The sequence below is a fragment of the Microcaecilia unicolor genome, chromosome 5 (assembly GCF_901765095.1).
Source record: "Microcaecilia unicolor chromosome 5, aMicUni1.1, whole genome shotgun sequence".
Lineage (NCBI taxonomy): Eukaryota > Metazoa > Chordata > Amphibia > Gymnophiona > Siphonopidae > Microcaecilia > Microcaecilia unicolor.
This window is the reverse complement of record NC_044035.1, coordinates 347125841-347247736: the sequence shown is the minus strand read 5'-3', so window position 1 is coordinate 347247736 and position 121896 is coordinate 347125841. Positions and strand designations below refer to the sequence as shown.

Below are 121896 nucleotides of genomic sequence, written 5' to 3'. Positions count from 1 at the left end.
GCCCCATGTCTTGCCCCATCCTTGACCATCTTTAAATCTAGATTGAAAGCCCACCTCTTCAACATTGCTTTTGACTTGTAACCACTTGTACCTCTCGCTTCTACCTACCCTCCTCTCCTCTTTCCTCTACACATTAATTGATGTGCTTACTTTATTATTTTTGTCTATTAGATTGTAAGCTCTTTGAGCAGGGACTGTCTTTCTTCTATGTTTGTGCAGCGCTGCGTACGCTTTGTAGCGCTATAGAAATGCTAAATAGTAGTAGTAGTAGTGAATCCCTGACATCATAAGGTAAAGTTTAAGCTCCTGAAGCAGCCTATATTGGGTGAAACACAGCCGTGTCGGGCATTAAATTAATCCACCAATAATAAAGATTTTATCTACCTTTGATCGTGTCTGCCTTCACAGTTTCCTTCCTGTGGGACTTAGCAGACCACTTGCCTACCTGTTTCTTGAGGACTTTTTAGGGAATAACTTATTTTTATAGCTAGAGGCAGATCAGACACTGGTTAATTTTACTCATGCTTCCTCGGCATAGTTGCATATCCCCACCCCCAACGTCTTCTTTTATGCATAATCTTTTAACACCCTTTTCTTTTATGGTGTGTTATTGCTGAAACATCCAAGACAAAAATTGGTCCGCATTCCCCTCCGGTCCAAAGGTTTTTGCCTCACAAGAAGTTCTGAAAGAATGATTTGATGTGTATCTTGGATGCATTCTGATTCCAAAGTCCAGATTCCAAAAGAGACGCCCGCAGCTCACCCCCCCCCCCCCCCCCAAAATGCACAGAAATATCAGTGGTTATCACTAATCCAAAACCGTGTTAACCTTAGAGGATTTGGGATTCTAGGTAGTATTTCTAGTATCTCGTCCCAAAGGCAGGCTACGAATAGCTTAGTTCTAAGCGACAGCAGAGGGAATTGGTGTGTAAACAGCACCTTTCCAGTAGAACTCCTAAGTACTGTTGGTAAGAGGTAAAGCAGGAAGCAGTGACTGAAAAGGAAGTTGTTATTCCGGAACGGATTTGCTTTGTGGTGTCATCCCACGCACGGAGAAGGGTTGTAACACACTGCTTTGCTGTTGCTGTTGGGCTCTTATTTCTCTTTGGGGGCCTTTTCTCTATAAAATCTCCTGCTTGGGAATAATAGAGTGAGGTAATAGTTGAACAGAGGGGCCCAATGCTGTGGAGGAGTTCAGTTTGTAATCTTCACTTCCTGTGCTGGTCGGAGGAGAAGGAAGAGACGTTTCCGGAGAGGCTGAAAGACACAAGGTATCACAGTTATTTCAACACAGCATCAGATTTATTTTTTTTATTTTTTTGTTACATTTGTACCCCGCGCTTTCCCACTCATGGCAGGCTCAATGCGGCTTACATGGGGCAATGGAGGGTTAAGTGACTTGCCCAGAGTCACAAGGAGCTGCCTGTGCCTGAAGTGGGAATTGAACTCAGTTCCTCAGGACCAAAGTCCACCACCCTAACCCTAACCACTAGGCCACTCCTCCACTGTTGCTACTATTTGAGATTCTACATGGAATGTTGCTATTCCACTAGCAACATTCCATGTAGAAGTCGGCCCTTGCAGATCACCAATGTGGCCGCGCAGGCTTCTGCTTCTGTGAGTCTGATGTCCTGCACATACGTGCAGGACGGAGGTCAGACTCACAGAAACAGAAGCCTGCGCAGCCTTCTACATGGAATGTTGCTAGTGGAATAGCAACATTCCATGTAGAATCTCCAATAGTAGCAACATTCCATGTAGAATCTCCAATAGTATCTATTTTATTTTTGTTACATTTGTACCCTGCGCTTTCCCACTCATGGCAGGCTCAATGCGGCTTACATGGGGCAATGGAGGGTTAAGTGACTTGCCCAGAGTCACAAGGAGCTGCCTGTGCCTGAAGTGGGAATTGAACTCAGTTCCTCAGGACCAAAGTCCACCATCCTAACCACTAGGCCACTCCTCCACTCCAATCCCAATGCAACATCTTTTTTTTTCACTTCTTTTTGGACTCTGGCAGGCGTGTATCAGGAAATATTTGGGTTTTGACAAGTGGCATCAAACATATAAATGGCAAGCGACCGACTCACCTGCAAATGCGCAGTAGACACTTCCCTCTCTGTCCCGCCCTCGCGTCAAGATGTGATGACGTCAGAGGGCGGAACAGAGAGGGAAACGGAGTCGGTCGGACGCTGCTGCCGGAGCCTGCAAACAAAGATCGCGTGCACCAACCTCCACCCTCCCCCCCCCCAATACCCGCCGCCGCCGCTCCCGCCCCCCTCCATATCGGGCCCCCTGCACTGACCTGACAGCGCCTCTCACCTCCGTGTGGAAGCGCTGCAGGCAGCAGCAGAGCAATCTGCTGCTGCCTGCAGCGCTTTCACACAGAGGTTAGAGGTGCTGTCAGGTCAGTGCAGGGGGCCCGGCACGGAGGGGGGAGGGAGCGGCGGCAAGGAGGTTGCTGGAAATCTCGCCCGTTTTAACGGGCTTAACGGCTAGTCTAGCATAAAAGGTAATTAACAATGGGATTTGAAAAGTAAAAATTGGAGTAACGAGGGGGAGATGCTCCCATGAATGCTCCATTAATATTTGGCTATTCCCCCAAATAGGCTCCAGGAGCCATCAGACCTGAGTATGTTCATAGTTGCTCGACCCTGATTAGTGGACGCAAGGCGCTGCTGCGCTTCCACAGCTACTGTTAGTTTATTTAATTATTTCCATCTTTCGAGATAACACCCTTCTAGGTAAATCCAAATCAAAGTGGTTCAACATAAAAAAAAAATAATCAAATTAACAAAACAGTATAAAATATATACATAAAACAAGAAACACTGGACACATTTAGGACTACGTTTCAGTAAATGGCACTGAAATTTGAGCACCTCAAAAATGCGCACTGAGCGCTATTCTATAAATGGCGCATAAAATAGCACATAGTGCTAAGATCTGCACTTGAATTTTAGGTGTGAGGATTTACACCAACTGAACCCTGGTGTAAATTAGGCAGGGATTCCCCTGAATTCTATAATAGTGTGGGCATCTTTAGTGAACACCCCTGATCCACCCATGCTCCTCCCATGGCCACGCCCCCTTTTCAATTGCACCCTAAAGGATTTGCGCACACATCTTTATTTACACTTATAAATAATTCAGCAGAAAAAGGTCACTGGTTATGAGGTTTCCAAAGAAAACTCCATACACAAAGGGGATTTGACAAGAAAAATGAGTAAAAATGGTATTCCTCACGTATGTTTCATTAACGGAGTGCCATTCATTGAGGTAGGATGGCAGCAGAATGGTATCCGGTGTTATAACTGTTATTGCAATGTATTTAACGGTGATAAGATTGTCCAACTTGGCAGCAATTAGCAGGAGGAGGAGTAGCCTAGTGGTTAGTGCAGCAGACTTTGATCCTGGGGAACTGAGTTCAATTCGCACTGCAGCTCCTTGTGACTCTGGGCAAGTCACTTAACCCTCCATTGCCCCTGGTACAAAATAAGTACCTGAATATATGTAAACCGCTTTGAATGTAGTTGCAAAAACCTCAGAAAGGCAGTATATCAAGTGCCATTAACAAGATTCTATTCACAATCTCAAAGAGTAGCAACATTCCATGTAGAACCCCAAAGAATAGCAAGATTCCGGAATCCCAAGGAGTGGAAAAGTAGCCTAGTGGTTGCTACTATTTGAGATTCTACATGGAATGTTGCTAGTGGAGGAGTAGCCTAGTGGTTAGTGCAGCAGACTTTGATCCTGGGGAACTGAGTTCAATTCGCACTGCATCTCCTTGTGACTCTGGGCAAGTCACTTAACCCTCCATTGCCCCTGGTACAAAATAAGTACCTGAATATATGTAAACCGCTTTGAATGTAGTTGCAAAAACCACAGAAAGACGGTGTATCAAGTCAGGGCCACTGAGAGGGAGGGGCGGGGACTGCCTGGCGCCATGGTGTCTCGCCCTCTCCTGCTCCCAGGCCGCCAGCTCCGCAGTCCCCAGTCTCCACCTACCTTCCCTCAGCTCCCTTCTGTCTGCCATCCGACCACCTTCATTATAAAAAAAAAAAAAATCTCGAAATTGGCAGGACAGTGCCTTCTGGATATCAGGGTGTCTGTGTTTTTCCACATATTCCTGGGTCTTGTGCATGTTGAGTTGCACGTCAGTTCATAGACATAAGGTCCACACAAGCAGCTTGCATGCACTGGCAGTTTTATAAGGTTCGGCTCTGATAACGTGCTCATATTTATAGACTTACAGCACCACTGTGCAACAATGAGCAGTTACACATGAAAGCACTAGCCGCTATTCTATGAAATGTGCACGTCACACGCAGCAGCAGGGGGGGGGGGGGTATTATATGATAGAACTGATTGAACTATCACCAAGAAATGCAAGCCCAGAATCCAGAAGATACTTACTATTCCACCTACCCAACTATAGAAACTTGACCTACAAATCCATCTACACAGCTGGATTCAGCTATCTGGGATCCAAATGGTGGAACTCAATTCCAAAATGAGTGTCTTCCTGAACAAGGTCTTTATTAACAGTAGCAGAATTGAGTGAGGTAATAGTTGGACAGAATTCTGCTACTGTTAATAAAGACCTTGTTCAGGAAGACACTCATTGTGAGAGGACCTTTTTTTGGATCCACTGTGTGTTTTGCCTTTCGTTGGTTTTCCTGTGGAGAGCTTACCTTCTGTGGGTGTTTGCTTCGTTGGACTCAATTCCAAAAGCCATAAGAAGCATCAACATCTACCTTCAATTCAGAAAAGACTTAAAAAACCTATCTCTTAAAAAAAACAAAAAAACCCTATGACTGACCAAACCGGACACAAAAACTCCGTACTGATTGTAACTGAAAATTGTAATGGCATAACAAGAAGTCCATAGACCATTATTAAAATGGACTTGGGGAAAATCCACTGCTTATTTCTAGGATAGAACTCGCTATACCTGTTTGCTTCAATCAATTTGTCACTAATGAACATTAATGCATTACCCCCTTATCTCTCACGCCTGAAATGAACTGTTTATCTAACTTACTTTATAATTTATTTCAACATTTATGAACTTTAAATGTAATACTACTTTGTATTTCTCTTTCTGGAAATGGCGTTCACCATTACGGCATAATGTAAGCCACATTGAGCCTGCAAAAAGGTGGGAAAATGTGGGATACAAATGCAACAAATAAATAAATAAGCAGCATAAAATATAAGATACTGTTTTGGGATCTTGCCAGGTATTTGTGACCTGGATTGACCACTGTTGGAAACAGGATGCTGGGCTTGATGGACCTTCGGTCTGTCCCAGTGTGGCAACACTTATGTACCTGGTATTCTGAATGGAATCTTGCTACTCTTTGGGGTTCTATATGGAATGTTGCTACACTTTGAAATTCTGTATGGAATCTTGTTATTCGTTACAATTCTAGAATCTTGCTGCTCTTTGGGGTTCTACATGGGATGTTGCTACTATTTGGGTTTCTGCCAGGTACTTGTGACCTGGATTGGCCACTGTTGGAAACAGGATGCTGGGCTTGATGGACCTTCGGTCTGTCCCAGTGTGGCAATACTTATGTACTTATGTAATGTAACTTTATCAACTGTTTAACTGTAAACCACATTGAACCGAAATATGATTGTGGATAAATGTTGGAAATAAGAATGCATAAATAAATATGGGTGGAGCATGGACGCTTCTTGAGTGTTTTCTCTAGTGACGTGTGCAACGTATATTATAAGTTGTGCTCGTGGCATGGCGCACTCAGACGAGCCTTTGAATTGACATAAATGGCCGCGCCTATATTTTGGTACAAATGCCGCCTGACGCCTGCAGTCTATAATAGCTAAGCCAGGCCTAAAGGATTGGCATCAAGCTTTTTTTTTGGCATCTAATTTATGGCATCAGTTTATACAATTGCCGCCATACCTTTTTCCCGTCCCTAATAGAAATCGGTATTTTACATAGCGTCCACACTCCTTCCCTACTGTGCCACCCAATAACTCAAGCATGCAGATGAACACCTACAGACTGGGACCATGTGGATCACTGAATTGACGCTGCTCTGAAGCGTTACGTGTCCTGCCAGAGGTGGAAGGCTTAGGCTGGACGCTCCACTGTGGGCATAATGGGGTACATCCATCGTAGTTCCTGTGCAGAAGAAAGAAAAAACAGGTTCTAATTCACACTGACTGCATCATCCTTACTAATATTTGTCTACCAGAAACCTATAATCTTTACTTGTAAGATGGCTCCTTAAGGAACGAGGTAGAGCTTTTGGTCCAGTCCTTGAAGGGTTAATACCTCTCCCAATGCATGTGGGCCTAAAAGGGGATGTGGCCATGGGTGGGGCATGGGCAGGTCAGGGCGTTCCTGGCAGGGCCAGCCCAAGGCAAGATGCTGCCTGAGGTGGAGCTAGGATGCTGCCCCCCCCCCACCCTTCCTACCTGCCGCCGGCACCCAGTATCTCCTTTTCACGGTGTTAACCTGGCAGCGGCAGCCACCTCTTCCCTTTACTGCGGCTGCCTGAGCCTCTGACAAAACAGGAAGTTACATCAGAGAGACAGCAGCACTAAAGGGAAGAGGCGGGTGCCAGTGGCAGGGCAGCATTTGGGAATCGCTGCTGCTGCCGGGTAATGCTGGGGAGGTGCAACTCCTAAAGGCATCTCCCCAGCCTCAGGTGGCCTAACGGTCAGGCTGCCCCTGGTTCCTGGAATTTGAACACAGTATTACCAGGGACGTAGCCAGACTTTGGCGGGAGGGGGGTCCAGAACCCGAGGTGAGGGGGCACATTTTAGCCCCCACAGCGCCGCTGACCTCCCGACCACCACCGCCACCACCAACTTTGACCACCCCCCTGCTGATGACCCTCTCTACCCCCCCCCCCCCCCCGTCGCCTACCTTTGCTGGCGGGGGACCCCAACCCCCGCCAGCCAAGGTCCTCTTCTTCCGGCGCAAGGCAGGACGTGCAGGACGTCAGACTTACAGAAACAGAACGAAGCCTTGCGCCGGAAGAAGAGGGCCTCGGCTGGCGGGGGTTGGGGTTCCCCAACAGCAAAGGTAGGCGACGACGGCGGGGGAGGGTTGGAGGCGGGAGGGGGGTCCAGGGCCAAATCTACAGGGGCCCAGGTCCCCGTGGCCCCACATAGCTACGCCACTGAGTGTTACAGAATTAGGAAGACCTGTGCCTAATGTTGGTGCAAGGATTTACACCAGGTTTTAGTTGGTGTAAATCCTCACACCCAAAACTGGGTGCAAATCCCAGTGCCAAATGCTATTCTTTAAACGGCGTCCAATTTGGTGTGCCGTGTATAGAACAGTGCTTAGCGCTCATTTTTTTTGGCGCCATATACAGAATTTAGTCCTAAGCATCAAGCGAAGTGAACAAGTTTATAGGATGAGGGGGCTGGTGGCTGAATATAAGGTCCATCGCAGCAATGACTGGACCACACATATTGGTGGGGATATAAAATAAGGGAAAAATCCCAAGTGAGTTGTGAAGGAGAATTATAGTATGGAGTCAAAGAAATAAAAACAACATTACAGTTCTACAGCACACCGCCAGGAAACCAGGCAGCCCAAATTGATCCCAGCAGGCAGTGTTTGATGGTGAGTGTGTTCATTGTGCTTGAACTGTCAATGTCCATCAGACACACTCGATAGTAATACAGTGATGAAAGCTTATTCTTTTAAAGGCATCCAGCTGCTAAGTTACTCTGCATTGTGCCTGGAAATCTATAGCATCTGTGTCAAGGCAGGCAGAATTCCTGGTCACTCAGTGTCTATGTGCATTATTTTAATAACTCTGTCAATGTGTCAGAGGACCTCAAGACCAGAAAAATCTTGAGCTTGATATTCAAAGGATTTATATTCCTGTCTTTGGAGTCCTATTACTAAGCAGTGGTAAGTGCTAGAGCGTGCAAATTCATTTCAACAGAGAAAAAACACACTGTCTCGTTGTCTCATCCCAACACAGCAGGACAACAACCCCACAGTTATCAACACCCCAGATTACACCCTCCCTATCTCAGACAGCCTGAAAATCCTCACAGTTACAATGGACCGCAACTTAACACTAGAGAGCCAAGTGGCATCCACAACAAAGAAAATGTTCCACTCAATGTGGAAACTCAAACGCTTGAAACAATTCTTCCCGAGGGAAACATTTTGCAACCTGATACAATCAATGGTACTAAACCACGTAGACTACTGCAATGGAATTTATGCGGGATGCAAAGAACAAATTATAAAGAAACTTCAGACCACTCAGAACACAGCAGCCAGGCTTATCTTCGGAAAAACCCGATTTGATAGCGCAAAACCCCTCCGCGAAACCCTACACTGGCTCCCAATCAAAGAACGCATTGCTTTTAAAATCTGCACTCTGGTTCACAAAATTATCCACAGTGAAGCCCCGGGATACATGACAGACTTGATCGACCTACCAACTAGAAACACATCCGAATCAACACGAACGTACCTAAACCTGCACTACCCAAGCTGCAAAGGACTCAGATACAAATCAACTTACGCATCCAGTTTTTCCTACATAAGCACACAATTGTGGAACGCATTACCAAAAGCCTTGAAAAGTACATACGACCACCTGCACTTCCGTAGAACACTAAAAACTTATCTGTTTAAAAAGGCATACCCTACCCATCCAACATAAATGCCTGATCTCTGCAACACAACAAAACTAAAATACGGAATGGACATAACATAATTCTTCTGTTTTTTTTTTTGTTACATTTGTACCCCGCGCTCTCCCACTCATGGCAGGCTCAATGCGGCTTACGTGGGGCAATGGAGGGTTAAGCGACTTGCCCAGAGTCACAAGGAGCTGCCTGTGCCTGAAGTGGGAATCAAACTCAGTTCCTCAGGACCAAAGTCCACCACCCTAACCACTAGGCCACTCCTCCCTATGTGGCTGTACCACATGAACTTTATCTTATCTCAACATCATTCTGTATTTGTTTACGCCGGAGTCTGTAACGCCTCTCCGGTACTATGTAAGCCACATTGAGCCTGCAAATAGGTGGGAAAATGTGGGATACAAATGTAACAAATAAATAATCTAGTCCTGTAATTAAGGGGCCCTTATACTATCCCGTGGTAAAAGGGGGCCCTGCGGTGTCCTCGGCGCGTGGATTTGCTGCTCGCCGAGGCCCCTTTTACCACAGAGAGCTTTTTGTGGAAAAAAAGGGAATGGCTGTGCTGTAAGTACATACTTGCTGCACGGCCATTTCCTTGGGGTTCCCGCGCTAACCCGGCAGTAACTGGGCAGCGCGCAGTTTTCCTGGCAGAAAAAAAAGAAAATTTCTGGCACACCAGAAATGGCACACAGTGAGGACGACACTGCTGCTGGATCCCGCTAGGTCAATGGGTGGTTTTAAGGGCTCAGGCCGGTTTTACACGCGTGCTGGTTTCAGTTTTACCGCATGGCCTTTTCCCGCCCCATTTTTAAAAAAGCCCTTTTTTCCAGATGCGGCCCCCCCCCCCTCCGTCCACCACCGGGCCAGGCCCCCCTGAATTAAAATCATAGCGCCTCACCTCGACCTCGCTCCGTGTGAAAGAAGCGCAGCATCGGCAGTCTGCAGATCGCCTCCCTGAGGGAGGGAAGACCTGAAGGGAGGCGATCTGCAGACTGCCGCGCTTCTTTCACACGGAGCGAGGTCGAGGTGAGGTGCTATGATTTTAATTCAGGGGGGCCCGGCCCGGTGGTGGACGGAGGGGGGCGGGTGGAGGGGACTGCGGCGCTGGGCCCCCCTTGGAGGCCCGGGGAATTTTGTCCCACCTGCCCCCCTCCTCTCGGTGGCCCTGATCGTGGCCCCTAATTCTTTGGAAGAGATTCAGCATAGAGGCGATCGGGGTTACTCCTACCTCCCAGTAGCATTTCCTGCAGCAGGCTGTCGATCCGAGCCACCCCGAAGAGCTTAACAAACTGTATCTGCTCAATCATCTGCCAGGTGATGCTCTGCAGGGGTGGCAGCAAGAGAAGAATGTCACTGAAGCGTCCCCGCGAGTCGTACTGCCGGTCATTGATGTAATCCTCCAGGTTCACCTGCACCTGAAACCGCATGCTCTTCACCTTGCTGGGGTCACTCACTCCCTTACAGTCTGTCAGAGTTAGAAAGAGCCAACAACAGATTTTAGGAGTCTTTATATATATATATATATATATATCAAACATATAAACGGCGAGTGACCGTACTCACTCGCAAATGCGCAGTAGAGACTTCCCTGTCTGTCCCGCCCCCGCATCAATACGTGATGACGGGGGGGGGAGGGACAGAGAGGGAAACTGCGTGAAGGGGAGGGAACCGCCAAGGTCGCCACCGTTACCCCCCCCCCCCCGAGGTCGCCGCCACTGGTACCCCCCCCTCCCGGAGTCACCGCTGCCGCCACCCCTCCACCCGGCCGTCTCTTCGCTATTCAACTTACGTCTCCGCAGCAGGCAGGTCAGCTGAGCTGCCGTTGGCCTTCCTTCCCTGCCTGTGTCCCGCCCTCGCTGACGTTACGTCACACGAGGGCGGGACACAGGCGGAGAAGGAAGGCCGACGGGAGCTCAGCTGATCTCTGCCTGCTGCGGAGATGTAAGTTGAATAGCGAAGAGGTGGGCCGGGTGGAGGGGCGGCGGGGGCGGCGAACTCGGGGGGAGGGGGGCGGCGACCCACCAGCCCGTTTTAACAGGCTCAACGGCTAGTATATATATATATATATATATATAAAATGATGTTGAAATTCAATTAAAAAGCGTAAAATTATACTGTTTTGTCACCCTCTGATCACCAACCCATCTCTCCCTGTTTCTCTTCCTCCCCCTCCCCTCCCCTACCTTTCCCCATGAGACTGTCATTTGAATGTTTTTATGTTTCGCAGATATATTCTGATATTACGTCATCATTTGTTCACTTCTGAAGAAGGTGTTGCCTTTGAAAGCTAATCAAAAAATGTATTGTTAGTCCAATAAAAAAGGTATCATCTAATTTTCTTCTTATTTCTATTTATTACCTAACTTGAATGTAGAAATCTTCTTTCCAAAGGTGAATTTCAGAGGCCCAGTTGTCACAAAGGGGGTTAAATCTCTAAAGTGGGAGTTAATATTTATGCACTGACCATATGTGTAAATTGCCAAAAAATTTGCCTAAGTGCTATTTTATAAATATAGCCGTGTCTTACATAGGGGCCCTTTTGCTAAGGCGCAGTTTGCGAAATGCAGGCCTACTGCGCAGTAAAAGGGCACTACCATGGGACGCACTGAAGCGTCCCGCGGTAGTTTGACCATCAGCGCACACTATTCCTGCAGTAAAAAATACTTTTTACTTTTTGCCACAAAAGGCGTGTCTGGGGCAGTGGCTTAGCTACGGGGGGCCCTGGACCCCCCTGCCGACGACCCGCTAGACCCCCCCCCTCCCGCCGCCAACTCGCCTACCTTTGCTGGCAGGGGACCCCAACCCCCCGCCAGCCGAGGTCCTCCTCGCAAAAGGCTTCCTAGTCCTTCCGTTTCTGATGTCCTGCACAACGTCAGACTCACAGAACGAAGCCTTGCAGAAACAGAAGGAATAGGAAGCCTTTTGCGAGGAGGACCTCGGCTGGCGGGGGGTTGGGGTCCCCCGCCAGCAAAGGTAGGCGGGTTGGTGGCGGGTCGAGCAGGTCGGGGGGATCGACAATGGCTGGCGGGCGGGCAGGCAGGCAGTGTCGGTGGCAATGGGGGGCAGTGGCACCGAGGGGGGGGGCTAAAATGTGCCCCCTCACCTCGGGTTCTGGACCCCCTCCTGCCAGTCTGGCTACGCCCCTGGTCTGGGGGTGGACAGTAGGCGTGCCTGCGCTAATCAAGTAGCGCGGGAGCTCTTACTGCCTCCTAATTAGGTAGCGGTAAGAGCTCCTGGCAGTAATGGGGAAATTAGCATGTGGCCATTACAAAAAAAAACCCCAAACATGGCCATTTTACAGAAGTAGTGCATGCAAATTTATCTCATTCATATTTATTGTGGATATACTGAAAACCGGATTGGTTAGTTGTGTCCTGAGGACTGGGTTGAGGACCACTGCTCTATAGTCTTGGTCTTTTCTTCCCATCTTCGAGGGCCACCAATGGGTCAGCTTTTCAGGATATCCCTAATGAACATGTATGAGAGAGATATGCATACAATGAAGACGCATTGAAGGGCCATTGAGGAATAAGATTGTAGATCAAGGCTCTGCAGTCACCATTCAATTGGGCCTCTTACCTGCAGAGGTATGATTGAGAATTTTTTTCTCCTTAAATGTTTAAGCCTTGACCACGCTTGCCCCAGTGCCAGTTCCATCTTAACTTGTCTTCAAACAGTAGACCCAACAATATTAAGATGCTTGGGGGAGGGAGGGATGAAGCCCTGGGGTTCCATACAGATGGGGAGGGGGGCCTGACCAAAGCTTACATCTGACTCATTAGGCTGTCACCTCTCTGCCATGGTTTCTACAAGGCAGACACTTACCAGGATCAAAGAACACTATAGCCTTCAGGCAGGCATATTCGTTATCGTCAATCTGAATTTCTCGCAAGGGCTTTACCAGCTCATCAAGGATTCTGGTGGCTACACGAGCAATTTCCAGCTCTGGGCAGTGCATGTGGATGATAAAGTCATTCCCTGCAGGTGCAGAAAGGCATTGGCATCATCTGTTTGTACAATTTGAATTCAGATAAAAATAGACAACTGGAAGAAGTCGAAAGCAAAGGGACACGCGATTTAATTCCTGTCTAAATATTGTGAGATCAATTGAAACCTTTTTAAGACTATTTTCCCTACCTGTTTCCTCATGTCTGGGAGATAAATACAGAGCTATAGATGGATGATGGGTGAATCCCATAGGTGTCAAATAGTAACCAGGTCTGACAGCATGTTGGCATATTATACAGTGATAACTGCTTTGCTTTAAATCCGTCTTCATTTTAAAGTATGATGTTGTATCATAGAAGAGCATTATTAAGGAGGTCAGGATGTACACAGGGCAAACATTTTGGGGTAAGTTTTGTTTCCTGAATTTTAGACTTTTTTTCTATTCTTTTCACACATCCATTTAAATAAAAATTTAGCACACAAATTACCATACTGGGTCAGACCAAAGGTTCATCTAGCCCAGTATCCTGCTTCTGACAATGACCAATCCAGGACACAAATACCTGGCAGAATCCCATAAAGTATATAAATTCCAGACCTATTTTAATCATGGTTTATAGACTTTTCTTCCAGGAGGACAAAGACTAGGGGACACTCAAGGAAGTTACATGGAAATACTTTTTAAAACAAATAGGAGGAAATATTTTTTCACTCGACAAATAGTTAAGCTCTGGAACTCTTTGCAGGAGGGTGTAATAACAGCAATTAGCATATCTGAGTTTTAAAAAAAAGGTTTGGACAAGTTCCTGGAGGAAACATCCATAGTCTGCTATTGAGACAGACATGGGGAAGCCGCTGCTTGAAATGGTGCTACTATTTGGGTTTCTAACAACAGTAAGAGGGGAGAAGTAAAAAAAAACAAGTGATAGTTCAAAATCAACTAACTTTACTAATACAACTTATAAAAGGACACAAAAAAGCTAGGAGGCATCAGATAATCATGTAAGTTAGCTTACACTAGCTTTTTGGTCGTCCCCGTGACGGAAAGCAGTTGAGGACGCCCAAAATCGGCTTTCGATTATGCCGATTTGGGCGACCCTGAGAGAAGGACGCCCATTTCCTGATTTGTGTCAAAAGATGGGTGCCCTTCTCTTTCGAAAATGCCCCTGATAGTAACCTATGGAACTCTGTAAGTCTAAGTGCTTTGAAAATGAGCCCCATAATCAACTTAAAATTCATGGGTTCATTTGTGATAAATTGATTTAGCTTGCATTAAATTTTGTAAGATGCACTGATGAATAGAATTCACACTACTGAATACACATCCCTAATGCACTGCTTTGACAGTTACAGTCCATGGGTACATTGATAAACAAAGCATAGAAAGTTTTCTACCACAGTTTGAATTGTTCTTAACATAGTAACATAGTAAATGACGGCAGAAAAAGACCTGCATGGTCCATCCAGTCTGCCCAACAAGATAAACTCATATGTGCTACTTTTTGTGTATACCTTACCTTGATTTGTACCTGTCCTTTTCAGGGCACAGACCGTGTAAGTCTGCCCAGCACTATCCCCGCCTCCCGCCACCGGCTCTGCCACCCAATCTCGGCTAAGCTCCTTAGGATCCATTCCTTCTGAACAGGATTCCTTTATGTTTATCCCACGCGTGTTTGAATTCTGTTACCGTTTTCATTTCCACCACCTCCCGCGGGAGGGCATTCCAAGCATCCACTACTCTCTCCGTGAAAAAATACTTCCTGACATTTTTCTTGAGTCTGCCCCCCTTCAATCTCATTTCATGTCCTCTCGTTCTACTGCCTTCGCACCTCACTGGCTCATATAGACAGTGCTTCTTTTTCTAGCGAAAAAGGTGCCAATACTCAAGTGCCAGGCCACCCTTCACGGATGGGGTGATCACTGAGGGACCCACCCCATAATAGCCAGGCCCCCTGCAACCAGTCATAGAATCTATGACAAGGCAGAGTTGGTATGTAGAGCCTGAGCTCTTTCATTAAAACTCAGGGATGTTGGGTCAATTTTAGAAGACAATGGAAAAGGTGCCGGTACTCAGTACCCCCAAGTACCCCCTGAAAAAAAGCCCTGCATATACAGCTTCTTTTACAAAGTTGCACTAGCGATTTCTGAATAGCAAATGAGAGGAATTGAATGGACTTCCTCTCATTTGCCGCACCGAGAATCGGTAGCACGTCTTTGAAAAAAGAGGCCCATAAACAGGGAAATATGTTCTAGGCTCCTGACCCTGTGCTCTACTGCAATACTAGAAAACAGAGGCTCATGTCTCCTTTTACCTAATAAGAGGAAATCCTTATAGGGAATTGACCGTTTGGCGACTCCCAGGAGCAGATGCTCCCCAGCGTGGGCTCTCAGTAACGCCACCTGTGAATCACATGCAAGAAACAGCATTTACTGTCAAGGTCACCCAGGGCCTGAGGCAAAGCTCCTTTATCCCATGGGCAAAAGGGCAGTTGCCAGGTCCCACAATACAAAAACAAACACCTTTATGCTTTGACATTAATATCAATCGAAAGTGACATTTTGAAAATGGTCAACTTCACCAATATCATGGAGCAAAAAATATTAAGTGAATATTAATTTCAATATTTTTAGATCATTGAATGTGCATAAGAGACGGCGATTGAGGCTAAGCATTGTGAGATTTTATTTTATTTTGCATTTTTTTAGGTGGTTGTATGACTACTTTTAGGGGTTCACTTTGCTTTTTACCCCTATTAGGTAGGTGATATTTAGTATGTACGGTCATTCAGTTATTTTAGTGTTGTATATCTCCACCTATCTGTCTTATGCAGTTCTGTTGATATATATTTTGTGTTGATATTATTTTTGTTGATATTTTATTTATTTATTTGTTGCATTTGTATCCCACATTTCCCCACCTATTTGCAGACTCAATGTGGCTTACAGTACTTCATGAATAGTGAGAATACATGAGAAAGTATACCTTTAGTAATAGCATAGAATTTTTGGTAACATGATAATGATCTTATGTCTTGTATGAAAATTATTATTTTATTGCATGCATATTTAATCTGAATGTTTTTAACTGATTGATTTGATATTACATTTTATTGTATTATGTTTTTAGAATTGATCTGTTTTTATCTTATATGATTTGATTGTGGTTTTAGATATGTTTTATTATAAAATATACAATGTGATGTTTATGTTTTATTCATTATGTATTTTTATTTTGTAGTTTTTTTGTACCCCTGACGCAGTTTGAGGGCGAAACGTGGCCACGTCGGGTAACTTGTAATAAACCACTTCTTCTGTTACCCTCCTGTTCCATTTTTTTGTCTTTTTTGATCTGCTTTTTTTCTTTTGGTTTGCTATTTCTGTGGCAGATCTTTGCCTTTTTTTGTTTCTGTCAGTATAATGGTAAATACCAAACCATTAAAAAATATTTTTCCTTTTTTAATTTCCTTATTTTTAAAAATCACCAATAATTTTATTTTATGAAGTTATATGGTATTTTCTTAATGGTTACCCTACAAGCTAAGGGGTCCGTTTAGTAAGGTGTGCCGAAAAGTGGCCTGCACTTGTGTAAACGCGTGTATTGGATGCGTTCAGGTCCATTTTTTCAGCGTGTCTGCAGAAAAGGCCTTTTTTTTGGCCGAAAATGGATATGCGGCAAAATAAAAATTGCCATTTGTCCATTTTGGGCCTGAGACCTTACCGCCACCCACTGACTTAGCGGTAAGGTCTCACGCATTAACCAGGCGGTAATCGTCAGCATGCGTACCATGCCGATTACCGCCCGGTTATCGACGCTCACCGGAAACTTTTCCTGCGCACGTAGCGGATGCACGTAAAAAAATGAAATTACCACCCAGGCCATGCAGTAGTTCAAATCTGGCATGCGTAGGACACGTGTATGCACCTATGAGGCTTAATAAAAGGGCCCCTAAGCATTTTAACAGCACAATTGGTTCATGTTACGAACATCAGTCTCACCTGATCATCCAGTGGCAGCTCACAGAATTCAGGGATGTACTTGGCCCACTCAACCAGGATCAAGAGCTGCTGTTTCATGGACTCACACACATCATTAATGGTTGCTACTTTTTTCATGGCAATCTCTACGCCATGGGCTGGACTTGGAGCGGAATACTACATGAAAAGACACAACATTGAGGAAAAGTAAACCCACACTGTGATTGCTGGTGAGCCTAACTTGCTCGCCTATCGTTCCTTCCTCTTACTCCACCCTCCAAATGAACCCCACCAACAAGGATCTTCTGGGCTTATGCTGGGTCTGTCCCTAACCTGAGCAAAAGTATTCTTCAATCCACTGATATTCGCTCCCAGTCTTCAAGGACTGTCAATGAGTCAGCTTTCAACTAGAGAATGACACAGGGTTCTGTCTCCATTCCCACACCATCCCCGCAGGTTCTGTCCCCGTCCCCGCCCCATCCCCGCGGGCTCTGCCCTCATCTGCAGAAGACTCAAACACTCATGATTTTATATTTAAATCTTTAAGTATAAAAAGGAACAATGTGCTGTGCAACTGTTGTTTATAAATCACACATAGAAGAAAATAAAAATGAGCAACTATAATAACCCACCACAACCACCACCAATACCCTCTACCCTTCCAACCACAACAATAGCTGACTTCTACCATGTAAGTGTATGTAAACAAAAAGCAGACCAAGGATACAGGAGTGCTGGGCAAATTTATTGATGCAAATACCCGACGTGACCACGTTTCGCCCTATGGCTGCATCAGGGGTTAGAAACTGATAAGAAACGGATAAAATAGTCAATTAGTCAAATGATAAAATCAGCAAACAACATTAATATAAAATGATCAAATAAAAAAATGTGAGCAAATTAAAAAAATATATAGTTTATCTAATAAATCACAATAAAACAAATTGCATGTAAAAACACACAGACTTACATGTAAAAAAAAGTGTACACATTTTTGCATGTAAGTCTGTGTGTTTTTACATGCAGTTTGTATGTTAATGCATGTTTACAAACTTTAATTGATCTTATGAATTTAATTGGTTATTCTCATTGTTTCTCATTTTATAATTGTTTTAATTTGAGGATATTTTAATTAGGTTTTTTATTCAATTTGTTTACAGTAATATACAGTAATACCTCGGTTTACGTTGACTTCGGTTATCGTCGGTTTCAGTTTTCGTCAATTTTTTTCCGTGAAAAATTTGCTTCGGATTTCGTGGGCGTGCCCACGTGACCTCGCTGCTAATTTTGCGAAAACAAAGGGCGACCCACGCGTTCTCCTGCTCAGAAATAATTGCCTCGGTTTTCGGCGGTTTCGGATTTCGCCGATTGTTTTCGAACAGATTATCAACGAAGACCGAGGTATCACTGTACTATGGAGTCCGTTTACTAAGCCGCGCTAGCGCCTTCCGCGCAGCATTGCCGACGCTGCTCATTCAAAGTGAATGGGCTGTGTTGACACTAGCGCACAGCCAGCCATGCTAGCAGCTTAGTAAACCCCAGCATATATTTAATTTGCTCACATTTTTTAATTTGATCATTTTATATTCATGTTTGCTGATTTTATCATTTTGACTAATTGAATATTTTATCTGTTTCTTATCAGTTTCTCTAACACCTAACGCCGCTGTAGGGCAAAACGTGGTGTTAATATGTGTCCCAACTTGAGACCTATCCACTGGAATGGTGGTGGGCCAAGCTACATAGCTTAAACCAGCTGAAAAGCACTAACTAGGCCTGATAACCAGCTGATGGCCTTATAGCAGAGAGCGTGCAAGAGCAGGACTGCTTGGTGAGTCTTATTGAAACCTGGTACAACTTTCAAATTGAGTGTAACACTTAAGATGTAGAAATTAATGACAAAAATGGTAAAAAGCTTGGTTCTTAAAATGGAGTTTGTCTTTATAAAATGGCTTCCAGTATCACAAGATATAAAGACACAGATCTCTCTCAGTATTAGGAAAGAGGTTTTAAAAGTGTTGAAATTGGCACTATGAAGAAATCTTTGAGAGGAGGGGCAGGTGGGCACCTGATCTGCGGTTAAGTGTGATTCAGAGATGAAGCAAGATTAGAGAAAAAAGTCCCTCTCCAATTGACTTGTATGTACTGAAAATGCTATATAAGAAGTGGGCATCAGAGCTATCGTTGGAACATTTTCCCCAACGAATCTCCAAAGGGCGAAGCTCTGGCCGGTTGAACCCAGAATCTGTCTGATGTCTGTACCAAATTGAAGTCCTGATTTGGGTGAGAATAAAAGACTATTTCTTTCACTAAACTGTTTCAGTCTTTGTTTCAATCTATTCTCTCTCCTCCACCTGTTTCACAGAATATTACACACACACAAGTAAGATTCTTTCTTTCTCACTCAAATAGATTTCATGTGGGAACATAAATGGCCAAAGATTCACTTAGATCCAGATAGACAGAAAGCTGTGGTCATGGGAATTAGATTTGAACTGCGCCTTCTGTCACCCCCCCCCCCCCCACGCCTCCATTACCAGAGGCGTTCCTTAGAACCCCGAGACATAACACCATGGAATGGGGTGTCACTGGAATTCAGGGAGGGGGTGATTAACAAGATCTTAAAAGAACAAACCCTCTGTACACCTCCGTGGGGAAGGGTCCTGCGGGGGTCTAGAGAGGGGTAAATAAAAACAGTGGTCACATCAGGTATTTGTATCACTAAATTTGCCTGGCACTCCTATAGCCTTAGTCTGCTTTTCACGTTCATGTGCAGATCATCGCCTCTCTTGTTGGTTGTAAGTGTACATGTATGTTCTGTATGCATGCACTTGAGAAAGACTGATACTGCACGTGCACTGAGAACTTTAGAAACTCAAGAATTCAGAGACTGTGGGATGCTGTTGCTTGATCACAGACATTCAGACGTTATGTGGTGATAGGTCTTTACTTGGGGTGTGCCAACAGCTCCTTACCTGATGGCTGAAACTATCTTTCTACCAACGCTGAGCTCTTCTGCAAAACTATAAGACAGAGATTGTACATAATCAGGGTTTCTATTCTTAGGGGCTCTTTTACAAAGGAGTGCCGAAAAATAGCCTGCGGTAGTGTAGACGCGTGTTTTGGGTGCGCGCAGAATCGTTTTTCAGCGCACCTGCAAAAAAAAATGCCTTTTAAAAATTTTTGCCGGAAATGGACTTGCGGTAAAATGAAAATTGCCGCGCGTCCATTTTGGGTCCGAGACCATACCGCCAGCCATTGACCTAGCGGTAAAGCCTCTCGCGGTAACCAGGTGGTAACGACCTATGCACGTCAAATGAAAATACATTTTTTTTTTGGAAACGCGTAGTGGATGTGCGCCAAAAATGAAATTACCGCAAGGGCCATGCGGTAGCTGGACGGTAACTCGGAATTGGCACACGGGTGCATGTAGGCGCTTAAGTGGCTTAGTAAAAGGGCCCCTTAGTGTTTATGAATTGTAAATCTAGGTGTGTTTCCAGCTAATCATGAATTCTTTGAGGGTATTCTTGTGGTGCACATACGTCTGCCAGCTAGCTTTTTCCGGTTACATCAAACACATTTGTACAACTGATGTATGGGTTGTGTGGAAAAGGCATGAAAGCAGAGTGGAGGATCCAACACAGACAACAGGAGAAGGGTGTGATGTGTTCAGGGCTGCCGAGAGGGGGGGCGAGGGGGGGGGGTAAAATTCCCTGGGCCTGGGCCTCCAAGGGAGGCCCGGCGCCGGGGTCAGGCCACCGGCGCTGCAGTCCCCAGTCTCACCTGCCTGCCTCCACGGCTCCGGGCCCCCTTCATTCAAAGCGGCAGTTGCAGATTGCCTCTCTTCTGGCCTTCCCTCCCTGTGTCCCGCCCTCACGGAAACCAGAAGTTACATCAGACGAGGGCGGGACACAGGGAAGGAAGGCCAGAAGAGACGCGATCTGCAACTGCCGCTTTGAATGAAGGGGGCCTGGAGCCATGGAGACAGGCAGGTGAGACTGCGGACTGCAGCGGCGGCGGAGGAAGAGCCGGGGGGTGGGGGGCAGAGGTGGGGCGGCCTTGCCACGGGCTCGGCCTAGTCTCTCTGCGGCCCTGGATGTGTTTCTAGTGTTTATCCAATAAATACTTTTTTTCTTCAGCTGGGGTATTTTATTGGGGTTAATCTGTTAAAATTTAAAATGAGAAGCCTTGTATATAAATCCCTCCAATTTAAGGTAATAATTAAGCAAGTGAAGGAGAAAATAAGGTGTGCTGTGTGATGTGGCAAATGGTCTTTGAACTCAGGCCTACACAGAACACTCCTGTCATAACCATTAATAGAACTAGGCCACACATATCATCACAATCGTCACCATGTAAACACACAATCCTAAGATGACTAACTATATTAGAAAATGCATGAAAATGAAGTTTTCATCTGGATCCAGTCTCTCTGACTTTCAGGCTTTAACATGATATGGTTTCCATCACGTCCGATTGGTATGATTTCCAACTGTTCTTCACTAGAAGATTAAATCATCGTTACCTCCTGTCTCCCCAAGGTGTTTGGGGGTACCTGCATATTTCGCAGTCTGATGACTGAAAACAGAAGCAATCAATGAAGAAAACACAAGAATGAAGTAGAATCATAAATAAACAAGCAGCAGCCTACATGTCGGACCTGATAGACCTACCACCCAGGAATGCCAAAAGATCATCCCGCACATTCCTTAATCTGCACTTCCCCAACTGCAAAGGTCTAAAATACAAACGAATGCACATGTCAAACTTTACCTACTTGAGCACACAGTTATGGAACGCATTGCCTCGCAACTTAAAAAACGATTGACGAACTAACGAACTTCCGCAAACTGCTGAAGACCCATCTCTTTAACAAGGCATACCACAAAGATCAACCAATGTGAATATACCCAACTCCTCCACATATATTCAGAACTGTCTTACAATATCTGCTTGCCATAATGCTACTATCATGTTTCATCATTAAGTCAGTTTCTTTGGAGGAGATTTGCAAGTCAGCAACTTGGTCGTCCGTGCACACATTCTCAAAGCACTATCGGGTGGACGTAGCAGCGCGAACTGACGCCGCTTTTGGGGCTTCGGTCTTGCAGACTGGGATCTCTGTGTCCCGCCCTAATTAAGTACTGCTTGGGTACATCCCACCAGTCTCTGGATTGACCTCTGGGCAAGTCACTTAACCCTCCATTGCCCCATGTAAGCCGCATTGAGCCTGCCATGAGTGGGAAAGCGCAGGGTACAAATGTAACAAAAATAGATACTATTGGAGATTCTACATGGAATGTTGCTACTATTGGAGATTCTACATGGAATGTTGCTATTCCACTAGCAACATTCCATGTAGAAGGCTGCGCAGGCTTCTGTTTCTGTGAGTCTGACGTCCTGCACGTACGTGCAGGACGTCAGACTCACAGAAGCAGAAGCCTGTGCGGCCACATTGGTGATCTGCAAGGGCCGACTTCTACATGGAATGTTGCTAGTGGAATAGCAACATTCCATGTAGAATCTCAAATAGTAGCAACAGTGGAGGAGTGGCCTAGTGGTTAGGGTGGTGGACTCAGGGTTCTGTTCTTGGTCCCCTCCTCTTTTCTATCTACACTTCTTCCCTTGGTTCATTAATCTCATCCCATGGCTTTTCCTACCATCTCTATGCTGATGACTCCCAAATCTACCTTTCTACCCCTGATATCTCACCTTGCATCCAAACCAAAGTTTCAGCGTGCTTGTCTGACATTGCTGCCTGGATGTCTCAACGCCACCTGAAATTAAATATGACCAAAACCGAGCTTCTCATTTTCCCCCCCAAACCCACCTCCCCGCTCCCCCCATTTTCTATTTCTGTTGATGGCTCTCTCATTCTCCCTGTCTCCTCAGCTCGAAACCTTGGGGTCATCTTTGACTCTTCTCTCTCCTTCTCTGCTCATATCCAGCAGACCGCCAAGACCTGTCGTTTCTTTCTTTACAACATCCGTAAAATCCGCCCCTTTCTTTCCGAGCACTCTACCAAAACCCTCATCCACACCCTTGTCACCTCTCGTTTAGACTACTGCAATCTGCTTCTTGCTGGCTTCCCACTTAGTCACCTCTCCCCTCTCCAGTCGGTTCAAAACTCTGCTGCCCGTCTCATCTTCCGCCAGGGTCGCTTTACTCATACTACCCCTCTCCTCAAGACCCTTCACTGGCTCCCTATCTGTTTTCGCATCCTGTTCAAACTTCTTCTACTAACCTATAAATGTATTCACTCTGCTGCTCCCCAGTATCTCTCCACACTCGTCCTTCCCTACACCCCTTCCCGTGCACTCCGCTCCATGGATAAATCCTTCTTATCTGTTCCCTTCTCCACTACTGCCAACTCCAGACTTCGCGCCTTCTGTCTCGCTGCACCCTACGCCTGGAATAAACTTCCTGAGCCCCTACGTCTTGCCCCATCCTTGGCCACCTTTAAATCTAGGCTGAAAGCCCACCTCTTTAACATTGCTTTTGACTCGTAACCACTTGTAACCACTCGCCTCCACCTACCCTTCTCTCTTCCTTCCCGTTCACATTAATTGATTTGATTTGCTTACTTTATTTATTTTTTGTCTATTAGATTGTAAGCTCTTTGAGCAGGGACTGTCTTTCTTCTATGTTTGTGCAGCGCTGCGTATGCCTTGTAGCACTATAGAAATGCTAAATAGTAGTAGTAGTAGACTTTGGTCCTGAGGAACTGAGTTCGATTCCCACTTGAGGCACAGGTAGCTCCTTGTGACTCTGGGCAAGTCACTTAACCCTCCATTGCCCCATGTAAGCCGCATTGAGCCTGCCATGAGTGGGAAAGTGCGGGGTACAAATGTAACTAAATAAATTATCATGTTGCCCAAGATTCTTCTGTAACACTAAATGTCTATTTTCTAATATATTTCCACTATTCATGATGTATTGTAAGCCACATTGAGCCTGCAAAGAGGTGGGAAAATGTGGGATATAAATAAATAAACAATAATATGAATAGAGAGGCAGCAATAGAACTAAGGAAGAATGCCAGCTAAAGACAAAATTATACCACCTACAACTACCCTGATCTCAGAGGGAGGTCCCTTACAATTATGGTGGTTCATTTTTCTTTGACATCAGGGTAGGTGTAGCTGGTTTAATTTTGTCTTTAGATGACATTCTTACGTAGTTCCATTGCTGCCTGTCTATTCCTATTGTTGCCTGATTATTATTTATGTTTCTACTTCATTCTTGTGTTTCCTTAATTGCTTCTGTTTCCATTTTTACATCTTTTCATGATTTGTATTTTGTTACTGAATTGTTTATGTATTTTGTTTCACTGTTTCATTGATGTATTTCTGCTTTGTCCCAACCCTCTATCTAATCCCGCTTAGTGCCGATTCCCGCATCCTAACTTTGGGCAGCAGACTTACGCCTGCTGGAACCTGCGATAATTGCCGGCACTCAAGTTAGACCCACTGACCCATTATTCTGTAACAAAGCGCACAACCTTTCAGAACGTCCCCGACATGCTCAATTTTGAATTGCGAGCTAAGGGTTTGGGCATCAAGCTTTATAAAATGCTTCATCCTTTTCCTTCATCAGCTCGCAACTATGGGATGCTTTGCCAAAAACTATTTAAAAAAACATCCAAAACCATCTAAATTTCATGAAATCTCTTAAGACCATCTTATTTGGAAAAGCCTACTCCAAGGACTCAGCCTGCGTCTCCACTGCTTGATACACATCAATTTAATGACAATTTTGGACACATCCACCCTTCCCTCCTCTCCCCTGGTTTCCCTGTTCCTTCCGTTCCTTCCCCAACCTCTCCATTATTTCTTATGTAGGTTTTATCTTGTATTAGCTTAATTTACTGTATTGGCGTCTGCCTTTGCAGTACGATGTAAGCCACATTGAGTCTGACGCAGTTGGGAAAATGTGGGGTATAAATGTGATAATAAATAAAATAGCAGCCAGATGCATGCACAAATCCTAACTGGTGCCCATTAATGCCAATAATTGGTTGTTAGTGGCCAGTTATTGCTCGTTAATGACTTGTTAGCCAAATAAGTTGTGCGTGCATCTCAGGATTGCACCCACTTCTAGGTGCCTAAATCTGGCAACGTCTCAACACCATATATGGAATCCAGGGTCAAATGGATGGCCATCAATACGGTTTCAGAACTGGACCTGGTGTTCTTTAATATTGAAGTTTACATTTAAGATAAGGATTAATAAAATATTTGGAGATAGTAAATTAAACTGATCAGGATGTGTGGTGATAGAGGTATACATCGCTGATGTTGCAGATAACCTTTTGATGGTTCACATTATTACTCTGTTGATCTAAATGGAGTTATAAAGTTTTATATCACTCTGGGTTATTTGTGTGTTTGATTGCTATGTCCCTCATGTTACATTACATTTTTGGATTACTTTTTTGAGTTTAGAAATTTTCTGTCTGTACATTATTAGACCAATGGCCACTGGGTGGTGCTGTCCCACTTAAGGCTTTTACAGGTCTGAAAAAGGTTCCAATAATTTTCCCGCAGGCTGCTCCAGTTTTATTTAATATCACCACAAAAAAAAGTCTGAGTAATGCCTACATGAGTTTTCAAGCCATAAACACAGAGAAAATGAAATTAAATCCTGCAATAATCTGACACAATTATTGTTTTGTATATACTAAATATCTTGAACCCTGGGTATGGTGAATCGCAAGATAAAGCCCTGTTGTCTTCTGTTGGTAGGGCTGCAAAGCCCTTGGTATCTGCAACCTACCTGCAAAGCTACAAAGGCCTCACTGTGGGGGGGGGGGGGGTCGGCGATGGCGGTGCCAGGGGGGGCGCTGGTGCCGGGGGGGGGGGGGCTAAAATGTGCCCCCTCACCTCGGCTCTGGCCCCTCCTACCGCTGAAGTCCAGATACGCTCCTGCTACTGAGGCCTCACTGTGTGCATTCTTCCTGCAGAGCTGGTTATGTACATCCTACCTACAGAGCTATAAATTTCTCAGTCCATTGCCCCAACTTCTTCTACTAACCTATATATGTACTCACTCTGCTGCTCCCCAGTATCTCTCCACACTCGTCCTTCCCTACACCCCTTCCCGTGCACTCCGCTCCATGGATAAATCCTTCTTATCTGTTCCCTTCTCCACTACTGCCAACTCCAGACTTCGCGCCTTCTGTCTCGCTGCACCCTACGCCTGGAATAAACTTCCTGAGCCCCTACATCTTGCCCCACCCTTGGCCACCTTTAAATGTAGACTGAAAGCCCACCTCCTTAACATTGCTTTTGACTCGTAACCACTCGCCTCCACCTACCCTCCTCTCTTCCTTCCTGTACACAATAATTGATTTGATTTGCTTACTTTATTTCTTGTCTATTAGATTGTAAGCTCTTTGAGCAGGGACTGTCTTTCTTCTATGTTTGTGCAGCGCTGCGTATGCCTTGTAGCGCTATAGAAGTGATAAGTAGTAGTAGTAGTCTCTTGTAACCAGAGCTAATATTGTGATGTCATAATGCCTCAGGCCACCAATAAGAGCCAACCTCATCAGTGATGTCACAATGGCTTGATTGTCCTATACTTGGCTCACTTTTATTACATAGCTCTTTGAGCAGGGACTGTCTTTCTTCTATGTTTGTGCAGCGCTGCGTACGCCTTGTAGCGCTATAGAAATGCTAAATAGTAGTAGTAGTAGTAGTCAGTCCTTGGTGTGTGCAGCCTACCAACAGAGCGACCATTTCTCTGGTCTTTAGTGTGTGTGTCCTACCTACAGAGCAATAGATTCCTCATGTATGAAACCTGCATGCAAGCTCTATAGCCTTCTATGTGTGTATCATACCTGCTGTGCCATCGCCTCAGCTTGAGTGAGCACACTGATAGACAAGGAGCCCTTGTCGTCATAACTGCTCCTGCGATTGCTGATTCTGTCCCGTTCATTCTGCACTGCTGAACAGGGAAAGAGAGAAAACGAAATAGTTCATGTCTCGTCAGAATATTCCGCCGCCATTACTCCAGTACAGGGCTTGTCAACCCAGTCCTCGGGGCACACCGTCCCATCGAGTATTCAGGATATCCACCATGAATATGCATGAGATAGATTTTAGACATGCCAAGTCACATACATCTAAGCCCCTTCTCCAGTCCACACGCCTAAATGTGTGTGTCACACGCATTTACGCTCTATTTTTATTCCCCTCATTGGGAAGCCTGGTATCTCTAACTCTCCAAACCCACCTCCCTGCACACCACAAACCTTGTCTTTCTGGCCGGCAGCGTTGAAGACATTCCTTCCACCTGTGCAGACCTTCATCCGCGGCCGGCACACCACAAAGTGGTGACAGAGGAGGCAGCCTGGCCACGGCAGAGGGAAGGAGGTCTGCGCTGGCTGGAAGGAGCGTCTTCAACGCTGTCAGTCAGACCGATGAGGCTCACGGTGCACTGGGGAGATGGGAAGTGGAGGAGTGGCCTAGTGGTTAGGGTGGTGGACTTTGGTCCTGAGGAACTGAGTTTGATTCCCACTTCAGGCACAGGCAGCTCCTTGTGACTCTGGGCAAGTCACTTAACCTTCCATTGCCCCATGTAAGCTGCATTGAGCCTGCCATGAGTGGGAAAGCGCGGGGTACAAATGTAACAAAAATAAAATAGATACTATTGGAGATTCTACATGGAATGTTGCTACTATTGGAGATTCTACATGGAATGTTGCTAGCAACATTCTATGTAGAAGGCTGCGCAGGCTTCTGTTTCTGTGAGTCTGACGTCCTGCACGTACATGCAGGACGTCAGACTCACAGAAGCAGAAGCCTGCGCGGCCACATTGGTGATCTGCAAGGGCCGACTTCTACATGGAATGTTGCTAGTGGAGGAGTGGCCTAGTGGTTAGTGTGGTGGACTTTGATCCTGACGAACTGAGTTTGATTCCCATTTCAGGCACAGGCAGCTCCTTGTGACTCTGGGCAAGTCACTTAACCCTCCATTGTCCCCATGTAAGCCACATTGAGCCTGCCATGAGTGGGAAAGCGCAGGGTACAAATGTAACAAAAAAAAAAAAACAAGAGGTGCTGGTTCCGTGGAAGGCAATGGTGGAGGAGAGGGAGAAGAAGGATTTGAAAAGCTACATGATATGGGAGTAAAGTTTCAATTTCATTAGTACATAAGTACATAAGTAGTGCCATACTGGGAAAGACCAAAGGTCCATCTAGCCCAGCATCCTGTCACCGACAGTGGCCAATCCAGGTCAAGGGCACCTGGCACGCTCCCCAAACGTAAAAACATTCCAGACAAGTTATACCTAAAAATGAGGAATTTTTCCAGTCCATTTAATAGCGGTCTATGGACTTGTCCTTTAGGAATCTATCTAACCCCTTTTTAAACTCCGTCAAGCTAACCGCCCGTACCACGTTCTCCGGCAATGAATTCCAGAGTCTAATTACACGTTGGGTGAAGAAAAATTTTCTCCGATTCGTTTTAAATTTACCACACTGTAGCTTCAACTCATGCCCTCTAGTCCTAGTATTTTTGGATAGCGTGAACAGTCGCTTCACATCCACCCGATCCATTCCACTCATTATTTTATACACTTCTATCATATCTCCCCTCAGCCGTCTCTTCTCCAAGCTGAAAAGCCCTAGCCTTCTCAGCCTCTCTTCATAGGAAAGTCGTCCCATCCCCACTATCATTTTCGTCGCCCTTCGCTGTACCTTTTCCAATTCTACTATATCTTTTTTGAGATACGGAGACCAGTACTGAACACAATACTCCAGGTGCGGTCGCACCATGGAGCGATACAACGGCATTATAACATCCGCACACCTGGACTCCATACCCTTCTTAATAACACCCAACATTCTATTCGCTTTCCTAGCCGCAGCAGCACACTGAGCAGAAGGTTTCAGCGTATCATCGACGACGACACCCAGATCCCTTTCTTGATCCGTAACTCCTAACGCGGAACCTTGCAAGACGTAGCTATAATTCGGGTTCCTCTTACCCACATGCATCACTTTGCACTTGTCAACATTGAACTTCATCTGCCACTTGCACGCCCATTCTCCCAGTCTCGCAAGGTCCTCCTGTAATCGTTCACATTCCTCCTGCGACTTGACGACCCTGAATAATTTTGTGTCATCGGCGAATTTAATTACCTCACTAGTTATTCCCATCTCTAGGTCATTTATAAATACATTAAAAAGCAACGGACCCAGCACAGACCCCTGCGGGACCCCACTAACTACCCTCCTCCACTGAGAATACTGGCCACGCAATCCTACTCTCTGCTTCCTATCTTTCAACCAGTTCTTAATCCATAATAATACCCTACCTCCGATTCCATGACTCTGCAATTTCTTCAGGAGTCTTTCGTGCGGCACTTTGTCAAACGCCTTCTGAAAATCCAGATATACAATATCAACCGGCTCCCCATTGTCCACATGTTTGCTTACCCCCTCAAAAAAATGCATTAGATTGGTGAGGCAAGACTTCCCTTCACTAAATCCGTGCTGACTTTGTCTCATCAGTCCATGTTTTTGTATATGCTCTGCAATTTTATTCTTAATAATAGCCTCCACCATCTTGCCCGGCACCGACGTCAGACTCACCGGTCTATAATTTCCCGGATCTCCTCTGGAACCCTTCTTAAAAATCGGAGTAACATTGGCTACCCTCCAGTCTTCCGGTATTACACTCGATTTTAGGGACAGATTGCATATTTCTAACAGTAGCTCCGCAAGTTCATTTTTTAGTTCTATTAATACTCTGGGATGAATACCATCAGGTCCCGGTGATTTACTACTCTTCAGCTTGCTGAACTGACCCATTACATCCTCCAAGGTTACAGAGAATTTGTTTAGTTTCTCCGACTCCCCCGCTTCAAATATTCTTTCCGGCACCGGTGTCCCCCCAAATCCTCCTCGGTGAAGACCGAAGCAAAGAATTCATTTAATTTCTCCGCTACGGCTTTGTCCTCCTTGATCGCCCCTTTAACACCATTTTCGTCCAGCGGCCCAACCGACTCTTTGGCCGGTTTCCTGCTTTTAATGTATCTAAAAAAGTTTTTACTATGTATTTTTGCTTCCAACGCTAATTTCTTCTCAAAGTCCTTTTTTGCCCTCCTTATCTCCGCTTTGCATTTGGCTTGGCATTCCTTATGATCTATCCTGTTACTTTCAGTTGGTTCTCTTCTCCACTTTCTGAAGGATTGTTTTTTGGCTCTAATGATTTCCTTTATCTTACTGTTTAGCCACGCCGGCTGACGTTTAGTCTTTTTTCCCTTTTTTCTAATACGTGGAATATATTTGTCCTGAACCTCCAGGATGGTGTTTTTAAACAGCATCCACGCCTGATGCAAGTTTTTTACTCTGCGAGCTGCTCCTTTCAGTCTTTTTTTCACCATTTTTCTCATTTTGTCGTAATCACCTTTTCTATAGTTAAACGCTAGCGTACTTGATTTCCTAGTTTCACTTCCTTCAATGCCAATATCAAAACCGATCATATTATGATCACTGTTATCAAGCGGCCCTCGTATCGTTACCCCCTGCACTAGATCATGAGCACCACTAAGGACTAAGTCTAGTATTTTTCCTTCTCTTGTCGGCTCCTGAACTAGCTGTTCCATGAAGCTGTCCTTGATTTCATCAAGAAATCTTATGTCCCTTGCGTGTACAGATGTTACATTACCCCAGTCTATATGCGGGTAATTGAAATCCCCCATTCTGCTGACTTTTCTATGAAGCTTGAAATAAAAGTCAGTTTCTTACTATAAGAAATTTTAATCAGAATAAAATAGAACATTACAGCTAAACTTAGTATAATAAAGAATGGGCCTGCATTTAAAGACAGACAAGTACAAGGTCAAGTAAAGATAGAAAAGGTGTGATTTCATTTCCTTATAGCGGCCAGAATGTTACAGATCTTAGACTAAGTTTTTTTTTTTTTGCTTTTGTATTTTTTGTTTTACATTTCATACATTGGAAGACAATAATAAAGAACAGAAAATCCATATGCTTTAACAGATGTCTGGGTTAGGCAAAGCTGGACCCAGATACTGGGCAGGGTGGATAGGGATGATCGAAGGACAGAGAAGAAATGTCCTGGCAAGAGAGTTAAGAGAATTTTATTTTTCTTACATTTGTACCCCGCGCTTTCCCACTCATGGCAGGCTCAATGCGGCTTACATGGGGCAATGGAGGGTTAAGTGACTTGCCCAGAGTCACAAGGAGCTGCCTGTGCCTGAAGTGGGAATCGAACTCAGTTCCTCAGTTCCCCAGGACCAAAAACCACTAGGCCACTCCTCCACTGTGGCTACTATTTGAGATTCTACATGGACTGTTGCTATTCCACTAGCAACATTCCACGTAGAAATCGGCCCTTGCAGATCACCAATGTGGCCGCGCAGGCTTCTGCTTCTGTGAGTCTGACGTCCTGCACGTACGTGCAGGATGTCAGACTCACAGAAACAGAAGCCTGCGCAGCTAGTGGAATAGCAACATTCCATGTAGAATCTCCAATAGTAGCAACATTCCATCTAGAATCTCCAATAGTATCTATTTTATTTTTGTTACATTTGTACCCTGCGCTTTCCCACTCATGGCAGGCTCAATGCTGCTTACATGGGCAATGGAGGGTTAAGTGACTTGCCCAGAGTCACAAGGAGCTGCCTGTGCCTGCAGTGGGAATCGAGCCCAGTTCCCCAGGACCAAAGTCCACCACACTAACCACTAGGTGACTCCTCCACTAGCAACATTCCATGTAGAGGCCTGCCCTTGCAGCCGCGCAGGCTTCTGTTTCTGTGAGTCTGACGTCCTGCACGTATGCGCAGGACGTCAGACTCACAGAAACAGAAGCATGCGCGGCTGCAAGGGAAGGCTTCTACATGGAATGTTGCTAGTGGAATAGCAACATTAACATTCCATGTAGAATCTCAAATAGTAGCAACAGAATCTCAATAGTAGCAATATTCCATGTAGAATCTGAAATAGGGAAAGGGAACTGGGACTTGATATGCTGCCTTTCTGTGGGGTTTACATAGTATATACAGGTACTTATTTGTACCTGGGCCAATGAGTGACTTGCCCAGAGTCACAAGGAGCTGCCTGTGCCTGCAGTGGGAATCGAACTCAGTTCCCCAGGACCAAAGTCCACCACTCTAACTACTAGGCCACTCCTGATAACATAGGTAGAAAAAAGTAGTTTTATTTTCTGCGTATTGATTAGAATATATCAGTCAGTGGAATGCACATATGCTAAAGCTGGTTTTAAAACATTGCTGGGAGACCTGCAAGAAAAACCTTACTCATTGGCCTCCAGTCTCCAGCATTGGGATGGGTCACTCTTGGTGTCTGAGAATGGCATGCAATTTCTCCTTTTATGCAAATCTATCTCATGCATATTCATTGTGGATATCCAGAAAACCCGGTAGGACTTGGTGTGTCCCCAGGACTGGGTTATTACTCCTGCTGCTCTCTCTCCTGTGCCCAGACACAGCCCATTACTAAAGCAATAATGATCAAACTGCCTGGGGATATTGCAAGTCCATAGACCTGTAAGTTCATTCTCAAAGGATAACTCCCTGCTGAGTTTGCCTTTGAAAATTTGGGCCACAGTGCACACAAAATGAAATCACTAGCAGGAAGATGATCAAAAGCCCCACGCTGTTCCAAACAGCGCACTAAAATAGCGCTGGAACAGCGCGGGGCGCTATTAGACCTATGATCAGAGATAATGCATGCAAATTTAAGCAGCGCAATTATCTCTGATCATGGGGTAGAAGTACGGGAGAATTGTGCCTGATCATGCGCTCAGCACAATCCTCCCGCGCTTGTTTGACAGGTCTGGGCTGGAGACCATTGAAAAGAGAAGGACACCCATCTTTAAATCGGAACTTGGACGTCCTCAACTGCCCTGTTGCAGGGACGGCCAAATTTCAAGGGGGTGTCGGAGGTATAGCAACGGGGCAGTTGAGGACATCCAAAATTTGGACGTTTCTGTGACGGGGCAGTTGAGTCCAAAGATGTCTTTCTCATGGAAACATCCAATTTTGGACGTCCTTAACTGCTCACTGCAGAAACGTCCAAAATTTGGACATTCTCAACTGCCCCGTCACAAAAACGTCCAAATTCTGGACGTCCTAAACTGCCCTCGCTGGCAGATTTTCTGTAGGGGGGAATGGGGGCCTGCCAGCATGCAAATGCATGCTGGACAGGGCTCACCATTCCTCCCAAATGATCTGCAAACCCTAACGCCAGCTCGGAGCTGGAGTTAGGGTTTGTCGCGGCCAGCAACCCAATCTTTGGTGCGCTGGTCGCTGATCATTGGGGATGAATGCATTAAGCGCTGATTAGCATGCATTTGCATGCTACTTGCGCTAAGAGCCCTCAAGCGCATTGTTTCACGTGCTTGAGGGCTCTGATCATGGGGCGGTAGCAAACGCCGGCGCTAACAGCCTCTAGCCCCGGCATTTGCTTTTGATCATCTGCCTGTAGGCGAGCTTTTGCTTCCTTGTCCTAACCCTGCCTACTTTTTTACATGGCTAAAAATTAGTACGCTGACAAACAGTACCTAAACTTTACTGGAAGTAATGGGAGCCAATATTGAGACTTCCTTGCTCACATAAAAATTGTAAGTTTGGCAGTTTTCAAAGTATCTGCATTTCAAGCTGCAGATCTAAGTTCATACCAATTTTCAAAGTGAGTATATGCTGTACACTTTCCCTTTGAAACTTTGCTGTGAATACTTGAAACATTTTGCCCGCTTTTCTTTTATGGAAAACATGTGTAGTGATAAACTGACAGCACCTTGTCACTCCTGGACATAAACAGGCTCCTAATGCAACTGGAGTTCACACATGGACCAACCAGTGGATTTTAGTGGCTCTGGGGAAGATCAATTTTCAGACAGATTAATGGAAGTAAGTACTTTTTTTATTTATTTGGATTTTGCTCACACCTTTTTCAGTAGTAGCTCAAGATGAGTTACATTTAGGTACACTAGGGCTCACACAGTTTTGGATCTGAGGCAATGGAGGGATAACGGGCCCATTTGCTAAGCCGTGTAAGCGTCTATGCTCGCCCAACATGCGCCAAAATGGAGTTACCACCCGGCTACCGCGTGGCTCCTACGGTAATTTCATTTTCAGCGTGCATTCAATACACGCGTCCGAAAAATAATTTTTATTTTCGGACGCACGTATTGGACACATCCCAAGTGGCATTTGACGCTCGCAGGTCATTACTGCCTGGTTACCGCGAGAGACTTTACTGCTAGGTCAGTGGCTGGCGGTAAGGTCTCAGACCTAAAATGGTCCCGCGGCAATTTTCATTTTGCCGCGCGTCCATTTTCGGCAAAAAATTTTAAACGGCATTTTTTGCAGGTGTGCTGAAAAATGATTCTGCGCGCGCACCCAAAACATGCACCTACACTACCGCAGGCCATTTTTCAGCGCTGCTTAGTAGAAGGGCCTCTAAGTGACTAGCTCAAGATTATAAGAAGCAGCAGTGAGATTTGAAGTGGGCACCTCTGGATATCAAGATCGGTGCTCTAACCACCAGGCCACTCCTCCACTCCAAGTAACTTTTTATTCACATTAATCACTTTGAAGAGGTCTCTAGGAGGATCGTTTTCAAAGCCATTTCTATCGCTTTCCCCACAGAGCTGTGCACCTTACATATAGATTCAAATAAGCATGCCGTGTAGAGTCAGTCATTCCTGATGGCAGAATTGGGATGGGATTTTGAACTAGAAGCATAATTTGGAGTTTTCAAAAGTATTTAAAAAATTTTTTTAAGAAACAATATCCGCTTAACATTAGAGTGTGTCAGGCACTTTTCCTGGGATAATTTTCAAAGGGTCAGTACATGCATTCTTACATTTTGAAAATCACGTAGTCTGCAAAATTACCCAAATGTTTATCTTTTGAATTTGTTTTTAAAACTGTAGTTATCAATACAGAATCACACAGAACTTTTTCCAAATACACAATCTGTGACAATGAAGTAAATATACAGAGACCCATGTTTTAGAAGGCATCCCGATTCCCCACATCTAATGACAGCATTTAAACATCTGGACAGGCTCATATATGGAAGCCTGACCCCTAGTGGTAATGCCATGATATTGCCACTAGAGGTTTCAGTGACCATTTTGAGGCTCAATATCATCGAGGTGGCAGTGGGTGGGCATTGCTCCCTCCTCCCCCCACCCCAGGTAAGCCTGGGGAATATATTAGGGTTGATGGATACTAGAGCTGCAGGGGGCAGCCTATGTGTCCCTTCTGCCCTCGGTGGGGGGGGGGGGGGGGGGGGAAGCTATGGGCTCCAATATTACTGATACATTTAAGCTGTGAAAGTTTTTTCTGGTGCATTCCAGAACCTTCCAAGTTAGATCTGATTGCCACCAAGAGCCATTTTATGACATTTAAATGAAGACCTGGAACTGATAATCCCAAGAAAATCACCTGGGGGTTGAAGAGCAGCCTGCGTTGAACTATTTTGAAAATCCAGTTAATAATCTCTTATTCAGTAGGACTGAAAACCATTTTCTCCAGCACGCATCAGCCCAATCTGGGCCATCTTTCCATTTGCTAAACAAATTATTCCTACACCTACTCACATGTCTCCAAAGCATGGAGTGTAATTTTTAAATTAAACATTTGCTACTTTTGGTCTCTTATTACCTGTTATTTTTATTCAGTAATATTTCTGGCACAGACATTGTGTACGTTTTTGCTACTTAGCAGACTTATTAAGTTGAAGACAGCCGAAAGCCCTGTTCTGTTCTTAAATTCCCAGTAACCCAAGAGCTTCCATTATTGAAAGAGTTGCTTATCCTTAACAACCTCTTCTCACGGGGCAGTTCAGTCTAGTAACTGGCTCCAGAAGATGCAGGTTATCCCTCAGTAAAGTAAAAGGAGGAGAGAAAGAAACAGGTAATTTGGTTTCAAGCTCCCACATTTTCAGCATACAGCTCAGGATGGGCTACCTGGCTTCTTCATTCACTTAGGGTAGGGTTACCATATTTTGTCCCCCAAAAAGGAGGACACATGCCCCACCCCACCCGCCCCACCCCTTACACACCCCAGCCCTACCCCCTTTCACACCCCTGCCCCACCCCCCTTTCACGCCCTTGCTCTGCCCCCTGTCACATTTTCCCCTCCCCCCTGTCACACACCCCATCAACCCCCTCCCCTTACCTTACTACTGCCCTGGTGGTCTACTGACCTCTTCGGGGCAGGAAAGAGCCCCCTCTTTCCTGCCCAGAGCGCTGCCCTGCATGCATCCTTCCTGTTCCTGAGCTCAGCGCCGATTCACAATGGCCACCAAGAGTTGAAGTGACCTCGCGAGACTTCAACTCTCGGTGGCCATTTTGAATCGGCGCCGAGATCACAAACAGGAAGGATGCATGCAGGGCAGCGCTCTGGGCAGGAAAGAGGGGGCTCTTTCCTGCCCCGAAGGTGGAAGAGGTCACTAGACCACCAGGGCAGTAGTAAGTAAGGGGAGGATAGGCTAACAATCTGCCCATTTGTCTGCCCACCAGCCTGCCCATTTGTCCAGAAATCCGGACAAATGGGCAGATTGGCAAAACCCGCCCAGTTGCCCGGACATGTCCTCAAAAAGAGGATATGTCCGGGTAAATCCAGACATATGATAACCCCTAACTTAGGGCCCCTTTTACAAAGCAGCGGTAAGCCCAAAGCGGACTTACCGCTCGCTAAAAAGGAAGTGCCTCCGAGCTTGCGTAGCAACCTGGTGGTCATTCCCACCCACAGTGCGCTTCATATCCGGTGCTAGAAAAATATTTTTATTTTTGTAATGCTGGTACACACGTTGCCCGGTTACTGCCGGGTTAACACAGGAGCCCTTACCGCCACCTCGATGGCCATCTCCTGAAAAAATGAAAGACCTACCTTTTACCCGCTGCAGTAAAAGGGGACATCGGCACGCATCAAAAACATGCGTCAATGCCAGTGCAGGCCCCCCTTTGCCACAGCTTGCTAAAAGGGTCCTCTTAGGGAGATTTACATCCACCTGAGTTTTCGACATATCCACAATATACCTAGATTCTATGCAAATTTATCTCACATATATTCTAATTTTATTTTGGACTGAGCAGTTTCCTCCTGCACCTTTGCACCTACAGCTCAGTCAGAAACTGGTACCATGTCCCATCCCAACATTCATAATTTAGAATTCAGATTTAGGTACGTCCGAATCAACACGAACGTACCTAAATCTGCACTACCCAAGCTGCAAAGGACTCAAATACAAATCAACTTACGCATCCAGTTCTTCCTACATCAGCACACGACTGTAGAACGCACTACCAAAAGCCTTGAAAACTATGTACGACCACTTACACTTCAGGAAATCACTAAAAACTCACCTGTTTAAAAAGGCATACCCTACTGACCCAACATAAACGCCTGATCTCCGCCACACAACAACACTAAAATTCATAATGGCCATCACACAACTGTTCCGTTGTACGATTCCTTTATGAGGTCCTACCACATGAACCTTATCTTACCACAACATCACTTTGTATTTGTTTACTCCGGAGTCTGCAAACACCTCTCCAGTACTCATTGAGCCTACAAATAGGTGGGAAAATGTGGGATTTCAGATGTGACAAAGAAATCTTTTTATCAATTACGTAAATTACGCTCAATCAGAAATTCCTTAGATAAATCATCCCTGTATACTTTAACCTATGCCTATATTCTATCACGTTTAGATTACTGTAATATAGTGTATACAGGTCTTTCAAAACGCCTACAGATGATACAAAATACAGCAGCTCGTATCATCTGTAGAGCGTCAAAATATGATAGGATTACTCCATTACTATATCAATTGCATTGGTTACCAATGGAAGCGAGGTTAAAATTTAAAGTTTTGACACTAGCACACAAAGCTTTTTTCTCACTCAGTCCATCATATCGGTCTAACCTTATTATCCCCTATACTCCAACTCGGACGCTTCGGTCGTTGACAGATAATAGACTTGTAATTCCTTCTCCATCTAAAGCTAGATGCGAATCAACAGGGACATCGGCATTCTTCTTTCTAGCTCCGTCTCCTTGGAACTGTCTTCCTAAAGAATTTAGGCTTGAGGATTGTTATACTCATTTTCGTAGACGTTTAAAAACATATGTTTTTTGAGAGTCAGTTGAAACAAATATTTAAAACAGAAATAAAGGATAAATTAAGTTAAAAATTTTTTTTATTAGTTTTGTGTTTTTACTAATGTTTTTACAACCATAGTCTGTGAAATCTGTATGTGTGTTGTCTTTTTGTAGTGCTTTCCTAACACAAATGGATTTCAGAGTATGTTCACTTACTGTTTTAATATTACTTTAATGTTATTTTATATTGTAAACCGTTCTGATTTACTTTTGTAATAAGTGACGGTCTAGTAAATGAATAAACGATGAACGATAACAAATAAATAATCTGGTTATTGCTGTGAGATTCCTTCTGGACAGTAGGTGTCACCATCAAGCAATGATCATGAAAACACTAGGGTGAGTTTCGGAGACCCTGATCTAAATATTCTCGCTGTTCTTGCTGGGTTTTACTTCTTTCTGTAATGTGATCCAGTGTTGATCGGCACAGCATTCCAACGTGCTTTTTGATCTGGGAAACACAGTAAATATTGTTTGAAGTCTCGCATTACCACTTCCCTCCCCTCCTTTTTGTTCATCTTAGGTGAGGCTCTGAAAACCTGGGATTTTTTCCCCCCCAACTATGGGAAATTATTTAAAGGTCCTTTTACTAAGCTGTGGTATAAATTGGCCTTAGCGCACCCTTATGCGAGTTTTTCGCAGATGTTAAGGCCATTTTTACTGCAGCCATAAAAATGTCTTTTTCCTATTTTTTAGCGTGTGGCCATTTTGACAAATGACCACCTGCGCATGTACCACCACCCCTTTTGTAGGCAGTAAGGGCTCATGTACTATCCGTGCGCTAACCGGTTAGGGTTAAATTTTGTATATGGTGCCTGAAAAATCCGTGTGGAAAAAACTTACACCTAGGCATATTCTCTAAAGTAAACCTAAATTTTATAGAACAGACTAAAATTTCTGCGCAGTATATACAATACACCTAAATTACGCATAGATCAGGTATATTCTATCATAATGCACATAGATTTTAGAAATGTCCATGCCAGTGGTATAGCCATGGGGTCTGGGCCCCCGTAGATTTGGCCCTCGACCCCCCTGCCGACAACCCTCTCGACCCCCCCTCCCACTGCCAACCCGCCGTGCCGTCGCCTACCTTTGCTGGCGGGGGACCCCAACCCCCACCAGCGAGGTCCTCTTCTTCCCGCAAGGCTTCGTTCTGACTGTTTCTGACGTCGTGCAGGATGTCAGACTCACAGAAACAGAACGAAGCCTTGTGCGGGAAGAAGAGGACCTTGGCTGGTGGGGGTTGGGGTCCCCCACCAGCAAAGGTAGGCGATGGCGGCGGCGGGGGAAGGCTGGCGGCGGGAGGGAGGGTCGAGAGGGTCATCGTTGGGGGGGGGGGGCAAAGTTGTTGTTGGTGGTGGTGGCGGCAGTGGCGGTGGGGGGGGGGGGTCGGCGGCACCCGGGGGAGGCTAAAATGTGCTCCCTCACCTCGGGCTCTGGACCCCCGTCCCGCCGAAGTCTGGCTATGCCCCTGGTCCAAGCCCTTCCCCTGATCATGCCCCCTTTTCAACTATGCGACCTAGAATTTAGGCCCACCACATTATAAAATACTCTTAGGGCCCTGTTTACTAAGCTGCGCTGTGGGCGCACTAATGTTTTTAGCTTGAGCTTAAATTTAGCGCACGCTAATGCTACAAACATCCATATATTCCTATGGGTGTCTCTAGCGTTAGTGTGTGCTAATTTTTAGTGCACGCTAAAAACGCTAGTGCACCTTAGTAAACATGGTCCTTAGCGAGTAGTGCATATAAATCTCGATGCCAATTATTGCTGATAATTGCTTGTTACCATCCAATTAATAGCGCTGATCAGCCAGTTGTAAGTAGTTTACTACGCCATACTTTGTATTGTTATTTGAATATTTTTACTGTTGTAATTGTCTTTTGCTCATGTTTGATTTATTCTTGTTGTACACTGCCTTGAGGGGGTCTTTTACTAAAGCTTAGCTCGAGTTAATCTGCAGCAGGGCCCATTTTATTCCTACGGGCCCTGCTACAGATAAGCTCATTTTTAGTAAAAGACCCCCTGAGTGAAGTCCTTTAAAAAGGTGGCAAATAAATCCTAATAAATAAATTAAATCAGTAAACTAGTTAACCAATTAAGTTATGTGCATTGTTATAGAATATGCTTCAGTTTCCGCGTGAAATTTTAAGTGACATAGAGCATGGTAATGTAGCTCTGCTAACTGGTTAGCACAGAAATGCCCACTCTCCACCCTTCGAAAAATAATCTCTCTATATAAAACGCAACACCAACGTTCTATGAAGCCTCCAGCCGGAAGTGTGAAGGGGGCGAGATATCCGGTTTCCCTATGAGTGTCTGCCCCGCCCTCTCTGTAACACCCTCAGTGAAGGAAAACAGCAGAGCACGAAATCAAATCGCTGGCTCTGTAACAGTGAAGGACTCAGAGGGGGGAGGGGAGAGAGGCCAGAGGGCAGGGACACACACACTGCCACATGCACACAGAAGAAAATACTGCTAGCCCCCGTTTCATTTGCATCAGAAACGGGGCTTTTTTACTAGTATGTATATATTTGTAGTGTGTGGTTAGTGCCTGCACATTTGGCAGTCACTTTCATGTTTTATCTGGGATCTGGGTGGAAAACATAAAGAAATGGATATTTACCCTGGAAAAAAAATATTCATTTTAAGAGCGACATCTAGCTTCAGTGTGAAATAGTTGAGTGGTGCCATGAGGTCTTCTCAGGTCTCTGTGCATAAAGACTCTTCACATATTTAATTGCTTCATCCTTTCAACAGGAGGGAAAATCAATGTATTAATTTGTCCTTAGTTGTTTGCACTAGCGCTAGTGAGAGGAGTCTACATTTTGAAATGTTCCGTTTGTAATCTGACACGTGTCCAAAATCCCTGTAGCGCAGCTGGCAACACAATCAAAAAGAGGTGAAACAGAGCAGAACATGGTCAGTATCGTGTCTTACAACTGCCTTTGATGCCTTTGTGCTAAGTTTCTTTGCTAATGGTTTCCGGCACAACCAGGGGCGTAGCCAGACACCCAATTTTGGGTGGGCCTGGGCCCAAGATGGGTGGGCAGAAGAACCCCACCCAGTCCTACAGGTGATCTGGTCTCTCCTTCTATCGCCTGCATGCCATATGGTGTCAAACATCCCCCCTCTCCCGCATACCTTTTAAATAGCAGATTTTCACTAGCAGTGAGAAGCAACTAATACACACTGGTCATGATTGCCCTGCAGGCTTCCCACTGCTGCAACTTCCTGTTTCCGCATAGGTGGAAATACATCAGAGGGAAGGCTATGGGGCCGGTGTGAGCAGTATGTATCATAGTAACATAGTAGATGACAGCAGAAAAAGACCTGCACGGTCCATCTAGTCTGCCCACGATAAACTCATATGTGTATACCTTACCTTGATTTGTACCTGTCTTTTCCAGGGCACAGACCGTATAAGTCTGTCCAGCAGTATTTCCCGCCTCCCAACCACCAGTCCCGCCTCCCATCACCGGCTCCGGCACAGACCCCGTATAAGTCTGCCCTCCCCTATCCTAGCCTCTCAACCACCAACCCCTCTTCACCCCGCCACCCAATTTCAGCTAAGCTTATGTGGATCCATTCCTTCTGCACAGAATTCCTTTATGCCTATCCCACGCATGTTTGAATTCCGTTACCGTTTTCATCTCCACCACCTCCCGCGGGAGGGCATTCCAAGCGTTCACCACCCTCTCCGTGAAGAAATACTTCCTGACATCTTTCCTGAGTCTGCCCCCCTTCAATCTCATTTCATGTCCTCTCGTTCTACCGCCTTCCCATCTCCGGAAAAGATTCATTTGCGGATTAATACCTTTCAAATATTTGAACGTCTGTATCATATCACCCCTGTTCCGCCTTTCCTCCAGGGTATACATGTTCAGGTCAGCAAGTCTCTCTTCATACGTCTTGGAACGCAACTCCCATACCATCCTCGTAGCTTTTCTTTGCACCGCTTCCATTTTTTAAACATCCTTCGCAAGGTACGGCCTCCAAAACTGAACACAATACTCCAGGTGGGGCCTCACCAACGTCTTATACAGGGGCATTAAAACCTCCTTTCTTCTGCTGGTCACACCTCTCTCTATACAGCCTAGCAACCTTCTCGCTACAGCCACCGCCTTGTCGCACTGTTTCATTGCCTTCAGGTCCTCAGTCGCTGCAGGCGAAGATCTGCTATTTACAAGGTATGCAGGAGGGACAGTTGTTGGGAGTTTTCAGCTCATGGGGCTTCGGAATCCCTGCCAACCACATCATAGATGTGCTGCTACTGGGTGGGCCTGAGCCCAAAGTGGGTGGGCCTGGGCCCACCCAGGCCCACCCTTGGCTACGCCACTGGGCACAACTGCAAACAAACGGGGAAGGGAAGGGACAAGAGGAATCCCTGTCTGGTATTTCTCTCAAGGTTCATGTGCTTGACAAAAATCCATTTGTTCTCATACAATCTTTAGGATTTACATACATGCCTTCTACCCAAGATATCTAGAGAGGTGTGGTAGCCGTGTTGGTCCACTCTTAAAGGTTATCAATTTTGTTTGATTTCTATTGATACCCAAGATATGAAATTAAGGCCTAATTCTATTTCCTTTATAACTGGCCTAAACAGGGGCGGACTGAGACTACTCTGGGTCCCCCCCCCCTCATAATGCTGCTGCTACCCCCTCGCCATGCTGCCGCAGAAGCCACCAGTACCCCCAACCCCCACCGTACTGCCTCCCACTGTGTTGCTGCTGTCCCCCCTACTTTGAAGGGCCCTGGTGGTCTAGTGGCCGCGGCTTCTTCGGGGGCAGGAAATAAATCCCCTCCTTGACATGTGTAAATCCACTATTTCCATAGGCAAAACCTGCACAAGTCTCTGGTGAGATCTCTTTTAGAGTACTGTGTATAGTTCTGGAGACTGCGCCTTTAAAAAGATATAAACAGGATGGACCACTGCCCACTAAAATGGGCAGTGGTCCTTGACAGAAGCCATATGGGGACAGAGTTTGGAAGAAAGATGGGAGAGGGGAAATACGATAGAGATATTTATATACCTCCATGGCATAATTGCACAGGAGGTGACTTTCTTTCAATTGAAAGAAACATAGAAACACAGAAAAATGAAGGTAGATAAAGAACATCCCTCTGATTCTATAAAAGTCGCTAAATATTTTGCGTGCAGATTTAGGTGCGCCCTCAATTTGTTAATAGAATAACAAACCAATTTGTGCCATTAATTGGCTTTTTAATAAGCCATTTTTGGCACCAATTAGATTTAATTGGGAATTATGTATGTAAATTTAGGAAGCAGCAATGTTTGCTTGAGCACCCGGGTACTTTGAGGTCTTTTCCTCCTTTTTGCCAATTTTTATATTGTAAGTGGACTCCTTAACATTACACATTATAATCTACAGTCTTTTGTTGAAAGAGGTTTTTGATTCTGTAGAAAAGTGTTTTGGGTGGACGTGCTCTTTATTTAAAGGTACCTGGGGCCAGTGGCGTAGGAAGGGGGGGGCGGGAGCGGCGGTCCGCCCCAGGTGAACGCGCTCGGGGGGGTGCCGGCCCCGCTGGTTCCCTGCTCCCTCTGCTCCGGAACAGGTTACGTCCTGTTCCGGGGCAGAGAGAGCAGGGAACCAGCAGGGCCAACGCAGCTCCGAGCGACGTGCACTCGGGGCGGATCGGCCCTCCCGCAGGTAAGAATGCGTGCCGGGGGGGGGGTCACTCCGGAGGGGGGGTGCCGCAGAGGGGGGGGCACGCCGTGCTGCACCCGGGGGGGGGGTGCGCAGCGGCGACCCGCCCCGGGTGTCATTAGCCCTCGCTACGGCACTGCCTGGGGCTCATTTTCAAAGCACGTAGTCTTACAAAGTTCCATAGGTTACTATGGTTTGAAAAGACTCCTCTTTGTCTACTACGGTCTTTCTTGTAACCTCGCTATTGGGATTTTATTTATTTATTGCATTTGTATCCCACATTTTCCCAGCTATTTGCGGGTTCAGTGTGGCTTACAATACATTGTGAATGGTGGAAATACATTTAGTTACAACTTGGTTATGGAATACATTGTGAGGAGTTATGCGAAAACAAAGTCAAAGTATCATTAAGGCAGTAGAACAGTGGAGATGAACAATGGAACAATGGAAAGAAATAACGGGAAACTGATAGGGCAGCTAAACAATAGTAGGAGAACATTCGGTATAACATTTTTCTGTGATTAGAGGTATAAATGTGGTGAAATTACGGGGGATGGGAAATTCAGAAGGGAGTGTATTGTTGCATTACTAGTAGTGTGTGTGGACTTTATGTGTTTTCATCCTTGCAGTAAATCTTATCAAAGAGATGAGTTTTCAATGATTTGCGGAAGTTGGTTAGTTCGTAGATCATTTTCAGGTTGCGTGGTAGTGTATTCCAGAATTGCGTGCTCATATAAGAAAATGCCCTGTCTTCCCTGTTTTGGTAGTATCATTTGAAGTACCTTGTCTCAAAGCATGTGCTTTTGAGTGACTGTCGGCCTTCCCTTAATTTCTAGATTAAAAGTTGCTCTATCTCTTTTTTAAATATTGATGCCAGCAGGCTTACTGGCCTGTAGTTCCCAACCTGTTCCTTACTTCTGCTTTTGTGGAGAGGGACCACATCTGCCCTTCTCCAGTCCTCCGGGACCCTCCTGACTCTAGAGAAGCAATGAAAAAGTAGGAGCCGCCAGAACTTCCCTTCCATACCCTTGGATGTATGCTATCTGGCCCCATCGCTTTGTCCACCTTTAGTTTAACTAGATCCTCACGAACACACCCTCTGAAAATTGTTGAGGGTCTACCACACCTCCATTCCTATATATGTTTGAATGAGAAGGCATAGAATGAGAGTGAAAGGGGATAGACTCAGAAGCAACCTGAGGAAATACTTCTTCACGGAAAAGGAGGTGAATTCTTGGAACGGCCTCCCAGTGGAGGTGATGGAGATGAAGACTGTATATGAAATCAAGAAAGCTTGGGACAAGTTCATAAGTTCTCTAAGGGAGAGTAGATGGCATGGATGGGCAAACTGGACAGGCCATATGATCATTATGTTCCTTCTAAGTAACATGACCCCCTATGTCTCTTGTGGGCGTCTTTCTCTGGACCACCTCCACTCTGTCTATATTCTCCAGAATTAGGCACAATATTCTAGAGGAGGTCTTACCAATAAACTATATAATGACATCATTGCCTCTTTTTTTACTGGCTATGCTTTTCCATGTGTTCCCTAGCTTCTCTCTGATTCTGACAGGGCCAGCCCATTGAGTGAGTGTGTTTTATGCATAAGGTCCCGTTTTTCAGCCCCTACTGACTTATACAAATGAAACCACCACAATAAGAATCTGCATGTCGCCCCACATTCTCTTTCATCCCCCACAAGCTGCTTTGGCTCTGGCCACTACCTTATCACACTATTTTACAATCTTTGGATCATCAGACATGATCACCCCAAGGTCTCTCTCTTGCTGGTATACGCAAGTATCTCAACCTTATCAACCTGTGCCCTGCTCCGTTAAATTGCTGCCCCCCCCCCCCCCCCAAAATGAATGATTTCTTAAATCACTTTCATTCTGTCTACTTCTTTTAGTGTCATCTGTAAAGAGGAAGGCTTTCTCCTCTAATTCCTCTGTATCTCTCACAAAGACAATGAAGACAAACCAGCCCTAGTGCTGATCCCTGAAGCACTCAGATATATCCCCTTTCTTTCCTCTCTATGAATTTCGTTTATCACTACCCTCTGTTCACTCACTCAAACCAGTTTCTAATTAGGTCCATCACCTTGGAATAGATGTGAATACACTACAGTACTACACTATAGCACTGACACATGTGAAAACATGATAGAACCATCCAGTGCAATTTTTCTAGCAAAAAAAGTGCCGGTACTCAAATGTCAGGCCACCCTTCAGGGGTGGGGTGATCACTGAGGGACTCATCCCACAATAGCCAGGCCCCCTGCAACCAGTCACAGAATCTATGACAAGGCAGAATTCGTGTGTTGAGCTTGAGCTCTTTCATTAAAACTTGTGGTCCATGGGTCAATTTTAGCAGACACTGGAAAAGGTGCCGGTACTCAGTACCCCCGAGTACCCCCTCAAATAAAGCCCTGGAACCATCACAATTCAGTTTAGCAGCTGCAAGGTCATCCCTGTTTCCTATAACTGGAAATAAAGTTCAACACGCAAGCTTTAGGTTATTCTTTTGTAGGGAACTACTAAGGGATAAACTTATCAATGTAGGCTACCATTAAGACGGGTTAATTTACCACTAGCTCGTGCTATTTTAGCACAGATCCCATTTTAATAAGACCTAGTTACTAATAACTGGAATAACAGTGGCCCACAATAACTCCCCCCCTTTAATTAAAGAAATAAAAAATGTCTCTAGAAATCTAAATCACTGTTATATATAATAAAAGTGAGCCAAGTATAGGACAATCAAGCCATTGTGACATCACTGATGAGGTTGGCTCTCAGGCATTGGTAGAATGAGGCATTATGACATCACAATATCAGCTCTGGTTACCAGATACAGAAACTATTGGGAAGTTATCAACATGGGCTACTGTTTATGTGGGTTACTTTGCCACTAATTTGTGCCATTTTAGCCCAAGTCCCATTTTATTCAATGAGACCACCTTTTTGATGCTGCTTTTAACTCCTAACCCTTATTCACTTGTTCAGAACCCTTATTTCATCATCCTCACTTTAATATTCCCTTATCTCTTGTTTGTCCTGTTTGTCTGTCCTGATTAGATTGTAAGCTCTGTCGAGCAGGGACTGTCTCTTCATGTTCAAGTGTACAGCGCTGCGTACGTCTAGTAGCGCTATAGAAATGATAAGTAGTAGTAGTGTTTGGGATTCTGGAATCTTGCTACTCTTTGTCCTTATCCCTTATGTGTGCTGTTTGTCTGTCCTGATTAGATTGCAAGCTCTGTCGAGCAGGGACTGTCTCTTCATGTTCAAGTGTACAGCGCTGCGTAAGTCTAGTAGCGCTATAGAAATGATAAGTAGTAGTAGTAGTCTTTGGTATTCCGCACAGAATCTTGCTACTCTTTGTGATACTGCATGGAATCTTGCTACTCTTTGGGATTCCGGAATCTTGCTACTCTTTGGGATTCCGGAATCTTGCTACTCTTTGTCCTTATCCCTTATGTGTGCTGTTTGTCTGTCCTGATTAGATTGCAAGCTCTGTCGAGCAGGGACTGTCTCTTCATGTTCAAGTGTACAGCGCTGCGTAAGTCTAGTAGCGCTATAGAAATGATAAGTAGTAGTAGTAGTCTTTGGTATTCCGCACAGAATCTTGCTACTCTTTGTGATACTGCATGGAATCTTGCTACTCTTTGGGATTCCGGAATCTTGCTACTCTTTGGGATTCCGGAATCTTGCTACTCTTTGTCCTTATCCCTTATGTGTGCTGTTTGTCTGTCCTGATTAGATTGTAAGCTCTGTTGAGCAGGGACTGTCTCTTCATGTTCAAGTGTACAGCGCTGCGTACATCTAGTAGCACTAGAGAAATGATGAGTAGCAGTAGTAGTACTAATAATGGGTTAATTGTAAAATAACACATAATGGTAACCCACGTTGATAATTTTCCCCTTAAAAATATTTGTAATTCGCTTTCGAGAATTTTATACTCCATGATTATAATACAAAAATTAATCACAAATGTATTAAATTATTGAATGAAAAAGATATCACATACAGTTTGCTTGCTGATCTTACTTCAGAGTGCCTGACTTTACTTTAGCACAGCCACCAAACCATTTCACTATCTGGAAAACTTTAAACAACTGCCCCCAAAATGGAAGAACATGCAAGTAGTTAGTGAGGCTGAATGCTGCAAGCTATATATTTCATAAACTAAGAAGGATGTGTTTGAGTTTTATTTTGTAAATCCAAGAAAAATAACTAAAACCTAAGAGCTCTGGGAATGGATTCACATATAAGCCAGGACAGTACATGTCGGGTGAATTATAAAGTAGTAACTTTCCACTTAAAAAAAAAAACCTCCCCATAACCAATGACATGGCTATAATTATTGGAAAAACACACAAACAGAAGAAGCTGATATCATTTTACATGTTGTTTTCATGGAAACTTTGATTTTACACAGACATGTTTGTTTTTTTTCTCAGAACACAAAATGAAATGATAATAACCACACTATGTTTAAAGTCAGCCCCACTGATAATGGGGACCTCTTATGTTAGGTCTTTCTTTTAAACTCCACCACTGGCTATTGTCTGTTGTCTTCTGTTTCCCTGGTCTCCACAGTTCAAATTCTTTCACACGCTGATTACACATCTTTCTCTGACTGTCTCTCCCTCCCCTTGTTTTCTAAGCCTCTCTTTCTCCACTTCCCTACATTTCCTACAAACTTTTAAAGTGTATTTTTGCTCTCTTTCCCTTTCACTCATCTTTTTGCTACTCAATTAACAAGATAAAACAGGAAATACCTAATAGGAGGAATATGTCCATCCATCTCACTGTCTTGTTGCCTCATTTCAACAGACAAATCAGCTAACAGACTGTGGTTAAGACCGGAATGTAACAGTTGGGAAGGTTGATGAGTCAAATGTGATGTTACATTCCTCGTCCTGGTTATCCCGGTTGTTTCGGGATTGGGACTTTTAACATGTTGCACGTGGAAAGCTTGTTGCTACAGAAGACAATGAATTACCTGTAGAACCCGTAAGAAGAATTCTAGATATTTTTTTATTACACTTGTACCCCACGCTTTCCCACATACAGCACGTTCAGTGCGGCTTACGGTCTGTGCCAGAGCCGGTGGTGGGAGGCGGGACTGGTGGTTGGGAGGCGGGGATAGTGCTGGGCAGACTTATACGGTCTGTGCCAGGGCTGGTGGTTGGGAGGCGGAGATAGTGCTGGGCAGACTTATACGGTCTGTGCCAGAGCCGGTGGTGGGAGGAGGGGCTGGTGGTTGGGAGGCAGAGATAGTGCTGGGCAGACTTATACGGTCTGTGCCAGAGCCGGTGGTGGGAGGAGGAGCTGGTGGTTGGGAGGCGGGGATAGTGCTGGGAAGACTTATACGGTCTGTGCCGGGGCTGGTGGTTGGGAGGTGGAGATAGTGCTGGGCAGACTTATATGGTCTGTGCCAGAGCCAGTGGTGGGAGGAGGGGCTGGTGGTTGGGAGGCGGGGATAGTGCTTGGGAGGCGGGGATAGTGCTGGGCAGACTTATACGGTCTGTGGCCTGAAGAGGACAGGTACAAATCAAAGTAGGGTATACACAAAAAGTAGCACATATGAGTTTATCTTGTTGGGCAGACTGGATGGACCGTGCAGGTCTTTTTCTGCCGTCATCTACTATGATAGTAAAAAAAGCATTACAGAGAGCATGTAAGAAGAAGAATATAAACTGTGTTAAACACAATGGCAACAGTGCCCAAGAATATATGAATTGGAATAGGAGAGGTAGACAAGGATAGGATAGGATAGGTAAAAGGGAAGGAGATTGGGAGGGATATGGTAAACAGGATGGAGAAGATAAGATTGGAGACTGAATATAAGGGGATCTACTATAATAAAACGCACCCTCAACGTTCTGAGGACACTGACGTCACTGCAGGCACTCAGACACCGGTTCATAAGTTCATGGTGGTGAAGCCAGAACACTCACCATGTCTCCATGCCCCGTCCTCGCGTCACACGTGATGACGTCAAGGGCGGAACATATACACAACTACGCAAATGAACAAACGGGGAGGAGTAGGGAAACATGCATAGCGTGTTTCCCTACTCCTCCCCTTCCAATGAATCGCAGCCGCCGAGGACGTGCCCATCACCCCGCCCCTTTCGTGCCATCGCCCCGCCCCGCCCCTTTAACACTAGCACTCTGCCCCTGGTTGCCCCCCTCTTCCCCCCCATCACCTCCCCTCCCCTTACGCTACTATCCCTGGTGGTCTAGAGGTACCTGTTCGCTCGGGGCAGGAAAGAAAGAACCCCCGCTTTCCTGCCCGGAGCGCTGCTGCTAGCTGCCCTGCTGCATCCTCTGTGAGTCGGGCTCTCCGCATTTCAAAATGGCCGCTGAGAGTTGAAGCAGCCTTGCGAGACTTCAACTCTCGGCGGCCATTTTGAAACGCCGAGAGCCGGACTCGCACAGGATGCAGCAAGGCAGCTACCAGCAGCGCTATGGGCAGGAAAGAGGGGGCTCTTTCTTTTCTGCCCCGAGCGAACAGGTACCTCTACACCACCAGGGATACTAGCGTAAGGGGAGGGGGAGGGAGTCCCGTGCCCGCTAGCGCCCGTTTCAAGACAGGCAGAAACGGGCCTTTTTTACTAGTTTGAAAATAAGGTCAGAGGTATAATTAGTGTCAGAGTCAGTGTCATGGTCAGAGCAGGAGTTGTTTAGGTGGGCTGGTAGAATTAAGTTGGTTCATTAGGGTAAGCTTGCTTGAAAAAAATGGGACGTTAACATTTTCCTGAATGATAAATAGTTGTTGATTGCTCGGATGGGTCTTGGTAGAGCATTCCAAAGTTGACTTCCCAAAAAGGAGAAACTGGATGCGTATATCAGCTGTACAATTACAATGAAACGCTTTCCAAGGATAAAATAAAATTTTACTCACAGAAACTGGAGGTTTAGTTATTGCCCAACCCATCCAAGGGTAAAAGTACTTGCATAGTTCAATAACGTGAGTATATTGACCCTCGGCTAAAAGAGACAATTTCAACTGGATGAGGACAGAACAATTATGCATATGGTTTCTGACAGATATATTATCCACAGAGGGGCTGATGCGGAAAACTGACATCAGCCTAACCGCAGGATAAGCGCACACGTTACTGGCTGAGCAATTCACAGAGGGGTTGAGTTTGGCAATCAACTCATGCAAAAGACATGGACGCACATTGAATTTAAATGTATGGTAATGAGACCATGACGTATTCCGCGACAATGCACAGAAGGAAACGGTGGCTTTTGATATGCAAAATGTGTAAAGGTTTCACCAGGTCCAGGAAAGTGTAGAAGGGTTGCTCGAGAATATTTCATGCCCCTTTTGCAATATAAATGCCTCATTTATTTTTTTTTTCCCCAGCCAGAGCAGTAGCTGCAACTTTGCATTTCCGAACCGATATGAAAAGTGCCAGCACACATCTGCAGCTGTTCTGCCTACCAATATCAGGCCTGAAAAAATTTTGCGGCTCTTTTACTAAGCTGCGGTAAAAAATAACGTAGGGCATGCCGAGGTGTCCCATGGTAATTTTTAATGTGTGCACGTTACCCGGGTACTAAAAAAAATTAAATGTATTTCTTAGCACTAGGGGTGGGCATGGGGTCCAGGTTAACTACATATATAGGACCGCAAAAAAGTCAGTCCTGTCTTTACGCGATAACCCATAGCCGGTTAAGTGCTGAATAGCATACTTAACCGGCTGTGCGTTAGCCAGCTCTGCAAACCTGGATATTCAGTGTCAAAGATCGGACGTGGCCTGGCAATAAATGTCCAGATTTAACACTGGCAGTGTTTAGCAACCCTTATCCCTTACTACTACTACTATTTAACATTTCTAGAGCGCTACAAAGTGTACGCAGCGCTGTACAAACACAGAAGAAAGACAGTCCCTGCTCAAAGAGCTTACAATCTAATAGACAAAAAGTAAAGCATTTAAATTTAAAATATTTAAGCAGTCAAGCACAAGAGAACAGTCACATAAGGACTGAAGATGTTGAAGGGTTGTCAGTGTGATTAGGTGTAACTCTGGTTGGAGTCTTGTCCTGTCTGTCTGTCCTGTCATAATTAGATTGTAAGCTCTATTGAGCAGGGACTGTCTCTCCATGTTCAAGTGTGAAGCGCTGCATACGTCCGGTAGCGCTATAGAAATGATAAGTAGTAGTAGCAAAACGCTGATCGCCACCAGCAATTTTCAAACATATGGACCACTGACGGTTCTAAGCAGTATTGTAAGAAAACCACAAGAAATATTTAAACTAGCATAAAATATAAATAAATAGTTAAAACAAGCATATAATAAACATACATAGCAACTACAATTAAATAGTCCTATAGATCCTCAAAATAAATAGAACGCTTAACCTAATCACAGATCTCAATAAGACATAACTAAGATATGTCTCCTGCAAAAAGTAAATCTTCACTCTTTAAATCTGCTTCTACTGGAAAGGTGTAAGCTAAATCCAAATATATTTTAACATGCTGGCAAGATCTGTAACAGAGGACACAGCACTACAACGGCCTGCTCTAATGTAGGCGCGGGTTTTGGGTGCGTGCAGATTCATTTTTCAGTGCGACTATAAAAAATGCCTTTTTTTTAAATTTTTGCCAAAAATGGACGTGCGGCAAAATCAAAATTGGCGTGTGTGTCCATTTTGGGTCTGAGACCTTACCGCCAGCCATTGACTTAGCGGTATGGTCTCATGCGTTAATCGGGCGGTAATGACCTGCACACGTCGAAAGCCACTTGTAGTGCATCCGCTACACGCATCAGAAAATCAAAAATATTTTTCGGATGTGCATAGCGGACATGTGTCAAAAATTTTAATTACCATAAGAGCCACGCGGTAGCCGGGCGGTAGCACGTTTGGCACGCGTAGGTGCCTATGCAGCTTAGTAAAAGGACCCCAAGGGTGGCACAAAGACCTCATGGCACAAAAAGAGGGGCAAAGGGCACTAGCAGTGGCATGAAAACTCTAGCCCACTTAAAAAAGGGCAAAATAGCACAAACAGTAGAATGAAGACTTCTAGATATCAGGAGAGGGGCAAAAAGCACCAACATTGATAAAAGGATCCCAAGGCTCCAGAAGAGGAGCAAAGCAGCAAAAACAGAAAGACTCATAAGCACCAGAAGAGGGGTAAAGTGACATCAACATTGGTAGGGATGCCTCAAGGTACTGGCAGAAGGCTTAAGTGACACCAGAATTAGCAGTACTCTTTTCAGCTTATTAACTATCAAGTTTCTCACCACAGAGTCTGTCTGCTCTGCACCATTGACTTTTCTCTGACACACAAACTCAATTTGTGTGTAGTCCTATCTATACCTTAACCCTGTGTGTGCTTTTTGCTTTCTCTCTGTCTCTAATTGATCATTTTTGCCCCTTCTCCTCTGAAGCCTACATCTTGCCAAAATCTGGAATAGTGCTGGTATCAGAATCATAATGACATCATTAGCCAATGGATTTGGAAGTGAGGTAGGATAGGCTTGTTTGGCTGCTTGTCAAAAAGTTTCAGCACGATTGATCAAGTGACCCCTGCTTCTTCCTTATCCCTTTCCAAGATGGCTGTACACTGCCTGACTATTAGGCTTGCTGTGGATTAAAACCATGATCCGTAGGAGCAAGGGCTGTAAACTTACAGCTAAAGACACAGGAGCTGCACAGGCAACATGTAAGCCAGTGAACAGTTATTCTCAGAAAGCAAGAAAGCAAAACAAGCCCCCAAAGGAGCCCATTGACCCAGCATCCTCTGGGTTGCTTCAGCCAAGGCTATGTGCTTGAGAAATTTTCTTTTAGATGTCATCTAAGGATAGTGCAGAAGATAATTAAAGAGCATTGGGGTCCTTTTACTAAAGTGTGCTGAAAAATGGCTTGCGGTAGCGTAGGTGCGGGTTTTGGGCACGCGCCAATCCATTTTTCAGTGCGCCTGTGAAAAAAGGCCTTTTTTTTTTTTTTGCTGAAAATGGACGTGTGGCAAAATCAAAATTGTCACGCATCCAATTTGGGTCTGAGACCTTACCACACCCGCCACTGACCTAGCGGTAAAGAATCCGGGTGGTAATGACCTACGCGTCCATCATGCAGATCTCCTTACGGAAATTACAGTGCTCCGTTACTCATTTTTAATTGATCTTTATGACTTGTATTTTACAACTCCCAACACAGCTCAGGAGGAAGAAATTCTAAGCACATGATGTTAAAGAATGATTCCATTCAAGGTTAGTTTTTGTTATCACTGATGTTTCGCACTAAATGAGGGGGCTAGCATGTAGCTAATGTTTAACTACCATGAAATAGCTTCCAGCTACAATCAAACTCATATTATAGACAATAGTAAGGAAATATTTATTACGCTTGTAAAATGGAGGTTAGATTAGTCCTGATATACTGGGAAGGCACAGCTTGACATTTCTGATAAGAATTCCATTTGCCAGCAAATATGGCCCAGTGTGAAACAGCCATAAATATTACTTTGGTAACCTTGACCTTAATTGCCACCTTTCTGTAACCCCAGGTGTCTCTTCCTCATGGCACCGAGTCTTAAAAGGGTATATGAGGCCATATTGCATCCCATACGCTTGGGGCTGTGGCTGGATAGTAGAAAGCACTCTTCTAGGGCCCTGCGCTTGTACAATTCTAACACCAACTCCCATGGGCGTAGTTTGACTGTTTCATTTGGGGGGGGGGGGGGGGGGGCAAAATGGGGCGGAGCATATTAGCATATTCATTTGCATACATATATTCAAATGAATATGCTAATATGGAGGAAGGAAGGAGGAAGGGAAAAAGAGCTGCCCGTCCTGTTTCTTTCCATCCCCTTCTCTTCCCCTCCCCACTCTATCCAGCGTCTCCCTCCCCTTCAAAGCATCTCCCAAACGACAACGTGGATGCAACAGCAGCAGCTCACACAGGTTTGCTTGCTGTGCTTGTGAACGGCGACGGCTGCGTGGGGGAGTGGAAATGGCTTCCTTACTTCTGTTACAGTGGACGCCTATCTCCTGGCTCACTCCACTCCCGAAGCTGCAGCGGCGAATGGGCGGGCGGGAAAGCAGCAAGCAAGCAGCCACGCTGAACTCCGTCCTTCGCTTCCTGAATCCTGCCCTTTCTCTGCGTCCCGCCTTCCTCTGATGTCATTTCCTTTGGGGCGGGCGGGACGCTGAGAGGGCAGGATTCAGGAAGCGAAGGACGGAGTTCAGCATGGCTGCTTGCTTGCTGCTTTCCCACCCGCCTGTTCGCCGCTGCGGGAAAGAACTCGTCTTCGTCGTCTTGGTCGTTTGGGGGGGGGCACTGCCCCCACTCGCCCCCCCCCAGTCTACGCCCATGCCAACTCCTTATCTGCAAAGTCACAGAAAGAATAAGCCAAGCACACCTTGCTTTGGTTGTTTAACGAAGGAAAAAAACATTGATTTGCAGGTGAATTCTCGGGAAGGCAGAATGAACAGCAGTAAAAGACAAAAAGCAGTCAGGGATGTCCTTGTGTGATACTGTGAGGGAGAGCGGAGGGTAGGCCTCCAAATAACACAGCCAGCCAAGAATGTAAAACTAAGGTAAATACTTTATTATTATTATTATTATTAACATTTGTATAGCGCTACCAGACGCACGCAGCGCTGAACACCTGACACAGAGAGACAGTCCCTGCTCGATAGAGCTTACAATCTAAAAATACAGACAGACAAAACAATTAAGGGTGAGGAAAGTACTGGGTGAGAAGGAACAAGGAGAGGGGAATTGAGTAGTGGTTAGGAGCCAAAAGCAGTGGTGAAAAAAATGGGTTTTCAGCATAGATTTGAAAACAGGTAGCGATGGAGCTAGGCGTACAGGCTCAGGAAGTCCATGCCAGGCATAAGGTGCCTTTATTCACCAAACCTGAGGCCTGTTACATCACAGGGTCAGGAACAAAAAGGTCTTTTTAACTCAGAGGGAAAAGTCTTGACATGGGCTGGTGGCTGACCAGGTCCAAACACAGTCAACGGCCTGTGACTGTCATGTCTCAAACACAGTTTCTAAAGTCTCTCTCTCACTCTCCCGAGGCCAGCCAGGCCTCAGAACTGGGTTTTCAAATGTCCAAATGAAAAGGTTGGCTTACCTCAGCCAAGGCATAGTAGCTGAACATAATTAGTGAAGGCATATGCTGAGAAGCACTTCTTCCACCCCTAGGCCTCCTTAACCCCATTCTGGCCCTGTCTTTTATAGTTCCTAGGTCGTTCTTTTTGGCTCCACCCTTCCCATCTCACTTCCTCTCTGGGCGGAACTATTTATTTTAAGGTAGTTTGAACTACCTGAGAAACTATTAAGGGTGAGGGGCAGTGTTGAATATACCCCCTCACACCTTGTTACAGTTTAAACAGTTAGGGGTTGATATTGAAAGTGATTTAACCGGCCTGGAGTGGCCCCTGCCTGGATAAATCGCTTGTGCAGGGCAATTAACTGATATTCAGCAGCACTTAACTGCATCCTGACGCACCTTGTTTTTTGGTAGTCGGGTTCCCAGATGCCTTTGACTCACTGTTGGTCCTTCCTGCTGCATTTACCCACCGGCTTGGTGGTTTCCAGAGGCCCACTGGCCTGCAGTTTCATTCCCGGTGGTGCACTGGCAGATACTAGTCTCTCTAGGCGCACAAGCGCAGGATGTACTTTTAAAGGGCCTGCTACCGGAACTCCTGGACACCTGTAGCAGCCATCATTTCCAGGTATGGGGATATATAAGGGAGCCCCTGACTTCCTTCAAGGCCTTCGCAACAGGTCTCCAGGAGCTGTGCCTCATCCAGCCTTGCCTGCCATGTCTCCAACTTCCAACCTTGCCTTGTCTCCTGCCTTGCCTGCCGTGTCTCCAAGTTCTAGCCTTGCCTTGTCTCCAATTTTCTGCCTTGTGTGCTCCAGCCTTGCCTTGTTTCCAGCTTCAGTCCTGTCTTATCTCCTGCTTCTGTCATGCCTTGCCCTGCTTGATCTTAGCTGGATCCAGTTCTTGCCTTGCCCCTTGCCTTGTCTGGATTCCGTTCTTGCCTTGTCTTGTCTTGCCTCATCTGTATCCAGTTCTAGCCTTGTCTGTCTTGTGTGGCCTTCAGCCAAGCCCTGTCGGCCTTGTCTCCAGTTCAAGTCCTGTCTCCTTGTCTCCAGTTCGTCCTGCCTGCCTTGCAGTGGCGTAGCAAGGGCGGGGCGGTGGGGGCGGTCCGGCCCGGGTGCACGCCACTGGGGGAGTGTCAGCTCCGCTGGTTCCCTGCTCCCTTTGCCCCGGAACAGGTTTGTTCCGGGGCACAGGGAGCAGGGAACCAGCGGAACCGCACTCGGGGGGGGGGGGGGGGGTGCACAACGGCGAACTGCCCCAGGTGGTATCCGCCCTTGCTAAGCCACTGCTGCCTTGTCTCCTGTACTCTGCTAAATACAAAAATAAAGACGTGCATTTCCCAAAGTGCTCACATTCCATTCCTTAAAAATTATGAAATAGTTTTTTTTTTCTATTCTACATTGGTTGTCTGGGCTGTTTTCTAATGGGATGGTGCCAGGGTGTTCCACTTTTTGTGTCAGTGTTCGCCTAAATTGTTTTCCAGGTTTGCCTTTCCATTCCTTCTCTCTCCTCTTGACCTTGAACTTTCTTTCTTATGTTTCTTTTTTCACTTTTCTCTTCTATGCCTCTTTATTCTCCCGTTCTTTCACCCTGTAGTCCTTTGTCGCGTCTACCTACTGGCTTTCCCCATCCCCCTCTCATCTCTCTCCAGAAAAATCCATTGCCCCCTCTGTCTCTTTCCTTCCCCAGTCTTCTATTCCCCTCTCTCTATCTATTACCCACTTTCTAGTCCTCCATTGCCGTTCTCTGTACTTACCCTCTCAGCCCTCATCTACATTCCACTGCCTTTCATTCCTGCCTCTCCTTCTTTCCCTTATCTCCAGGCCATTCTTTTTTACCCTCTACCCAATCTCTTATTGCCCCCTTTTTCACCATCATTTTATCCTTATTTCTACCCTTATGCAACCCCTTCAGAGTCCCGCCTCCTTCCTCTCTCATACTGAGTTCTGCTCCCATTTGCACGCAGGCAGGTTGCCTGTTTTTGATACGTATATGTTGGGCATCGTTTATATCAGATTGCATTGTCTGTAACAGTTTACATTGTTTGTGCCCTTAAGAAAGGCAGGAAGTGACTTTGGACTACAAATCTTAGTCTTCCTGCAGTGCTCTGTGATAGGCTGTTCCTGAGCACATGCCCCTGTTCCCTATGTCTTATGGGACTTTTCCTATTGGCTGACCCTTGTCCCTGTATATGCTGGGCAGGGATGCCAGATGGGCGGTTTTCCCGCCCAATTAGGTGGTTTTCCGCAACCCGCTGCGGTAATTTTTTGACCGCTGCGGGTTGCGTTTTTTTGGGCGGCTTTCGATTTTTGAAGGGCAGGGTTTTTTTCGCGTCCAGTTGTGGTTTTTTAACCCCTTTTGACCGCGGAAGGCGGGGTTAATGATGTCGGGGACGGGGTTGATGATGTTGGGGGCGGGGTTAATGATGTCGGGGGCAGGGTTTGTGACGTCAGGGGTAGGGTTGATGACAGCGGGGGTGGGGTTAATGACGGCAGGGGCGGGGATTGATGACGTCGGGGGCAGGGTTTGTGACGTCAGGGGTGGGGTTGATGATGGCGGGGGTGGGGTTAATGACGGCGGGGGCGGGGATTGATGACGCGGGAGCGGGTTGCGGTTTTGGGCTGGTTTAGGTCCTGGTTTGGGTTGGGGGAAAAAATTAATTCTGGCAACCCTGATGCTGGGTTGTAGCTGGCTCACTTCTCTCTCCAGGGGTGGAGGGAATCTGTCTGCATGTATGCTTTCTCTAAAAACTGTAAGCTCAAATTTCAATTTTATTAGGGGCTTATACCCCGCCCATCAAAAATTATCTGAACAGCTTACAATAGAATAAAATCATGTACGGAAGGGAGTGCATTGACAACAAACTGTGAGGGCAAGGGGGCAAAATACAATGATAATGATAGAAAAGCTGGGAAAGGAAAGTACAGAAGGAGGGGGATTTGGTGTATTCCAGGACGCTGCCCGGACTTCAGTGCACAAAAAGGATGTAGTCTGCATTAACCCTGACTTGCTGTACCTTGTTCCATGCTCCCCCTTCAAGCTATTGTAATATCGTCAAGTTTTTACCAGTTTAAAAGTATTTACAGCATCTACTCTCTCAGCTTGGTGCTGAGTTCTCCCAGCAAATCTTGTATACAGAGCTGGTAGACAACAGACTCACAGTTCTACAAGGCAGAGATTCTTGTCCAGCACATCTAACTGTAAGTCATTTTCTTTTGTTTGAATTTGCATTAAAGAAGATTTTGGTTCAAGAGTCCGGAGTCTCTCACAATGATGTTCTGACCTCTGGTTTAAGCTGCAGTCTATCACAGCCAGTGAAAGGGCTGAACACATACCCTTCCATGGCATCCCATTCTGGCATCGGTCACACATGTAAAACACATATACCACTACTACTACTACTACTACTACTACTACTACTTAACATTTCTAAAGCGCTACTAGGGTTACGCAGCGCTGTACAATTTAACATGGAAGGACAGTCCCTGCTCAAGGAGCTTACAATCTAAAAGACAGGTGTACAATCTAAAGACAAGTGTGGAGTCCGTCTGATAGGGAATATTATATTTCACGAAAGGTTAGGTGCCGAACGCAGCATTGAAGAGGTGAGTTTTAAGCAGAGATTTGAAAATGGGTAGGGAGGGAGCTTGGCGTAGGGGTTGAGGAAGATTGTTCCAGGCAAAGGGTGAGGCAAGGCAGAATGAGCGGAGCCTGGAGTTGGCAGTGGTGGAGAAGGGAACTGAAAGGAGGGATTTGTCCTGTGAGCGGAGGTTACGGGTGGGGACATAGGGGGAGATGAGGGTAGAAAGGTAGTGAGGAGCCGCAGACCGGGTGCATTTGTAGGTAAGGAGGAGAATCTTGAATTGTATGCGATATCTGATCGGAAGCCAGTGAAATGACTTGAGGAGAGGGGTGGTATGAGTATATTGGTTCTGGCGGAATATAAGACGTGCGGCAGCGTTCTGAACGGATTGAAGGGGGGATAGATGGCTAAGTGGGAGGCCGGTGAGGAGTAAGTTGCAGTAGTCAAGGCGAGAGGTAATGAGAGTGTGGACGAGAGTTCGTGTGGTGTGCTCAGATAGGAAAGGGCGAATTTTGCTGATGTTGAAGAGGAAGAAGCGACAGGTCTTGGCAGTCTGTTGGATATGCGCAGAGAAGGAGAGGGAGGAGTCGAAGATGACTCCGAGGTTGCGGGCAGATAAACTGCTGCATAATTCAGTTCTCGTATATGAAAGCTAAAACTGTGTTAAACACAATAAACATCTGAATAGGCTAAACAAACATTTTAAAAATCTAGTGGAGAAAAAAAAAGAGACCTCAGTGTATAATGCCCTCAAACGCCATTCAGTATAGCACAACACAAAAAAATAACTTTCATATTTGAATTTTCATAAGTAACAAAAGAATTAAGCAAACTGACAAGTCAAAAAAAATAACTTTGATAAGAGAGAAGAGTCTAATATCACCTTTTTAATGAAAAGTCTGTGGGATCCAGCCTTGGTCCTCTGCTCACCTTTCACTTTTTATATACATTATGTGCAGCCCATTACAGTTGAAAAGCACTGTGCTATTATATTACACCACCGATGCTGACAAAATAGTGTTGGCTAAAACAGAATTACTGGCAGGTTACTGTTTAACTAACTTCAGCAATGCAACACATTAGGCAACCCGGAGCTCACCAGCTTCCACTGGAGCAGAAGAAAACTCTGTATCCAGCATCTGACTCTATTCACTGCATCTCCTTCTTCTGGTATCTGCTCCCCTCCCCCCTTCAGAATCTCTGGTGGTATTTTCCATGGCTATTATTCCAGTTTTTAGAAGATTGTGGGGCCCTTTTACTAAGCCGCGTAAGCATCTACACACTCCCAATGTGCGCCAAAATGGCATAGCTGCCGAGAGGGGGGGCAGGGGAGACAAAATTCCCCGGGCCAGGGCCTCCAAGGGGGGCCTGGCACCGCAGTCCCACCTGCCCTCCGTCATCAACCATCTGCCCCCTGCATTGAAATCGCAGTCTCACCTCCGTGAAACCAGCGCTGCAAGCAGCAGAACGCCTCCCATCGGCCCTCCTTCCCTCCCTGTGTCCCGCCCTCGTCTGTCGTAACTTCCGCAAGGGCGGGACACAAGGAGGGAAGGAGGGCCGAAGGGAGGCATTCTGCTGCCTGCAGCGCTGCTTTCACAGAGGTAAGACTGCGATTTCAATGCAGGGTTCCCGGCCCGGTGGCGGACGGAGGGGGGCAGCGGCGGCGACCTTGGGGGGGGTGGAGAGGGGAGCAGTGGCTGCGGCGATCTCAGGGGGGGAGCAGTGGCGACCTCGGAGGGGCGGGGCAACAGGGGCGGGGCCCCAGGGGCGGCCTTGCCCCGAGCCCAGCCCAGTCTCTTGGCAGCCCTGCAAAATGGAGTTACCACCCAGCTACCGCATAGTTCTTGCGGTAATTTCATTTTTGGTTCCTTGTTCGATACGCGCATCTGAAAAAATAATTTTTATTTTCGGACGTGTGTATTGGACGCACGCCAAGTGGCATTTGATGCACGTAGCTCATTACTGCCCGGTTACCGCATGAGACTTTACCACTAGGTCGATGGCTGGCGGTAAGGTCTCAGACCCAAAGTGGACATGCGCCAATTTCAATTTTGCCGCATGTCCATTTTCGGTAAAAATATAAAAAAAGGCCTTTTTCACAGGCGCACTGAAAAATGGACCGGCGTGTGCCCTAAACCCGCGCCTACACTACCGCAAGCCATTTTTCAGCGCACTTTAGTGAAAAGACCTTTCAGCTTCATTAGCATATTTCTATGTACTCAGAAACTGTTTCATGCTGTCACAACAGCATGCTGTTTAAATCTTAGAACCACAAAGAAATATGCATTTGACCATGTCCTGTATAATAAAAGGCACCTCCAACATTCTGAAGCTGACTGCATGGCTGAGGCATTCCTGCTCTCTGTATCCATCTCCTGAATTGACATCACGTACTTCCGGGTTCGTCACAAGCAGAAGTGACCAACCACACGAGGTTTCTCGGCTTCAGAATGTTGGAGGTGCATTTTATTAAATAGGATTGGTCAGTTCCTTGAAGCACAGCCAGAGCTCAGCGTCCTGCACAGTAACTCTCAGACACCAGAGAGAAGGTGGGGGGCTGTCACACACACACACTCTCTCTCTCTCACACTCTCTCTCTCTCACAGTCAATGTCTTTCTCTCTCTCACTCTCACACACTGTCTCTCACACACTCTATGTCTCACACTGTATCACATTCACTATGTGTCACGTGGAGGGGCATAATCGAACGTCGCCAGCCAAATAGATCGCCGGCGATCGATGTTGGTGGCGGCGCTACAGCTGGCCGGAACCGTATTATCAAAAAAAATGTCCGGCCATCTTTTTTGTCGATAATATGGTTTAGCCCGGCCAAATGCCGTGGAGTTCGCTGGGTTTGAGATGGTCGGGTTTGTTTTTCAGCGATAATGGAAAGTTATGTCGGCCATCTCAAACCCCGGCCAAATTCAAGGCATTTGGCCGTGGGAGGAGCCAGCATTTTTAGTGCACTGGCCCCCCTGACATGCCAGGACACCAACCAGCCACCCTAGGGGTCACTGCGGTGGACTTCAGAAAAGCTCCCACGTGCATAGCTCCCTTACTTTGGGAGCTGAGCCCAGGGCCGTGCCTAAGGTCTCTGGCGCCCCCCTGCAGACCATCAGTTGGCGCGCGCGCCCCCTGCGCTTTAAATTTACCTCTCTCCGCCTCCGGCTCCGACGTCTGCACAGCGTCAGTGAAAGCGCTGCCTGTCTGACATCTCTCCACCAGCCTTCCCTTCGCTCGTTCGTTCCCTCTGTGTCCCACCTTCTTCTGACATCATTTCCCTGAGGGCGGGACACAGAGGGAATGAATGAGCGAAGGGAAGGATGGTGGAGAGACGTCAGACGGGCAGCGCTTTCACTAACGCTGCACAGACGTCAGAGGTGGAGCGAGGTAAATTTAAAGCGCCGGGGAATCGGGGATGGAATGGAGGAGTAAGGTTTTTTTTTAATACAACTTGACGGCGCGGCGGCCTTGAAGGCAGGCGCCCCCCCTGCGGCGCTTACTGTGTTGGCACGGCCCTGGCTGAGCCCCCCAACCCCCCCCCCCCAAACCCCACACACAAATGTACTGCACCCACTAAAATTGCTCCAGGGACCTGCATACAGCCTCTAGGACTTATTGCTGCTGTATAACTTTGGCACACCAGTTCACACCTGAAGACTAATCTCTTTGAAAAAGTCCTTTATTTGAATAAGCACGTTTACTCACAGTTAACTGCAGATTAGAGGTTGTGCCCCACTGGCAAAGAGTCCCCTGGTACTAAGATAAACAGTAGGTCAGAGCTGGCACAATGGTGTACAATGCCCTCTTTCAGCACCATTCAAGGTAAGAACTACGTTCTCTAACGTGGGTAACACAGGAAAGGGAACTAAAACTGGCTTACAAAAATGGCCACTACTGCATGGACTACAACAGGAAACAAAACAGGGCACACTCTGACCCAGTTAGCAGGGGGGAAAAGCACCATGGAGTACAGCCCAGTACCCCACACCCACCACAATGCATTGCTAATGTGACTCTGCAGGGCACCTAACAGAAAAGGTGTCACACTTACCCGAGAGCCACATCGCAACCAGGGAAAGGCTGTCAGAGGATACAACACATTCTGCTGTCATGGAGGTGGGTACGGCATTTGAGGCTGGCATACAGGCTGGCAAAAAAGGTTTTTAGTTTTATTTTTTTAGTATGGAAGGGGGTTGGTGACCACTGGGGGAGTATGGGGAGGTCATCCCCCATTCCCTCCAGTGGTCATCTGGTCAGTTGGGGCACCTTTTTGAGGCTTGGTCGTGAAAATAAAAGGACCAAGTAAACCCGGCAAAATACTGCTTAACGCCGCTTTTTTTTCCATTATCGGCGAAAGCCAGCCATCTGGTAGCCACGTCCACGCCCGCCCATGTCCCGCCTTCGCTAATCTACTGACACGCCCCCTTGAACTTTCGCTGGCGAAGCGACGGGAAAGCAGCGATGCTGTCAAAAATGCCGCTTTTGATTATACCGATTTCGCCGCTTTTAAGAAATCGCCAGCAATCTCCCGATTTGTGTCGGAAGATGGCTGGCGATCACTTTCAATTATAAGCTGGACAGTCACTCACACACTCCCTTGGTCTCATACACTCAGTCTCACAGAGAGTCTGTGTCTCACACACACTCTCTCTCTCGCACACACTGTACCTGTGTGAAACACACTCTCTCTCTCTCACACTGTGTCTCACATACGCACTTGCACACACTCTCATTCTCACACACACACTCTCTCACAGACACACTCGCACCCAGACTCACTCTCTCTCTCACACACACACACACACTCGCACATTCACTCTCTCTCTCACACACAGTCACTCTCACATACACTCTCTCAAACATACACACTCCGAGGAAAACCTTGCTAGCGCCCGTTTCATCTGTGTCAGAAACGGGCCTTTTTTTTACTAGTAATTTAATAAAATGAAATAGAATAATTATATTTAGCATCAATATTTTAACCCTTTGAGCAGAGGTCCTCAAACCCAGTCGTTGGGACACACCAAACCAGTCAGGTTTTCACAAAGCCTAATGAATATGCATGAGACAGATTTCCATACAATGAAGGCAATGCATGCCAATTTATCTTACGTATATTCACATTAGATATTCATTTATTTAAATATGTCAATTCTGCCTACAACTAAGAGGAGTCCATTAAAACACACATAATAAAATCCACAGAACAAAAGAATTCTGCTCGAGCTTAGTCCTTCACAGCGGTATCAACCCCATGCTTTAACATGCAAGTGTTTTTCAAGACTTCCATGCTCTTACACGGCCTTAAATATCCAGGCCAATCATTCCTTATCTTAAAAAATCAGACTGGCTTGTTGCATCCCAAGGACTGGGTTGAGAACCTCTGCTCAAAAGGTTAAAATATTGATGCTTAAACATAATTATTCTTAGAACGGGGGAAGGGATTTTGCCCTCACCTTTTTCACACGTAGCACAAGTAGTGGTATGGCCAGACCTCAATTTCTGGACGGGTTTAGGGGTGGATAAGGTGGGCATGGCCCACACATTTTCTCTTTGCCCACTATCCCCTCACACCCCAAAGCGGTAAAAATCAATATCTTGGCTGGCGGGGTTCCCCAAGTCGAACTTGCTACAGAGTCCTCCCTGGAGCTTTTCCGAGCTTTCTTAACCCTGGGGCGGTCAGCGGCTTAGCAACGATTCCTGTGCCTAACTTTGGGTACCAGACTTACACCTGCTAAAACCTAGGGCCAGATGCACTAAACTTTACGAGCCAATAACGAGCCATTAACGAACAAGTAGTAAACCCTGGTATGCACTAAATACTTTTTCCCCAAGGACGGTAGCAGCTAACGCAAACGGAATGCAGATGAGCAAATTGTGTAGAAACCCTATTGAAATGAGATGCACTAAGCTTTTCCGCTTGCCCTAACGCTGGAAAATCTAACGAGAGGTCTGTACCTCTCGTTGGGGCTGTGCGGGCTAGGAAAACGTATAAAATAAAAAAATAAAAATCGGGAGGGCACAAAAACGACCAAGTGCTCGTCAGGAGCATCCTTTATGAACGCCCTTTATGGACGACCTTGCCCCCCCCCTCGCCGCCGCCGCTCCGCGCTGCATTGAAATCAGAACTTTACGCAGCCCCGGCCCCCCTCCCTTCCTTCCTTCCTTCCTTGAAATGACAGCTTCCCCGCCATCCTCTGCCCCCCTGTGGCCCTGCCCCCCCTGAGGTCATTGCCGCCGCCGCTCCCCCCTCCATCTGCCCCCCTCCGTCTGCCACCGGGCCCTCACAGCGCCTCTCACCTCCGTGTGAAGGCATTGCACCGGCAAAACAGCTGATCGCCTCTCCGGACTTCCCTCCTTTCTTCCCTGGCCCGCCTTCGTCTGCGCATGCTCTACCAGCCGATTATCCAACGGTTTTACAAAGGATTAGAGAATGTAAGTGAGCTGCAACGAGCAGCTCATTTGCATTCCCTTTCCTTGATGCATAGCCGTTCCCTACCGATTCGCTATGGAATTCGGTGCAGGACAGGACTCACAGAAACAGAATCCAGATCAGCGAACGCGCTGGACTTGGAGACCGACGCTGAAGGGGACTTCGGCTGGCGGGAGTTAAGGACTCCCGCCAGCAAAGCTACCTGGCGGTGGCGGGGAACAGTTGGCGGCGGTGGAAGGGGGGGGGTCAAAAGGGACGGGGGAGGGGCGGTGGTGCCACGGGGGGGGGGGGGGTCAAAAGTAGCAGGGGTCGGCGGCGCCGGGGGGGGGGGGGGGCTAAAATGTGCCCCTCACCTCTGGCTCTGGACCCCCTCCCGCCAAAGTCTGGCTACGCCCCTGGTCTGTAAATGTTTAAGATGATATTAATTCCTGCATAAACTGAGTTACAGTAATCTATTCTTGAAATCTATGATATCAGTGCTATGGGCTATTGTCCCATTGCAAGCTCATAGGGCTACCAAATCCACCATTTGTAATGAAAAGATCAACAGGGTTCACTGACCTTCTTTCTTCATGCCAGCTCGGAAGCATTTCCTCAACCTGCAGTATCTACACTGGTTTCTTTTGTCCTTGTCTATAATACACTGTCTGCTGAACCTGGAAGAAATAGAAACACAATAGTTACAACCGGAGTTCAGTCAGGATGTGCATCTGTTAACAGGCATTTAGTGTGTGTCAATGTAATGCATGTTAACCTACAAATTAATGTGCATTAGTCAATTAGAGCATCTGAAAAAGTTCGAAGGCGTTAAAAAATTGCTAATGTGTGAAATGAACCACATAGAAGTCCACAAATCAGGAAAAGAGTCTTAACATATAAAAACTAAACCAAAAACCTTTTGCTCTGTCGAATTCTCTCAAGTTTAGTTTCAATGAAAAAAGTGATTTCAAATTCCACCCACTGTGACTGCTGATTTGCCAAATTCCTGATCTCTGTAACACTGGCATAGCCGGATAGCCAATTTTGGGTAGGCTTGAGCCAAAGTGGATGGGCATGAAATTTTCTCAACACCCCTTCCTTGCTCCCCAGCCCCCAATTTCAAATATAAATAAATAGTTGGCAGGGATTCTTAAGCCATGCCAACTGAGCAGGGGCGTAGCCAGACTTTGGCAGGAGGGGGGGTCCAGATCCTGAGGTGAGGGGGCACATTTTAGCCCCCCTCCACCATTGCCGACACACCCCCCCCCCCCGCCACCGCCACCACCAACTTTGACCCCTCCCCCGCCACCGACCCTCTTGACCCCCCTCCCGCCGCCAACCCTCTTCCGCCGTCGCCGTTGCCGTCACCTACCTTTGCTGGCGGGGGACCCCCAACCCCCACCAGCCGAGGTCCTCTTCTTCCTTCGTTCTGTTTCTGAGTCTCAGAAACAGAACAAAGGAAGAAGAGGACCTCAGCTGGTGGAGGTTGGGGGGTCCCCCGCCAGCAAAGGTAGGTGACGGGAGGTTGGCGGTGGGAGGGGGGGGGTCGAGAGGGTCATCGGCAGGGGGGGCCAGGGCCAAATCTATGGGGGCCCAGGCCCCCGTGGCCCCACGTAGCTACACCCCTGCAACTGAGGACTGCCTCCAAAAGCTCGACAGTCAGCAGTGGAGTCCCTGAGCCACCAACACTGACACCTTGCGCAAGCTCAGTTTTTGTACATGTGTGAAAGCTGAGCATGCCTGGGTTGCCAGCATGGGAGGCTCAAGGATCCTGCTGCCGCCGCCAACTGCCAAGCTTGGTAGAAGGGAGTTCTGGTCACCTTCAGAGGTTGGTTGTTCTCAGCTGGCAGGGCTTGGGGATTCCTGCCAGCTAAAGCAAGGGTCAGGGCCACTGTTAGACATGCTAGGGCCAAGGGCACAAATTAAGAAGGCTGCCTTCCCAATCCTCTCTCTTCTGTGCTCCAAGTTTCCCCACTTGCCATTACTACCACACACTGAATCAAACACAGAACAGATCACAAATTAAAAATATGTAGACAAACTTTGAACTGGGAACCCCAAGAAGTTATATTTAGTATGTGCTGCAAACCATAGAAATAAAAATAGAAATGTATTTCCTTTTTTTACTGAACACAAAACAAAGACAACTGCCATGCATATTTCCCAATGCTAACATTTTCCAGTTTAAAAACCCAAAATGAAACATTTTTTTCCATCTTTGTTCTCTGGATATTCTATTTTTCCATCATGTTGGTCCCAGTTTCTCTTTTCTGCTTTCTTGTCTGTCTTCTGCTAACTCTCTTTCTGTCAGGCTTTCAAGAGAAAACAGGAATTGTGAGCCCTTGGGCCACTGCCGAGAAGCAGCAGTGGCAGGCAAAACCACCCCAACCAGCACTGGGCTAGTACACAAACAAGACAGGGACTGCAGACGTAAAAAGTAGCAGGCAGGAACACACTGGACTAACACATTCGGACTGGAACTCAGGGAAACAAAACAGACCCACAGAAGCAGAAGGCAGACATGCCCACAAGGAGACACACTGAATCAGAAGGCAACAGCCCACAAACAGACACACTGAATCAGAAGGCAACAGCCCACAAACAGACACACTGAAGCAGAAGGCAAAAGCCTACAAATAGACACACTGAAACAGAAGGCAAAAGCCCACAGACAGAAACACTGAAGCAGAAGGCCAAAGCCCACAAACAGACACACTGGAGCAGAGGGCAAAAGTCCACAGACAGAAACAAGCCGAAGTGCAGCAGCACACCAACTGACCTAGAGACCTTAGGCGATGCAAAGGCACTGAATAGAAGAACACCAGTTCCTTATCAAGGCCCTGACTGATGATGTCACAACTACAGGACACAGGCAGAAAGCATACTAAAGCACAGAGAGGCTTAACACACATTAATTGATTTGATTTGCTTACTTTTTTTTTGTCTATTAGATTGTAAGCTCTTTGAGCAGGGACTGTCTTTCTTCTATGTTTGTGCAGCACTGCGTACGCCTTGTAGCGCTATAGAAATGCTAAATAGTAGTAGTAGTAGTAGGTGCAGTATAGTGGAATAATTAGAGCCATGCTGGAAGCAGCCAGCACACAGAGACAGAGGCAGAGCTAACTCAGGAAGAACAGTCAGAAGCCAGCTCAGAAGCTGACCGCCAGAAATAAAGTGAGTCTGAGAGGGGTCATGACCACAATCGTGACACTTTCCAGTGGCTGCTGCCCATTTGTCTTTTCTTTTCTCCTGTATTGTTTCATTCCATTTTCTCACTACACTCTTTTCTGTATATTGATCTTTCCCTTTTAGCTCTTTTCTTCTTTTTCTACCTCTCTGTCCACCAAATTTCACCCTCTATCTCACCTTTCTCCTCCTTTTTACATTTCACCTAACTTTATATCTTCTCCTCTTACCCCTACCTCTCCCATTTCCCATCTCACTCCTTCCCCAGCTTCCTAGTTCATTTCATTCTATCGTCTACCCCACTTTACCACATTTCTGCCCTCTGCACTTACTATTCCTCTCTCACTCATCTCCTTGCCACTCCCACATGGTTCTGTCATTCCCAGTATCTTCCCTTCCTTCTCCTTCTCCTTCCCTTTACCCTTATAGCTCAGCATCTCCTCCCACATGTCCCTGTCCCTTCCACTCAATCCCCCAGTATTTTCCTGTCTCATTTCTCTTTCTTCCTGCCCCTTATTCTGTAGTCCAACATATCTCCCCCCCCCCATATAGTCTAGAATCTCTCCCTCTCTTCCCTCCCTCCCTGCCCCTTCAGTCCAACACCTTTCTCTTCTACCCTCCCATTGTCTAGCATCTCTCTCCTTTACTGCCTTCCACCCCTGGGTCCAGCATCTATCCGTTTTCTTTCTCTCCCTCCCCTCCCCTCCTCACCTGGATCCAACACCTTTTCCTCTCGCTTCCCTCCCTTCCATTGTCCATAATCTCTCCCCCTCCCTTCCACCTCCTAAATTGATCCCTCTTTCTCTTCCATTGTTTAGCATCTGTCTCTCCCTCCATTCCCAGCTGCAATTACCTTATGCCTGTGACCAACCGGGAAGCCTTTCCTCTGCTATGTTCTGTCCTCGAGTAAATAGGAAGTTGCATCAGAGGAGGCAGGATGTGGTAGAAGAAAGGCTTCTAGGTCAGCTGTAAGAAGTAAGAGTGAATCGCTGTCTCTGCCAGTCACCCCTCTAAACAAATGAAAGAAATCATAAGTCTATGTTTTCTGCTATTATAAATTGTACAGACTTTGAAATTATCTTCTCTTGATTTGTTAGAAGCATTGTTTAAAATTCTGTTCTCTTGAGAATTATAAATTGTAGAGTCAGGGTAAACTTAGGGGAGTGTAGTAGCAAGTATTCACTGAAGGCCGTTGCAGACATACAGGAGGGGGTCTAGGCAGAAACGAAATGAGATGGTCATGTAGAAGTTATTTAAATAACGGGGATGTGTCTTATGTAAAATATCTGACATATACTATAGCCGGTATCATACAGGTACAAACTGGTTTGGGGCAGAATTTGTTTTCCTCAAAAGTGTGTAAAGATATGAGGCATCAGGTATTGACCTCCTCAAGCTTCCCCTTGACCAACTTTTGCAAACTACATATGTCTGGCCTGTATCATTTTATTACCTTCTGCCAAAATAGATAGTGCTAGAGGGCATCACTCATTGGTGAGAGGCAGTTATCAAGATTAGCAAGTGTTATGTATTTTCCTGAGATGTACTTATGGACTGCCCCTATCGGACCGACCGTTCACTTGTCTATTAGATTGTAAGCTCTGAGCAGGGACTGTCTCTCTTTGTTAAATTGTACAGCGCTGCGTAACCCTAGTAGCGCTCTAGAAATGTTAAGTAGTAGTAGTAGTAAATCACAGTATTGTAACACTATCCCCTCTGTTTACAAAGTTGTACTAGTGGCTGGCGGTGCGGTAATGCCAACACATTGAATGCGGCTGTGACTGCATTGCCGCAGTGGCGTACCAAGGGGGGGGGTCCGCCCCGGGTGCACGCCGCTGGGGGGTGCTGCGGCGCGCGCCTGTCGGCTCCGAGTTCGCTATGCTAACTTCGCTGGTTCGCTGCAGCTCCCTCCCTCTGACCCGGAACAGGTTACTTCCTGTTCCGGGGCAGAGGGAGGGAGCTGTAGTGAACCAGCGAAGTTAGCGTAGCGAACTCAGAGCAGACAGGCGCGCGCCACGGCACCCCCCCCCCCCACACAGCGGTGTGCACCCGGGGGGGGGGTGTCATTTCGCGGGGGGCGCGCTGCACCCAGGGGGGGGGACGCATCGGCGATCCGCCCCGGGTGTCATTGAGGCTAGGAACGCCACTGCATTGCCGTGCAGCTTTGTAAACAGGGGCCTGTATAAGAAATAGCATAAAGCTTGTAGCTCAGACAGAAGATCTGATTGCTGAATCCCTGCCTCTCAGTGCTGATACAATAAACGATGAGAAATGGTCATTTTAATTCGTTACCAGTGTTCGTGGATGGGAATGTGAGCAGGGATTGTCCTTCTGTGTTAAAATTGTACAGCGCTGCGTAACCCTGGCAGCGCTTTAGAAATGTTAAGTAATAGTAGTAGACTTGAAATTGGACTGTTTCGAGTTGCTCAGACATACTGGTTACCACTGGGCACCAGATAAGATGTTTGTTCTTACTGTATGCTAGTACAAAGCCAATATAGCATTATAGAAACTTTGAAGGTGGTTTATTTAACGAAATAATTTGGCCAAAATACTTCTTCTTGCACTTTTGTTACTTCCATCTCACAGCTGAAATAATTTCCTGTTCTAATCTCAGTGTTTCACACTCAGGGTTGGTTTCGAGGACGCCCTTCTTTCCAGTTTGAAGGATCCTTGAGCCCCCGCTCTGGGTGATGCCCCTATTTCCCGGTTGAGGGGCTCCTGGGTCTGTCCCATCACAAGGATATGTGTTAAGGTAGATGGGGGAAGGAGGAGAGAGAGGGCAAAACACCAGACCGCAGGGGATGTGGCGCCCAGGGCAACTTTCCTGTTTGTTAGCCCCCTCCAACACTGGCTCTGACAAGGGCGTACTTCTGCTGGGTGCCCACCCATGGCTGTACCTTCGCTTTGTAAATGGCTGAATATCTCTCAGTACTGAAGTAACAGTGTTTTTTTTTTCTCATGCTTCAAACAGATTTTCAGGCTGACTTGGAGGATAATTGTCTCTCTTTCAATAGGATTTCCTTCTGCTGTTTAGTGGGAAGGGCACTACAGAAACTCCAGGGTCAATATTCAGCCGGTGGCGGTGAGCGTTCTTTAGCCACCGATTGCATTATTCCCATATATTTAATGTTGGGCCACGTCCAAATGGTCCAATGTGTGTCCAGCATGATGTCTTTTGGGTTAGACCAGAATCCAGTAGGAAATCAATGGCCAAATGGTACTGAGGATCTGTAACATGCAGATTAAAATCCCCCATTGGTTTCTTACCATCCTGGGTAGAATAAATATAAGATCCCACATATAACGCAAACTTCACCTATGCCTCGTCAAGCCCTATAACCATCCAAACAGCTAACAAAACAAATGAGGTTGAGGGCAGAAAATCTGACCTCCTAGTACCTTGTGGTCTTGTTGGACAGTTCTAGGCTACCACCAAATTCCTGGCACTGACTTGGTTGTTTTCTGGGATGTTTTAGCCTGCTGATTTCAAGCCAGTTACCCTAATGCCTGTAGTACCCACTACAATGTGGTTCCTGTGTCCATTGTTTGTTTTTATCCTTTCCTCTGCTCTCCAGGGAGTGAAGGGCGAGTTACCGCAACCTCTCAACTCTGCTCCTACCACCAACACAGAATCTGACGGCACATAAGAAACACTAGGCCCATCCAATCCACTTAGTTTCAGTACTGAGAGTGAGAGTGTTCTGCAGAGTCACCTTTGCAAGTTTGTTTAAAAAAAATAAGTGGAACAGCTATATTTTATAATGAGCACAGCCAAGATAATTGTGATTCTAGGTGGGACGCTAAATCAGTGGCGTAGCCAAGGGTGGGCTTGGGTGGGCCCAGGCTCACCCACTGTGAGCTCAGGCCCACCCGTAGCAGCACACCTATGATGTGGCTGGCAGAGATTCCCAAGCTGAAAACTCCCAACAACTGTCCCTCCTGCATACCTTATAAACAGCAGATCTTCGCCTGCAGGAAACAGCGACCGATACATACTGCTTGCACCGGCCCCACAGCCTCCCCTCTGACGTATTCCCGCCTGTGCGGAAACAGGAAGCTGCATCAGTGGGAAGGATGTCGGGCCTACATGAGTAGTGTGTATTAGTTGCTCCTCACTGAAAATCTGAAATTTAAAAGGTGTACAGGAGAGGAGGGATATTTGAGAGACCATATGGCATGCAGGCGAGAGAAGAGACCAACCACCTTATAATTGAAAGAGAAAAACGCCTAGATTTCGACCCAAATCGGGAGATAGACGTTTATCTCACAGAAGCTTAGCTGAAATTGGGTGGCGGGGGGAAGAGGGGTTGGTGGTTGAGAGGCTAGGATGGGGGAGGGCAGACTTATACGGGGTCTGTGCCGGAGCCGGTGATGGGAGGCGGGACTGGTGGTTGGGAGGCGGGAAATACTGCTGCACAGACTTATATGGTCTGTGCCCTGAAAAAGACAGGTACAAATCAAGGTAAGGTATACACATGAGTTTATCGTGGGCAGACTAGATGGACCGTGCAGGTCTTTTTCTGCCGTCATCTACTATGTTACTATATCTCACAAAAACGAATACATCGGTATAATGGAAGGCCGATTTTGGACGTTTTCAACTGCACTCCATCGCGGAAGCGTACAAAGTTGACGGGGGCGTGTCGGAGGTGTGGCGAAGGTGGAACTGGGGCGTGGTTATCGGCCGAGGAGAGATGGGCGCCTTTCGCCGATAATGGAAAAAAAGTATGCGTTTGTAGCTAGAATTTAGGGCACTTTTCCTGGACCCTGTTTTTTCCACGAATAAGGCCCCAAAAAGTGCCCTAAATGACCTGATTACCCCCAGAGGGAATCGGGGATGACCTCCCCTGACTCCCCCAGTGGTCACTAACCCCCTCCCACCACAAAAAAATGATGTTTCACAACTTTTTATTTTCACCCTCAAATGTCATACCCACCTCCCTGGCAGCAGTATGCAGGTCACTGGAGTAGTTGTTAGGGGGTGCAGTGGACTTCAGGCAGGTGGACCCAGGCCCATCCCCCCCTACCTGTTACAATTGTGCTGCTTAATGCTTAGTCGTCCAACCCCCCCAAACCCACTGTACCCACATGTAGGTGCCCCCCCTTCACCCCTTAGGGCTATAGTAATGGTGTAGACTTGTGGGCAGTGGGTTTTGAGGGGGATTTGGGGGGCTCAACACACAAGGGAAGGGTGCTATGCACCTGGGAGCTCTTTTACCTTTTTTTTTTGGTTTTTGTAAAAGTGCCCCCTAGGGTGCCCGGTTGGTGTCCTGGCATGTGAGGGGGACCAGTGCACTAAGAATCCTGGCCCCTCCCACGAACAAATGCCTTGGATTTATTCGTTTTTGAGCTGGGCGCTTTCATTTTCCATTATCGCTGAAAAACAAAAACGCCCAGCTCACAAATTGTCGAATAAAACATGGACGTCTATTTTTTTCGAAAATACGGTTCGGTCCGCCCCTTCACGGACCCATTCTCGGAGATAAACGCCCATGGAGATAGACGTTTTCGTTCAATTATGCCCCTCCAAATCACCTATGGGATGGGGTGGGGCTCTTCTGCCCACCCATCTTGAGCCCAGGCCCACCCAGAATTAGGTGTCTGGCTATGCCCCTGCTCAAAATCATCATGCGATTGATGCATTAGAGTATATTCCACTATAGGAAAATATACAGAATAAGAAATAACCCACCCTCCTTAAGACTATTTTTTCATCTAGTCAACAAAGGATTTGCAATTTATGAAGAAAACAGTGGTCCTTCCATTCAAATTGTTTAAATTAAGAGTATACCGGCACATTATCCTGAAAGGACTCCCGTTTCATTTAGTAGAGGTTTGCATTGTCTAGTTTTTCTCTTTACTATGTTATTTTCTGATGCTCCAAGTTCCTTAGTATTGATTGGGCTACCTAGTGCCAATGAGTGAACATAAAAATAACTCCTTTCTAAAGTCAAGCCAAGATAACAGTCATAAAATTTATGTCTCCATGTAGATAACCCTTACGAGAACAACCATATATAGCGTGCTTGACTCTGCATGAATCATAGCAGCCTGTCTGTTTCCTGCTAATAAATGAACTTACAGAGTAGGAGGGGGGACACGTCAGACTAGGACAGACTATGATGAGTCAACTCTATTCCTGATGGGTATCCATGCCCACGATTTGGAGAAATGGCAGATGGCTGGTTGTGGTTTCTGTATATATTTGTGCTGAAAGAGATGTCATCAAACTATGCTCATACTTGTCAATGACGTCACCCTCAATACTCCTGCAACCCAAGCAGATCCTGGAACATCATTAGATAGAGTGTAGATAGCAGGAGTGACCCACCACAACACTCCGAAGCGAACTCTGTGCATGGCCTCCCTCCAGAAGCTTTGTGAAGTTCTAGCTTGCTAATTTATGTATGAGCAAAGAGAAAGAGAGGAAATAATCTTTCAAAATAAGTTTCGGTGGCTTTCAGCCAATAGATGTTTAATAGATGTCTGTAAAAGGCAAGTTCCTCTTTTGAAGAATTCTCTTTGGATAGAGAATTGTGGAATGTTGCCAGTGGCCACAGCATATAAATTCTCAAGCCACTTGAATATTTGTGGTCAGTTTTGATAATGAACAGATAGTGTGGTACCTGCATGTGTAGATATGATTCTTCCGGACACTTCTTCTAAAAAATCCTTTGCAGCCATCGCAGCTGGCGGCCCCATAGTGCTTTCCGGTTGCTCGGTCCCCACAGATGGCGCAAAGAGAGCTGATTCCATTGCTAATAAGTCCTGGGCTAGTTGATTCTGTTGTAATGGTTTCTGTAGAAAAGAAATATTTTTTGAGACCTTTCTCAACCGAGAAATCAAGTAAATCACAACATTACTTCTAATTAGTCAATATTAAAAGTTCAGTAAATAACTCTTAACTAAAGTCATCAAAGAGACCACCCTGTATACTGAGAGGAAAGAGATTTTGTGTTGACCAAAACAGGATCAGTTTTACACAGTGCATTTTTGCTAGCAAAAAAGGTGCCGATACTCAAATGCTAGGGCCACCCTTCAGGGGTGAGGTGATTACTGACGGACTCACCCCATGATAGCCAGACCCCCTGCAACCAGTCACAGAATTGGGGTGTAGAGCCTGAGCTCTTTCATTAAAACTTGGGATCCATGGGTCAATTTTAGCAGACTATGGAAAAGGTGCCGGTACTCAGTACCCCCAAGTACTCCCTCAAAAAAAGCCCTGGTTTTACATTACCTCTCCTAGCTTATTGTAAAAATGAGTTTACTTTAATTATCTATACATTTTTCTATACTATCTCAGTACAACAAATGCATTCAAAATGGCTTGCATTTGATTAAAAAATATTTAAAAATATAGAATGAAGTACAACATCCTCCTAATTCCATATATGGCACTAAAAATTGTGTGCGCAAATTTGGCCCCACACCCAGTTTGCATGCATAATTTATGTTTATTTGCAACATTTGATAAATCACCATAAAGTTTTGGACTAGCCAAGTCTTAGCGATGCACAGTGAAAAGAGGTTAAAAATAGAAAAAGCAGCAGAAAAGGAACCCCGTTTAAAACAGGAAAGCATATCAATCACACAAAAGAAAAGAATCTAACATGTAGGGGGGTTTCTCCTATCATCCGCTTCCCAGCATTAGCCGAGAGGGCTTAAGCACCCTTGAAAATAAACAAGTTTTAAGGCCAGAAAAAACACAATTAATCACCTCGCAACACAATACAAATAAATTTACCACCATAACCACCCCAAACTTTTCCCTCCCCGTTTCAAACAACCTGAAAATCCTGGGCGTCACCATTGATCGAAACCTCACACTTGAAAATCACGTGAAGAATACAACTAAGAAAATGTTCCACTCTATGTGGAAACTCAAAAGAGTAAAATCTTTCTTCCCAAGAGCCATTTTTCGAAACCTGGTGCAGTCAATGGTACTAAGTCATCTGGACTATTGCAATGCACTATATGCCGGCTGTAAAGAACAGACCATCAAAAAACTTCAAACAGCCCAAAATACCGCAGCCAGACTCATATTTGGGAAAACAAAATATGAAAGTGCAAAGCCCCTAAGAAAGAAACTACACTGGCTCCCACTCAAAGAACATATCACATTCAAGATCTGCACAATCGTTCATAAAATCATTTACGGAGATGCCCCAACCTACATGCTAGACCTCATGGACCTACCACCCAGAAATGCCAAGAGATCTTCCTGTACCTTTCTTAATCTACACTTCCCCAGCTGTAAAGGACTAAAATACAAATTAACGCACGCGACCAGCTTTTCGTATATGGGTACGCATCTATGGAATTCACTTGCAACTCACCTGAGAACGATCAACGAGTTAACTAACTTCCGCAAATCCCTGAAGACTTACCTCTTTAACAAAGCATACCACGAGATCCCTTAACAAAACACCTATCCAACTTTATTCAAAATCTATCTTTCTGCAACTGCTTGAATAAATCCTCCTGTCTTCATTAACTTCTTATAACACCAATTGTATCATCTAACCTGGTATAACAGGTCTATGTAAGCCACATTGAGCCTGCAAATAGGTGGGAAAATGTGGGATACAAATGCAATAAATAAAATAAATACGGCCCATTCCATTAAAATGGAGCTAAGAAGAAGAAAGTACTAAGCTCTTGTAGACTCCCATTGAGCTCTTGATAGGTGAGGGAGAACCAGATTGTTAAGAGAAAGTAATCCCCGTGATGGAACATAAGGAATAAATGATTAGAAAGATAATCAGCAATTCCCTCATGGAGCACCCTAAAAGTTTGAAGCAGAACTTTAAACTGTATCGTAAAGGACACCAGAAGCCCCTAAGCACCAATAGTAAGAAACAAAAGTAGGTGAGCCCGAGCAAACTCGAAAGCGAAAGCGCACCTTGGCGCCTGTTTCCGGTGTTTAAATATAAGTTTTTCACATTAAAAAAAAATTGAAAAGATTATATTTAAAGGCACAAGAAACAGACACCAACGTGTGCTTCAAATCTAATGCGTCAAATCAATGTGTCTTCAAATCTAAGCTAAAAGTCCACCTTTTTGATGCTGCTTTTAACTCCTAACCCTTATTCACTTGTTCAGAACCCTTATTTTATCATCCTCACTTTAATATTCCCTTATCTCTTGTTTGTCCTGTTTGTCTTTCCTAATTAGATTGTAAGCTCTGTCGAACAGGGACTGTCTCTTCATGTTCAAGTGTACAGCGCTGCGTACGTCTAGTAGCCCTATAGAAATGATAAGTAGTAGTAGTAGTGCTTCACGTTCGGGTTTGCCTGGCGCATATGCACAGGAACTGCGCTTACCACGCTAATTCTTCTGCACATGCACCAAGCATATCCCCCCTCCTTGCTTTTGCTTTAACAGCACGCACATAATTTGCATACATTTTCCTTTGAGCATTGGCAAGCTAATTTTCTGTGCTGTTCTGGAGGTAATTTTTTTCTGCGCTGTTGGCTTACTGCAGGAGTTCTGAGCATTGGAGCGTTATTACACAGCACCACATTTTCTCCTTATATGAAAGGATGACCCTAGCAGTAGTACTGTGGCAACCATTTAGGAACTCAGCCAAGGTCTGGGTAAGAGCAGAAGGGGACTGCGCCTGCCCTAGCACCACTGACCACCATGGACACCCCCAGGCAGGTTTTATTTTGGGGGGGGGGGGGAGATTTTCTGCAGGGGTAGGGTTTTTCCATAGGGACAGGATTTGTGCATGAGGTGCGATAGGACTGGTTGAGGCCTTCAAGGAGTTTAAGTGTACAGGGGGAACAGGAGTGATCAGAGCCGCAGGTACAGATTGGTGGGATCGAATATGTGGGGGGGGGGACGACGACAGATAAATAGAAGAATCGGGCCTTCAGAGGGTATCAACAAGGAGGGTTGGGGGTGTGCTGGCATAGAATTGTTATGACAACATGGCATGCAGTGCAGTTGTACTTAGCACCCCCTCATTTCCACCCCATTCTGCGTTGTGTGCCACTCTCACGTTGACTTAACATGGCTGTGTAGTACCAGTTAAAATACACACTATAACCTGAACAACAGATGGATCAATCACTGGATGTTTCCGCAATTTTAGAAACACCAACAGCAGACTTAATAAGTTCCGCAACTTTATTAGTTACTTTGGCCTTAGCCATGGATAAAACTTTAATTATGAAAAAATTCTTTAAAAGTAGAGAGAAAGATTTCCTAGGACTTAAGGTCCGTATATTTCCGGATGTATGTAAAGATACCCAAAAGAGGCGTAAACAATTTCTTTTGTTAAAACCAGGGGTGCTTCAACTGGGAGCTACTTTTATGTTACGATTTCCTTGTAAATGTATAATTTGTCATCAATCGGTTAAATATGTTTTTTATGAATCTGTTCAATTATCTGAATTCATAGCTGCCAGAAGTTCTATGAGGTAAAGCTCTTAAATGAAAAAGGACACCGTCAAATAGATCGGTTCTTATTTTTTCCTTTTATTTAATTTAGTTGTAATCCCTCTTAGTAGTAAATCTTGGATTAGATATTGTGGACTGGAGTGTACTTAGTCATAAAGTTAATATTGGAATGAGATTTCTTTGTAAAATTGACGAAGGTACCTTTTCTGTTTCAAATGTATTATTTGTTTAAAATTTTTTGAAACTAATAAATAATTAAAGTATAAAATACACACTATTTCACGCCTTAACTCCTTAGCGCACGTTAGTAAAAGAGCCCGAAAGACTTTGTCAAACGTTCATGATTTCACAGATCTGGGTTTTCAATTTCTGTTGGACAGGTCTAGCATGTGTAAGTAACCTATTACTCACAGTGACACTGACCTCAGCAGTTACACGTGGGTTGTTTTGTTCTCGAACAATTTCACCAGCGTTTGTGCACAAACAAATGGCTCATGCGAGTAGCAAAGCCAAGGGCCTCTGCTTTCACCTCTTCCTACCCTGAGCAAACACATCTTCAGCAGCCAATACAAACACACTCTTGTGCTCCCCTCCTATTTGCCTCGTGACGCGCTCCTCTTCCCAGCCACTAGGGTCGTGATGAAGCAGAAACATGTAACATGTCTTCTAAACCTGATGCTGAGAGACACGTCAGTGACCACAGGAGCACAACCCTGCTCTTGCTGTAGGATTTTTAGCTTATTTCGTCTTGGAAGCTTTTTCTTTAAACTAAGCAAGCATTTTTTTTTAACTTAGAGGGTCTTTTATGAAACGGCGGTAAACCCAACACGAGCTTACCGCTCTCTAATCCGGAACGTCCACCGGGCTACCGCAGCAGTCCGGGTGGTAGTTCCCACCTCCAGCACGCACCAGTGTTTACCTGGCGGTAATCGGCCATACCCGGTTACGACCGGGTTAGCGTGGGAGCTCTTACCGCCATCTCAATTGGCGGTATGTGCTCCTCCCTGAAATGGCCACGCGGCAAATGCTTCACCTTGCTGCATGGCCATTTCTTTTTTAAAAAAAAAGACAGCCTTTTACCTGCTGCGGTAAAAGGGAGCCTCTGCATGCATCAAAAACATGCAGGACCTGTTTTACCGCAGCTTGGTAAAAGGACCCATTATTGACTTAAGGATCCATTTTCAGTCTGCGCAGTCAGCAGCTTAAGTTAAATGCAAATGCTTTCATTGAACTTAATCTGTGTCTTTAGCACTGCTGTCCCTATACAGCGTAGTAGTACTAAATTTATACATTGGCCGGCGACCGTCCTAGCGCTATTCATTTCATTTAGGCGTTCAATTCTGCAGGTCAAAACTAAATGGAGAAATGGCTGTATCCCTGTGGCGTAGCAAGGGCAGGGCGGTGGGGGCGGTCCGCCCCGGGTGCACGCTGCTGGAGGGGTGCAGAGAGCAGCCGCGTGCCTGTCGGCTCCGCTGGTTCCCTGTTCCCTCTGCCCTGGAACAGGTTACTTCCTGTTCCGGGGCAGAGGGAGCCAGCGGAGCCAACAGCCGCGCGGCTGCTCCCAGCAGCTAGGAATGCACCTGGAGGGGGGGGGGTTGATGCGCCGGGGGGTGTCATTGCGCCGGGGGGGGGAATTGATGCGCTGGGGGGGTGTCATTGCGCTGGGGGGGCTGATGCGCCGGGGGGTGTCATTGCGCCGGGGGGGAATTGATGCGCTGGGGGGGTGTCATTGCGCTGGGGGGGCTGATGCACCGGGGGGGGGTGTCATTGTGCCGGGGGGTGTCATTGTGCTGGGGGGGGGTCATTGCACCGGGGGGGGGTGTCGTGCTGCACCCTGGGAGGACGGATGCCGCTACACCCGGGGGGGGTGCACAGCGGCGATCCGCCCCGGGTGGCAGCCGACCTAGGAACGCCACTGCTGTATCCTGTACCATTTCATGGCTGAATACTGCCGCAGTGCATCTAATTGCTGAGTCACCCTCGCTCCACCCCTAATCCAGCCCACTATTATAAGGATAGTGTATGGAAGTTTAACAATTTAAATGACTTGATACCATCTGTGTAATTTTACTGATTTTCAGAAGCCACCAACACCCACAAAATTGGCTTTGAATATCACCCTATTAGATTTGTAACCTGCTAGATCACTGTAAAACGCTCCCTTCCAGACAACAATTCCTTGAGGTAATCCCCCATCTGAACAAAGTTAGGTCTAGAACCTTCACTTTTGAATGACCCTCTCTACACCTATCTTAATATTAAACCACACCATCTGGTGATCACAGGATGCCAAATGATCACCTACTATGACATCAGAAACATTCTCCCCATTAGAAAACGCTAAGTCCAGTGTGGCCCCATCCCGCATGGGTTCCATTACCCTGCTTCCTAAAGACCCCAAAATAGCGATACCCCAATCAATGTCTGGCATATTAAAATCACCTATTAGTAGTATTTCCCCTCTCACAGCTATAATTTGGAAGTCTTCAATTAAACCTCTATCCATGTTTCTTCTGAAATCTTGTAGCGCTAAATCTTGCTCGAAACAGTATAGTATTGGCCGGTGACCATCCTAGCGCTATTCATTTCATTTAGGCGTTCAGTTCTGTAGGTCAAAACTAAATGGAGAAATGGCTGTATCCCAGTGGCGTAGCAAGGGCGGGGCGGAGGGCTCGGTCCACCCCAGGTGCACGCTGCTGGAGGGGTGCAGAGAGCAGCCGTGCACTGCTGAGCTGGTGGTTGGGAGGCGGGGCTAGTGCTGGGCAGACTTATACGGTCTGTGCCGGGGCTGGTGGTTGGGAGGCGGGACTAGTGCTGGGCAGACTTATACGGTCTGTGCCAGAGCCGGTGGTGGGAGGTAGGGATAGTGCTGGGCAGACTTATACGGTCTGTGCCAGAGCCGGAGGTGGGAGGCAGGGATAGTGCTGGGCAGACTTATACGGTCTGTGCCAGAGCTGGTGGTGGGAGGCGGGACTGGTAGTTGGGAGGCGGGGATAGTGCTGGGCAGACTTATATGGTCTGTGCCGGGGCTGGTGGTTGGGCGGCAGGGATAGTGCTGGGCAGACTTATACGGTCTGTGCCAGAGCCGGTGGTGGGAGGCAGGGATAGTGCTGGGCAGACTTATACAGTCTGTGCCAGAGCTGGTGGTGGGAGGCGGGGTTGGTGGTTGGGAGGAGGGGATAGGGCTGGCCAGACTTATACGGTCTGTGCCAGAGCTGGTGGTGGGAGGCGGGACTGGTAGTTGGAAGGCGGGGATAGTGCTGGGCAGACTTATACGGTCTGTGCCAGAGCTGGTGGTTGGGAGGCGGGGTTGGTGGTTGGGAGGCGGGGATAGGGCTGGCCAGACTTATACGGTCTGTGCCCTGAAGAGGACAGTACAAATAAAAAAGTAGCACATATGAATTTATCTTCTTGGGCAGACTGGATGGACCGTGCAGGTCTTTTTCTGCCGTCATCTACTATGTTACTATGTTACTATAGGCTAGAGCTGCTCTAATCAGCATCTCACATCTTTAGAATCTTTTGATTCTTTTGATACTTTTGATTCTTTAGATGCGAGACGCTGATTAGAGCAGCTCTAGCCTATACTGTTTCGAGCAAGATTTAGCGCTACAAGATTTCAGAAGAGACAACTGGAGAGTTGTTCATACAAACGGTTTAGTACAGTTCGCTCATAAGCTGTTCTACATACCAATAAAAGTCATCCGATGTAGAAATAGAGAAAGAGACCCTATTTGGTGAGAAGACTCCTGACGCAGGCCTGACCGGCCGAAACACAGCTATGTCGAGTCCTGTTCTCCCTATTTTTTATGGTTAATAAATATTTTTAAGTTTTTACATTTTTAGTGTAGTCTATTATTTTATATATCTTTTTTTATATTCATTTTTATTTTCCTTTTTTTATTTTTTCCTTTTTTCATTTTTGTTAGTTCTTCGCTGTTTTGTCAATTGTTGTTATCTTGCGAAGACTGGTTTCTTCTGTTGTTGTTTTTTTTTTCATCATTTTCATGACATCTTTTCATTTCTAAAGTGGGCTAAAGTTTAAAAAAAACCAATGGAAAATCCAACATTTAATGAACAGTCATAGGCTGAGTGACTCATTTGTTTGGAGATGCTGATGGAAGGGGCACTTGGGCTGCACGGATTTACTCCCTTCCTCAACCCCCTCCACCTCTAAAGAACCCTCAGATTCACATTCTCCTGTTTTCTCCTCTCTGGGCCCCACCCTCACTCATCTTGCCCTCTCCTCTTTATGGCCTCCTTCACACAACACTCTCTTGTATTTTCTTTGAGGGTCTCCCTCCCTTGTGACCACAGGAATTGGAGAAAGCGTTCCTCACCTCTCACAGCTGATTGGCTCATTCTGATGTCCAGGATCAATCAGAAGCAGGAGCTAGTGAAATAGCAGATGCAACAAGTAGAGCTTGCCCCGTCAGTGTTGACAACCTCGCTTTTCCCCCACAAGTTTGGGCTTATTCTTTTTAGATCTCGCGTGTTATTTTTCTGAATCCGCGGGTAGCTTGTTACATAAGTACATAAGTATTGCCATACTGGGAAAGACCAAAGGTCCATAAAGCCCAGCATCCTGTTTCCAACAGTGGCCAATCCAGGTCACAAATACCCGGCAAGATCCCAAAAATGTAGAAAACATTTTATACTGCTTATCCCAGAAATAGTAGATTTTCCCCAAGTCCATTCAATAATGGTCTATGGACTTCTCCTTTAGGAAGCCACCCAACCCTTTTTTAAACTCCGCTAAGCTAACCGCCTTTACCACATTCTCTGGCAATGGGTTGCTTTTGGGCTTGTTGACAGTAGCAGCATATGTGAGCAAAACGATTCACATATGCTGCCAACGGCCTGAGCCGCGACTCTGGCGTCTCACGATTGCCTGAGCTGTGGTCTCCTGGGGCGGGACACCAGTTGCTAACGGTGCAGAATGACTTCTCTCAACTCGTTGATTAGCTGAGTTCCGAGGCTGTAGCACACACTTTGTGTTTTGCATGAAGCGTGATGGCGGTGGTAAGAGGGTCGGGGTAAGCACCGGTTCCAGTTCCTCTGACGCCCGGTAGTTGGAAGGGAAGCAGTCCAGTGACTGCTTTAGTGTATGATTAAACTTCACAGTATGTAAAACAATTTGGGCTTATTTTGTGCCCTGTTCTCAGATTAAACTCTTGCTGCTGCACAGAGCCAGCCTAACCATTAGGCAAGATTAGGAAGTCGCCTAGGGCAGCTGCTTCAGGGTGCACCAAAGAGCACTTGCTTGTCAAAGCAAACAGGTTCTGACAATCACACAAGTTACAGAAACAGGATATGCTTTTATCCAGTGGCTTACCGAGGGCGGGGCAGTGGGGGTGCTCCACCCCGGGTGCACGCTGCAAGGGGGTGCAGGGAGCAGCCGCGTGATTCCCTGCTCCGCCGGTTCCCTGCTCCCTCTGATGTTACTTCCTGCTCCGGGGCAGGGAACCCGCGGAGCCGACAGCCGCGTGGCTGCTCCCGGCACCCCAGGAGCTAAGAGCAATGCACCGGGGGGGGGGGGGGGGGGGGAGGATTGGAGGTGATGTGCTGGGAGGGAGGGAAGGTGATGCACGGGGGGGGGGGGGGGGGCGCAGCGGCGATCCACCCCAGGTGGCAGCTGAGCAAGGAACACCACTGCTTATATCAGCAGGGAGGGTGGGCAGATTTAAAATAGCCTCTTTACCCAGCTTATTCTGGAAGGGGGTAGTGTCAGGAGGGGATCATGATTGTTGGAGGGGCCCAAGTACATAAAGGATAATTGGAGGGGGCATACGCCAGCTTCAACACCTGCTCCTGTCTATCAGGCATCTACGGACACCTGAATACGTTCCCCCCCCCCCCCCCCCCGATATACAAAGCTATTTAGCTGGCCAGACCCAGCTGCTGACCAGTTAAATAACATATCAGCATCTAACCACTAATATTCAGCAGGAGATAAATGGTTATCTCTGCTGAATATTACCAGTTATTGCTTAGCGCATAACTAGCTATTCAGTGCCTAAGTGGATAAGTTTAACAGTCGAACAAGACCACATAAATAGTTGACCTATCTTTAACTGCTAAAATGTTAACCAGTTAGCTCTGAATATCGGCATAACCGGTTAACTTTTTAGCGGTTAACCCCTCCCCCCCCCCCCCCCCCCCCAGATATTCAGTGCCGGTTGATGGAAATAGGCTGGCATTAAAAATCCGGGTATAACGCCGGGAGTGGGCAGCAAAATCTGAATATCAGACCCCACGTACCCTATGGATCTACTGACAGCCTTTGAAAATACTATCGAGACTGTTCACTTTGTATTGAATCCTAACCTGCTTATAATCGAACGAGAAAAACGCCCAAGTTCCGACCTAAATCGGGAGATGGACGTTTATCTCACAAAACGAATAACGCGGTATAATCAAAAGCCGAATTTGGACGTTTTCAACTGCACTCCGTCGCGGATGCGGACAACGTTGATGGGGGCGTGTCGAAGGCATGGTGAAGGCGGAACTGGGGCGTGGTTATCTGCCGATCAGAGATGGGCGCCTTTCGCCGATAATGGAAAAAACATATGCGTTTTTAGCAAGAATTTAGGGCACTTTTCCTGGACCCTGTTTTTCCACGAATAAGGCCCCAAAAAGTGCCCTAAATGACCAGATGACCACTGGAGGGAATCGGGGATGACCTCCCCTGACTCCCCCAGTGGTCACGAACCCCCTCCCACCACAAAATATGCCGTTTCACAACTTTTTATTTTCACCCTCAAATGTCATACCCACCTCCCTGGCAGCAGTATGCAGGTCACTGGAGCAGTGGACTTCAGGCAGGTGGACCCAGGCTCATCCCCCCCCCCCTCCCACCTGTTACACTTGTGCTGGTAAATGGGAGCCCTCCAAACCGCCCCCCAAACCCACTGTACCCACGTGTAGGTGCCCCCCTTCACCCCTTAGGGCTATAGTAATGGTGTAGACTTGTGGGCAGTGGGTTTTGAGGGGGATTTTGGGGGCTCAACACCCAAGGGAAGGGTGCTATGCACCTGGGAGCTGTTTTACCTTTTTTTTTTTTTTTTTTTGTAAAAGTGCCCCCTAGGGTGCCCGGTTGGTGTCCTGGCATGTGAGGTGGACCGGTGCAGTACGAATCCTGGCCCCTCCCACGAATAAATGTCTTGGAGTTATTTGTTTTTGAGCTGGGCGTTTTCGGTTTCCATTATCGCTGAAAAACAAAAACGCCCAGCTCAAAAAAAGATAAACGTCCATGTTTTTTCGAAAATACGATTCGGTCCGCCCCGTCACGGACCCATTCTCGGAGATAAACGCCCATGGAGATTGGCGTTTCTGTTCGATTATGCCCCTCCATATCCTCTCTATTTAGGGGGCCTGGTGACTGACTTTCTAGTAAAAGGAGGCCTCTTCTGTTGGCTTTGTTCTGTTTCTGGGAGGCCTCGCAGTTAAAACGTCAACATAATTCCTACTTTCTGTAAGATTTACACCCTCTAATATACATTTTTCTTAAAAAGGTTGAATGTGGAAGGCATGCAAAGTCAACAAATTCTGTCTCCGAAATGCGAGCTTTCTAAGCAGTTTGCTGGCAGATCAGTTCCCCCTGGTTATGTAACATGCCACAAATCTTTTATTTAAAATACCACATGGTCTATACATGTACCTAAAAAATGCAACTCTATGAGGTTATTTTGGGGGGGGGTTTTTGTCAAGAGATTAAAGTCAACCGATGAGCTGGATGTGTGTAAAATATATTTTGCTGAAAATTTATACTTCAGTGGTTTATTGTTTCATTGAAAGCTGAGACTCGGACATACCACACTCAGTATTTTGCCTAGTGTTCATTATTTATAGTGGGGAAACATGAGGCTTAAAGGGAAAGGGGAAATGGGACTTGATATACCGCCTTTTGAGGTTTTTTGCCACTACATTCAAAGCGGTTTACATATATTCAGGTACTTTATTTTGTACCTGGAGCAATGGAGGGTTAAGTGACTTGCCCAGCGTCACAAGGACCTGCAGTGGGAATTGAACTTAGTTCCCCAGGATCAAAATCTGCTGCACTAACCACTAGGCTACTCCTCCACTAGCACCATTCCATGTAGAATCTCAAATAGTAGCAACCACTAGGCTACTCTTCCACTCCTTGGGATTCCGGAATCTTGCTATTCTTTGGGGTTCTACTTGGAATGTTGCTACTCTTTGAAATTGTGCCTGGAATCTTGTTAATGGCACTTGATATACCACCTTTCTACATTCAAAGCAGTATAGTTTACATAGTATATACAGGTACTTATTTGTACCTGGGGCAATGGAAGGTTAAGTGACTTGCCCAGAGTCACAAGGAGCTGCAGTGGGAATTGGACTCAGTTCCCCAGGATCAAAGTCCACTCCACTAAACACTAGGCTACTCCTCCCTTAAAGGACAAAAGAGGGCAATTCTAAATTGGGCACCTCCATTTGGTTGTCCTGAGGATGTGCTTTGGGAGCCAATCTCACCCCGCAATAGCTTGCTGATCACCCTGTAACTTAGACCAGTTCCTCATATCTTGTTTAAATGCACATAGAATTGGCCTTGAGTTCAACCACACATCTCTTTAACCCAACTGATTCTTTACTGCCCATCTTGTCCCTATTTATCTGCACTTGACCCCTGGCTACATAGTAAGAAGTTTCATTATATTGTAGGAATAGTATTAGCATCATATGTGTATTATTTGAATGTTCTAATGTATGCTTACAGGATGCTAGGAATTATTAGGAAAGGGATGATAAATAAGTCCGATAATAGTATAATGCCTCTGTATTGCTCCATGGTACGACCTCACCTTGAGTATTGCTTTCAGTTCTGGTCGGCGTATCTCAAAAAAGATATAGAGGAATTAGAAAAGGTTCAAAGAAGAGGGACCAAAATGATAAAGGGGATGGAACGTCTCTGATATGAGGAAAGGCTAAAGAGGTTAGGGCTCCAATGACCTATTACTGGCTAAATCCAGAGGTCTCTATTCCATCCTCATTCTTCTTGATCTTTCCGCTGCTTTTGACACTGTCGATCACAGCATACTTCTCGATACCCTGTCCTCACTTGGATTCCAGGGCTCTGTCCTTTCCTGGTTCTCTTCCTACCTCTCCCTCCGCAGCTTTAGTGTTCACTCTGGTGGATCCTCTTCTACTTCTATCCCTCTGCCTGTCGGCGTAGCTCAGGGTTCTGTTCTTGGTCCCCTCCTGTTTTCTATCTACACTTCTTCCCTTGATTCATTAATCTCATCCCATGGCTTTTCCTACCATCTCTATGCTGATGACTCCCAAATCTACCTTTCTACCCCTGATATCTCACCTTGCATCCAAACCAAAGTTTCAGCGTGCTTGTCTGACATTGCTGTCTGGATGTCTCAATGCCACCTGAAATTAAACATGACCAAAACCGAGCTTCTCATTTTTCCCCCCAAACCCACCTCCCCACTCCCCCCGTTTTCTATTTCTGTTGATGGCTCTCTCATTCTCCCTGTCTCCTCAGCTCGAAACCTTGGGGTCATCTTTGACTCTTCTCTCTCCTTCTCTGCTCATATCCAGCAGATCGCCAAGACCTGTCGTTTCTTTTTTTGTTTACAACATCCGTAAAATCCGCCCCTTTCTTTCCGAGCACTCTACCAAAACCCTCATCCACACCCTTGTCACCTCTCGTTTAGACTACTGCAATCTGCTTCTTGCTGGCCTCCCACTTAGTCACCTCTCCCCTCTCCAATCGGTTCAAAACTCTGCTGCCCGTCTCGTCTTCCGCCAGGGTCGCTTTACTCATACTACCCCTCTCCTCAAGTCGCTTCACTGGCGTCCTATCCATTTTCGCATCCTGTTCAAACTTCTTCTACTAACCTATAAATGTGCTCACTCTGCTGCTCCCCAGTATCTCTCCACACTCGTCCTTCCCTACACCCCTTCCCGTGCACTCCGCTCCATGGATAAATCCTTCTTATCTGTTCCCTTCTCCACTACTGCCAACTCCAGACTTCGCGCCTTCTGTCTCGCTGCACCCTACGTCTGGAATAAACTTCCTGAGCCCCTACGTCTTGCCCCATCCTTGACAGCCTTTAAATCTAGACTGAAAGCCCACCTCTTTAACATTGCTTTTGACTCGTAACCACTTGCCTCCACCTACCCTCCTCTCCTCCTTCCTGTACACATTAATTGATTTGATTTGCTTACTTTATTTTTTGTCTATTAGATTGTAAGCTCTTTGAGCAGGGACTGTCTTTCTTCTATGCTTTTGCAGCGCTGCGTATGCCTTGTAGCGCTATAGAAATGCTAAATAGTAGTAGTAGTAGGCTCTTTAGCTTGGAAAAGAGACGACTGAGGGGAGATATGATTGAGGTCTACAAAATCCTGAAAGGTGTAAAATGAGTAGAAGTGAACTGATGTTTTACTCGTTCAAAAACTACAAAGACTAGAGGACATTCAAGGAAGTTACATAGAAATACTTTAAAAACAAATAGGAGGAAATATTTTTTTACTCAACGCATAGGTAAGCTCTGGAACTCTTTGCTGGAAGATGTAGTAACAGCAGTTAGTGTACCTGGGTTTTAAAAGGTTTGGGCAAGTTCCTGCAGGAAAGCTCCATAGTCTACTATTGAGACAGACATGAGGAAGCCACTGCTTGCCGTGGGATTGGTACCATGGAATGTTGCTAGTATTTGAGATTCTGCATGGAATCTTGTTACTTTTAGGATTCCAGAATCTTGCTATTCTTTGGGGTTCTCTATGGAATGTTGCTACTATTTGGGTTCCTGCCAGATATTGTGACCTGCCTTGGCCATTGTTGGAAACAAGATACTGGGCTAGATGGACTGTTGGTCTAACCCAGTACGGCTATTCTTATGTTCTTATTAGGGGTTTCAGTGGTATTATACTGCCATTGTATTATATCTATGTTATCTGAATGTTCTTTCATGCTGTCTATTATGGTATCATTTGTATTGTACAGACAATTATCATATATGTTATATGATTGTTCTACAGTGCTGTTAAATGTTTATATATTTTTACTGTTTCACGTTAGTCTTATTACTAAGTTTCAATTTGCCATTTCCAAGTTTACCTCATTGAAATTATTTATACATATATTTGGTCATTTTACTATTGTTATGCTGTTAACAAAATTTTAAGTTTTTATGTTAAACTGTACCTGCCATACACCAACTTGGGTGAATCTCTTCATAAGTGCACAAGTTGTAAGTCTCTTTCAATTGAAAGGAAGCTCTGGAACGAGGGGGCATAGGATGATGATGAAAGGCATAATTACACTCTATGTCTGATCTTCAAGGCCCTGAAAGGAAATGGCCCCGAGTATTTGAAGAATAAGATGATCCTCCACACACCGCCAAGGACACTAAGGTCCTCCCAAGGACTTTCACTAACTACACCCTCTCCAAAAGACATTACACGATGTGATACCCGCAAGCGAGCCTTCTTCAGAGTGGCCCCCACACTCTGGAATGCATTGACTGAAAGGCTCCGCTTAACACAAGACTACCTCTACTTCAGGAAGCAGGTGAAAGCTTGGCTCTTCAACCAGGCCTTTAATGGAAGAAGTAACTAACTTGATAGTCTCACTCACACACACAAGGATTGACTTGGGCTGCACATACTGCAGCGGGACATGTTTATCCACTCCTACCCTAGCTGAGATAATATTTAACCATCTCTCTGACCTCATGTGCAACTTTCTTCAAATCAATCACCTTACTTTCTAATTCTTCCTACTTTCTTACTCATCTATATGTTACAACTTTGCCTTACCCCTCACTACCAATTATAATATTCTAGTACATATTGTACATCTAGTACATATTCGCTGCCTTGAGTGAATTCCTTCAAAAAGGTGGTAAATAAATCCTAATAAATAAATATCAAATTTTTCTAAGGAAAGGGTAGGGCTTTTCTGTGCCGTGTCCATGCCGAAAGAGCTCTTTTCTGCTGCGTACGAGTCAGGAAAGGGCCAGAAAAGGAAAGGGCAGGGATTTTCTCTGCTGCATCCCAGCTCCCGATCACATCATTTCCTGCAGCAGACTGCACAGACCGCAAAGATTGTCTGGGAAGGTACATTACTATCGGGCGGATAATTGGTCCAGATAATTGGACATCCGGATGATCGGCATTTGAATAATTGGCATTCTACTGTAAAAAAACATTCATAAAATCATAAACAACAAGACAACAAAATAACTATCATTCAAAAGTGCAAAAAATACTGTGTGGAGAACTGCACCGGTATGTGAAATCAAGTCAATCTTCCAAAAAAGCCTTCACAAAATAGATAGTCTTCAAAAGTTTCTTAAATTGTTGCTTACTGGGACAGAGTCTTAAATAACCAGGCAAATGTTTCCATAAGTTCACTCCTGCAATGGAGAAAGATCCATTGCATGTATAAGAATATTGATATCTAGCAACGCATAATCGCTTTGCTACTTAAGATTATAATGCTCAATTTGATTGATACATAGATAAACTATCCATGAAGTACTGAGGTACGATATCATACACTCGTCGATGGATCGAAACTAATGCCTTAAACTGCATGCAATATTTCAGTGGCAGCCAATGCAAACTTCTCAAAGTTGGTGTAACATGTTCTGATCTTTTCAGACCGGCAATTAATTTTGCTGCTGCATTCTGAACAACCAGCAGAGCCGCCCTGAACCCTGGTTGCTGACATCCCAAGGTATAAAGAATTGCAATAACCTAATCTTGACATTATCAGGCTCTGCACAATTGCTTGGAGATCACAGGGCAAAATCATACTTTTCAACCTTATTTACTCTCAGGGCCGCCAAGAGACACAGCTGGGCCCTGGGCAAGACTGGACTGCCGGGCCGCTTCCGCCCCCCATCCCCGCATCTTTCTGTCTCTGAGTCACTGCTGCACTGCTCCCTCGCTCTGTCCTCTCCTGCTCCAGTGCTCCTGTGTGCTGGGTGTCGGATTGTATTAACGCAATATCGTGTTAATGTAATCATCCGGGTGCTGGGTGGCAAGCAGGAGAGGACAGATCCGGAAGCAGGCAGGAAGAAGCTTGCTGGCGCTAGGCCCAAGCCCGGTCCCTCCCCTTGGAGGCCAGGCCCAGGGAACTTTGACCCCCCTTGCCCCCCCTCTCGACGGCCCTGTTTACTCTATCCAAGTAGCAAGAGTCTAGAATAGAGAAATGTTCTATTCCTGAATGAGAAGGAAGAGTAAGGTGGCTACGTACTACTGTAAGCTGACTTAGAAGCTCTGACTCGGCTCCTTTACCCGGCTCAGCCCTACTCTAGGTGCAGCATGGAAGCAGCCATGGGAAAGGGTTCCTTCTTCTACCAAGCTGACCTGAACTCTGAACTACCACAAGCCAATGGGGTCTCTGAGCTTGCAGGAAGCAAAAGATAAATGAAAAGAACAGAAGGGTTTCCAGGAGGTCCCCATATAGACAGGCAGAGGGGAGGAAGGAGATACAGAGCCACAGGTGAGCTCAGTTTCCCCCAGAGATATTCCTGCAACCCTAAGGGGAAGAGCATCCATTCAATTCTAACTGAGAAAGATGCCTGTAGTACCTAGAAGGAGTGAGTAGAGGTTATCAAAACCGGTTTTTTCAACTTTACGAATATTTTGCTCTTTTCGCTGCATTCTCGATTTTTCATCCTTACATACTGCCATATATGCCCTTATCACCTCTAGGTTGGATTACTGTAATATTATTTATTTATTGCATTTGTATCCCACATTTTCCCACCAGTTTGCAGGCTCGATGTGGCTTACATTATGCCGTAATGGCGATCGCCATTTCCGGATAGAGAATTACAAGTGGTATATAATCTACTTTGGTCTCTCATTTTCCCAAATTAAAAGACTGCAAACTTTACAGAACTATGTGGTCCATTTCCTCTGTACAGCTAAAAGGTTCAACCATGCCTCACCACTACTCTCTCGCTTACGTTGGCTTTTTGTTAAACATCGTATCCCTTTCGAGATCCCCATGCTTGTGCACAAAACCCACTGCTCGGGTGAGCCCACATATCTGTCAACATTAATCATTCTTTATACTCCTACATGTAATCTCCGGTGCTTGGACTCTAATCGACTTGTACTCCCCAGCCCTAAGCTGACTCACTACGAATCTAGTGTTCAGTCTACTCTACTCTCTCCTTTTTGGCACCTAAACTTTGGAATGATTTACCAGGTAAAATACGGAGTGAAGAGTCTTTCCCCAAATTCAAGTCCCTTTTAAAAAACATATTTTTACCAGCAGGCATTTGGTTAAGTCTTTAATAGTCTGCGTCGGAGCCTGGTGTGCAGAGTTTGTTTTTACTCTGTGTTCAATTCTGCTCGCCGCATCTCAAAAAAGATATAGTGGAATTAGAAAAGGTGCAGAGAAGGGCTCTTCAGCTTGGAGAAAAGGCGGCTGAGGGAAGATATGATAGAGGTCTATAAATTAATGAGTGGAGTTGAACGGGTAGATGTGAAGCGTCTGTTCACGCTTTCCAAAAATACTAGGACTAGGGGGCATGCCATGAAGCTACAATATAGCAAATTTAAAACGAATCAGAGAAACATTTTCTTCACTCAACGTGTAATTAAACTCTGGAATTCGTTGCCAGAGAATGTGGTAAAGGCGGTTAGCTTAGCGGAGTTTAAAAAAGGTTTGGCCGGCTTCCTAAAGGAAAAGTCCATAGACCGTTATTAAATGGACTTGGGGAAAATCCACTATTTCTGGGATAAGCAGTATAAAATGTTTTGTACTTTTTGGGATCTTGCCAGGTATTTGTGACCTGGATTGGCCACTGTTGGAAACAGGATGCTGGGCTTGATGGACCTTTGGTCTTTTCCAGTATGGCAATACTTATGTACTTATGTACTACTACTACTACTACTATTTAGCATTTCTATAGCGCTACAAGGCATACGCAGCGCTGCACAAACATAATGCAGCGCTGCACAAACATGTACTCTGATTGCTCACTAGTGTGCTTAACCACCCTTCTTCCTATATTTAATGGTGTTCCTTTCCTATATAATTTTATGCTTGTAGCCTTACGTGCACTGCTTAGATCCTGCTGTGTTGGAATTCACGGTATATCAAGTTTTTAATGAAAACAAACATAATGAAGAATGAAGTTTCTCATGCCAGTGGAAAGAGGAGAGCAATGCCATCGGAAATATTACTGTGTATCCAGTGAAGAAAATTAACTAGCTCCAGTGTTCATTTCACTGCTGTCCACCATGATTGATATCTATTCCTGTTTGATCTCATTGGGTTACTATTGTATTGGGTTCCAGTTACCTATTCGTGTATAGCATGGATTCATTTATATGAACACTGTGGGCAGGAAACAACATGGAAACCAGAGACCAGGAGAGCTGTAAAGAGCAGTGGTGTAGCTAGGTAGGGCCATGGGGGCCTGGTCCCCCCCCAATTTGCTCTGGGCCCCTGGTTGGCTGGCAGGGGTCCCTAACCCCCGCCAGCTGAAGACTTTGTTCAGCGCTGGTCTGCGGCGCCAACGCATTGCCTGCCCTGCTCTCTCTACCCCTCACGTCGGGCACGCTCCTTTTAGTGAAGTTGAGTTTCACTAAAAGGAGTGTGCTGGACATGAGGGGAAGAGAGAGAGAGAGCAGGGCAGGCAATGCAGTGGCGCCAGAGACCAGTGCTGGATGACGTCTTCAGCTGGTGAGGGTTGGGAAACCCTGCCAGCCAAAATATTTGTGTCAGCAGTGCTTTAGCATCCCCACCAGCCAAAATGTACAGTGGTGGAGAGGGGGCGGCAAGGTGGAGGTGGCGGTGGCGGTGGGGAGGGGCGGCGGCGGGACAGCGACCACTTTGACTCTGGCCCTCTCCCACCTCAAGGTCTGGCTATGCCCCTGGTAAAGAGTGAGGCCTGTGGAGATCATTTTCTGCCTCTCTCACGACCCACAGAAGCCCACGTATGCACGCAACTATGGAATGCATTACCGAAAGCCATGAAATCAATACATGACCTAACAATCTTCCGTAGATTACTGAAAACGAACCTATTCAAGAAAGCTTACCGTAATGTTCCATCTTAAATACAAAACAAATAGACTTTACAAGAACTAGACCAAACCGAACTTTTGCCGTTTAACTGTTTAACCTCACTGCTATTAAAGAAAGCTACATAATACGCATTACCAACCTACTTCCTAGATTGACAAGGTATCTTTATAGTCGATGACCTAACTTATGCTACAACTAAGAAACCTCTATGCAATGCCATAATGCATTCCTCTGTACCATGCATGTATGCACCTTAATGCAAAATCATTTGTATGTAATACCAAAATGGACTCTTTTTTTACCATAAATGCATGCACCTAAACGTAATACCATCTGAAATTCTGTACCGGAAATGGCGAGCGCCATCACGGCATAATGTAAGCCACACTGAGCCTGCAAATAGGTGGGAAAATGTGGGATACAAATGCTACAAATAAATAAATAAGTCATGATATCATTTGTGTAGCTCCACAGATTGCCCTCAAACAGGTGTCCGCCTCAGGGTCTCTACACTTTATTATTGTAAACTGCTTTAGTACAAGGCTCTTTAACAAGTGCAATCAATTAACGACTCAGGCAAGTTCTATCCTTGTGAAACCAAAGTAGGGAAACTGGTCTTAAGGCATGATGACAAATGTAGGAAGCAGAGAAAGTAAATCAGTGCCTTTCACTTCTACAGAATTTTATGACTGCCCGGAGTTCAAAAAATAGGTAAGAAACTAGCTTTTCCATTAAGAGGTTTACTAAATATAGCATGTTCTCCTCTTTACAGGAATGCTCGTTACATCGCTGAGCCCGTGTTGTTGGAAATATGCACTACAGATCGCAATAAAATCTGTCTCAATTGCAGCCTTGGAATGAGATGAACTAAGAAGTGTTTGCAAAGTCATTTTTCTCTCCTCCACCCCCGTTCTTTTCCAGGATCTCAAATCAGGTCTATACGCAACATGCAGCTAGTTCTGTGCGAACAGACTGGGCCAGATTTAGTAAATGGCACTCCAATTTAGGCTCTGGGGAGAATCCGCACCAAGCACTGTTCTATAAAATGGTGCTCCAGGCTATGATCCTCATAAGAGTAGAGCTTAGAGCAGATTCCTATGTCCAACTGTGGACACCAGGACTTATACCTGCTGAAGCCCGGTGTAAATCTTGGCGTGCAACCCCGATACTCTATAACACTGTGTAGTTCCCTACACCAGCTTTACACATCCCCCCCAATTCTATATATATATATTTTTTGGATTTGGATTTTGCTCACACCTTTTTCAGTAGTAGCTCAAGGTGAGTTACATTCAGGTACCTGAGGCAATGGAGGGTTAAGTGACTTGCCCAAGATCACAACTGGTCGCACACATCTGGGTTCTGCACCCAAATTTGGCCATCTGACTTTGAGCAACTTATGTAGAACTCATTACCAATCGCCGTGAAAACAACATACGATCACCTAAACTTCCAGAAACTCCTAGACTAACCTGTTCGTAAAGGTATGCCCCAACGATCCAACCTAAATGCCTTAACCCCGCAACACAACAATATAAAAGTTTGCACTAGCCATAACCCAACTCTCCCTCCTTCTTACCCCCAATGTGTCTATCACACTGATCATTACTCTGTCATAACCTTGCTTTGTATTTGTTCATACCGGTATTGGCGATCGCCTCTACTGTACTATGTAAGCCACATTGAGCCTGCAAATAGGTGGGAAAATGTGGGATACAAATTAACAAATAAATAAATATAGAATCCGGGGGATTGTATAACATTGATAATAGGGTGCTACATAGTTTTAGATATCCAAGAGGCACAAACTGAAATATGTCACTCATCCACCCTAAAGTTTGCAATACTATAGAAAAGAGACACAGGGGAATTAAATACTTTTACTAAGAAAAAAAGGAACCTCAAATTTCAAAGCTACACCAAAATCACATCAAAGTGTTTAATAATACCTTTTTGTATCAACGGTTCCACTTTATTTAAAGGTGCAAGGAAATAAAAGAACTCTCAACTAGAGAAAAAAGACTGTTCCCAAAAAATCCTCCACCCACAAAATGGAAAACGCCAGTGTGGCAATTCTCTAAAACTTCTCTAAACCTTTATAGAATAAGCCTAAATTTCCTCACGATTTATAGAATACACCGATCGCCCGTACGCACGATTAAATTTAGTCACGGGCAGTTACGCTAAGTAAAACCTGGTGTAAGTACCGATGCCTGAATTAGGCACAGATCAGGTGTATTCTATAACCACATGCATAGATTTTAGAAACACCCACAACCCGCCCACTCCACGCCCATGGCCACGGCCCCTTTTCAGCTACACGACTTAGAATTTACACGTAGCACGTTATACAATATGCCTAGACAGTTCTACGCGTAATTCTTAATTCACGCTAATTAGTGTCAGTAATTGCTTGTTAATTGGCAGTTATCAGCGCAGATTGGCTTGTTAACCAATTAGGTTATGTGCATTGTTATGGAATACGCTTCGATTTCCGTGCAGAAATCTCGGTGCGATATGTGGAATCCGGGGGGTTAGTATGTAGGTTTCACATGTAATTGCCAACATTTAGGTGTTCACATTTACAACTGCGTTTAACACAGTGGCGTAGCTACGTGGGGCCACGGGGGCCTGGGCCCCTGTAGATTTGGCCCTGGACCCCCCTGCCGATGACCCTCTCGACCCCCCTCCTCCCGCCGCCAACCCTTCCCCGCCGCTGCAGTCGGCTACCTTTGCTGGCGGGGGACCCCAATCCCCGCTAGCCGAGGTCCTCTTCTTCCGGCGCAAGGCTTTGTTCTGTTTCTATGAGTCTGACATCCTGCACGAATGTGCAGGACGTCAGACTGAAAGAAACAGAAGCCTTGCAGATCAGCAACGCGGCTGCGCCGGAGAACAGGACTTCGGCTGGTGGGGGTTGGGGACCCCTGCTAGCACAGGTACCTGATGGTGGTGGCAGGGGAGGGTTGGCAGTGGAGGGAAGGGGAGGTCGAAAGGGTTGGCACCGGGGGGGGGGGGGGTCAAAGGTGGTGGAGGGGGTCAAAAATTGCGAGGGGGTTCAAATTGGTGGTGGGGGGTGTTGGTGGCGCCGGGGGGAGGCTAAAATGTGCCCCCTCACCTCAGGCTCTGGACCCCCCTCCCGCCAAAGTCTGGCTACGCTCCTGGTACATCAAATGGATGCCTCTAAAATAGTTACTCAGTTCCAGTCTCTCTAACATGCGAATGTTAATGCACATTTAAACATTTAAAACTACTACACCCAATTGACCAATTCCCTCAGCTCCAACCCTCGTCGTCTCTTTGCCACCCTCAACTCCCTCCTCAAAGTGCCCTCCGCTCCCACCCCCCTCACTCTCTCCTCAATCACTGGCTGACTACTTCCGCAACAAGGTGCAAAAGATCAACCTTGAGTTCACTACCAAGCCACCTCCCCCCCTTCACCCCTCAACCCTCTCCCTCAACCAACCAACCCTGGCCTCTTTCTCCTCCTTCCCTGAGATCACTGAGGAGGAAACCGCCTGCCTTCTTTCCTCCTCGAAATGCACCACTTGTTCCTCTGATCCCATCCCCACCAACTTACTTAACACCATCTCTCATACTGTCACCCCCTCCATCTGTCAGATCCTCAACCTCTCTCTCTCCACTGCAACTGTCCCTGACACCTTCAAGCAAGCCATAGTCACACCTCTCCTCAAAAAACCATCACTTGACCCTACCTGTCCCTCCAACTACCGCCCCATCTCCCTCCTACCCTTCCTCTCCAAAATACTTGAGCGCGCCGTTCACAGCTGCTGCCTTGATTTTCTCTCCTCTCAGGCAATCCTCGATCCGCTTCAATCCGGTTTTCGCCCTCTACACTCGACAGAAACAGCACTCTCTAAAGTCTGTAATGACCTGTTCCTTGCCAAATCCAGAGGCCACTACTCCATCCTCATCCTCCTCGATCTATCTGCCGCTTTTGACACTGTCAATCATGATTTACTTCTTGCCACACTGTCCTCATTTGGGTTTCAGGGCTCTGTCCTCTCCTGGTTCGCCTCCTATCTCTCCCACCGAACCTTCAGAGTACACTCTCATGGATCTTCCTCCACCCCCATCCCGCTCTCTGTTGGAGTTCCCCAGGGATCTGTCCTTGGACCCCTTCTTTTTTCAATCTACACCTCTTCCCTGGGCTCACTGATCTCATCTCATGGTTTCCAGTATCATCTTTATGCTGACGACACCCAGCTGTATCTCTCCACACCAGACATCACTGCGGAAACCCAGGCCAAGGTATCGGCCTGCTTATCCGACATTGCTGCATGGATGTCCAACCGCCACCTGAAACTGAACATGGCCAAGTCCGAGCTTATCGTCTTTCCACCTAAACCTATTTCTCCTCTTCCTCCGCTCTCGATCTCAGTTGATAACACACTCATCCTCCCCGTCTCATCCGCCCGCAACCTCGGAGTCATCTTCGACTCCTCCCTCTCCTTCTCTGCACATATCCAGCAGACAGCCAAGACCTGTTGCTTCTTCCTCTTCAGCATCAGCAAAATTCGCCCTTTCCTCTCTGAGCACACCACCTGAACTCTCATCCATGCTCTCATTACCTCTCGCCTTGACTACTGCAACCTACTCCTCACTGGCCTCCCACTTAACCATCTATCCCCCCTTCAATCCATTCAGAACTCTGCTGCACGTCTTATATTCCGCCTGAACCGATATACTCATATCACCCCTCTCCTCAGGTCACTTCACTGGCTTCCGATCAGATACCGCATACAGTTCAAGCTTCTCCTTCTTACCTACAAATGCACTCAGTCTGTAGCCCCTCATTACCTCTCTACCCTCATCTCCCCTTACGTTCCCGCCCGAAACCTCCGCTCATAGGACAAATCCCTCCTCTCAGTACCCTTCTCCACCACCGCCAACTCCAGGCTCCGCCCATTCTGCCTCGCCTCACCCTATGCTTGGAATAAACTTCCCGAGCCCTTACGCCAAGCCCCTCCCTACCCATCTTCAAATCCTTACTCAAAGCCCACCTCTTCAATGTTGCTTTCGGAACCTAACCTTTATACCTTTCAGGAAATCTAGACTGCCCCAATCTGATGACCCCTACTTGACTGTTTGTACATTTGTCCTTTAGATTGTAAGCTCTTTGAGCAGGGACTGTCCTTCTATGTTAAATTGTACAGTGCTGCGTAACCCTAGTAGCACTTTAGAAATGTCAAATAGTAGTAGTAAGTTGGCTTGAACATATTCATGCTTGGACTCTAGGGCTGCCAACTAGATCCAGATTCACCCAACAGGGTTGATCCTGTCCTGGGCTTACCCCAATGCATGCATGGACTTGTAGCCTTGCTTTTCTTAGGGAATCCAATGGGGAAATGAGAACCACAAGTCCCTGCAGGCAATGGGGTAAGGCCAGGACTGGATCAACCCTGTCGGGCGAATCTGGATCTAGTTGGCAACCCTACTGGACTCTGCATTTGTACACAAGCATTTTATCAAATATGCACATACAGCACATCTGCACTTGTGCAGTACAGAAATTACACCCCCAGGACTGCCATCCCACAGATCACATAAAAGAAGGTGCTCACTTGTTAGCAAGTACTTTTAAGAGCGGAGGAGTAGCCTAACGGTTGGTACAGCAGCCTGAGAACTGGTAACTTGGGTTTGATTCCCACTGTAGCTCCTTGTGATTCTGGACAAGTTGCTTAACCCTCCATTGCCCTAGGTACAGCCCTCCCCAGACCAATCCGATCACTCAGTGGCCATCTGCCCTTTCGGAAATCACTAAAAACCCATCTGTTCAGGCAAGCCTACCCCAAACGATCCAGATTAATTCTCACAAACCCATCTATTCATCACATATCCAGGAGACAATGACCACGACCTAGACTACATCTCCCGCCACATTTTCCCCTGCTTATCCCTTGTTCTATCCCCTTTCGCCTCATCGACCCCTCCCCCAATGCTCACCTACCCTTACTCACACCTCTCCTACTCCCTTCACTCTTGCCCATCCCCCTCCGCCTCATCTACCCCTCCAATTGCTCACTTACCCTTGCTCATACCTCTCCTACTCCCTTCACTCTTGCCCATCCCCCTCCGCCTCATCTACCCCTCCAATTGCTCACTTGCCCTTGCTCATGCTTCTCCTACTCCCTTCACTCTTACCCATCCCCCTCCGCCTCATCTACCCCTCCAATTGCTCACTTACCCTTGCTCATACCTCTCCTACTCCCTTCACTCTTACCCATCCCCCTCCGCCTCATCTACCCCTCCAATTGCTCACTTGCCCTTGCTCATGCTTCTCCTACTCCCCTCATCCCTGCATTTCTACATTCTTATCTCTTTTATTACTCCGATAATACTCAACTTATTTCTCTCCACCAATACTTTGTAATCCCAATTACTATGTAAGACGCATTGAACCTGCTTTGAGTGGGAAAGCGTGGGGTACAAATGTAATAAATAAATAAATAAGTACTAATATGTAAGCTGCTTTGGTTATAACCACAGAAAAGTGGTATATCAAATCTCATCCCCTTTCCCAACACATATGCATCATTTTATAAAGTCCCCAAAATATCAGCTAGGAATCTTAAGACTCCTTTGACATATCTTCATGCTTTCTGGCATATTAATTTTCCTGTACAGAAGTGGTGATCATTTGAAATGATATGAGAAGTGCCAGTGACATTCATTGCCTCTGTCTTTTCATCTTGCTTTTACGTGTTTACTACTGGGGAACAGCAGTATCAGTACACATTTCGTGAAAGAATACACACACACAGTTCCCAATTTTGCCTCTAAAACAAAACAAACAAAATTTCCCATGATCCATATGGGAAACTAAAAAAAAAATAGGAAACCTTTTGAATGCAAACCAGGGAGGTTTGATTGACAGGAGACGGTGTCACCTGACAAGGCTGAAGCCATCTACACCCAAGGAGATTTCATTGCTTCCCTACACAGCTGCCGCCATCTTGATACACTCAAAATACATTATTTTGTATGGAGGCAAGCTCCACCTACTGGCTTCAGGCCAGATAATAGGTTAAGCACGCTACTACTACTACTACTACTATTTAGCATTTCTATAGCGCTACAAGGCGTACGCAGCGCTGCACAAACATAGAAGAAAGACAGTCCCACCATCTCCTGTCAATTAAACCTCCTTGATGCATAATACCCTTAGTGGTCCCAAACTATGACTTGGGACTGCAAATGGGCATCGCATTATCAGTGGATGCGGTCACAAAAGTATGGCTTATCCCACTCACTCTAGGGGTTCTCAACCCAGTCCTCAGGACACACCCAGCCAGTCACGTTTTTAGGATCTCCACAATGAATATGCATAAGATAGATTTGATTCAGTAGAGGCAGTGCATGCAGATCTGTCTCCTCATATTTATTGTGGAGATCCTGAAAACCAGACTGGTTGGGTGTGTCCCCAGGACTGGGTTGAGAACCCCTGCTCTGGACTAAAACTGTGATGTACACTCTATTATAGTTTCAGTGAGCAGAGGGCCTGAGAATCAGTGAATGGTCAAAGACCCTGTTGCTACCCCCCATCACTGACTGCTGTCTTCGTTCTTTGCATAAGGGTAGGTGAGAGAGCAGTCCCCACTCATCTGGGGGTCGGCTGAATTTTTAAGTATTAAAATGGGGTCATAGTGGATAAACGTTTGGGAAACACTGCTGTAGGGTGATAACCCACAGCAAGCAAGCTAATTACAGAACATTGTCAGCAAGACACTGGTTTACTTATTAACAGAAAAGCAAATAGCAGAAGAGCTGACCCAGGTAACATTTGCCTTTGGAAATGGTTAAGCTTTTGATTCTACTAATCCAGAAAGAACATAAAAGGGATTTTTCTCTCAGGCAATCGGAATCTGACATCAATCTTTTGTCAAAGGAAACATTTGTAAAAATATGCAGAAATGGTGGGACCCTCCACCACTCTCTCTACTCCGACCAACAACTTGTGCTGTCAACATGTTTTCATCTGTACAGGCTTCAAAACTTAACTTTTAGCTCTTGTGGAATTAGTTCAGCTTTGGATTCAAGGCCTGATGTACTCAAAGAGGGGTTTTTTTGCCATTTTGTTTCTGTCTGTGGTCAATAAAATAATGAGTGGAGTGGAAGGGGTAGACATGAATTGGTTGTTTACTCATTCCAAAAATACTAGGACTAGGGGGCACGCAATGAAGCTACAAAGTAGTAAAGTTAAAATATTTCCTCTGATTCATTTTAACTTTACTACTTTGTAGCTTCATTGCGTGCCCAGAGTTTATTACATGTTGAATGAAGAAATATTTTCAACATGTAATAAACTCTGGAATTCGTTGCCAGAGTAAAATCAGTTAGCTTAGCGGGGTTTAAAAAAAGGTTTGGATAGCTTCCTAAAGGAAAAGTCCATAAGCCATTATAAAAATGGACTTGGGGAAAATCCACTGCTTATTTCTAGGATAAGAAGCATAAAATGTATTGTACTGTTTTGGGATCTTGCCAGGTACTTGTAACCTGGAATGGCCACTGTTGGAAATAGGATGCTTGGCTTGATGGAGCTTTAGTCTGTCCCAGTATGGTAACGCTTAAGTGCTTATGTTCTTATGCAGGGCTCTGGAGAGGGGAGGAAAGAGTGAGTGAACCACACTAAGGGTCAGTGGAGATCACCACTGGCTCCTGGGCCTTACAGTCAGGAACACCGCCCTAGACAAAGATAAAGGGGATTGATCTCCTCTTGTATGAGGAAAGACTAAAGAGGTTAGGGCTCTTCAGCTTGGAAAAGAGACGGCTAAGGGGAGATATGATTGAGGTCTACAAAATCCTGAGTGGTGTACAACGAGTAGAAGTAAATTGATTTTTTTACTCATTCCAAAAGTACAAAGACTAGGGGACACTTGAGGAAGTTACATGGAAATGCTTTTAAAACAAATAGGAGGACATTTTGTTTCACTCAACAAATAGTTAAGCTCTGGAACTCTTTGCTGGAGGATGTGGTAGCGTATCTGGGTTTAAAAAAGGTTTGGACAAACTCCTGGAGGAAAAGTCCATAGTCTGCTATTGAGGCAGACATGGGAAGCAACTGCTTGCCCTGGGATTTGTAGTATGGAGTGCTGCCATGATTTGGGTTTCTGCCAGGTACTTGTGACCTGGCTTGACCACTGTTTGGAAAACAGGATACTGGGCTAGATGGACCATTGGTCTAACCCAGTATGGCATGTTCTTATGCCTTAGTCACTCAGGAACAAAGTAGTAATTCACACAGAGGAGCTATACACAGTGATACTGGATATAAACTCTAACCCACATTTATATCTTCACATTCTTGACAGAGGTATGCCTTTGATAGCAATTCAATAATTTGGAACCTCAAGTCAGGTGCTTTGATGCTGCGGGTTGAGTGCCAATTCTATAATGGCACCAAAATTCTAATATAACATGTCAGCATGTCTATATTCACGCGCCATGGCTGTCATAAGTTGACACGCCTCAGTGAGCCACGCACTTTGCTCATCTTTTGGTATTCTCTGAAGTGCATATATAAGTAGGAGATGCACCCATGTCCTGCCCATAGTCTGCTCATGTGTATGCCCTCTTGCAGTTACACGCTTCCTTATAGAATACTGCTTAGTGTTCTTGCGTAAGTAAATGCTAAGTAAGTTGCCACTTATAACTGCCATGTTTGATTTTCATTTCATTATTTATTTACTTATTTATTTATTGGGATTTATTAACTGCCTTTATGAAGAGACTCACCCAAGGCGGAGTACTGCAGGTACAGTTTAACATAAAACGTACAATTTTGTTAACAGCATAACAATACTAAAATAACCAAGAATAAATATAAATACAGTACAATAAATGAGATAAACTTGAAAACAGTAAATTGAAACCTAATAATAAAACTACCGTGAAACAGTATCAAAAACATACACGTTTAACAGCACTGGAATTCAAATACCAGAGATATAATACAATGTTAGTGTAATTATTTTAGTGTTGGGATTTTTAGAATTTTGTCATTTTAGTCAAGTCTACTTGTGTTAAAATGACGCTTACCTCTGCATCAGAGAATGCACGATGACAAGAAACGGGTTCTTTTATACGACTCAAGTGTAGGAGAGTTTGGAGGTGCATTTTAGGAGGAGAGCTGCCAGACTGATGCTTTACACACATACCGCTGGATTCTAGATAGGTCACCTAAAGTTGGGCACCGGAATTTGTGTGCGAATTCCTAATCCGTGCGCAACTTAATGAGGAAACGGGCACCAATTGGCCACTTAATTGGTGCTTGATTGAAGTTATTTATTTATTTATTTATTTGTTGCATTTGTATCCCACATTTTCCCACCTATTTGCAGACTCAATGTGGCTTACAATACTACATCCTAACATCGTCAATCAAGAGTAGATAAAACAAAAAAGACAGACTGATTAAACAATTCAATAAATCAAAAAAAACAGACAGATTCTCTAGTAAGTAGTGATGTGTTAGAGTCCCTGTTATTAATTATTATGGTAAGTTTTGGTACCTAACTTTTCCCGCACACAACCTAAAAGGCAATGTGGCCATGCGAGAGGCCTAGGCGGGTCATAAGAATTCCCAAAACTTAGGTGCCAAGTTCTAGAATATTGCCGATCCGCGCCCAACCTTGGACACCAGACTTACAGCTGTTTCTACCAGGCATGACCTGCCCGCTATGAAAGTAATCTCTAACATATCATCTATATGTTTGTGTACCTCCAATGGTGACACTATCTGCCCAGTGATGTTTAAATATTATTTATTATCTCCTGCGTATAGCAAGTATTGCGTTTTTACTGTGTTGTACCTTTCATGATGATCCCGCTTTGCACAATGAGGTTCTCTGGAATTTATCGATGATGCTCTTTTTTCTTTTTCTTTGATCAGTTCTAAGTTTTATATACATATAATTTTTTTAGTTGAAGTACCAGTGGTCTTGTTGTAAAAATCATCACCATAGGATTTTTTTTTTGCAGTAAGAAAGAAGTTGTTCTTATGTTTATACCAAACAAGTAACATAGTAACATAGTAGATGACGGCAGAAAAAGACCTGCACGGTCCATCTAGTCTGCCTACGATAAACTCATATGTGTATACCTTACCTTGATTTGTACCTGTCTTTTTCAGGGCACAGACCGTATAAGTCTGTCCAGCAGTATTTCCCGCCTCCCAACCACCAGTCCCGCCTCCCATCACCGGCTCCGGCACAGACCCCGTATAAGTCTGCCCTCCCCCATCCTAGCCTCTCAACCACCAACCCCTCTTCCCCCCGCCACCCAATTTCATGACAGTCTGCTTTCTCTGTTTATTATTGTCATTTTTCAGTGTATATTTTTATGTAATTTGCAACTCATTGCTGTTATATTTTATAACTCATTTTATTTTTCTTTTATTTATGTCATATGTTTATTTTATCATATTTGATTATATTTTACTGTATATGTAAAATTTTACATTTTTGTATTTTATTAGACCCCTGACGCAGGCGCTTGGATGCCGAAACACAGCCCGTGTCGGGTCTTTACAATAAAGACTACCTTTGTCCTGTTCCTGGAGGTCCGATCGTGCTTTTTGATTTGGTTTGGTCTCATGGTGTACTTGGAACCCTCTCTTTTTTAATCTAGTAATCTATAACAGGTGCCCTTTATAGAATAAGGGACTCAGTATGATCTTTTTGGCTCCTAACTTTCACGAGTATGTTACTTCTGAATGTTTACACCACTTCCTGAGTAGGTCCACAATTTCATTTTAGCCACAATTTCTTCAGCATTTGTGGAGCAATTTGCTAAAACATACCTAGACATCTATGCATCTTTACAAAGTAGGCCTCAACAGCTGCTTACTTGTTTTCCCAGTCTAGGCAACCTAAAACGATTTAACATGCATTACAATGATTTTGCATGCACCACAGCAACGAGAATGAATCAAAATGACATTTTGAAGGGGAAACAACACACAATGAAACAACAGATGATGTCGCTCTAGTTCTTAAAAAAACTCAAGATCTATTCATCAAAATAACCAGAGATTCATACTGAAGAATCTCAGTAAGGGCAGCAATGTTGCTCAAATTATCAATGATGAGTTCTACTATATTGGGATGTCCATTGTAACATAGTCATTTTGCGATCATTGGTGTCCCTCTTATCAGTACAGGGGTGTCTTGCTTTTTTGTATTGTAAAATTAGTTTGCTCCTCTTGGGTTTTTTTGTTTAGTAGCATTGTAACACAGTAACCGGAGTCACTTCTAGAAAGGTCTGTCAAGCCATTAGGCCACCTGAGCCAGGGACCTCAGACGGCACACTTCAAGGTCTGGCATCTCCCCCCTTCCTTCTTCAATCCCCTTCCCTGAGCCTACCTTTGTTTATTAAAAGTCAGCGACGGCAGCAATTCCCATTGGCTGCCCTTCCACCGGCACCAGCCTCTTCTCTCTACTGCAGCCCGCCTCTGACATCACTTCCTGTTTCCTCAGAGGCGGGCCGCAGTAGAGAGAAGAGGCCGGTGCCGGCGGCAGGGCAGCCTATGGGAATCGCTGTCGCCGCTGTCTTTTGGAAAACAAAGGTAGGCTCGGGGAAGGGGGTTGAAGAAGGAAGGGGGGAGATGCCAGATTGCAGCCGGGGGGGGGGGGGCGTCACCTCACCTTATCTCGGCCCTCACCTCAGGCGTCAGATTCCTGGTCAGGCAGGAATTCTAGCACATACCTCTGCATTCTATGTATGCTGCCCAGATTTGGGCACCTAAATTTGCATGCAGTTCTGAAATGCACATGCAACTTAATTGGCTAATGAGCCATTAATGAGCAATAAATAGCCAGTAACAGCCAATTATTAAAGTTAATTGGCACCGATTAGGATTTACACACTTAGCAATGATATTGTCTGGTGCCCATTTTTCAGCACTTTATAGAATTTGGCCCATAGTTGCTGGTATAGAAATACTAGTCTACACCAGAGTTAATATAGTTTGCTCAGTAATAAAGCTCTTCCACATCCATTGTTCTTGTACATAACGTATTAAACAACTGAAACCCCAAATCTCCCAATAGGGGAATTTGCCATAAATTGACCACCCTCTATCACATTGGGAGTCAGTTCTTATCATCGGTTCCTTAGAAGAAATAAAGAATCAGTACAAAAAAACACCTAACTTATTGGATGGTATCAAAACGCCTCCTTCAACAAGATACTTTGAATGTGAATGTAAATTACACCAGATACAACTATTATGGAACTCTTCGAATTTATTTATTTTAATTACATCCTCACTACTGAATATTATACCTTGTCCTGATATCATTATGTTATGTTTTTACCTATTTATCCATTTCTAACCCTACATGATATTCTTATGCACCTTATTTGAAACAATTCTGAAATTCTTATTTCCGTTAATATGATTGCCATGATATTCTTATGCACCTATCCGTATCTATACTCTGAAATTCTTATTCCATTAATGTGAGTGTCGTTGTAACATATTGTAAGGCACATTGAGCCTGCCAATAGGTGGGAAAATGTGGGATACAAATGCAGCAAATAAATAAATAAAATGTTTTATTATATATTCTAAAGGGTTCTACTACTAAAACTTAAATTAGTGAAAAAGACTGGCTTGCCAGACTGAAAAAATGCCAAAAAGTATTTCAAAAATATCAAAAGCTTGTAACAACCCCCACTTACCTTGGAAGAAAATGCTCCCCTTGACACATTTCGCTACATTCCTTCCAGGGTAGTTGTGGCATGCCTAGCAGACATGGATACTGCCCTGTGTTCCAAGGAACCGATGATAAGAACTAACTCCCAATGTGGAAGAGGGTGGTAAATTTATTGCAAATTTCCCTATCGGGAGATTTGGGCTTTCAGTTGTTTAATACGTTATGTACAAGTACAATGGATGTGGAAGAGCTTTATTACTGAGCAAACTATATTAACGTTGGCATAAGTTGACATTTACACACCAACATTTAGACACCACCACATACTTCATGTCTACGGCAGGTGTAAATTACGCACCTAAACCCAGCACTTTGCATGTGTAACCGATAGTAGTTTATGTGGAGGGGCATAATCGAACGGGGACGACCATCTCTAAGGGCGCCCATCTCTGAGGACGTCTCCATGAAGGGGCGGGGCATCCCATATTATCAAAACAAGATGGGCGTCCATCTTTCGTTTCGATAATATAGTTGGGGACGCCCAAATCTCAACATTTAGGTCAACCTAAGAGATGGTCGACCTAAATGCTGAAATGGTCTACCTTAGAGATGGGTGACCTCGTTTTTTGCCGATAATGGAAATCAAGGATGCCCATCTCAAAAATGACCAAATCCAAGGCATTTGGTCATGGGAGGAGCCAGCATTCTTAGTGCACTGGTCCCCCTGACATGCCAGGACACCAACCGGGCACCCTAGGGGGCACTACAGTGGACTTCAGAAATTGCTCCCAGGTGAATAGCTCCCTTACCTTGGGTGCTGAGCCCCCCAACCCCCCCCCCAAAACCCACTCCCCACAACTATACACCACTACCGTAGCCCTTACAGATGAAGGGGGGCACCTACATGTGGGTACAGTCGGTTTCGGGTGGGTTTTGGAGGGCTCACATTTACCACCACAAGTGTAACAGGTAGGGGGAGACGGGCCTGGGTCTGCCTGCCTGAAGTGCACTGCACCCACTAAAAACTGCTCCAGGGACCTGCATACTGCTATGATGGAGCTGGGTATGACATTAGAGGCTGGAAAAAATGTTTTTTAATTTTTGTTTTTGGGTTGGAGGAGGTTGATGACCACTGGAGGAGTAACGGGAGGTCATCCCCGATTCCCTCCGGTGGACATCTGGTCAGTTCGGGCATCTTTTTGAGACGTGGTCGTGAAAAAAAAGGGACCAAGTAAAGTCGGCGAAATGCTCATTAGGGACGCCGTTCTTTTTTCCATTATCAGCCAAGGACGCCCATCTGTTAAGCACGCCTCCGTCCCACCTTTGGTACACTGCCGACACGCCCCCATGAACTTTGGCTGTCCCTGCAACGGAAAGCAGTAGAGGATGCCCAAAATCGGCTTTCGATTATGCCGATTTGGGCGACCCTGAGAGAAGGACGCCCATCTCCCGATTTGTGTCGGAAGATGGGCGCCCTTCTTTTTCGAAAATGCCCCTGAAAGTGTGTGCTAGAATAGTCAGAACGCCCGTGACCTACCCATACCCCTCCCACATGAGCACCCTCTGGTCAGTTACACCATAGACAATTTATGCATGCGTTCTATAGAATAAGATACAATATTATTGCGCCCAAATCCTTGTATGGGAAATAATAGTCAATCAATGATAACAACGCTGTTTTTCCCACTTAAATTAACAGAACACCGAAAACCTCAACGGTGCACCTCGCCAATGATTTTGCACTGATGCAAGGATTTCTTGCACCCACCTGGTCATCGGCTCTCAAGTGTTTTAATCCAAAGTTATTGGAAACTTCCTTCCACTTTCCCGCTGCATAAACCACTAGCTTATATTAAATATTCTAAATATATTTTTAAATTTTTTAAACTGTATATTGGTTCAACTTATCTTAAAGCAGAGCATTGTCAGGCTGTGGACATGTTGTCCGACATGATCATGTTTCGCCCCCCAGGGCTTTCTCAAGGACTGTCCCTTCAAAATATCAGTTATTGATAATTATTCCCAGCTCAGCTCCTACATATAAAGTCTCCCTGCCAAGATCATGTAGGAACTGAGCTGACGCTATTGATATTTTGAGGGGACGGTCCTTGACGTTTTCGGTGTTCTATAGAATAAGATCATAATTCATGAACGTAACTGCAAATTAGTGCTAGTTAAGGTCAACTATTGATAGTTATTGTCAAATAAGTACTAGTCAAGGACAAATTAAGTTACATGCATAAGTGGTATTTATTCTATAACTATGAGCGTAGTTGTGTGTGTGACGTTTATAGAATTAGAGGGATAATGGATGATGATCGATAAAGACTAAAGTAACCCATTTGGTGTACTCAGTTAAAGGGTGAGTGTTGTAACTGCCACGCCTGGCGGGTTACCTGCCAGTCCTTTCTTTGGGGTTGTCACTCTGTAACTGCCATATTACCAGCCATCAATGGATCCTCCATAAAAAATTAAAAACCGTCTCCTTTAATACCCTTACCGAATATTTCAAAATAATGCTACAGCCAACACAACACAACCCTCTCTACCACTCAACAAGCACAATTGCAAAGTCATAAGCAAAATAGAACACGTCACAGAGCTTAGAGAAGTACATTTTCCCAGCTGCAGAAACAACATACATTTTGAGACTAGGGTCTGCAACATTTAGATGTCATGTGGACCACGGATACGGGGCTGTTACAAAAAAAAGGTCAGACTCAGCAAAGCAGACACTGATTTCATTCACAATGTGCCCCTTCTCTACCGCATTTGCTCTTGGGACTTGGTGCTCCGTGTTCCAGCAATCACTTTGTCACAGGGTGTCTTACAACTTACTACAATATCCCATGTATTCAATAGGGATATTTAGGGAGGAACAGAAATCTATACCATTTGTGATGTACAAACCCTTTGATTACTGGCAAAACGAAGATTGACACAGCTGTTAAGATACAGCATCAAAAGAGCCATATATTGAGGGCCACCGGTTGGTTTGGCGGAAACAAAGTCAAGGTGAAAGTTGTTAATTTGATAGAACACTGCAAGCTATGTGCAAGACGGGCAGGTCAGTATTAACTTGTCAAACATCTCATAAAATGCTGAAAGTTAAAAACTATTCTTCAATACATTCTTCCATCCCCTGTACAACCCCAAAATACCTTCTACTATGTTGTGGCCAGTGGAAATCACGAAGGAATCCTGAAAAATAAATCTGTTTGTCATTTTTCCTTTCAGGATGAGTTAAAGCAAGCACAAACTGGACTTTGAGTACTCTGAGATCAAAGCTATAAACTTACCCCTGCCCTTCGGAATTTGACCCTTTTTGGTTCAAATTATTCCTAAGAGTTACTGGGAAAGAGTTGATAGAGAAAACTCACCTGTGCTGCTGGTCAGTACCCTTAAACTGTCAAACTCCAGCATGGTGAAAGAGGAATCCAGGGTCTCCGTGTAGTCTGGCATGTCCATGTCCATCATGGCTTCGCAAAGCTTCATTATTGCCTATCAGCTGCGGCAGATCAGGCCACGCAGCCTTGCTGTCAATCACTGCAGAGGTTTCCTCCTTAGACAAGCTACCTCAGGCCCTTCAAAGGACACAGCACGGTCAAGGACCCCAGTGCCGAAGGAAGACAGAAGCAAAAAAAGAGACCTCGCTGTCTCTCCCAACCACCTACAGTGCTGACGGGTCTCTATCATATTGTGATTATACAATGCAGATAAGACTTGGACTAAATTAGCATGGGTTGCATTCCCCCCCCCACCCCCCCCCCCCCCCCCTCCTCCCATGCCATGCAATATTGCTTATTGCAGTCCTGTGTAAACAAAATAAAATCCTTCAGTATCTCAGGGAACCTTTACAGGCTGAGCTGTGCTCACAAACTAAAGTGAAGGAGCAGGTTAAACAGTACTAATGCCATTTTTGTAGGCAGAAGGGGAAATGCAACTTCATGTTTAAATAGTTATCTGCAGGTTAAGCAGAAATCAATGAGTTTTACCATCAACAACTGTGTCATATCACTCAGAGCAAGCAAAGTGCTGGAAATTTCAGCAATACCTTTCTAGAGCTCTCCCGCTTTCTTACAAGCACCATGTTTGCTGTCTAGAAACCCCCTCTTTCTTTCCTTCCATTCTCTCATCATTGCTTTCCCTCTGTTTTCTGACCCCTCTCATTCTCTCTTCCTCTGTCATACACTAGAAGGACAATGCTGCAGAAGGTGTATCTTCTCAGGCACCATCATTGGTTAAATGTGTGCTTATATGTTTTTATGTGTGAGCACTTACCCCAGCTATAGAGCTGATGTAAATGTCCATGCCTAGAATGGAGAAGTATACAAAGAGATCACAGTTTGGTATAATGTATGTGTGTAAGTGTGGGTAAGGCACACTTGCACACATGCAAAAACTGGAAGGGTATTATGGGATCCTCCCTTTGAGGCATGCCACAACTACCCTATGTTTACATGGCCAGGGCATAGCAATGGGGAGTAATCCTAACCGGAGCTGTTCACTGGATTCCGTCCTTGGACCTGTCTTTGACACCTATTGGGCCCCATCTTTCGACACAAACGGGAAGATGGACGTCCTCACAGAAACGTACAAGTCGGTATAATCGAAAGCCGATTTTGGACATCCCCAACTGTACTCCGTCACAGGGACGGCCAAAAGTTCATGGGGGCATGTCGAAGGCGTAGCAAAGAAATAGCGAAGGTGGGACTTGGGCGTGCCTAACACTTGGACGTCCTTGACCCATAATGGAAAAAAAGAAGGACGTCCCTGACGAGCACTTGGTCGTTTTCACCTGGACCTGTTTTTCTTACGACTAAGGCACAAAAAGGTGCCCGAAATGACCAGATGACCACCGGAGAGAATCGGGGATCACCTCCCGTTACTCCCCCAGTGGCCACCAACCCTCTCCCACCTTCAAAAAACATCTTTCAAAATATTTTGTGCCAGCCTCAGATGTCATACTCAGGTCTGTGACAGCAGTATGCAGGTCCCTGGAGCAGTTTTAGTGGGTGCAGTGTACTTCAGACAGGCGGACCCAGCCCCATCCCCCCCCCCCCACCTGTTACGTTTGGGTATGAGGCCGGAGGTGCTCAGCAAAACACTGAGTGCTGCCAACTGAATAATGAAACCTATATGTTTTGTTAAATATGAAGGTAAAACATTTGTTTTTCTTGATCCTGACCATTTTAAGAAATTTCTAGAGGCAAGAAAACCCCCATTTCCTATTTTGGTCTCTACACCATCCTTCTAGATGGAATAATAATGTGTCTTGAGAAAGTTTATAGCTGGCCATAATCTTAAGAGATTACTTGATTTTATTAAGATGCACTAATGGATTTAGTGCATGCTAATGATAAGACAGCCATTATATTCCTATTGGCAACTTATCATTTAGCGCATTCTAATCGTTAGCGTGTGCCAGGGGCGTAGCTACGTGGGGCCACGGGGTCATGGGCCCCACGTAGATTTGGCCCTGCCCCCCCCCCCCCCGCCGATGGGTACCTTTGCTGGCGGAGGTCCACAACCCCCGCCAGCCGAAGTCCTCTTCTCCGGCGCAGCCGCGTCGCTGATCTGCAAGGGCAGGCTTCTTTTTCTGTGAGTCTGACGGCAGGCGAAATACCACCGAGCGCATTTAAATTATGAACCCAGTATGGCTATTGTATGTTTTTTATTTATTTGTTGCATTTGTACCTCACATTTTCCCACCTATTTGAAGGCTCAATGTGGCTTACATAGTACCGTCAAAGGCGTTTGCCCAGTCGGTGGATAACAAATACGAAGTTGTATTGTGAACGTATGAGGTATAAGTGGAGGGTCGGAATGGATGAAGATTGCGTGATGTCCATGTCGTGTTTACTACTTTGTAGCTTCATTATGTGCCCCCTAGTCCTAGTATTTTTGGAAAGAGTAAACAAGCGATTCACATCTACCCATTCCACTCCACCCATTATTTTATAAACCTCTATCATATCTCCCCTCAGTCGTCTTTTCTCCAAGCTGAAGAGCCCTAGACGCTTTAGGAAAGTTGTCCCATCTCCTTTATCATTTGTTACCCTTCTCCGTACCTTTTCTAATTCCACTATATCTTTTTTGAGATGCGGCATTCATAATGCAGAGGACTATGACTTGCCTCGGGATTGGTAGCATGGAATGTTGCTACTCCTTGAGATTCTAATATGAGGAACTCAATGCAACTTAATCAATATTTCAGTTGGCGGGGGCTGTATCATACCATCTAATTAATTCAAAACATGCCCAGCACCTTCAACTCTCATGACAATGTAACATCCTCCCTTATATCCTTTCAAAATCACTGCATATACACATCCAATCTTTTCTTCATTTTTTTCATTTTGAATAGATTTAATTTGGTTAAAGGACCTCAGCAGCACAATGAGTGCGGAGGTGATTCATTTGTCACGAGACCCGATTGCTCTCAACTCTTGACATGCCATTGGCTCTTCATGGGTCCTCTCATAATTCAATATTATTTATTCATTCTTAAATAAAGTATTTACTCATTTAAAACGATTGAATTATTTAGAACTTAGCTTTTAGCAGTTGTTAGAAGTTAACAGGACCTCTGGCCAACATGCGACATGTTTCACAGAAGCTGCGTAAGGGTCAGGTCCACTAAAAGTAAGCAAAGATAACCAATATTACAAAAATGGCAATGTTACAATATTAGATACTCTATCAACCCATATATATTGACCCTTTGGATGTTATAGTTGATCGTGATGATGCTTTAATCAAAGCCAATAGCAAGGAACACCTTATTACACTTTACTAGACTGGATGGGTCATATGGCCTTTGTCTGCCGTCATGTTTCTATGTTTCTATTCATTGGCCCTGCAAAGAGACTCCAACAAAATCAGTTAGGCCCAAGACTAGAGCAGGTTGAATTGCAGCACATCAAAGTTGTAATCTTCTCATCTTATCTTTTATATAACCTCTGGTAAAATAATTTAATATTGAATAGACTTACTTTAGAAAACATGGCCACAAACATTGCAAAATAGCAACTCGAAAAGATAAGATCTCAAGATTTTATTTTGTTATCCTTGGACTATGCTCTAAGTCTTCCAATAATGCCAAGCTCAGCTAGACTGTGACCTGATTAGTAACCCTTGCCGTCATTAGACAATATTAAATATTATTAATCTGTCCTGAACTAGTGGGTACAATCGTTACTGTGGGTACAATGTTTTGCCAACAGTATATCAGAAGGCAGATATGACCTTGAAGCTTGCTCATTAGAGGAGATCATTCTACTACTGGTCTCCAAATATGGTCCTTGAGACCACAAAGTAGTCTGATTTTTAGAATTTCCAATATGAATATGCATGATATATTTGCATACCCTGCTTCCAATGTACACAGATATATCTCATGCGTATTCAGTCTGAAAATCCTGAAAACCAGAACGCTTTCTGACTCTTGAAGCCTGGATTTATGGACTCCTGTAGCAATTAATCTGATATACTATACTGCCCACAGGAGCCAACGTTTCAAAATTATTGGGGGTGCTAAGCCCAGTGGAAATAACCCCTCCCTGGACACATTCAATGAATATTCTCTATATTGGGGGTGCTCAAGCACCCACAGCACCCACAGAGTCGGCTCCTATGATACTGCCTGTGATACAGTGGCATAGCCAAGGGTGGGCCTAGGCCCGCCTGCTTTGAGCTCAGGCCCACCCAGTAGTAGTGTGGTTGGCAGGGCTTCCCAAGCCCCACCAGCTGAAAACTTCCAACAACTGTCCCTCCTGCATACCTTGTAAATAGCAGATGGCATGCAGGTGAGACAAGGAGAGACCAAATCACCTGTGGGCCAGGGAGGGGTTCTTCTGCCCACCCATCTTGGGTCCAGGCCCACTCAAAGTTGGGTGTCTGGCTACGCCCCTGCTGTGATGACCCACTGTGTTAACTCTATGTAAAGGGGGGTGTCCCTGTTGTGGAGTGATCCATCAACAGATTTACACCCCAGCAGTGGTATAGCCAAGGGTGGGCCTAGGTGGGCCCCGGCCCACCCACTTTGGGCTCAGGCCCATCCAGTAGCAGTACACCTATGATATGGCTGGCAGGCATTCTTCCCAAGCCCCACCAGCTGAAAACTTCCAACAACTGACCCTCCTGCATACCTTGTAAATAAATCTTCACCTGCAACAAGTAGTGACTGATACATGCTGAAGGGCCAACATGAGCAGTGTGTATTAGTTGCTGCTCGCTGCCTGTGAAAATCTATTTAAAAGGTATGCAGGGGGGGATGTTTGAGAGACCATCCACCTTATAATCGAAAGAGAAAAACGCCTAGATTTTGACCTAAATCGGGAGATAGACATTTATCTCACAAAAACGAATAAATCGGTATAATCGAAAGCCGATTTTGGACGTTTTCAACTGCACTCCGTCGCGGATGCGGACAAAGTTGATGGGGGTGTGGCGAAGGTGGAACTGGGGCATGGTTATCGGCCGAGGAGAGATGTACGCGTTAGGGCGATAATCGAAAAAATAAAGGCGTTTTTAGCGAACATTTGGGCCACTTTTGTTGGACCCTTTTTTCACACGAACAGGTCCCAAAAAAGTGCTCTAAATGACCAGATGACCATCGGAGGGAATCGGGGATGACCTCCCCTGACTCCCCCAGTGGTCTGTAACCCCCTCCCACCACAAAAAAATGATGTTTCACAACTTTTTATTTTCACCCTCAAATGTCATACCCACCTCCCTGGCAGCAGTATGCAGGTCCCTGAAGCAGTTGTTAGGGGGTGCAGTGGACTTCAGACAGGTGGACCCAGGCCCATCCCCCCCTACCTGTTACAATTGTGCTGCTTAATGCTTATTAGTCGTCCAACCCCCCCAAACCCACTGTACCCACATGTAGGTGCCCCCCTTCACCCCTTAGGGCTATAGTAATGGTGTAGACTTGTGGACAGTGGGTTGTGAGGGGGATTTGGGGGGCTCAACACACAAGGGAAGGGTGCTATGCACCTGGGAGCTCTTTTACCTTTTTTTTGGTTTTTGTAAAAGTGCACCCTAGGGTGCCCGGTTGGTGTCCTGGCATGTGAGGGGGACCAGTGCACTACGAATCCTGGCCCCTCCCATGAACAAATGCCTTGGATTTATTCGTTTTTGAGCTGGGCGCTTTCATTTTCCATTATCACTGAAAAACAAAAACGCCCAGCTCACAAATTGTCGAATAAAACATGGACGTCTATTTTTTTCGAAAATACGGTTCGGTCCGCCCCTTCAAGGACCCGTTCTCGGAGATAAACGCCCATGGAGATAGACGTTTTCATTCAATTATGCCCCTCCACATGGTATACAGGCGAGAGAGGGAGAGACCAAATCACTTGTGGGACAAGGCGGAGTTCTTCTGTCCACCCATCTTGGGCCCAGGCCCACCCAAAATTGGGTGTCTGGCTACGCCCCTGCACCCCAGGAACCCCACAGAAAACTTACTTCTTTGCAGTTCACTTTCAGCACCTGCACTCATGCAAGGGAGCAGGTTCTCGCTGGAGAAGAAGGGATTTCCCTTCAATGTCCTGGTGTAGACGTTCCTTTCGAGCAATGGCTCAGAGACAGATATGGGTACTCTAACCATGCAAAACAATTACTGCTTTGAGGTAATCTTTCTGTAAATTTATTGTTGTTTATTTATTTAAAACACATTATAACCCACCCATTCATCTAAAGTTCTAGGTGTGGTACAAAAAGATAAATAACTTCCATATAAACCTAAAAGCATACGCATTATCAGACAGTGACAAATGTCATTTCATAATTCAAACACACATGTTAGAAAGACTAAGGAGGCTAGGGCTTTTCAGCTTGGAGATGAGACGGCTGAGGGGAGACATGATAGAGGTATATAAAATAATGAGTGGAGTGGAACAGGTGGATGTGAAGCGTCTGTTCACGCTTTCCAAAAATACTAGGACTAGGGGGCATGCGATTAAACTACAGTGTAGTAAATTTAAAACAAATAGGAGAAAATTTTTCTTCACCCAACGCGTAATTAAACTCTGGAATTCGTTGCTGGAGAACGTGGTGAAGGAGGTTAGCTTGGCAGAGTTTAAAAAGGGGTTAGATGGTTTCCTAAAGGACAAGTCCATAGACCACTACTAAATGGACTTGGGAAAAATTCACAATTTCGGGAATAACATGTATAGAATGTTTGTACGTTTGGGAAGCTTGCCAGGTGCACTTGACCTGGATTGGCCGCTGTCGGGGACAGGATGCTGGGCTCGATGGACCTTTGGTCTTTTCTCAGTATGGCATTACTTATGTACTTATGTAGGATATAACTGGATAGGAAGGATCCTACTCAGTTAAATTCTAAAACTATGGGATCTAGCTGTAATATTCAGTGACACTTAACTGGATAGTGCTGAATATTATCACAGACTCCCAAACACTAGTTCCGGGATGGTCCATGGGTAGAGTCAGGCAACACCAAGTCTTACCCAGTTAACGGCGATATTCAGGCTGCTAACTGGGTAAGTGTTCGGATAAACTTAGGCCAGCACCGATCTGAATATCTGCCGGCAACTATATAAGTCCCGGCCAGTCCCCGGAATCCAGGTATGCTTTGGCACTGAATTTCCAGGTATGCAAGACGCTCAGTGGCTGGTGTTTTTCAAAAATGACTGCAGCAGGCTAAGGAGCAGGGGGAGGGGAAAGTTCTTAGGGGCCCTTTTACTAAGCCGTGTAGGTGCCTAAACGTGCCCAACACTCATCAATTTGGAGTTACCGCTTGGCTACCGCATGGCCCTTACGGTAATTTCATTTTTGACATGCATCCACTGCACGCGCCGGAAAATAATTTTTATTTTCTGGTGCACGACAAAAACCAGGCGGTAATCGTCATTCTACTCACGTAGATGAGTACTGCACGGTTAACGCGTGAGACCTTACCTGTAAGTCAATGGCTGGCAGTAAGGTTTCAGACCCAAAATGGACACGCGCCAATTCTAATTTTGTCGCATGTCCATTTTAGGCAAAAATTTTAAAATGGCCTTTTTTACAGGCAGGCTGAAAAAATGGATCTGTGCGCACCCAAAACACGCGCCTACACTAGCACAGTCCATTGTTTTGGCGCACCTTAGTAAAAGGACCCCTTAGCTTCTTCAAGTCAACACTCATATCACTAGGAGGAACATTCCATAAATCAGGCACAAACATGGAAAATGCCCTGGTGCATTACTTGATTCCTGGGCTTTTTCAAATGAAAGGACCACTGATGCATTCTGTAGACCCAATCTAATCAGCTGACCTGGTGCATGCATACAATATATATAAGCATATATAAGGGGGAACAAAAAGCAGGGAGGAGAATCCTCACGCAAATAAAAAGCAATGTACACAAAAAGTGAGGACGAGTTGAGGAGGAAATCCGAACAAATCTTTTTAGGTTGTCACTCGATAAAAAACCAAGGAAAACATGGCTTTAGGACTTCCTTAGAACACAAAAATAGTGAAGTCAGCTGTGGAGCGCCTCAACGGCAATACACATAAATACACACACAAAAAAAAGAGTGACCTAAAAAGATTTGTTTGACCCCTGATGCAGGCTTTGATGCCGAAACACGGCCGCGTCGGGTCGTCATTTTATTACTAATAAAGTTTTTTTGGATTTCCTCCTCAAGCCGTCCTCACTTTTTGTGTACATTACAATAAACATAACCTATGAATCATTTAAAAACCCTTAGCAAAATCTTGTACTTAATGCAAAATTCCAACGGGCGATCAGTGAAGCTGTACAAAGCATGGTGTAATCTGATTAAATTTAGATCTGCCTAATGTACCCCTTGCGGCTGAATTTAAGACCATTTGCAATGCCTTGAGGGTCTCATTTTACAATCCAGCAAATACAATGTTCCCATAACCAAGACATTGATAAGAGAATGGTGATAACAGAATGAAGATAACAGAAAAGAGATAACAGAAAGGACAAATTACACATGATGAGCAAGTGTCTCTGTGAAATAGAAATATGGATATTAGAAAAGAAACTGAAATTGAACTGAGCAAAAATGGAGGTATTATGGATGAGACGAGATGGTGTAGCATGAGAGACCACCATTAGGATTAGGATTAGGAACTGGTTGACAGACAGAAACCAGAGGGTGGTGGTAAATGGAGTTCGCTCGGAGGAGGGAAAGGTGAGTAGTGGAGTGCCTCAGGGATCAGTGCTGGGACCGATTCTGTTCAATATATTTGTGAGTGACATTGCCGAAGGGTTAGAAGGTAAAGTTTGCCTTTTTGCGGACGATACTAAGATTTGTAACAGAGTGGACACCGGGGAGGGAGTGGAAAACATGAAAAAGGATCAGCGGAAACTAGAAGAATGGTCTAAGGTTTGGCAATTAAAATTCAATGCGAAGAAATGCAAAGTGATGCACTTAGGGAGTAGAAACCCAAGAGAGACTTATGTGTTAGGCGGTGAGAGTCTGATAGGTACTGAGGGGGAGAGGGATCTTGAGGTGATAGTATCTGAGGACCTGAAGGCGACGAAACAGTGTGACAAGGCGGTGGCCGTAGCCAGAAGGTTGCTAGGCTGTATAGAGAGAGGTGTGACCAGCAGAAGAAAGGAGGTGTTGATGCCCCTGTATAAGTCATTGGTGAGGCCCCACCTGGAGTATTGTGTTCAGTTCTGGAGGCCGTACCTTGCTAAGGATGTAAAAAAAATGGAAGCGGTGCAAAGAAAAGCTACGAGAATGGTATGGGATTTGCGTTACAAGACATATGAGGAGAGACTTGCAGACCTGAACATGTATACCCTGGAGGAAAGGAGAAACAGGGGTGATATGATACAGACATTCAAATATTTGAAAGGTATTAATCTGCAAACGAACCTTTTCTGGAGATGGGAGGGCAGTAGAACGAGAGGACATGATATGAGAGTGAAGGGGGGGGGGCAGACTCAAGAAAAATGTCAGGAAGTATTTTTTCACGGAGAAAGTGGTAGATACTTGGAATACTCTCCCGCGGGAGGTGGTGGAGAGGAAAATGGTAGTGGAATTCAAGCATGCGTGGGATAAACATAAAGGAATCCTGTGCAGAAGGAATGGAT

At 45.5% G+C, this 121896-nt stretch overlaps 1 protein-coding gene across 2 annotated transcripts; it reads right to left on the bottom strand.

The window, feature by feature from the left end:
- Positions 1-200: 200 nt before the first annotated feature.
- On the bottom strand, positions 201-112527 carry LOC115470917 (hepatocyte nuclear factor 4-beta-like). Of its 2 annotated transcripts, none has more exons than XM_030204536.1 (10): positions 112193-112527; positions 75332-75503; positions 66099-66193; positions 26420-26526; positions 16603-16758; positions 14919-15006; positions 12484-12636; positions 9887-10123; positions 6032-6154; positions 201-1257 (listed from the first exon to the last, which is right to left on the bottom strand). In XM_030204536.1, the coding sequence occupies exons 1-10, from the start codon at positions 112305-112307 to the stop codon at positions 1121-1123; spliced, it is 1383 nt and encodes a 460-aa protein (XP_030060396.1). In that variant the 5' UTR covers positions 112308-112527; the 3' UTR covers positions 201-1120. The 2 variants fall into 2 exon arrangements, with proteins under 2 accessions (XP_030060396.1, XP_030060397.1); XM_030204537.1 differs by lacking the exon at positions 112193-112527 and adding an exon at positions 111974-112049.
- Between the last annotated feature and the right edge of the window lie 9369 nt (positions 112528-121896).

Bases quoted from the DNA above. Each gene is read 5' to 3' on its own strand.
- LOC115470917 (XM_030204536.1), bottom strand. From the start codon at position 112,307: ATGAAGCTTTGCGAAGCCATGATGGACATGGACATGCCAGACTACACG. The intron at 15,007-16,602 runs GTGAGACTGATG...TGTGATTCACAG, and splicing joins AGCTGCCACTGGATGATCAG to GTGGCGTTACTGAGAGCCCA. The intron at 12,637-14,918 runs GTAAAAGGAGAC...CTGCACCTGCAG, and splicing joins TAAGGATTTCCTCTTATTAG to GGAATGACTTTATCATCCAC.